This window comes from Meleagris gallopavo, chromosome 7, assembly GCF_905368555.1.
Source record: "Meleagris gallopavo chromosome 7, MGAL_WU_HG_1.1, whole genome shotgun sequence".
Taxonomy (NCBI): Eukaryota; Metazoa; Chordata; class Aves; order Galliformes; family Phasianidae; genus Meleagris; species Meleagris gallopavo.
Window position 1 is genome coordinate 2,149,525 of NC_139410.1, and position 119,761 is coordinate 2,269,285.

General features: G+C 38.5%; 1 protein-coding gene across 1 annotated transcript; it reads left to right on the top strand.

The window, feature by feature from the left end:
• Nucleotides 1–15,999: 15,999 nt before the first annotated feature.
• Nucleotides 16,000–112,962, top strand: COL5A2 (collagen type V alpha 2 chain). Its single transcript, XM_010713348.4, has 54 exons — nt 16,000–16,551; nt 61,275–61,499; nt 63,060–63,073; nt 65,079–65,111; nt 65,900–65,932; nt 66,575–66,628; nt 70,085–70,195; nt 71,468–71,545; nt 73,163–73,207; nt 73,713–73,766; nt 74,368–74,421; nt 75,803–75,856; nt 77,076–77,129; nt 77,875–77,928; nt 79,269–79,313; nt 80,463–80,516; nt 81,187–81,231; nt 83,379–83,432; nt 85,135–85,233; nt 85,702–85,746; nt 85,842–85,940; nt 86,222–86,275; nt 87,342–87,449; nt 88,118–88,171; nt 88,852–88,950; nt 89,461–89,514; nt 90,276–90,374; nt 90,484–90,537; nt 90,659–90,712; nt 91,563–91,616; nt 92,146–92,199; nt 92,529–92,573; nt 94,304–94,402; nt 94,953–95,060; nt 95,179–95,232; nt 96,079–96,132; nt 96,245–96,298; nt 97,352–97,405; nt 98,176–98,283; nt 98,384–98,437; nt 98,618–98,671; nt 99,595–99,756; nt 99,869–99,976; nt 100,421–100,528; nt 100,661–100,714; nt 101,077–101,184; nt 101,297–101,350; nt 102,529–102,636; nt 103,470–103,523; nt 104,514–104,621; nt 106,415–106,706; nt 107,876–108,063; nt 110,228–110,452; nt 111,313–112,962. The coding sequence occupies exons 1-54, from the start codon at nt 16,449–16,451 to the stop codon at nt 111,457–111,459; spliced, it is 4,491 nt and encodes a 1,496-aa protein (XP_010711650.1). The 5' UTR covers nt 16,000–16,448; the 3' UTR covers nt 111,460–112,962.
• The last annotated feature ends 6,799 nt before the right edge of the window (nt 112,963–119,761 follow it).

The window sequence follows — 119,761 nt, forward strand, 5'->3', positions numbered from 1 at the left end:
TTCACTTCTTACTGTAGGGCAATTCTTTCCAGCTCCTCTCTGGCATGCCTTTGTGCAGGACACTTTATCCAAAGGCTTCTTTCTAATAATCGTGCAGCATTGCCCTTGAAATTCAGGTTCTGATGTCTCAAATCAGTTTCTAATAGTATTTATTTTTAATTGTATTTATAATTGCTTTTATCAATGGTGATGAGTTTTTGATGTAATTTGCTGTTTATACTGAAAACACAAAGAAAGCTTTAATAACTAAGTATGCTTATGAGGAAGGCAGAAGGAAGCAATGCCTACTGCTATCTTGCTGCAGAGTAGAAAATAGGGGCCTGCTGTCATTCTGTGAGTTAGTATGTGCTTTTTCCAACAAGCTGCCCCACTGCTGAAACCTTGTTACAGTGTTGAAAAGGAAGAGTGATGAATAGCTAGATGAACTATCTATCCTTAAACAACTTAAATTGTAGTTTAAGCTTGAAAGAAGTGTTTGGCTTCTAGATGACATCTCCTGAAAAGAGTCTGGATCTTGACAGCAAATAATAAGAAGCATGCAAAATAAATGCTATCTTTTTTTAACTCTACATCAACTTGATTTTTATTCCTGGTTAAAAATATTTCCTCTGACAGTACTAATAGGCTCAGAGTTGGAATGTAAATGCAAAAATTGTTTGTGATAGCTTTTAATGTCTAATTTGCTTTCCAAAGGCATGTATTACTTTTACCTGCTGTTGCTTGTTTGCTTAGCTGTTTTGCTAATTATGAGTTGAAATGGCTGCCAGAAAGAGATTAAGACGTTATACGTACTTTACAGACTTGCTTGCAAGCATGGTTACTGATTTAAATTTCTTTGCTTTGTATTATAAGAAATTGTAAGTCAGATTTAGGAGTCTTAAAAATTGACAACAAATGGGAAATGGATTTCAAAATTTACCAGTTCAACTGATTGATAAAAACAACAAAATTAATAATAAAAAGACAAAAAGAATGAGTCTTGAATCCTCAAAAGTGGAAAAAATTGAGCTTATTTTTTTTAGGAAGTTTTGTGCCATAATATTTGTGGTCATTTTTAAATATTCCAACTATAGTACTCCATCCATGATCTATTTTTTCTTTATTTCCTTCTTTCAGACATAGTTGTGGAGAAGCAGAGCCACTCTGAAATACCTAACTGCTTTGGAAGGAACATAAATGATGACAGATGAAACTGTTTTGAAAAATGAAAACTGCTTATCTGTCATTGCTTAAAAAAAAAAAACCAAACACCTGGTACACCATAAAGGATTTTTTGTACACTGAAGTGAATATATGTAATTGCTGACTTTTGATTGTCTTTGAGCTTAGACTAAAGAACCCAAGGCAACCTGATTTTTCAGGAGCTTACAGCACTCCCCAAAGTGAAGTAATTAGATATGAGCAATGAAATCAACTTGTCAGATCTTTCTTAAGTAGGGTGCAATGAGGAAAGACTTTCCTGAGGTGGAAAGGAAATGATTGACACAGATGAACTAGTTTTGATCTAATTTTCTGAAATGCAAACCAAGAAGCATCATTACATGATATTGTGATTAATAGCTACTCAACAGTTTTGGATTCTTTACTGGAACAAAATAAGTTATTTTGATGGAATGGGAAATTTGGGCGTAGAAAATGACTGTCTTGCTTACCATTCCCAAGTTGATATTTAGAACTACTGTTTTAATAATAGTTTTCTTAAAAAAAAAAAATCAATTACTCAATATTTCCATGACTACATATTCTGCAGTTGCTGTGAGATTACTAGTAACTTATTTCCCTTTCACCCTCAAAACCCTGTGCAGTCTTACTTCCAGACTGGATTAAATGGAGAATGTCTTATTAGACTTCGATTGTCATGGAAAGTTGATAAGTCTTGAGACAGGTGAAGAGTAAAACTAGGAAGCTAAGCTTTAGGAAAGCTCAATTCCAACTCTTCAGGGAGCTAATAAACAAAACACCCTAGAAAACTGTGCTCGTGGGGAAGGGCGTAGAGTAGAGCTGGCAGATATTTAAGGAGGCTTTCTTTGTGGCACAAGGGCTCTGCATCTCGATGTGTAGCAAGTCGGGAAAGGAAGGCACTGGCATGGCTGAACCCAGGATCTGCTGGTCAAACTGAAGAGTGAGAACGCACAGGCAGTGGAAACAAGGAAAGGGAAGAGTTTAAGGAAGCTGCTAGGCTGGGTAGGGATGCAGTCCTGCTGCTCAACTCCGGTGGTGAGACCTCATCTGCAGTACTGTATCCAGATGTGGAGTACTCAGTACAGGAGGGATACAAGCCCATTGGAGCATGTCCAGAGAAGGATCACAGTAATTAGCCATAGAATAGAACACCTCTTAAATGAGGACAGGCTGAGAGAGCTGGGGAGGTTCATCCTGGAGAAGAGACGGCTCCGAGGTCATCTGATAGCAGCCTTTGAAGTATCTACAGGGGAGCTACAGGAAAGAAGGGAAGGCTTTGAGCAGACTCAGAGAGGTGGCAGGATACCACTTTCTTTCAGTCCTCATAGTATGAAGTAAATTAGGCAAATTAGGTCCCTTCCTGTTCAGTACTTCACTCCAGCAGTCACATGAATGTGTCTTAATAGAACATACAAATCTAATGGGAGGTTTCTGGTGAAGCAGTAGCTTTTATCCTTCATGCAGAGAGATGCCTAGCAAATGACTGTGCAGCTGCTGTAACCTCATTGTTCAGGCCAAAGGGTTTCTGCTTAGCATGAAACTTGATTTCCGTTCGTCCTGTGCATTTTCTGGAAAACTTGGTTCAGAAACAGAAAAAATATTTTAAATGTTACAGTGCTTAAGAAATATATATGAAGTTAATTTTGGAGAAGGCATAATCTGGAATGTCTTAGCTTATTTCTTTGCTGGCTTCCTTTTATTAGCATTGTTGGGAAAAGACTAGGAAAGGGGAAGAGGAGAAGGAGCTGCATGCAGCAAATTTATGTCTGAGAGAGAATGATTAAGCTGTGAAATAAAAACAGCTCCTGGGCCACCACTGCAAAGTAAGACATGCAGTCCCAAGTAGGGTTACATAAAGGGGACTATGGGCTGCTGAGGAGTGGCCTGAAGAAGAAAGGAGAATACTTGGCTGTGTGATGAAAAGGGGCAAACTCAGGTGTAACTATTGATGGGATGATTTATTTCATGTTTCCTATTTCCACTAACCTGGCTGAAATCATATTCCCTGGAATTCACCCTTGTTTTTATGTACTGAACTAGGTACATGCCTGCATGGGTGTAGTGAAGTCCTGGTTCTGTTGGCTCGGGTTTAATTAAGGGAGATGCACACCTTCATTTTTGCCCTAAATCCTCTTACTTGTGTTAACTTATTTGTCTTACTTTCTGATCCAATCCCTTCTAAGCTGGGATGTTAACCCCTGACCTGCTATTTCCTTCATCTTCTACTGTGTTTCACCATCTGGTGCAAAATACAAACTAGCAGGAAGTTATAAAATTGCATTTCTGTTGAAGTGACAAGTTTTAAAATGCTACTGCGTTGTTTACTAAAGGACAGGACAAAAGTTAGCTGCTTTTGACCAGGGTCACTAAGCTGTCCATATGCCTGCCTAACCCTGCGGGACTTCGGTTGCACAGTTCATAAAATGAAATGTCTCATTTGTGGAAGTAATTATCACAGCAACAGGAAACTTAGGCCTGATATAACATGACCTGGGCTTATATTCCCATACTGTTAGTAGAAAAATTATAAAGAAGCGATATTACACATTCAGCAGCTTACTTCCTTTATGTTATAAAGATAAACCTTATGCCTGGCAAATGCTGAACTACTGTGGGATGAGGCAAGTGGGGGGAAAAAGACTCTGAACAGAAATCTGAACTTACTCTTTGTAATCAAGTGGGACTGAAGCTTGAGGAGCAAGAGGCTGTACCACATACACACATGCTCTGTTTCACGTAAAGATCCACTGAACCGCTAAGCTTGGCACTGACCCTCTGGCAGGGGTGACTAGAGGAATTGAGGTACGAAGCCACAGTTGTTAGCTGCTCTGGATCTCAGATGAAAGTTCTGTACTATGAGAGCAGCGAGGTACTACAACAGGCTGCCCAGAGGGGCTGTGGATGCCCAGTTCCTGGAGGTGTTCAAGGCCAGACTGCATGGGGCCCTGGGCAGCCTGGTCTGGCATTAAATGGGGGGGTTGGTGGCCCTGCATGAGGCAGGAGGTGGGAGATTAATGGTCCTTGAGATCCCTTCCTACCCTGGCCATTCTGTGCTTCTGTGATGTGGAGCTAAGCACTGAGCTAACATGAGCCCAAAGCCAACCAAGTTAATTAGTCTACTGGAATGTACTGTATTTTTTTTGCTATTTCAAAATGTGATTTGGCCTATAGTCATTAAAAAAAAAAGCACACCATGAAAATGAGCGATCATTCAAGAAGTGCTGCAGCTGTAAGAGTTTATTTTGCTCTTGACAAATGTCTGTGTAGCATCTGTTAAATTTAATGAGAGCTACACAGGTAAAATGATGACTTGCTTTAAAAAAAATGTTTTTTGTTTGAACACTAGTGATTGAATTTGCCAAGCCTGCACTGCTGGCTTTTCTACAAGAATGCAGGCAATCATTAAACTCTTAAAATCCTTCCCTATTTGCATAATGGGTGCAGAAGATTGGACATGTAAAGAATTGCACTGATTCTACTTGATTTTTACAAATGTTATATAATTAGTCATTAGTTTCTTAAATAGACATATGCTATCACATTGCATAGAAGCTATGGATTCCTTAGTGTTAATGTGGGAAAGTAACTGGATGGGTCTTTGGGCAGCCTGGTTGAGTATTAAATGTGGAGGTTGGTGGCCCTGCATTTGGCAGGAGGGTTGGAGATAAATGATCCTTGAGGTCCCTTCCAACCCTGACTGCTCTGTGATTCTGTGAATCCATTTCTAGTCTGTCTTTAAAAGTACGCTTGGTTTTACAGTCATCCTGCAACAGTACTACAAAGTTATGGAAAGTTGTTCAGTGAGGACTTGGGGCTATAAAGCTAGATGAATATTATTGAAATGTTTTAGGCTTCGTAGGATCCACGTCAATTTCAACGTAAAAAATAGGTAAGGTACTGTAATGTGTTCTATATATTTGGTTTGACTGTGTACTCTGGTAATCATCAGAAGCTCGAGTTTCAATACTACTCAGAGTAACTTTCTTGGTTATTTATTGGGGTCATTTTTCTCTGCCAGCACAAATGTAGCATTTGTCTTTGCCTTTCTCTGACCTCTGTTTTCATAAAGAGTGCTCAGTGCTGACTTAATCTGGCTGTGTAAAAGTGACAGGAAAGAAAAATTGACAGTAGACAATTTCAAATTGTCCTTAAATGGATTGAGCGGTTTTACTTGGTATCTCCTTTCTTGTAGAAATAAATGGTCCTTCTGGTACAGTCTACATGATAAAACATATAGAGTTTCGAACATGACGATAAGATGTGTGAGAAAACACATGCTAATAAAAATTTTGAAAATAATCCAGCTTCACATGAATGAAGATAACATTCTCAATTACGTATCCATTCTTTTGTTTCATTTGTAGGTATTTTAACTTGAGGTAGCTTTTTTTGGTAGCTCAGATACTTGAGATCTTGGGGGGAAAAAAAAAGCATGATTCAGTTTTGCTCATGTTTATACAGGCTTGTTCTCTGCCAAAGAAAATATTCATTTGTGTGCCACCCTCACTAAGCATTTCCTTTTGTCTGTGGGTGTAAAAAATTTAGTGTGGTCTTCTGTGGTGGGTTGTAGCATATACCTAAGGTAATGTGCTCATAAAGTTCCTTGGTTTAGGTTTAGTAGTAAATGCTTAAATAGCCATTACAGTTCTATGAAAGTAAGCCTACTGCGCTCTCATTTGCTTTGCCTTTTGTTGCCACAATTTCTTTGTCACTGTTGACACAAAGAGTCTGAATATGGCCTACTGGTTGCATGCCTTTGAACATGGTAGAAAGTCATTTTCGAGGTTGTACATAAGCAGTTCAGCGGGCTGATTTTTCTTATAAAATTAGGATATCTAACCTGCTGTGTTACAAGCCCTCTCTGAATATGTCCCTCTTTGACTAGAGGCTGATATATTACTGCTTTAAAAAGGTTATTTCTTAAGGAGTCTGTGAATTCTCTTATAGAGAGTAAGTTCTCAGGTGTCACAGAGGGAACATAAGGACTATTTCTGTTTTGATCTTCTCTCCCTTTCATTTTCTGCTTAGTAGAGTAGTCTCACAAGATAATTCAAGACAGCCTGGTTTTCAAAAAGACTGAAATGATAGAGATTAGTTTAATCAAACCTAGAAAAAATCATGAGTGACCAAGCCCTAAGAATATTTGAATAAATGCTGCTGACTTGTGAAGACTTAACCACGTTCTTCAGTCAGTATTTGTATGGAGCCCTACTAACTTTGCTGGGGCTCAGGACTGTTTTGACAACTACTCCTAAGAGACTCTTGCAAGATAAGGCTGAGATTATTCAGTGTTTGCTTTTCCTTTGGAGAAACATTGTTGCAGACTTCTTAAATCCAAATAAATGACATCAAGATTTAAAATGTAAGATTTTCCTTTATTCCCAGTAGAATAGGGCTGGTCTTGCATACCAATCTCTTACTGTTACATGTAATGATAAGAACAGTTCAAGAAAGTGGTTGAAAAATGCAGAGTTCTTATTCACTCTTTGTATGTCAGCTGCCATGTTACCTACTGGTAATTGTGTAAACTTAAATATTAACTTAATTAAAGCTTAAATTCTAGTTACAGAACCATAGAATCACCACGGCTGTATAAAACCTCCCAGATTATGTAGTCTGGATCTTCACTTAACATCAATATTTCTCCACTGACGATTTTAGATAAGCTGTTTCCTTATTAACACTAAACAAGAGCATCTGTTGTATTCTCTTTGAAAGCGTTGTTCACTCAGAAATTGTGCTTTGATCTTTGTAGCGGGAGAATTTTTGTAGTGGAGAATGTTGGAAGTACATCCAAGAGACTGAAATAATTTTTTCATGTGTATTTTATACAGAGTATGCGAGATGTTGAAATAGAAGCAGAGAATAGTCAACCATAATAAAATACTTTTGGTATCCTAAATTCAGTGCAACATCAAGTATGTTCTACCAAATAAAGTGAAATAATCATTTCAATAGTAATGCATAAGATTTTTGGTTATATCATAATCGAAACAGTAAAACGACATGAAAAGTCTCTAATAAGTGTAATTACATGATATATAACATGGAATTAACTCATACCTATGCTGCTTAGTTTTCTTTTTGCAAATGTGTTTGTGTTTGAATTAAGTGAACTAATTCAGGTGAATTAAACTAAAGCTTAGGCAACTAAAATTTGAGTATTTGTGACAGTTCAGTTTATAAAGGAGTGAATATGGAACGAAGTGGGCGCAAAGTATTAAAAATATGGTGTATTTTTTATCTGCCCCATGACCTGAAAAGCCAGGGCTGTGCCATTCACTGAGCAGGGGAGGCTTGGGTGGGTGGGCATGCTCATCAGTTTGCCAAAGAACACTGCTGGAGATTAGGTCAGCAGTCTGCGTGGAAAACAGATTAGGTGGTAGTAAGGGGCACTGAAAGGTATCTGCAGGCTTCACCCTCATCTTGTCTTGGGTACAGGAAAGTTTGCAGGCTTTGCACTTTTCACTGATGTGAAGGTAAACTCATTTTCTGTAAGATTCAAGGAAGAATTTACGTGACATGCTGTAGTATTTTATTTGAATTATTATTAATATAATATAATATTATTATATTGAAGTATTTGAATATGGATCCTTTATGCAAATCCTAGTATGCAAATTTCTAGTAAGAGCTCCAAGTCTTTTGAAAGCACCTGAGAAATGCGGAGAAAAGACTGATGCTGTCCCTACGCTGTGGGATCTGGTTTATATCATCCTATTGCTGAGTTGAAGGGGCTTGCGTTACAAGCTAAGTTTGTGGTCATGTGTTGCAGTGCTGTAAAACTGAATTTAGCCGCTTGAATTACCAACAGGAGTTTGGAGACGGTTTGTGAGTTCGTACCTATCACAAGAAGTTTAAGCATGTTTAATGAGAAATAAGACAAGTGTCTGAGGAAATGTGAAATGGTCTCTAAGCATGAATAACTACTTCGTAACATCTCAGGATCATCTCTGAAAGGCCATCAAGCTGGTTTCCTGCAATACTTCTTAAAATCTAGCAGTTGTAGTAAAATAAAGCACGTCAGCGAGTACAGAAGGTGTATATTCTCCTTGAACAATCTGTTTCAGCCCATTAACCAGACAAAAATCTGCTTGCTGATGGGCCATAGCTTTGAAAATAATCCTATCTCATGGTTAGTTCTGGCCTAAAATTCCTAAAAAGGCTCAGTTAACACTTCTTCACAGCAAAGATGAAGTGTAGACTTGATGGATTTCTTCTGAGTAAATTATGGTTCCAATTACCACTTAGTCTTTAAAAACAATGGGAGATGTGCTTCACATATGCATTCAAATCCATATGTAATAAGAGTCATAAATGCAATAGAATATTGGAAAGAAGACAGAATGAAAAGGAAATGGACAAGTAAAGGAGGCAGAATGAACCTTTCTTTTTAATCTGTTTTGCATTCTGTATTTGAGTCTAGCATAAGTAACCAGGCAACTGAACTCAAATTTATTTTGTGTTGTCCTGGCCTTATAATTGTAACGATGACATCAGTGCTCACACTGCTAGACTTAGAGCTCTTAGGTGACTTTTTTCTATCCTAGTATTAGCTTTGTGCGAGTATGATGCATAAACTGAAATCTTACGTCCTTGCTGTACACAAATGATGATTCCTGTATTTGTCTCTCTTCTCTACTACTTCCTTCTGCAGCTGTTCCTATTTATTTTTCTTACGTTAATTATATTTTATGGTGTTGATCTTGACATAGTTTTCTGTTCTTTTTTTTCCTTCCTGCTTTGGCATGATAGCTTGCTTTGGTGTGGTATCAAGGATAGCTGCCTAAAATATTGGGGTTTTTTTCTTTTGACCTCGCAAAAAGCAAAATAATTCCAATAAAATACCTCGAGCAAGCTGAATTCCTTTTGTCAATAGAGCTCAGGCATTTCCCAGCATTAGAGTTAAAATGAAATGCTCGTAGACTTACTGGGATTGGGGAAAAAAAAGAAGATAAAAAATGGAGACTTTCTGGCAAATGTAAATTAAAAACGTAATATATCAAACATTCACTAAACATCTGCTAAGATTTTTACATAGGAAACAATATCCTGTGTATATGGATCCCTTCAGTCCTTCTTTATTGCCTGCGTAAAGTTGCAGGTGCTTTGTTTCACATGGCTGTATGTGTTGTTCCTAAGCAGAAAAGAATATGGTTTTATAGAGAAAAGAAGAAATCTTATACTCTCTGGCCCTTTTCTTCAGTGTGTCTCTGCTGAGAAGAGAAATTCTACTTGGACTTTTCTCCACTTCTGGCATGCCAATGCCCCATCTGCTTGAGATGCTCTCTCCTGCAGACCACCCATTGCTTCCTGGTCAATAGCAGACTCAGCTTGAAACAAATGATGAAAAAAAACTCGTTTTAAAGCTAACAGAAAAATTCCAGTACATTTGCTTAGGCTGGGGTTTATATAATTTGGCATTTCAATCTATAGAGCAAGAAAAGCTTTCCTTGGAGCATAATCTGCGTTTTTTCCTTCAAGATGAATTTTAACATACATTAACTGTGATTCAGAAATTCCCCCTGGAGCACAGTTGTTTCTTTAGCCATTCTCAAATAGCATCTGTAGGCTAACTCTCTTAATCAGCATATAGTATGTACCATTTTTTTCAGCATCTTTATTTTGCTAGGAAACAAGTTGCATCTTGGGAGCAGTATTGTGTATGTAAGACCACGTCTTGAACTTAACACTTGTTATGGTTAGCAGGAATTTGGCTACGGGCTTAAATGCTCTGTTTTGCAGGTATGCCTCAACTAGATGACTGTTGGCATTGGATATTCCACAGAACAAACTGTAAAGGTCAAGGTCAAGAAAGTATATTGATTACGAAAAAGAAAACCATTGCCTAGTATATTTATAGAACTTTGGTTCAATGTTAGTTTTGCAGCCAGTGTTACGTTGGTTCTGGAGACCAGAAATGAAAACCGTGCGCTCTTCTTAACAAACAGAAACAGTTAAAATCAGGAGGACTGAGCACAGATTCAGGCAGGATGTTGTGATAATCTGGCTGTTTTGCTTCTGGTAGCTGAGGACGCACACTCTTAGGTCTGTCGCTTGCAAATAAATGCTAGTGAATATACAGTTCCATCTGTATGCAGTTTCTGATAAAGGTATGCGGCAATGAGGATTTAATTGAACTGCACATGATCTTGCCATCTTTTCACCGAGTTGGTTAATAATGCTCAGGTGTCTTGAGAACAATTTCAGTAATGTTTTCGAAAAATGAAATCTGTGGTGATTTCGTGCTCTTAATAAATGTTACAGTCTAAAATTGAACAAGGCTGACAAAATGGCAGAATAAATGCATAAGATTTTAACTGTGTAATTAGTTTATGTATTTTATACTAGACAAGCATAGTATATAATGTATTAAAGGAATGATATGTCTTCATTTCTTAGTATAACAAATCATCAAAGACCCACGTGAAACATTACAGCAGTTCTTGGGTCTGCTACAGGGTCTGACTGACAATAGAACCAAGTAGTTACATACCTAGACACTGTTTGTTTTGTTTTTCAACAAAGGAATGTGTGAAATGAGAGAAAATAAGATAACTTAATTACTGTGGATGAAGTATTGAAGTGATGACTTAAGTGCTTTGAGACCTTGAGCATGGACACAGCTCCTTACCAGCCTATTTCTGAAATAGAAGAGGGTAGAAAATTAACTTTCAGCCAAAGTCATGCTTACAGTCCCATTGTTTTAACTGAGACCCATGGTTAGAAAAATGATGGGCCTTCAGTAAAGGAAAAAGCTCCAAGTATCTCACTTAGCTCACTTGGGATTCCTAGGTAAAGAAACTTTATATTTAGAATGGAAAAAAAAAAAAGATGAAGATCATTGGTGCCTGTTTGAATTGCGGATTAGCGTTTGCCCTTGCTATTTAAACACGTAGCTTGATGTGTGTATATTTTTACTTAATTTGTTTAAGTTCTAAGGAAGAGGAGAACTAGATAGACAATGAATTTGTAATAAACGCTGAAATAATGATGCCATTTTTCCTGTTCTAGGTAAAAAATAGTCTTTTTTTTTTTTCAAGAAGCACTTCGTGAAGATTTCCCTTAATTATTTCTGATCTTTACCTTTTACTAATGTTGAGATTAATTTAACTGAGGCATTCTGAAGGAGAGGCTGCCAGTGCCAATAACCTTACATAGCTTATTAGGTTTGAACTTGCTCATAGCAAAAACAAACTCAAAATGACTGACATAATCCAAGACCTCACACAGTTTAACAGATAAAAGCAAAGTATCATCCCACTTCCCTAAATTAAAACTAGCTGTGACACAGTTTTACGTGGTTTAAGTGTAAGCAGGAAAGAGATCTTTATTCCCTCTTCTCCACAAGGACTTCAGTTCAATTTCTTTTTAAACCTCCCCACCCAAAAGTTGATGGGAAAATTCTACTGGAAACAGGCAGCAACATAGCTGATGTAACAGTATTTATTGTTTCTAGCTGATAGTAATTTTTTCTGTGGATTTTTGAGCAGGGAGACTGGAATCTTGAGCGAGTACAGTTTGGATTTTAGTATTTCTAAAGATCCAAGTTAAAAGTAGCATCATTCCTTCATTTATATTGCTATTTTTTTTGCAGTATCCCATTACATTTTCTGATTTTTAAATGAGAGATTTATTATTTACTTTGTGGAAAACTAATGTAAAACAAAAGAACAGATTCCCTCTGCAGTAAAGAATTGTGAAAGTACAATGTGAACACGCTTCAGAGGAAAAGAAAAATTTTACTCTTATATCTGATTTCAGTCAAGTTGATTTTCATGGTTAATTTTAATAAGACTAATATTTTACACTGACTATATTCTAAAGTTTAAAAATGGTGCTTGTCTTACTTTTTTGGTTAATTGTGTTCCAACAGCTATTATTCAAGGTGGAAATTTCTAAGAGTACTTACCATGGGTTTAACTACCTAGGTAAATTCTGATAGTAACTCTCACATTGACTTAAGCTTTATTTCAAAAGCAACGCTTTTGAAAATGTTTCTCATTCTTGAATAGATATTCTGGACTCAAACTGAGCTTGAACTTCCCCACTTACATTAATTTCATGTTGCTACTAAAAGTACAGTCTGGCACTACTGTAGCAGTAGATTTTTATTTATGAATAGATTTTTATCAGATGTGTACATATGAATTTAAAATAGTTCTATATGCGGTGTATGTGAGAGTTCCTTATATTCTACTGAATAGAATGAGCTTTTCATGGATATTGAAATTGTAATTGCTCAGATGTATATATACTCTGAAAGAAATGAAGATAATTACTTTTTTTTCCTGTCCTGACTTGGAGGTTTTGAAACATGTAAATAAAATGCATGTGATTACAAAGATTTTTGAATCCTCAAAATTAACTAACTGTATTCCCTAGCTTCATCTATCACTCCAAGTGTGCTTTGGATATGAAATTTAACTTTGAACGTTATGTATGATTTTTAGCCCTACTCATTGGCTAAAACGTAGGAGTTGATATCAATGGACTGGATTTTAGGGAGTATTTAGCTTGATCTTTCTTCAGGTTACTGCATCTGGAAATTTCCAGGAGCATCCCAGTTTTGGGGACAGTTGTCATTCCATGAAGACATTTCAGAGCTTACAATGAAGGAGGCAGATGCTTTTGTGGCTGCTGTTCCCTTCGTCTGATATAGAGACCCCTTGTATCTTAAAGCATTTGGTTGCCCTTGAGTGAAGGAAGCATTGGAAATGGGTCTTTTAATCATTTAACTTCATTTTTCTTTTATCTCCTGGGAGTCAGAAATCAACCATAAATCAGTAGCTGTGAGCATCCCAATCGCGGAGCATTTCCAACTGGTAGAAGGAGCCTAGTTTTATGGCTGTGTTTCCAGATCAGTTGTCTACTGAGACACAGTGGAAAGAGGATAGTTCTTAACCCTACCATTCATGCAGTATCTCTGTCTACTAAATTTGCTTTAGTTGTCTGCTTGATGTTTAATATTTAACAGTGGGTAGATCCAAGTTAGTTGGAGGGGAATTTTTTCCAAGAGGCAGATATCTGGATTATCCTCTCAAGCACTTTCATCCTGTATAGGTTTTCTTTCCAAGGATAGACATGAGAATAAAAATGAGCTCCAAAAATATATATCTGGCTTTACTTCTACTGAATGCATGACCTTAGCGTAGTTTGTTAAATTCCACATTCCTCTGCTCTTACAGAATCCTAGGAAATATGGAAAAACTGAAAAATGGTTGGAGAGCAGTTGTTCCATAAATATACAGTGTTATTTTATGCAGTGTTGGTTTCTTCCTTACTGAGACAAGGAGAGGGGAGGTGTTGCTGTGCATACTTCGAATTATTTATCTGCCCACTCATAATTGTTTAGCCTGACTCTTACAATGGTGCTAACTAAACAATTTCTCTCACTTGTACCCAAAGTAATGCAATCATATATTTTAGGCCTATAAATGTACTTGTTTAAATGAAAAATGATGGGCTTAATGACGAGAGCTGTGATGCTTGTAATAAAATTCAAAAGCTCATCAAATGTACAGATGTAGTGAAAGGAAGTATTTATAAGTAGGCACAGAGGGATTGATTTGCTAAATTATCAACATCTCTCTTCTCCATTGCTAAACTGTTATAATTATGTGGTATAATTTATTGGTGAGATCGTGGCAGAAATGGAAGTAAAGGATGACTTGAAGATATTGTCATAGGAATCTCTTCAAAGTGCTGACCTCACTGACTCTTCTAAAAAGAACTTGTACTTAAAATGGTAAAAGAGGTCTTTCTCATTCTTCCTTTCTCTCAGTGAACTGTAGAGAGGAAAATACCATCGCTGTTCTTGTGCAGTTTGTCTGAGGTAAGGAATAATGATGATAAGGCTCTTCTTCGTGCAAGTAAGCTAGGAATTTACAAACCTGTTGCAGACTAAGACTTAGGAAGCATCTTTTAACTAATTTTTAAGACAAAGCTACTAATGCTAATGGTAAGTTTACCAGTGGATAGACATGTCTGTAATTGAAGGGTAGTCAGTTTCTGCTGTAGTTTGACCATAGGCAGGGTGCAGGATTTTCAGCTGAGTTATCCGAGCAGTTGTCATCTTACTTTATAAGAAGTTGAACATGAATACCCTACAGTTAGTAGCACGTAGTTCAGAATTGTGCACAGTGATGAAAAACCATTAAGACAAAGACGTACACAAGGAGTCTTCAAAACACTGCCTGTATTCTCATCCTTTTTCCTTTTAAGTTATTAATACTAATATTCCTGTTTTTAAATAACAATAGAACACTTGCAGTTGTGGGAAATATTACAAAGTATTAGTGTGAAAATGTGCTCTTGCTCTTTTCTCATTTACGTAATGATGTTCTACCATGTGTAATTTTCATGAGGCGGTTTAGCAATAGCAGCTTGCTTGATTATGCCCTAAGCTACTTGTTTGCTATTTTCTTGCTGATGTGCATACAGATATGTGTGTAAGATCAGGTCTGAATCTATTCATAGAAGATCTGATGTTTCTAGCCAGCATCAGATAACAACAGCTTTTCAAGGGAAGTGTGGCTTTGATAAAGTATGACATGAAAAATGTCTGACGTGTGAGACCAGCAAAACATTGCAAATGCTCATGAACCTGTCAAAACTCAATTTCACCTATAAGTGGCCTGGCTAACAGATGCTAAGTTTTGTTTTGAGTTTCTCAGGTGATACTCACCAATGATTCTGCTTGCATTCCTTCAGTATTTCTCTCCCTTTCTTGAAGGTTTTGCTCCTGTGCCTTATTGTCTGTGGGATACTATGCTTCTGCAGTGGTTACTGTGTCCAGACTCAAAGTAAATAGAACTTGCTTTTCCGATTTTGTTGTGTTTCAGTGAAATAACTAATCTTTGGTCTTTCTATTGAGCAGACTTTATATGAAATAGCAGTTCTATACAAGTTCTGGTGTTGCCTTTTCTGGGTGCAGAAGAAAACTTGATAGGCTTTAGGCTTCTGCATGTCTTAGAAGGGTTAAATACCATTGTGATAAGCAGAGTGGGCCGCTGTTTCCAGCATGTACAAATCCTGGTGAAGAGATATACATCTCACTGCATTCATTTAGAATGGGATTGTTTCCAAGTGCAATGGCTGAAGTTTAAAAAACAAAAAATAAACAACAAAAAAAAAAAACAGAAAACAAAACAAGCTTCCAGCAGACAGATCTATATTTCCCTGCAACACGTATTGGCATTGGTATTCTTAGAAGTGGAGAGGATTAGTGATAGAGCTTCCTTTCCAGACCATCAACTCTGGGCAAAGAGGAAAATCTAGCATCCTACTCTCAGTTGCAGTGATCCACAAAAAAAGAGACTTAGTGCTCCTCTAGGATGCTAATATAGGGGCACTGTCAAGGACTAAATATCAGGTTGGAGGCCGGGTAGATTTCTGGTTGTCACTCTGTCAGGTGGAGAGATGAGGGAGAAAGCAGATAGGTGATCATTTTGACTGTCACTATGAAGCTTCAAGTGTAGAGCACCTTCCAGGGGTGCTCCCAGCTGGTAGGGCTGTAAATATAGAGTGCAGTAAACATTTCAGAAAAGATCATACAGAGCCCGATTGCAGGGGGAGGAGATGACCTAAAGGTTCCTGAATCACGCGGTGCTGATAGCCCCGTGGCCCCTCTCTGTAGGCTGAAATCACGTTTGCCAATACAGCTGGAGCGAGGCAGGGGCAGGTACCAGGGAAGGGAGGAAATCCTTCTCTCTCAGCGAGCTGGAAGGGATCAGGTTCCTAATAAGTGAATCAGCTCCTAGTGGGGCCGTACCCTTCAGTCCCAGGAAGTGTGCGGAGGGGAAAAGCAGGGCTTTATTCTCCTGGCAGCTTCTTACTGAATTATGCTTCACTTTCTTAATAAATGATTCTGACATAGCACACGCTGCTCAGCAGCAGGAAAATATCCTGAAAGTGTATTCTTAAGGAGAAAAGCTCAAGTAAGAGAGAAGGCAGCTCTGATTCGGTTATTTACCATCAATCAGATTCTTGCTTGGCAGGGAGTGGATGATTATGAGCCTGAACAAGCCGAAAAGGGGCAGGAAGAGAAGTGGAGGCAGCATTCTTCCTATTTAAAGCTGCATCCCGTGAAAAGAGCGCTTGCAGACTGCACTAGAGCTGGTGCTGGAAAAAAAGGGCTCTCAGACTTTGTCCCAGGACTGATGCTGAAAGACGGAGCGATTCCCCAGCTGGCTTCATGGTGCTAAAATAACCTTCCATTTCTGCACATTTTGCTGCCCAGGAGGATACATGTCTAATAGCTAGGCATGATGGCAACCAGGGTAGAAAAGAGAACTTTTTTCATCCTTGCTGCTCTATTAGGGCTATGTGTAACCATAAAAGCACAAGAAGAGGAAGATTATGACGCTGGTGAGTTTTTTTTCTTTCCTTTTTTTTTCTTTTTCTTTGTACGCTGAATGCTTATTGTGTTATTTCGTTAATGAGAGAAATGGAAAACTTCTTGGAGGATTTTTGGTTTATATGCTAAGATTGCTATTGTAAGGCTTGCAGTTCGGGAATATAATCAGAAAAGAGAAAGAGGTTTTAAAAGTTGGCGTTTTTTTTTTTTTCGGTATTCCCGGGTCTCTGTGTGCAGTCCCGTGAACACAGAGGAGAAAAGAATGATTAAATGCAAAATGCAGCTGTGGAGCACCCTGAAGTAAACCCTGCTGCCTAGCACAAACAAAACGGGGGGTTGGAAAGTTTGCAACAAAAGAAAGTACTTAGGATGAGGCTGAAGGAGGCTCCGGGGCTGGAGACCGACCAGAGCTGGGAGAAGTAAACACAGGAGCTGTGCAGGGTGGAGTCTTTTTGCTCCAAACGACGTCTGCTTTCTTACGTTCTTTGTTGTAAAAACCCAACAATGTCATTTTCCTTTCTTTTCTTCTCTTTTGTTTCCTTCTTTCTCCTCTTCCTTTGCCTTCTCTGTCTCCTTCCCCCTCTGGCCCTGGCTGCAGAGGCTGTTTAATCCCCAGTGACAGGCTGTGATGGAACACAGCCTTCCCTGCCTTCGTGCTTTCCCACCCTCTGGCTCACTTATCTGAACAGCGGAGGTTTTTAGCAAGCCGTCTTAAAGCGGGAGCTTTGGCCAGCTGTGTACCCGGCCTGTGCGACTTGAACTTTCTTAGGCTGTTCTTTATCTTTTCTGAAGTTAAATAACAATGTTTGTAGGGGAGAGGTTGCAAGAATTTGTAGTAACTGTTCTCTTTCATCAGTCTGAGTGCCTTGCTGTCTGTTGGTTTCCTGAAATGTGAGAAGGCCGACTGCAGGACAGTTGGTCGCTATTGTACTCCTGAAAATGCTTTCCAGGCTTCCTATGTGTTACTTTTTCGGATCTTTTTTGGAAAAGAAGCCAAACGGGCTACTTGGCCATACAGTGCAGTTCGTAATTATTATATTGCTTATTTGCAAGAGATTTATTTTTCTTTCAACTGTATGCATCTTGTAATGCCCTGCATCGCACCAGAGAGCGGGTTTCAAATTCTGGTGACTAACGCAGTGCAGTAGTTTGGAAAACTTTGTTCTACAAAGCAAGGGATACTCCTGACTTTGCATGAGTGTCTAAGAAGTCCCATAGAGGGGGCACTTTGTATAATCTTGGGAGTGCAATTCAAATACTTGCCATAAAGGGAGAGCCATAGCATAGATCTTTTCTTTCATACAAGAAAACAATTCTGAAAATATAGAGTTTAGATTGAGGGGGGTGGGGGAGAGGAGAGCAAAACAACAAATGCTCAAATGTTATGTGAGATGTCTGTGGGATGAAGTTATGTGCCATTAATTTGTTTATTAGATTTTTGCTATTATGGAAACTACGGGATGAGCCCATAACGTACCAACACCTTCTGGGATGTACTTAACATATGTTGATGGCTAAAGAAACTGAGAGGTACGTGGTAACTCAGAGAGCAGAATACACCGTAATAAATGAGTGACATGTGTTTGCTTATTTCACTCATTCACCTTCCTGTTTGGGAACTTAAATAGCTTTGGTTTACATGAGAAAGCTGTCTGTATGAGAAAGCTGGTTCTTCTATGCTCCATATATTAAAAATCAAATCATAAAAAGAAAACCAACTGTACTGTGAGGAGTGGGACACAATGAGGAGGGAAAGTGCAGGTAGGTCTGGTTTAAGTGTGTAAACAAGGGAGTTTCAATTTTGATGTAGTTCCTGACAGAAGCTCACAAATGCTGTTGAATGGGGAGGTTTGGGTCATTAGTTTGTCTTGGTTTCAGTATTAACCAACGCAGAGCAGTGCATGTTATATTGTGCTGCAAGTGGTTGCGTCTTGGCAGCTGCTGCACTTCTACCCATTCAGTTAGTCAGTGTCACTTGAATGTAGGTGCTGTGTTAAACTAATTTCAGAGGTATGTAGGGAGACAAGGATGACAGTTTAAGAAGCAAAAATTAGAAAAATTTATCAGTCTTGCAGAAGGTATGCTAAGTGTTATTATACCAGTCATTTTTCATACCAACACTGGAGGAAAAATGAGAAGAATAAGAAACTGGTTGTGTCAACCACAGTGGAAGAACGAAATAGCACAGAGTTGATCACAGCAAAGGTGAGATCCATGTATTGATAGATAAGTTAAAACAACAAAGCAGGTAAAATTGCTTTAAAAAAAGCATGCAGTATTACTGCTTAAAAATTTATTTCGGACAGTTAATTTGTGCTTTTAAGTAATGCCAGTCTCTATATCCACTTTTTTCCTCTTGGAACCGTTGCAGGTCGATCTGTTTTGCTCAAGAGCACTTGGCTGGCAGTACTGAGTAGTACACGCACCTGAAAATGCACATTCAGAACGTGAAGAACAGATACTTTTAAGTCTAGTACAGCAAAATTGGTCATTTTGAGTCTGACCACTTCGAATGTGCCCATTAAAAAATTACATGAGACTAAAGCCTGCCCTACAAATGCCTAGCAGTGAAAGGTCCGAGTTTTCTGTTCTTTGTAGGGGCCTGGGCAGGCTCAGAGATGGAATAAGTAACCAGAAGAGGGCTCAAATTGCAGTGTTGGAGCTCTGAATCTTTGAAGGGCTTTCCACACACACAGCGTTGCCTTACTTCTTCCTTTAGGATTCAGTATACAGGAAGCAACTAGCAGAAGTAGTACATGCTTCTGGGATCTTTTCCCACCCACTTGAGTGTGTAAATGCGATAGTTTTCTTCCAAGTTGTTACTTAAGAAAACTAGAAACACACTTCTAGAAGATCTGTTGGCGGCTTGGCTCGAGCAGCAGCTGCAGGAATTATCTCCTTCAAGAAGATTTGTCTGCAGAGTCCATTTCGGCTTACTGGTAGTGATCTAATGTCACTATCTCCTTGATTTCTCACTTCACTGCTAGACTTGTCATTAGATTCTCATTAGTTTCTGAATCGTGCTCTTTTCTGAAAACTTTGAGTTGATTTATTCTTCCCAGTCAGGCTCGGGTAGTGTCATCCCTACATCAGCTGAGATCAGCGTGGGCTCTAGTATTGATTCAAAGTATCTGAGCTAATTTCCTCTCGTTCCACTGTGTGAACAAGAACAAACAAATGAGGGTCATTCCCTCTGAATTCATGATCCTCTCTGACCTCTTTGAATTCATCAGGTCTTTCAATTTGTCTGGAAACCTTACAAAGGAGGAGGAGACAGAAACAGCTGAGCTGGTTGAATAGGGACTATTAAATATGTCCATCTACTCCTCCCTAATAACAGAGATAGTATCTTCAGGGGGAAATGAAGGTTAATGTGTTGCACAGTCTCCACTCTGTGACAGGTACTGGAAATTTGGTAACAGGTCTGCTATAGCTATGGAAAGGAAAAAGAATTATTGAGCACACCAGATGTTCTTGGTTTTCTCTTTGCTCTTTCAAACTTAAAAAGGAGTCCTCGGAGTTCCATTAGAAGAATGGTTTGAAAGAGGGGCAAATAGTCTGCCTTGATAACTCGCACTGTTTCAGTGAGGATCTCATAGTGCTTTGTTTTTCTTTTCCCCAAGTTCCTGATACCAAGATCACTTGCTTAAATGCATACCTGTGCATTTAGTGAGAATAAGTGTATATGTGTGTAGGTGTCAATGACTGTGGGTCTAATTTTTGCAGGTAACTGAAAAAATAAGAGATTATGGGTCCAGAAAAGCAGAAAATGTGAACCCATTACTTCTATTAACAAAAAAAAAAAAAAAACTAGCAACCCACAAAAAACAGTTCTTTGGGGGCTGACTCATGATGTGACTAGGGAATATTTGTGGTTGGTTCCCCTGCCTATGACTGTGTGGGGAAGAGAAACTTCCAGAGTCCTCACGAAGATTACTCTTACTCAGACTACACAAAAATTCTGCAATGCATATAAGTGAGGTCTTAAGCCATCTGTATCAGCTCATGTTCTTTTTTTTTTGGTTTTCCTTGGAGATTTTTTTGTGTTTGAAGAATTACATGCAATGGTTGTTAGTGTAGACATAGTTTTTGCCATGCTGTTTTCATTCATAGATGTTTTCACTGCAAACCAAATGGTCAATTCTTTCTCTCAGTCCTAACTCACGTTTTGGCACTCTCACAATTCATTCTGTGGTGAAGTCCTTTTATCTTTACAGTTGGTTTCGCTGTGATAACATTTTATTGGGTGATTTGTTCATGTAAAACACTGCAGGATTGGTTCTGTTTAGCAATATATATTAACTGAAAGCTAACTTTTTTGGTGTTGTTTATGTTAAGCTTCTAAAAAAACATATAAATTACAATTTATTATAGATGTGCTTAAGAAAATTTAGCTTAATAGCAGTTTTTAACGTTTGAATAGTATTTAGCCAGATTTGTCTCTGGGTTAGCTGGAAGTTATTTGACTTATGTGTGGTTAAAACTAGAGGTGGTGAGCTCATCAGATTACTTGGTTTTCAGTGTTTTGTGAGATGAGAAACACATGGGTTCTTCTGTGTACTTGTGGGGAAGCAGTTACTCTGAAGGCTAACCTTTATGCAACTCTACAGTCCTTTAAAAGACCCAAGCACATGCTTATGGCCTGTCTGCAACTATTTTTCCATATGCAGAGAAAGGCAATGAACTCAGTGCCAAAAAAATAATAGAGTAATAATAAAAAATAGTTGAAATGCCAACTGCAGGCATGTGATCTGTTTTTATATGTACACTGATAGTTTCACCCATGTTGTCTTTGTGACTCTGCTCATTTTTGTGTGCTCATTTCCTGACATTAGAAGAATTTCTGTGAAAAACTTAATTAGAAAGAAAAACTCCTTAAGTTGATCCAATGAATTCTTGATCAGACCTTGATCAGAGAACAAAGACTGAACTTACACTTTAACTTACTTCATAGACAAGTGAGCCTATCCTCATTGTAATGCATAAGGCAAAAATAAATTTACTTTATTGTAAATTGCAAAATTACTGAGATGAACAGTGCAGTTGTTGAGCTACTAGGAAGAGTTAAGCAGTGATACTGTCCACAGTAAGTAACATGTTTTCTACCTTATACACCTTCTCTGAAGCTAACTTTAGTGGGAAGTCTGTCCTTTTGGTCATGTTTATTTCTCTAAAGGAATGTGACCAAATCACAAATTCCTGCTTATTCTGTTTATTTGCTGTGGCTCATCCATGCCTATCATTTTGTCATAAGCTTCTTCACTTTGTAGTGCTAAGCAACATAAAGCCATTGGGGACTCCTTACTACTTCTATAGGATTGTAGTTAGATGTAGAAGGCACACAACTCCACCAGCCGTTGTCATGCTCCTCTTGTACTGCTCCCAGTGGCTGGCTGGGTCTTGATCTGTGTTCTTGCGTGTCAGCGATATGGATGATGGACCACATTCTGTGTAATTGCACTGACACATGGATCAGATGGACAGTAGGGAGGTTTGACTTGCTTGGATGACATTCAAAGAGAAAGTTGCAGGAAACTTAATTTTCCGAAGTCATCCAATATTAATTGCAATTGTCTACTGTAAGAGTACATGTGTCATTTCAAGAAGTAATATAGTGCTGGAGGTCCTGGAAGGGAAAACATTATATACTTTGCATGCCCTGTGATTGATGCATTTACAAAATACTAATCAACATTTCTGCACGCTTTGGATGTACTTCAAGTTAATAGTTTAAAGAGACCCTAATATTTAGACTTCGCTATTATTGATTGCACGGAAGGGCACTGGGGCCCTTTTGCTTCTAAGCATTTTAGCAGATTTTCATTTTGAATAATCAAGAAACAAATACGAAAACCTTCTGCAGATGAAGGAAAGTAGTTAACAGTATTGGGAAATCTCATCTCCTGTTGCTTTTTCTTGGTGATAGAGGTTTTTGATGCCATGATGCCTTAACACATCCTTGCTTCAGACCAAGAAAATAGTTGATAGTTCTGCATTTATTTCAAGTCTACGTTAGAAGTTTATTTTTTTATAGAAAATACAAATACTAAATATTCTGTGAGTCTTTCTAATGCTCAGATAAGATTGGAAACTACAAATGTTACTTATAGAAATACTGATAGTACTTTTTTCACTTGGATTTCTTAAGTTAACCGTGTGTCCATCTTTTACTCCTGAAGTGCACCACACTTCAGTCTCTGTATGGTTCCCATCTGCTTCACTGTTAACTTTGACTTGCAGCATAAGCCAGTGGAGAGGTTTAATGCCATTGGATTTGTTATTAAATTTCTCATTTCATAGGTTAATTTACATTTAAGAAAACAATAGTATGCATGGAAGTTTGGATGCTGATAAGCACTCAGTGCTGTGGTAATGAAAATCCCTAAACAGTTGCTTGCAGTTATCTTTCCTTTCCAGCAACCTACATTTTTTGTAGCCTGCTGTGCTGTCTTTTATTCTCGCAGTGAGAACAATTCCATTACTCTGCTCTCCCACCCGCGTTTGCTGTGGAAGGGTCATGTGTTATGTAAGCACGAAGACTAAGGAGGATTGTCAGAGGGTCAGCGGCGGTGTGCTGCTGTCTCATACAGGAAACCACTGTTCCTGCAGGCCCTTGAGATTCTGTTCGTATTAGCTGCTGAAGAACAGTCTACTCTCTGGAGGGCTAGGCTCACATTATTCCCTGACCATGCTACTGCCAATTGAGGGTAGGCAGGTTTGGAGTTGTGGAGAATTTGTTTTTCTTGCTTCGTCTAAATAGTACAGTGGGTAAAATGACATAATGGGGCTATTTTTGTACTGGAAAACTTCTACAGCATCTTCTGTGATTTTCATTTATAGCATAGCATGGATGGACTGGAGAATTAATGTGCATCTCTGTGTCCCAGTTCTTGGGATAATGGGGCTAAATAGAAACACAAACAACGACTCTGATACTGCTGGCAGGAATTCAGAGTTCTGGACGTGAACTCACGGAGAGTAGGAGCAAGAGTAAATGTTTCATTGAGGCCTGTTCCCTGCTGTGCAGTAGATGGCTGATGAGAAGGTCAATACATCTTTTCCCAGTAAAATACTTGCCGGCATCCTTCAGGAAGCTGAGAATCTGAAGTGAAAGATTAAAAGCATGTCAATGTTGAAAGAGAGTAAGGAGGTCAAATGTATCATCGTGAAACTATGTCTTGCCCCAATTGGTCCAAGATTAATATTGCGCTCTAAAATGACAATGAAAGTACAGGGAAAAAAGACAAGAAGAATTTGCTGCTTAGTTGGGAAAAACTTCCACCGCTTGAACCTGGATACCTTTGGGTGCCTTCAGAAGCTGTGCTGAGAGTTGGCTTTAAAGTTACCTGCCCTCTTCCTGGAGATGATAGTAAACCTTGATTGATTGATGTTATATTTCATCACTTTACAGTCCAAGGTCTCGTGTCTCCTGTTCTGTTAAATATCCCAGTAGGCCAAGGAAAAATGTTTGGGGGAAAACATTGAAACAGAAACAGCAAACAGAAGCTGTACTTGGTTGCTTAGCTGTTTTAGATTTAGCTTTGCTCAAGTTACAGGGTTTACCAAATTTTTTCATGTATGGAAATGTGGTGTAATGATTGCAATCCTGTGATGATTGTTTTCCTAATACATTGCTTCACATGTGCAGTGGCTGGGAAACAGCCTCTTGATTGAAATATCACAGCCAATTGAAATCTCGCTTTAAGACATCAGCTTTAAAAGTTAAGGTCCAATAAAAAGGAGAGCATTTAGTATCTGTAACCAGGCCTATAGAAACCTATCAAATGAGTGAGCTAACACGGAGGTTAACCACTGAGGGCTCCAGCTGGCAAAGCATGACTGCTGGTGCTAGCTCAAAGCTTTCAGGTGTCATTTCTACGTGGATAGACCATTTATTTGTTGGAGTTTAGGAAACATTACTGCTTGTTCATCATAAGTTTTGAAAATCTGTTAGATGTCAGGCGCGTGACTGTTGCTGCAGGGGTAATAGCTTTGTTTCTCTTTTTTTTTTTTAAAAAAAGGTTTTTCTCCAGATAGTTTCCAAATCTTACTGCTTGATGACTTCATGCTGTGTTGTTCATGTTGAAAAGCATTTCACTGCTAATAAAGCATTGGGTACTGGAAGTGGCTTGAACATTGCCGTTATGAGTGGAGGGAAAATTCATTGAATATGTATGGTTAACAGGAATCTATTGTGAATGATAACTTAGGGTTTTAGAAATGGTCTTCTGGAGTCACCTAGGAACAAGCAGGTTGTTAATGAACTTCACAGATAAGAATAAGGAATGAAAAACTTGCCATCTGTGCAAAAATAGGGGTAAGAATCACAAAGAACAAAATTAACTTAAATTGAAGACTAGGCTGATGGGTGTACTTACTTAAAAAAAAAAAAAAATTGATTTTTGTGTTATGCTGTGTGATCAGAAGAGGGTAAAACTTAGAACACAATTGTTTGTCACATAGCAGGATGTAGGAGAGCGAAGCAGTATTCTCAGGACCCATGGTAGGCAAAAAAGCATGAGGAAAAGGAAGAGAAGCTTTTGTTCACTCTTGGGTGATCAATGCCATCCCAAATGGTAGTATATGGGGGGAAGATAAAATGGAATAGTAAGGGTGAATTTGCATGAGAAAGGTATTTTGAGAGTTGAATTTTTTTATTCAAGGTTTTTGCGTTGTATACACCTGCCAGACTGAATAATTCTCAGTGTGTCCAAAGATTAGAAAAGATAAGTCAAGGGGAAGCAAAACAGGCAAGACTTTGCAGAGAAGCTCCGTGTAGAAGGTGGAGCTTGTGTCTATTGAGGAGCTCATGGCTCTGTGTGATGGAGGCATGGTTGCCCTCATGTGACTTCAGTGGGGGCAAGGTGTGGGAGTAGTTGGCATTTTTTCACTCGTTTAGAAGCACTGAAAGAAATAGTATCTTTTTCTTGACAAATTTTGCATTGAAGGAGTGGCTTCTTCTATTAAAGTAAAAAAAAAAAAAATACACCTAATGAATAAATGGATAACTTACTAGATTTCAATCTAAAAGATTAACAGCTTAGGTTCATGATGCAGACAGAGAAACCCTGGAGTTAAAGGTATATATATATTTTTTGATACGTGCTTTTGAAACTTAGAAAAGCTTTCGATGTTTTGTATATCAGCCTTGACAGTATTCCTTCAGAAATGTGAGGCATTACAACAATATTTTTAGTGAGAGGCTTATAAGACTGAATTTGTGCAGTAAGCATACATTGCCTCTTATGAGACATAGTAACCCTGTGTTTTATAAAAACAACCTGTAAAAACAGCATGAATTGTCTGAGTAGTGAAGGGAGATACATGTGACAACAGCTTCTGAAGACATGATTAAGACGTTCATAAACAAGTATTCAAATCAAAGTTCAGATCACAGAAAAGGCTCTTAGTTTTGCATCTGAAATACAAGTTTATCGAAGACTTTATTTACTGGAAACATTAGTGAAAAAAATACAAATTGCATGTACTAGAAGAACAACACAACTCTGAATTTTATGTTATGTTTCATATTAATTTAAATATCCTTAATTTGATGTCTTTCAAATCAGGAATTTTTTTGGACTGGTGAGCTACTTGTAGAAGTATGTAAATTTTTTTCACAAATTCAGATGTGTTTTTAACTTAATGAACGTTACATTTTAAACGAGCGTAGTATGTAATGCATTTGACACACACACACACACACACACACACACACACATATATATGTATATATTAATGCAGTTTAAGTAGTGTGAAATATCAAGACATGAGATATTCCTGTTGTAAAGGAACTATATTGCAAGACAAAAGCATCTCACGGATGAAGGTAATATAGGATGACTTTGAGATTGCTTGTTCTGGCAAGAATCAAAAAATACTGAAACTTGCATTGGCAACCAAGGAAGAAAGGAAGGGGAGAACCTGATGTAAGAGACGTCAAGCTGGTGACAAGGAAAGGAGAACACGAAAAATGGAGCTGCATGGAGCTAACAAAACAGTATGGCTGCAGTGATTGTGCTGGATATTAAAAATAGACTGACTGGCAAAGTGCCAGAAGTTCACTTCAGAGATCAGGGCTGCAATTAGACAAATGAGCTTGTCTTCCATTTTTCTGATAGAAAATTCTGCTCCAGTCAGTCTAGGCCTTGATACTGAGATGAAGTAGTTTTGCTGTGATTTGGTTTTGTGTTGTTACTGTGAAATGCAGGACTTCCTTACGAATTTCTGTTGTGCTGTTGAATGCAAAGCATCCTTAGTCTGCTGTCATCTACATACTGAGTTGTCATGCTAATAATATTTTTGTTGAATCACGTGGATGTTTGTTTAATAGCTGATAGGTTTCAGAGGTAGAATCTGGCTCCTGTGCGAAGAATTCTCTGGATAGTGAAGCACAGGAATTGTGGCTTGTTGTCAGATTTCAGGAAGTACACCTCTCTGTTGGGTTTGTCTTCATTTTAGTACATAGACCGAAACTTTGCAGCTTTACCATACTGTGTCAAAATGTGCACTCTTCACTTTTTTTAAATGTTTTTTTTGTATGGGACTGGGTTAGGAAGAGAAGGGTTAAATCCTTGATCTCTTCAGGATATGCATATTTTACATTATGAAGGATGCCAGGGCCAACCACTGTGAGTTGTACTGCTCTATTTTTTATTAGTGATATCTTTCTCATGGTTTTACAACTGAGGATATGGAGAACTGAATACTTTTTTCTTTTCTCCAGCTGTTTTATGTTTATTTGAGCCTGCCCTGGTTTCCTAGGATATCTTTGTAGGATGGAATTTGTCTACTTTACAGGCACTGTGCAAGATGGGCAGTGTATTTTGTTTGTGTTTAAATGTAATGAACACAGAAGGTAAATATTTGGTGATTTTAAACCTCCGATTCAGCTGAGTACTTCAAAATCTATCTTCAGGCACATTAATAGCTTTCTTTCTTAGAATGAGATGATTTGTATTTAGCTTTGTTTGCCTAACTACCTTAATGAATGAGGACTTATCTCCTTTTTTCATTTGAAAGAGGGCAACAAACATCGGGATCTGAAGTAACAAGTAATTAGGGAAAACAGTGTAGCAAGGAGTCACTTGAAATAGCAGAGCTGTTATCTTGGAAATGTTGAGTCAATTATACTGAAAAAAGATTTAGGTGCACATAGTGATTATTTTATATTTTCACAGAAAACTATTTCATTTTCGTATTTCAAATCTATTGAGATATTTAGAGTATTAGAGATATGCAGGCTTTTCGTAATCCTCCTCATATTAAGCCACATAAGCTGAGTTTTGCTGTTTTTTATGTCCAAATTCACTTAATTTCAACTGAAGTTTGCTGCCAGACATGAGTAAACATGAGCCCATAAACTTAGCCTAGTTTTGGTTTCAGGGAAAACCATGATAATCTCAGCAGTTTGATGTGAGCCTGCTCTTTGCTCTAATCCAACTCAAGTTCAGGCACTGCAGGATCTCTGCACTAAGAACTGGCAAGTGTGGCCTTCAAGGTGTTAAGGCAATCCATGTGCTTAGGTTCTGTACGTGCACACAAAAAGCTACATGATGTTCAGTAGAGATTTAAGTTTGTCACAGAACTAAGCATGTATAAACTGGGTAGTAGTTTGCGGTCTGGTATGTGTAACAAGAATGTAATCAGTAGGGCTTGGAGCTGATTTAGCTATAGGGTACGTTTTTACTAAAACTAGTTCCTGCTGACTGTTGGAATTTATACAGGTAATACTTCTGGTCCCAAAGAAAAAAAACAGACTTACTTTTTCGTGAATTGGATTTGCTTTCTTTACATGATGGCAGAAGTCACTCTTGATCTTGCCCTTCCTTGCTCACTTTAAAAAAAAAAACAAACAAAAAAACAAAAAAAACAAAACCTTGTCCATTATGGAGGCTGAAAGGCTGGAATTGTTTCCTGAAGTTTGGAAGGCATAGAGTTTAGTAAGTCATTTGTTTATACAGTGTAATGCAGTTCACAGTGTAATGTAAATACCGGGGTACTGATGCTCCAAAGTTTGCAGACAAAACTGACTTAGAACTGTTTATTCCAAGGCAGAGCTAGTTTTAAGACATATAGTCATAGTAAGGTAATGCAAATGGCTAATCAAAAAAAAAATGGGAATTTTTTTCCGCTTCTCATCCTGTGGGAAACATGTAGGAGCATGCTACCATACGGCTCTGGTTTTGGAAATAGAACTGTCTTCTCACAAAAGGCCTGAGGGGCTGTTTTCTTTCACCCGAACTACATGTGTAACGAGTTTTCCAGCACCTGTGGCAATGCCCTCCCTGCTGTATTACAAGGAGCCTGGAATGCTTACAAAATTCAGGTTTTTGTAGCCTTTGAAATTTCTGTGTCAAATGTAATTCAAGCTCAAGTCACATGTTGCACCAGTGTTTTGGGTAGTGCTTACGAGAGAAACTTTCTGCACCAAGAGACATCACTGCTGTATGTGTTTGCATGTACTGTTAGATTTCGGCACCAACATTTGTTATCCAGTGGAACGGTAAGATTTGGTGAATCCTTGAACAGCCTGGTATCTGTTGGTGAGAATATCAAGAATGGACAGAACAGAGAATGGTGGGAAAAACTAATGCATTCCAGCTGTCTTTGATACAAATGACTTTGCATTTTTGATTCAGAAATATTCTGTGCCACAGTATGTTTGATTTTATTTTTTTTAAATAATATTGAGCAATTACCTGAAATTAAGCAGTGACCTTTGTAGGACAGTTTTTTACTCAGTTGGAGCTGTTAATTTTGTTAATAAGATCTTACTACTAAAAATATGAAATAGTAGTATGAATTTAGGTGCTTGAGATATGATTCAGATGGAATAAGTTCATAAAGTAAGTTTTGGAGCACGTTGGGAACAGAGTCTGCCTCCTCCTCAATTCACCTTGACAGTATTACAAGTTGTTCTGATCTGTGACTAAGTGAAGATTTGAGGACTTAATTTATGTTCAGTTGTATAGCTCAGTTGCAAGAGGATCTCGTGCAAAAACTATCCTCTTAGGAAGAAGATCCTCTCATCAACTGAGACACAATTTATATGGATGCTATTTTATTCTCTCATTATTTATTACCACATGTGTATCTGGGATTTAATGATTTAGTCTTGAGACACTCTGTAGTAACTGTGTTCTGAATGAAGACATCACAGTCTTTGTACCTGACTGTTGTGGATTAGTGTTTTTTAGTTGTCAGTATTCCAACTAAGAACTTGATGTGGACCAGTGGCAATTAAAGAGTTCCAGTCCTGTTTATTGCCCCTTATGGGCGTTGTGAGTATCCTGATGTGAGGGGATGGGTGGCATCTCTGGAGGACCCCGGGCCTTTTCCTTCCACCTCTGCTCAGCTGTCTCAGCTCGCCGTGGAGAAAAGCACGTGCTTCCCTTGCACCGTCGTGGTTTGACTCGTGTTTTGGATTCTCTTGTCTCTCTCGTTTTGTTTGATTTGGTTAATTTAGTAAATTACTGTTCTTTCTCAGATGGCTGCCATTGTGTTGTTGTTAAAGCTATCTCCTAGCTCTCTGCCCCTCCCCCTCTCCTGGAGCTGGTTTCTCTCCAGTTATGAGTGAGATAATGGAGGGAAATTAACTCTGGTGATGAGACATTGATTTAAGGCATAGGAGCAGGATTTGGACTTAGGTTTGGCTGGATACCTTCTCTGCAGATCTCCTTCCTCCTTAGGGCTGGGAGCTTGGTTTTGACTGGGGCATTGGCTTTATATCCCTGTAATGGGAACACTTTGCTTGTAGTGGGGATTGAAATACCTTCAGGGAGAGATACCTGTGCACATCTTGTGTATAACTGAGAGGACAAACATTTCATTTGAATGCAGTGTTATATGCAGGAAGATTTTAGCTTAAAAAGTAAAGATTCAAGCATGCTTTTTTTCACTTTTTTTTTCCAATGCATCTCTAAGGAGATAAATATTTTATTTTTCTTCTGGTCTGCAGCATATAATGAGAGTTCAGGTCTTAAGAGTGGCCTTAAGTGGCTTGAGAGCTGAAATCCCTTTCACCATCAAACAATCTGCCTGAGGCTGGTGCTGAGCTCCAGGAGCAGGAGCTGACTTGAGGGTGACCCCTGGGCTGCTGCTGTGCAGAGGAGCCTTCCCCAACCCTCGAGGTCACCAATTGTAAGGCAAGTGGGCCTTAGTCGTTTCTGAAGTCAGCACAGAACAAGTGAAATAAAGGCAAGCCACCATTTATTTATTTCAGCTTCCATGGAGGAGGCCTATCCCAGGCTCTAGGCAACCGGCCATCTATTATCCACACAATTCATAACAGTAAAAGCAAAAAGAAGCAAACCACATTAGCCAGCTGCCTTAGGTTAGGGGAAATGAAATCATCCAACCCTTCGTGTTCCCTTGGGCCCAGCAACTCAGCCCCTATCAAACATTTGTTCCAGAAACAAGCTCAGTCTGTGGAGTTAAAAAATGTATATGTTAATATATTCCAACAGATCATGAAATTTCCTTGCTTAGAAAGTTGGCTGTGCCAAGCTCTGCCTGTGCAGACTATAATTTCCTTTCTAAAGAGAGAAGAAGCATCTGGACCCACTCAGCACGGCGCAGTGTGCCTCTTCCACGTCAGCATGCCGGCACTGTTCAATTCCAGCCTGCCCTGAGCTGCCTTCCTCAGCAAGCCCTGTGTCAGATCCAGACCAAACCCCCAGTGCTAAACGTGCCAAAATGTTCACAAAGTTCTGTTCCTAAACCAAAAGTGGGCTTTGAGAGTGTCATCGATGGGTGCTGCAGGCATGGTCCTGTGCTCTTTGAGACTTAGAAATGGAGCGCAAAGACTTTTCCCAACATTGCTAGGATTAAAAATCCATTAGGTGCAGGGGTCTGTTTTCATTCATCTATGCAAAATAGAAGAGGCTGCACTGAAGTTCATGAAATCAAGCTAGATGTTTAGGATTGTCTCAGTCCATTTATGAAATTTTGTGTAAAATTTCTTCTCAGTTCTCTGCCAGTGTATCTTAGCAAAAATGATATCTTAATGATATTTCTATCACAGACTAAATGTGAAATATGATGATATGAGGTTATATTTGGGAAGTATGATATTGGGGAGAGAAATGTGTAACATTCAATTCTAGTCGTGCTTTCATCTCTCTAGTTTTATCTAGAGTACTTTCTGGCTTTGCTAACAGAAAATAGTCACGTTATGCTTGACACTAACTTAACCCGGGGACTGTTGGCTACTGGCATGCTAGGATTAGTAGAGATATAAAAATGCGACTCTCAGAAGACAATCAGGGAGATTCGAACAGAAGGCAAGGAGCCGTCTCATGACCTTATTACCTTAAGGAAAAACAAGCCAATAGAAAAACATTGCATGCAAATCACAGAAGTGCTATTACTTCAGTGGAATAACTTAAACAAGCCGAAGATCTGCAACATTATTCAGAGATAAGGTGGTGATATGTTTTGTTTTGTTTTTCTTTCCTCTGTAAAATCACATTGTATATGTTAATCTGAAGCTGTTCAAATATGGATCAGATCTGTGTGTGAGGCTGTGTGTAGCTATGATTACATTCAGTAATCATGCAATGAAAGAATTATCCTTACTACTGCCTACTTTGCACATAGAGTTCATCAGTAAGTTTGGAAATAGTTCTTAAATGCCAGGCTATAACTTGATGCTAAAGGAAGAACCTGTAATGCACCATTTTTTATTCTTTTAATGCAAAGAAACCCAACGAATTGTTAGAATTCATTGTACTCTTAACTTGGTCCTGACCCGTCATAGCCCTATAGTATGTAAGTGGAGCCTAGGATGAACACCTCAACAAAGTTGTGATATTGTCACCGCAGTGTACAACTCTGAGTTCTGAGTGCAGAAAGTAAGGGAGCTTATCTGTCTGCTCAGGTGAGCACAGGGTTGAAGATTAATAATCCTTGAGGTCCTTTCCATCCCTGTGGTTCTGTGAAGTCAAAGTGGATGATCTTTCAGACATGGTTTAATGTTACACATAAAAACAGGTGGGTTTAGAGCCCTCTGAAGTTTGCATCAGTGGTGGACAGTCTAGGCAATGAACAGGTAAGTTTCAGTGCATTAATTCCCAATTGGCAGCAGACTGCCTTAGATTTCCACTGATGCCATAGTAATTTCTTTGAGCAAGGACCAGATGTTTTTTTACTGATCCTGTGACTCCAGCTGTTACCATGGAACAGATTCCAATGCTATTACTAATAATAGGACCTAAAAATAGCTATAGGAAGCTAGTTTGTCTCCTCCCGTCTGGAATGTTGTACTAATAAAATCAAGTATTTCGGATATCATCAGGCTTATGTTTTAGTAAAATGAATAACATCAAACAAAAGATTTATTTTTCCAAAGAACCATGTAGTCCTTTCAGTATTGCATCAGATAGCAAAGCAGCTGATAAGATTCATGTGCTAACAATCTAATTGGTCAGTAATTCCATTTATTTGAACTTATGGTCATGTCATTTCCTGTAAGTACAGAAATTATCTGTTTGTTTCTACATGGCCCTACTTGATAGAAAGAGGGTGGGAGCATGTTGAAATTGTGAAGAAAATATGTAGGAATTTGTACGTATGTGTAACAAAAGTAAAAGGGGAAAAAAAAGCATAATGAGTGAATATTAGGGTGTATCATTTACAAAAGAAACACAAGATGCTTTTGAATGTTGGTATCCAGCAATGTTGATATCTCTTCTTTCCCATCTTCAAGCATACATTTAGGAATTACTTACACCTAAAAAAAATACCATGTTGTCCAATTGATGCATCACTCATGAGAGGCAAGAGATAATGAAGTGCATTTTATACTTACTTACCATAGTGACATGAAATGCTTTTTTTTTTTCCCCCCCCTAACTAGCTATTTAGTTTATGTCCAGTTAGTAAGGATAATTGAAGGCTAGAGTAGTTTAGGAAAATAAAGGGTTGAAGACAGCAGTGAAGACAGTAAGATGAGCATTTTCTGCTGTTGCATTGGATCTGGACATGAAAATATTTTATAGAGGTGGGAAACAGTGTTAATCTTTGTTGTCTGTGGTGTTTATTTGTATAGCTACAGGCTAAAGCGGAGTCTCATTGAGCTGGTGTGTTGAAGCTGGGAAGGTATTTACTGGGCAGCACTTAATATCTTGGCCTCTCAGCAATTTCAATAAGGTCAATATGGACTATGCTTGTTTCTTTACTGTAATTAAGGCTTATAATACAGCATGCCTCATGTCCAAAGTGAAATGTAAAGTATAATTATCTTAAAACTAGATGAGATAGGGAAGACAGTTTAACGTGAATTAAAAGAAATACTGATTCTGAAGTAGCTAAGCAAATAACTTGAAGAATTTAGGGGAAAAAAACACAACAGATAGCTGTCTTTCACTTCCTGTGTACTTTTAAAATGAGTTTTAAGTTAAGATGACAGTTGCTTTCACTTTTTTTATTGTTGTTGCTAATTAGGACATGGTTAAACTCAAGTGCTAGAAGCGTGAGAACATACAGCAGACTTCCAGCTCTGAATCTAAGTATTGTAGCTCTTGCAAACACTTTCACATTTAGGGATGTCTGTTACCATAATATAAAGTTCTGGCTTATGTTACTGGAGAGTTGAAGTAAATGCTAAATGGAAAAAAAAAGTGATCTTGTATGATCAAAGCAGTGCAAGCTATTACATCTGTAGGAGTTGATTTCCCTTTTCATGACTATGCTGACCAAGTTTGAATGTGAACAATTCACATTAGTCTTACATGTATGGAGTGAAGTAGCAATAACCAGACAAAAGTTTATTGTGTAGAACAAATAATTAAAACTTATTATATATTGTTGAAGAGCAAAAACTGTTCAAAAAGACTGCGAGGTGAGTATACAAAAGAATCTGAGGGTGTGTCAGTATGGAAATGCTGCTTTCCACCAAAACTACAACTACCAAGCTTTGAGACAAGAAGCCTTTATTTTATTTTTTTTTTTTTTTGTTCAACTGCATCAAACATGGCAAAGGGTGAAATGTCCTTGTAAAAAGATTGCTTTCAAGAGAAGACAAGGTACGAGAAACCGAGGACTGGACATCTTTACTGGGACTTGCTGATGGCAAGTGAAATCAAAATCATACATTTGCTTAGTGTTTGTCTTCTAGCAATGTCAACCTCAGTTTGCTGAATGACAAAACATGCTGTGTTAGAGACTTCTGTATGTGAAGAGCATGGATTGGTTACTTTCTAGTAAAGCTGGGAAAAAAACAGTTGTAGGGTGTTGTAGAAAACAGCAGAAGGTGTTTTTTTTGTTTCATTCCTAGTGAATGACAAGTTAGGTGCTTGGTTGAGTTCTTCCAGTACTGGTTGTTGGTGTCGCATGCAGTTGAATTAGTAAGTGACAGATATTTCAGTTAAACCTGTGACACTTAAAGATATGTGTAACAAAATGCAGTCAGCAAATTTAGCTTGCTGTTGTTCATTGCAGCAGTATAATTACTCTCTTTATAGCCCATTTCATTTATTTCATAAATTAGTTTTTATAGTAGAAGTGCCATGAAGCAAGATTCTTGAGATACAAGCTGAAATGAAAACTGATGATTATAAAATAGATGCTGTAGTTGCAAATTATAGAAAATTGGAAAATGAACTTGGTCTTCTGCTCACATTATTTGTAGTGCCCTTGCTTTTTTTCCCCGCATCTTTGAAATCCAGGAGTGGGATGTTTTCAGCTTGCTGTCTCAGATGGTCTTGCTTCACTTAAAAATCAGAAGGAAGTCAGCCCAGTTCCCTGAAAAGTTTTTTGTACTAGACCTGAACAAGGGAGGCAGATGAAGTACAAGCTTAGCAGATTACAGGAGCAATTTTTATTTTTTCATGGAGCAGAGCTGAGTGAATTTTTGCACGTAGGGTCACGCAAGAAATGTTTGTATCATGTTAATAACTAAATCAGTGTTGCTACTAAGAAAAAAATTGAGCAAGTCGATGCATTTTATGAAAAATGCCTTTCAGATTTATAAAGCTATTGCTTTACCCATCTTCAGTGTTAAATCTTCAGTATTAAATGTAGCTCAAAAAAAAGGAAAAAAATTGTCATTTTATCTTTCCAGTTAAGTGCAGGCTCAGGTCAGATTTCTGAGAAGTGACCTCTGGTTGGATCTTTCATTAGCCAGCTAAAAAAAAAAAGAGGAGGAATGTACTTGATGAGTAGCTGTCCTCAGAGGGTCTCAAGATGAATAGGCCTAGTATTTCAAAGAGGTAAAGATTTCAGCGTTCTAAATTGGGAGATTTTTAGGCCTGAATTTGAAAGGAGTAATTTATTTGCCCTTTTTACTTCAGGTTGAGTGATAGTTGTACATCATTTCATTAGAAAACAACAATAAATGAAATCTTTCCAGCTCAACAACCAGAAACAAGGGACATCTTTCAAATATTCCACATTCTTCCACTGTAAAATAGGAACAAAGTAGTCTTATATAATGTGAGGTTTTTTTGAAACTTAAAAACACTTAATATCTTTTGATGGAATTAATTATATCTTTATTTTATATTAGCAACACCATCTTAAAATATTCATGTTTTATAATATACTGGAAAAAAATCTTAAATTATGAACTTCACAACTAAACCTCACAGAATATCAGTAGTTCTGAAATATAGAATGATGAAACTATATTGGCACTTAAAAAATATTACGAAATATACACAATCTATGGATATTACAAAATTGTTATTATGCAAAGATAAGGAAGAAATTGTACAGCAGACCTGGCACACAGGCTGTCTTAATGGAATTAACTGAATGAACAGAAAAAGAAATAATTAAGAAAAACATTTTTAAAAGAGGTATCTGTATTATTATGTTTTAGGGATAGTTTCTGTCTCTGATTTCACTGTGTGATGCTGCATCTAAGGATCATAAAAATAGGTAACAATTTCTATTCTAATTCTTATATGTCAGCAAAATATATATAAACAAAAAAATTGCAACAAAAGCTTTACGTTAATTACAAATACTAAAAAGCTGCTAATTTATTTTCATTTTCCAAGTAAAGCTAAGTACAATGAGTGACCCCAGGGAATAAATAATTAAATACTAGGAGTAAAACCTAATATTTCTATTTTAACTTAGTCATCAGGTTTTTGCAAATCTAGATGTGCAAGCTAAAACTGGACCTGATTCAAACGAAAACACAAGTTATTCTACACTTAGCAAAAAACTTCCAACCTTGTGCAAAGGTTAATTAGAAGTAGCATGAAGTTTGCATACTAGTGCCAGCAGTGATCCTGAGTACAAGAGCATGACTGAACCTGTTGGGGAAACAGTGTGGCAGCCTGTCTGATTCAGCCTGGCATTTGCACTCCTTGGAAAACATGTTTTCTGTAAGTTGGGACAGAACCTAATATTGCAAATTGAGTATCAATTACATATAGCTATGAGTTAACTGCCAGTCAAATTTGTTATGCAAACAGTATGTGGCTAGCTATTTATACTGGTTTTAGCCAATTTTTATTCTTCTTTTATTGCCATACAGTAGATTTGTAATAAATGGCCAGTAAGCTTAATTCGTAACACCTTGTTTTGAGAATGCAGAAAACAAATATCAGCTGGCAAGCTAGGCAGTAGCATGAATACTTAAAACGAAGTGAGGCCATTACCCACTTTAGTTAAGCGAGGACTATGGATACTAATCCATTCAAAAAAGTATTTAGGTATATAACTTCCTTCAAGGTCATACTGGCAGGCTATGCTGGACCCGGGATCAGTCCCTGAAGGCAGCCAGTATGTTATCAGTACAAAGGGCTCAGTGAGAACACGGCTGTAGACGGTCAAGTTTGAGACATTAGGAGCCTAGGTTATCTGGGGGAGTAGAACTAGGTTACTTGCCCTAAAACAGGAAAGGCAATCACAGAATCACAGAGGTTGGATCTCAAGATCATCGGCTGCAGTCTCCTGCTAAAGCAGGTAAAGGCACAGCAGGAGTAGGTGTGAGCGCTCAGGAATCCTGAGCTCAGCTGCACCACGGGGTATATCATGCCAGATGTAAACCTGATAGATTTCCCTTATATAAATAGTGCATCTGATGTGTCAGGCTTTTAGTTTGAGGAAAATTGTTTGTGAGTAGTTGGACCTGCCAGAACCTGATGGTAAATGTGCAACTGGCTGCAGGCTGGGACTCATCATTGAGCTTTTTCTGTTCTCGTGACCTGGAATGCATTTTAGAGCAAAATACTTGAGCTCTCCTTTATTTATAATCAAGTTGTTTTCTACAATCTGGGAAGGTAAGCCAAGCCAAAAGTTTCTTGATAATGCTACAAAGGAGTGTCCGCTGGCCTGTTTTTGCATCAATTAATATGGTTAATATTTAGTACCCTGGAAGTTGAGTAAATGAATTTATTAGTGTTTGCTTGTTTTTAAGTGCTATTTTATGTATGTGTAAAGAAAGGATATGGGAAACGTTTACATGCTGCTGATACATATAATGCTGATGTTACCCTTCCTTGGTAACTGTAGAAACACGTGCAGTTAACTAAAGCTTGGTTACCGATAAAGTAATTATAAATGTTTAGTAGAACTATACTAAGAGAACAATCTGATGCTGGTAGTAGTAGACATGGCTAGTGTGATGCTGCTTAAATACAGTTATTGCTGTGTCAATGAAGATGTCTTTTAATTTTATGAAAAAATACTTGTTATCAATCTAAACCATGACTGGATTGGACATGTCGCCAAAGATGACTCCTATTAAGCCCATATTTTACAGGTAGAAAACCATAACCTCTTAGAATCATAGGCTAAATCCTGCCAAAATGGGGGAGGACACTTTCTGTTTATGTAGATTAATTTGCATGGAAGGTAAGCAAATGAGTTTATAAATGCACTGATGCACTACATCTCAGAGTTGAAAGTCTGTGGCTGAGCATACAGAAGAGACCTTTACTCAGCTTTATCTTTACTTGGTCCTGTCTGATGTGGCACTTTCATCGCACCTGTCAGTGGGGGAATATATATCTATAAAAACCCACTCCTTTCAGACAGGCAAGGTCCAAATGAAGGTAGGCAGAAGGAAGCCAGAGTTTTCAAACCCTGTGCTTCGTTCTGCTCTTCACAGCCACCACTATTTGGGCAGCAGGCCAGCGTGTTTAGTCTTCCTTATGGCTTATTAGTGCACACAATCAGCTGTCTAACTACAGTGTTAATGAGCAAGTTCTGGGTGCTGGTTGTCCTTTTAATAGAGTAATAAGGAATGTGCTGGCTGTTGGAATATATTAGTTACAATTTGTCTCATGCATTATTTCTTTCTTGCACAAAACGTGCCAAGGAGCTGGGCTGCAGGGAATGAAAGAACTTTGTATTTTTTTGGAAGTACTAGAAAATAAACACAGGTGGGCTCTTCCTGAATGTCAGAAGCCTAGAAAATGCACAGTTAAGCTCACACTTCTAGCAAGTGTCAATGTATAATCTAAGAACAGCTTGTCAGATAATTTCAGCTTTTGCAGCGTGTGGAAGTCAGCCTGAAGCTTTTCAAACTGCGATGACCTCATTCCAGATTTCAGATTTGGGTATAGCTCTGTTGGATTTATGGTGAAAGGCAAATATCTGCTTGTCTGTGAATAATTGTCATTTCTACTTTTTCAGATTGATATCTTCTCTGATTCTATGTTGTAAAATGAAGTACCACAATATCAAATTCTTGAATTAATCTATGTAAAATAAACTTATTAGTAATTATTTTTAGTGACGTTTTAATAGTACCTTTTGACTATCTACTTTCAGCTGCTTAAACCTACAGTGCTTTAATGATTGTGAAGTCTATTGATATGAGGAATTACGAAGAGTGTTCCAATTAAATAATAACCACCAAAGTTGCTTTTGGGTTATTATCAGCTACCAAAATGAGAACTTGCTTATTCGAAATGAATCTATAAAATGTTTCAAATGTATGAGATGAAATCAATTTGGAAACTGATTTTCTTTTTGTGCCAAAGTGAACAAAACAGTAGCTTTGTCCTCAATGCCAAGAAGAAGTGTTTTCACCACTAGATAATTAATACACATTTACTCATGCAACTGTAGAAAAAACAGCCTGGATTTTACTGTAAGGTTAATCTTGTCTCCATTGAGATTTTACAGTACATTTTTAATAGTAGTTTTCTCACTTTTTAAAAACCAAAAACAAAAAGAAAAGCAAAAACAAAAACCCCAAACTTGGCCAACTGACAATGAAAGAACCTAAATTTCTTCATTAAGAATTATGCCATTCTCTATATTTATTCATTTCCTGCCCAACCACAACTGTATCAGCTAAGAAACACAAATAGAGTAGGAATTGTTTGAAACTTGCTAGTCTAATAACAGAATAATAAAAAGACAAAACTTGGAGTGATTGAGTTACTCTGAATTATTCAGGTTACATATTTATTCAAAACACCAGTGAGTTAACATGTGTATATGTATTTTATATCCTGTAAAGGTCCAGCTATGCTAAAACTAAATGTGTGGCTTAAAACATTTCCCAAGCGGCTTTTTGTACCATTGCTCTTAAATTTCTGTGCAGATGAAGAATAAGACAGAACGTATCCTTCTGTGTGCAGCTGACGCAAAGAAGAAGAGCTGAGCTTTGTGGTAGTGTTGTACTAAATATGCGGCCATTTATAGAGAACTAAAGCCACATGCATAAGGGACTGTCCTGAGTTGGCCCCACTGTCTCAGAAGCTTTCAGCTCATGGCCTGACCACTGTGGCTGGTAGAGCTGGGGATCCTGGATGGTACTCAGCCCACTAATGGGCCTATGGCAGCTGACATTTCACAGCTACATACTGGGGCTTGTTTAAATGAAGAGAAAACGCTGTACATGTGCCTGCTTTTCATTTTCCAAACAGTCTGTGTGATGAGTATTCAGACACCACCACACTTAGAAAATGCTTGATTAAGGGCTCTCTGGAGCTCCTTCTGCAGAGCCAGGTTGTGGGCTGCACCTGGGTCTGGCATCTCTGTGCTATTTTGCTGTGATGCACTTCTAGGCTGTTTGATGACTTGAGTGTCAGCTAAATGGCCTGTGTGCCAATGGACAAGTTGTACTCTCACTTCATGTTTGGTAGTGCTAGCTAACCATAAGCTCTCCTTTGGTGACTGATACATGAGACTGTAGAAGAACAGTTCCAGGGAAGCAGCTGATGCTGCATATGGCATCTCTTCTCACTGACTCTTTTCTCTTATGGGGCAGGTTCTGTTTTTGGTGAGTGCCATCGCATTGATCACGACTTTGTTTTATTTTTATGAGCAAGTCAGACAGAATAATGAAACAAACTAGAAAGAAAATGCAGAAATGATGGTTTGAGTGTAAATGAGGAGGAAAATCAACTCTGGCCAAGGACTGAAAGAAAATCTCATCAAGCTTTGTGCTAGCATGGGCCTTCAGACTAATTTCTATTCCACATTTTTTTTTGAATTTAATCTGCTTTGCAATTAGGGAGATGTTTAAAAGGAAGATAATACTTTCCTGAATTTTGGAAGACAAAAGCTGTTTCTGTATGAAAGACCTTTCCTTCCTGGCTATGACTTGAGTTCGCATATGTATTGATATAGTGGAAAATGTGCTCTTGTACTTTACTGTTAAGTTGGGCTACAATCAGTCTTAAAGAGGCAGTAAATGTATATTTTTTCTTCCATGTGCGACTTACTGTTACCAACAGGTGTTGGTATCGTTTTAACTGATCTTACATTGTATGCATCTAGTTCTCTTTAGTGTTAGGGAGGATGTAAAGATAACTAATGTAGGGATGTAGTGACTGCAGGAAAGGAAAATCAGAGATTTGAAAACAGAACCAAGTATTTGCCTGTGTTTCAGATGCATAGACAGACACATCCTCAAGTCAAGGTAACCGTTCAAAATACGTTTGATTCTTATAAGCTAAGGTGCCTGGCTCAGCAAATGATACGGAGGCACTGCAGAAATCAATACTTTTATAAGATAATGTTTAATATTATTATTCATATAAAGACACTATGTGATTACTGTGCAATTTCATAATGTTACCAAGAGGAGATCTGTATTAGTTCTGTTAATCTCTGAGCTTTAATGCTGATTTCATAGAATCTATCTGGAAATATATTTAGAGAAATTATATAACTAATTGATTTTAAAATATATTCCTGTGTAGTAGAGATGCTGATAGAGCACCTGGTGGGAAGGCAGGGCCAACCCAGGGGAGCTCAGGTGCATGTAATGCATCTGAGTGATTGGAAGGGCTGGAGCCTGGATCCACCCCTTCTCAAACCTCATTTAAGGGTTGGCAGTGCAGGTGAGGGCATCTGTCTGGAGATCTCTGCTTATGAAAGGTCTTCTAAAGGTAAGTAAACTTTCTTATTTTGTTTCTGCGTGTCCACATCTGCTACATTTCTGCTTGTTCTCATATGCTGCAGCTTAGGGTTGTGTCGTTCTGCTATTGTTGCTCTACTTTCCATTGTGGTATAGTATTACAGCATTACATGGTATTTATTTAAATTTATTATGTGTGTTTAATATAAGTTGTGATTGATATGTAATTCATTTAATGCATATAAATTGTAGTACTATATAAGCAATTTTGTGAATTCGAGTTTGGAATATCAATTTGGACATAGATAATCGTTGTAAAGATAAAATTGGAAAGCTGAATGGATAGGCATTGACATGGCTAAGTTAGGAAATGTCTTTGAATGGAGTCTTGCCAAATATTGATGGTCTTGATGGTAACACCTCCAAACACAATAATCTTTTTATTTCTCCAGGATTTTCCTCAACATGCTCTTTTTTACATTTTGTTTGTTTGTTGTGTTGCTATACTTTCCTAAAGCACTCATAAATAGGGCAGGGAAATAATTAATAAGAATATTGTTTTTTCCTTACACAAACTTGGCGTACTGGGGGAATGAATTTGTATTGTTTTTTAATGCCAAGCTACCAACCCAAGCTGGTACTGGCTCCTTTGTTCCAGGGTGCAGGTTTGTAACTGCACGGAACATGCTCTGTGTGTCTGTTAGGCACAATGTGCTGAACCTGGTGTGTTTCCAGACTGGAATGTTTGAAAGACAAAAATTCTATGTATAGAAATAGATTGAAAATTCCAAAGGAACGTAAACCCAGAGCAATTGTCTGTTTTCCATTTATTGTATAAGCTACCCGGTACAGAGCAGGATATTATAGAATAATTTAATACCTAATCCATAAGCCAAATTTCTATGGGCAATTTTAATTAATGGAAAAGAAAAAAAGGAAATTAGTATTTCAGCCTGTGGCTTACATTCCTCACAGTCACTGATTGCTAAATGTGGAGAGCAATTGAATCCTCATGTGAGGCAGGTCAGTACAGCTGTGCTCAGCCTAATGTGGTGAAGGGCTGTGCCACCTGTGTACTTTCTTTGTGATTTTGCAGCTTTCTATACCCTTTTCATGTTCACATTCTTTAGTAAACAGTTAGGTTAAATGCTGTGTCACTAATATAGTTTATCAATATTTGTACTGGCAAACAAAAATGATTTCAGATATTTCAAATACTTTAAATTAGGCTTGTATCTGTGTTTTCAGAGTTCGATAATTGTGAAGGGTTACTCTGTTCATTGCAAAAGAACAAGAGAAAAAGAAAACTGTTATTTATGGGATTTGCTATTAAACATAGATGACTAAAGAACTAGAAATGACTTGGAAAAGTAGCTAAGAAAAGAACTAATACTACCAGATAGTACATGTTGCACAGCACGCTCGTTAGGTGCAGGTGTGTATCTTGTTCAGCTGCTAAGGATTCCTTCCAAAGCAATTCAACAGAGAAAGGAGTGCTGCTGTGTTGGGTCTCCAGATCCTGTAAGGAGGTGATCACTGTCCCCTGGGGCTGACCTGAGACCTAGGGATGGAATGAGGGAGTCTAGCAGCTCGTGCTGGGAGACAGCAGACAGCAGTAGAGTATCTATTTGGTATCGAGAGGTGGCACTTAAAAGGCAGCACTACTATTAACGTGGGAGGGAAAGAAGCTGGAAGATCAATTTCTGCAGGATTGCTTTGATTTTTTGCTATGCATCTAAAGGCTTTGAAGTGGTTCTGGCAAGCAGTGGTTTGGTTTGTTGTTAGGTATGCGTATTTATTATGCTTTCCAACAGGCATGAAGACTGTGAATGAATTGTAATAAACCATTTGAAAATACGCTGTGCACTGTAGCCAGTGGAAATCTGAGGAATGCATAGGAATCTTAAGCACAACCACCTATTTGCAGAAGAAAAAAATTGATGCATAGTAATTCCTTCCTGATCCTGAATTGTGGGGTACTTCTGAGGAAGGGTTCCTCTCACACAGATGTTATTTATATTCTACGGTATCTTTCCAAGCTGTATTTCAAGCTCTTCCATGCAGTAAGTGAAGCCAGTGTCTTAAATTTGACTCTTTGGATTTTTTTGGTGACTGAGAAGTTTTGCCAGATGTATTTATTACACTTAGTGGTGATGTAAGTGAAGCAATCTTGATCTCCAGGCAGAGCAAGGAAAATGGAGTATAAAAATGGTGTTAACTGTGTGATTGTTGTTATTTTTTGTCAGCTCCTGGCAGTCTGCCATTTTTAAGAATACTTTTTTCTTGTCCAAAATGAGTCTTAATACTTAATGTGAATGCACAAAACGCAAGGCTCAGCATCAGTGATGGTCCACAGCAGCGTCTCTTCATGTATGTTGACATAAGCAACTGATCTAGAAAAAGAAAAGAGATCTTGTGGTAGAACTTTGTGTTGCAAAACTTAAATCAGTGGTTTTTATAGGTAGAGAGCTTTGATCTTTGCTAAGCCATAATACCTACTTTGGGGTGTGTCGTACCATGAGAAGCTGTGAGTGGGTGGATGTAGCAAGAAACTACCACTTATATCCTAGAAAAATGAGCTGTTATGATACAAAAATAGATATAAAACGTGGCACACAAATGTCTTTGTTTCTAGGGACTGGGAAGCTTTCTGTGAGGACAGGAATTTTTTCTAAGTTGTGTGGCCTTTTTTTTTTTTTTTAGAGGTAATGATCAGAGGTGTTTACCAATCAGGTACTGGAGAAAATGAAATAATAGCTTTACAGTGGCTTCTGAACCAGTGGCAGTTAGAGTTCCAAAAAATAAATCTGCATTAATTGAATAGAAATCTAATCATCCTGTACATGAAGTTAATCTTACTTTAACAAACAAAACTGTGCTTTTTTTTAAACAAAGCTCCACTGCTTATCAGAAATACTTGATTGGAGGGCTCAGTTCTGCTTTTCAAGCTTTCATGAAGTATGAGAGAATCACTGAAGGATAATATGCCAAATTGTAGATTTGGTTTGCAAGTGTAGACCTGTTTTGCAGCTTGACAACTGTAAAACAATTAAAGGTACAGTCATTGATTTTGTTTTGGATTGGAGAAATCACCAGTCATCTAGGTTTGATTCACAGTAGTTTTTTTTTCAGATGGTTTCAGGAGATCTGGAGTTCATGCTGAGTCTTTGTAGCTGCTGGGCAAGGTTTTGGAGACTTTAAAAAAGATTTGTGCTTTATTTTAATAGATACTCTTGAGATGATGATACTTGTTTCTCCATGGTGAATTTACTTCAAGTTAGATGCCGTGTATGCTGAGAAATCCATACAAATCACATTTTATAGAAATGCATAGTAGTGTCAGGATCGGCTTCTATTTTCAATTGGGTTGCATCTTGTAATGCGTGCAAACCTTTCTCAGGTTTCAAGTCTTGCAGATTGTGTTCTTGTGGTGTGTTGTGACTTAGTGAAGTTTTCCTTCTTTCTGTTATCTGAGGTTGAATCTCTGCTGCTGAATTATGGTAGTTCCCCACTTTGTGGAGTAACTTCACACATGGAAATAAGCCGTAGAACACAGGTGTGTTATGGCTGAATCTCAGGCTATTTGGTTGATTGCTTTATGTTCGAGAGCACAGTATGCATAGATTGCTCTGAAAGTAATGCTTCCTATTTCCATGGAAACTACAACAGATGCAAAGAACAAAATAACTCTATTTGTTAGAGCAAATTCGCAACTATAAAAACTTATTTTTCAACACAGTCACCACTGTGAGCTATGCATTTTCACAGGTAATGAAAGAGTCTGCATGCTGAGCTCATAGAAATTGGTGTGGTCATCTGGAACTCTGCTTGCCTTTCACATTGCTGTCACCACTGCTGAAATGCACCACCCACCACCTCACTTCACTCATGTCTGCTTATAGGTTTCCATTAATGTTGAGCAGGTGTTGATGAATGTCAATGGGTGCCTTTTATCCTAATGAAAGAATTCAGTGACACACCTTTGCTTCATGTGCACTTCATTGTCAGATACTGTTTTGTCAGACTGCCTGTTTGCTGCCATCTGTCACACTAGAACAAGGTGCAACAGGATGTTGGTGGGAAGCTTCAACCCCTGCTGTCATGTCACCTCCATCTGCCTCTGACATGGCAGGACAAGGTTTAAAAAAAAAAAAAGGCGTTACTTTCAGTGCAGCCCTTGTATATCAGGTCCAGAATGAAGCAGCAATTTCAGAAGATGAACATGGATTAAACCTTGCTTGGTTCTATTAGAGATGATAAATGTTTAGAGCATATGCTAAAAACTGGGAGAGTCTTTGGGAACTGGCCCCTTTTAAGCCTAAACAGCCAATCAGCCTTTGCAAAGAGCAGATTTGACCATTGCCCAAGTCAGTATGTTGTTAATCCAGCAGGCATGGATTCAATCCCAGAAGTTTGCTGCAGTATGTATTTCTTCTAAACTGTTCAATTGAACCAGTCACTGCATACAAGCAATGAAGGTCCTTATAGAAATCTGTAGTTTGGAATGAAATCGTAAAAATAATAATAAAAAAAAGTATCATGCTATGCGAAGGTATATACAGACATATATAAAGTTGCATTTTCTGTAGCACCTTATTAAATTTGTGAGAGATAATCCACCGGGTTCTTGGAGGTGAAAGTTCTCTGGCACTCTTGGCATCACATTTCCTTGGTTCTCACCACTTTACCCTTGAACCTGGTAATCTCCGTTTGACCTTGACTTACTTAATTGTACTGTTAACATGGATTATAAAAATATCAGTTAATTTTCAGTAAATGCAATTAGTTTACATGCAGCTACGCAGGAGTGACCCTGACTATGTGTACAGACCAAGGGTTGAGATGCTGCAGAGCAGCGCTGCTGTAAGGGATCTGAGGACCTTTATCAACAACAAATTGAACGTGAGTCAGCAGCGTGCCCGGGCAGCCAGGAAAGCCAACCATTGCCTGGTGCACACAAAGCATGGCATTGCCAGCCGGTCAAGGGAAGTGATTGTCCTGATCTATGCTGCACAGGTGCTGCCTCACCTTGAGTATTTTGTACAGTTCTGAGTGTCGCAATAAAAAGAGGACTTAAAACTACTAGATAGTGGCCAAAGGAGGGCTACCGAGATGGAGAAAGGTCTGGAGGGGAAGACCTGAGGAGAGAGTGGGTGAGGTCCCTAGGTTTGTTCAGCCTAGAGCAGAGCAGGCTGAAGGTAGGCTCGTGGCAGCTGTATCTCCTCGCAGCAGTGCTGAGCGCTGCTCTCTGAGACACCAGCAGGGCATTGAGGGTGTAGAGCTGTGCCAGGGGAGGGGTCAGCAGGGGTTAGGGACAGGGTCTGTACCAGACGGTGGTGGACATGTCTGAGCTTCCAATACTCCAAGTATTTGGATAATGCTCTCAGTATGATGGTTTGATTACTTATTTATTTATTTTGTTGGTTCTCTGTGGAGCCAGGAGTTGGGCTCATTGACCTTCATTGGTCCCTTCTAACTCAGGATATTCTATGATTCTGTGATACTACGTTACCTTCGGTAATTATGAATAGTAGATCAATTTGTGCCTCTTGGTCTCTGCGCAAATTCCATCATGGAGTCTAGAGCAGAAGTTGGGCCCTAACTTCTGTGTTTAGGAAAATATTTAGGGTTAAATGCTTTGGATAAGGACAGAGCTAAAGTAAGGTTCTCTGAATTGTATCTAAACATCGTTGGTTAACTTGGGGTTAGTTCCAGCAGTGAAGTGATTTGTGTTCGATCATCCACTAGATGAAGGACCTAGTCTTTTCTATCATAAATAGCTGTTTTATTTTCAGTTTCTTATGAATTATTTCTTTGTATTACAACTATTCATACAACTACATATGTATATGCATGTTTATACAGGCAGTACATGACAGATACAATATATGCTATTCTGCAGATGTGCTGTGAACATCAAGAGCTGCAGACAGCTACCTCCTTGCTCAGACTCATTTCTAGTGGAAGTCTGCAAGCTGCTGGGAAACTCCTGCTTTCTTTGTCAGCCTGCTTCTATCAAATCTGCCTTTTTTCTTCCAGTATTTGCTTAAGAACTTATTTTTTTCCTAATTTTTCCAAGTACCTCCTGGGATTGTGTCTTTGGATTTGACGTAGAAACTTTGTCTGCCAGCTTCAAAACCACAGGAAACAGGGAGGCCTTTAAGGAAATGCTGACACAACTTTATCTATAGCAGAGCAATATAAGCCATCTGTTTCATGTAAGATGGTTATTAATTTTTCTTGTCAAATTTATCACTAGGAAAATATTTTACACTCTATCATTGTCTGTAGCAGTCAGCTGTGCAGTTACTGATGTGCTGAGATACGGGTTTATCAAAATGGTTAACTGTCATTCAGACCATGAAGCTAATATGAGTTTATGCTTTTGCAGAGGCAGACGGTTGGTCCTTTTTATATTTCTCCAGTTTGTCAGTTCTGGTGGTTCTTCACGGATACAGTGCATGGGGTCACACTTCTATCTTGTCCTGAAGCTCTTAATTAAAATTGCTGCTAGGTCCACCTGCTTACAAACTGGTGTAACGGCTAGTTGCTTTGGGGTGATGTGATAAGTAGTGGATAATGATGTCAATTCTTCAGCCCAACTGAACTGTAATACGTTTGTGTCGAAAAGTGCAACCTCAAAGCCTTGAAGGTGGGCTGGAAGCATGAATTAAGTTTGTCACATGCTGTGCATCTAGTACACTTTACATTATTATTGAATGTCTGAAACCTCTCATCACTTCCAGTAAAGAGCCAGGCAGCCAAGCACTTGAGCAAGGAGATATGAACTGCAAACACAGCAATACTCTTTTAGATCACTATTATCTTTTAAGCAGAAAAAGAAGTTATACTCGAAAACAGTTAGGAAGCAGGTCTTGAGTATGGGATGCTAGTAGATAATTTGCAAGGCCTGAGGGGTGTGCATGACAGTCCTGGCTGTCATGAGACACAGGGCTCGGTCTTGCTGGCATGTATGACACAGAGTCCAGCCCATTAATTTGTCTCTGTATGTGTACAGGTCTTGTGGTTTGTGTGTGATATGTCCTCTACTGCAGTAACAAAAAAAGTTGGAAGTGGCTGCATGAGACTACAAGAGCACAGATCACAGGTGGAGAAAAAATTGGTGAGAGCAGGCACTAGCAGCGAATAAGTTTAGCAATAGGACACTGTGTTCTGGAAATTATCGCAGACCTCTACTGTATATTGTGGATAGATGCCAGCTATTTCTAATCCTCTGGGAACTTTCTTAGAACAAAACATAGCTAGCTATCTATTTGAAAAACAGATGTTGATTGAGAGAATATAAGTCGAACTGTTTAGCTGGGGTGAGCTGGGTAAACTGAAACTCCAGTTTACTGACAGCTACTAAATTTTCAAACCTGTAACTGATTGTATCAGCTAAGTATGCAGCACCTCATTTCCAGCCTTTTTCTTCAAGTATAAGAAATATGAATACGTTTGGAGATCGTGTTGATCACTGTAATGTTCTGAAGGAGGTAAAAGCTTTGAGTTTGCTCTAAAGCTGTGCAAATAAAACATTGCTAGTAAATTAACTGAATTTCAGTAATGAGTAGAACAAAACATTAATTTGCGTGCAGACATTTGAACTTAGTTTATGTAGAATAGGGAGTAGTGACTCAAGCACTTGAACATAAAAACAGGAGGTATGATCTCAGTTCTGTTCTCTCAATCATAATTCATATTGGACTTCACTGTTGTTACTGGAAGCATGTCCCCACATAAATAGTACCTCACTGAACTGGATTGCTATTTCTAAACTGATACGAAAACACGTCAAATGGTTGTCTATTTCTAACCAGTGAGTAGTAACACCTCTTGCTTAGGGAGTTGCTAATGCTTGGAAAATTTCATTGAGCAATTCTCAAATGGCCAATTTTAATGTTAAGTTATACTCTTAGTGCAATAATCCAAGAGATGTAAAGTGCTGAAGAAAGGGAAAGATAGGTTATTTTCTTAGGGAAGGACAGCAGAGATGCAGAGGATAAAACTGGGATTTGGAGGAAAAGGGTGAAGTGGAAGACTTTTGTGGTTCAGAATGTTATATTGCTTAAGGACATAAAAGACTGGAAATGGAGATGCTCTTGAAGCAAGATCTTGAAAGGCTCAGGTGTGCTTCTGAAAGGCTGGAATTCAGCAAAACAGTATTTGAATTTCTTCTGAGTTAAATGATGCAAAAAGATGTCAGTATTTGTAGAACTTGACTATTTGAAATAAAGTTCTTATTAGTTGGATGCTGCATTCATGGGCTTTTAAAGGCTCATGAAAGAAACGATGATAGAATATAATAAAAAAGATAAGACAAATGACAAAGTAGTTTTGAAAGAAAGAACTAAGGGAAATAGCAGATGAAGTTCAAAGCAAATAGTAGCTGGAGGTGATGACGGCTGGTTTGGTTTAAAGTATGGAACTCTATTTGAATTTTAATTCGTTCAAACTCTTTCTACCACAGAACGTTTGTCTGACAAAAGTTCATAATGCTTCATCCCTGAAGCATGTAAGATAACCAGTGAGCAATAGCAGGAGAGCCTGCAGAAAAGCCTTTCATTTCCTTTGTCCCAGAAACCCTAATCCTGCAGGGTAGTGAAGTAAAGCCTGGTATGTATCTGTTAAAAGAACTTCTATTAACGTTACACATCTGAATTTGAGTTTTTTTTTCTTTTCTGACTTGGGTTTTTAACATGCAGTGCCATTTGTCATGCTCATTGCTCTTTTATTTATTTCAAAACATGTATGGACTAACATTAGAGGCAGTAGCAGAGCTAAGTTAAAAATAAAACTTGGAAATTGAATTTTCAAACAGAGAATGCAGTAATAGGGAGTCTCCATATACGCAGAGGTCTCTAATTCTGCTTTCACACTGGATTTTTCTTAGAACGCCTTCCTGTAAATTTACAGAGCGTTACCATTTCCCACAATTGCACAGAGATGAAATAAGAAACGAAGTTTTCCCCCTTAAACTTAGAGAAGTTATGTAACACTTGGGAAATGGAGTAGGCGTCTTACTCTGACCTAACCTTATGCTTCATCCAGTTGAATTTAACTTTCATTACTCTATAAATAGGAGACTCTACCTGAACATAAGTTGGGAGTCGAAATATTCAAAGAGCAGCCTGTGCCAGAGAGTTAACTGTTTATAAATATTCACATTCCCTATCCATTCAGATAAATTGAAGCAACCTTGGGAGGCCTCAATGTCAGTAATGATGAAAAAGATAGAATCAGGTCAGTGAGAGCGCTTTCTGTCAACTTGGCTCAAATTTGTTTTTATAATGCTTTCTTAGTATAAAGATCTCCAAAGTCTTGAAGGAAATACTTGAAATAAACTATTCTGAACATAAAAATGGCTTTCCAGTGGATGTATCTAGTAAAATTACCTTCTTTATTGTTATAGTATTTAACTGCTTTCCAACAACAAAAATGTAGATGTTCAAGTCAGAAAGATTAGCGTGGTGGAAATGGGATGCAGGAGTGGAATGGCAAAAGGGACAAACAGGAAAGGAGTGTGCACCCATTCACAAGGATCTAGGCTCTTGGAAACAAATTCCACAAGGGAGGGATCTCCGACCAGAGATCCTTCTCCAGTGGCAGTCAGCCCTTAAGTGGGTCTAAGAGAGGTGCAGCCAGGCTCTGCCCCTTTTGGTAATGCAGGTGAATTGCCTTCACCTGCGTTCCCAGGGCTGTCTCTGTCCTTGCCCCAGGTTATCAATCAGTGGTTCAGGCTGTGACTGAAGTGTTCCCATACAGTAGAAAGCTTCTTGTCTGGTCCTCCATGTCCAGCTCTGATATTCGGTCTCAAAGATTATCTCATATCTAACCTTTATTGAAATGAGGTGAGTTCTACTTGCTTCTTCCTGGCACTTCTTTGTAGACAATAAAGGAAGGAAATGGATTATTGCGCCTATGTCTCTAATAAATTGAACTTCTGCAGAAGTAAAATTTCTTCTTGGACTCGAGATGCACTAAAATCACTGTCTACTTTCTCACTCGCATGTGCAACTGACTTTAAATTGCATTTGAAACTAAATTGCTCCTTTATAACCTTGATCCTTGATGCTGCACCAAAAACAGCTAGGGTATCCTGGGGGCTGCCAAAACCTGTTGTTCATGTTAACTTGAAACCAGAAGTTGCTGACTGAGCTGTCTGCTGTGTGGTAAAGATAGTGGTAGCAAAAAAGAAACAGAGGTTTTGTTGCTGGAATTTTTGTAGACTTTATTGCTCTCTCCTATTTTCTAATTTCAGAGGCACAGAGTTTCTGCAAATGAATAGCTTTACTGTACAAACAACATGTTATGAGTATGGCCTTCCAGTGCTACCTTGCTATTCCACTCCACCCAAACACTGGGTGGTTTTCTCATCAGTTTGAAATGCTGTGCCTGTTCAAATGTAAGGATTTTTAATTATGGAATTGAGTTTGCTTACTAATTACAGATCTTTATTTTTAGCTAAGAAAGAGGGTGATATTAGTCAGCAGAGGATGCATTTAGGGATTGTGTGAATCCACTTCGTAAACCAAGATGTATAAGAGGTTTGTGGAAAAGGCAATGTGATGATAGGTTTCTAGGGAACTTTGATGTGTATAGCTTCAAAGAATGAGGATGTTTGGGCAGTAGTAAGTGTGTTTCTCTTAGATGAAATAAGATGCCATCCATACCCATTTTGTCTAACTTTGAAAGAGAAATCCTACAGCAGAAGAAAGGCAAACCCATTCTTTCACGAAGCAAAATATTGCTTTATCAGTTCACCTTCGAGTATGGTTGCATATGTGAAGCTAAAACAGTGGAACAAAACTTGGTAGAATTCTGTAGTTGGAAACACAAATGAGATTGGCTTGCGGTGATGCAGCTGCTTCATGAATTTTTCTGTTGCTGTTCAGTTGGTGCAATCTGATTGACTTTGGCAATGTGATAATTCACTTGGTTAACAGAAGGAAAGCAGTGTAATCCATCTTGTACATAACCAGGTCTTCTGAGAATAGATTTTACTATATTTGTTCTTATCTTTTTCTTCTGTATTTGCTGTCAGTTTTTAGTGTGGACTCATGCTGTGGTGTATAGAACTCACGTGGGCTACCTTCACTGTTAGTGTCAGAACAGATGGCAGCTTACTTCCCTGCTTCACCAGAGTGGTTAAGCCATTTCAAATGTGTATAGTATATTTTTCTTTAAAACATGCTTTGCAGAAGAGGCGTGATTATCTTTGAGTTAAGTTGTAAGCTATATCCTCTTAATTAGACATTTTAGAACACTGAAGGAGTGAGTAGTGTTACGTAGGCGAGGGATCTCTAAGAAGTTTATGATAAAGCATGATTTAGGCAAGAAAAGATGAGGGTGTTTTTTTTTCGTTAATGTGCAATAATAATAATAATAATAATAGTATAACAATAGTAATGAACAGAGGAGCTGTTAAAACCTTTAAGGTGAAATGAAGGCTCCTCTTTGTTTCAGTTGTTGGAGAGCAGTACAACATACTCTTTAATATGTACATCAAGTATAGTTATTCTGGAACGTGTGAACTAATAAACTGATTCTTCGCTAACAGTAGCCAGAAAAGCAGAGGCTTACAGATGCAGTGCTTATTGCTCAGATCTCAAAATGTGTTCTTTTATCATTTGACAAAAAAAAATACAAGGCAGCATGAGACACCTATGCAATCTTGATGGTCTCAGAAGTGCTTGTTCAGGACCCGACACAGCCTGGTGTTGCTCCACATGCCTTGTCACTTGGGCAATTGCTTTTTGTCTGGCTGGACAGCCAGGATGGCTGATGGTGAATTATGCTTACTGCAGGATTCCAAGTATTCTGTGAGTGGAAACGGTCTTAATATGCTAGTACAGGAGGCAGCAGAGAGAATTTTCTTCTCAGGCAAAATACATGGTTTTATTGAAGCACGGCAGTCTAAAGAATGGACTTTGGAAAGACCGAAATGTAGCAATCGCAGGTTCCACAATAGTGTGCCAAAGTAGATGGTAGAAAAATATTACTTTTTCACTGAAAAGTTTTCTTCATTTAGACTTGGGTTTAAATACGTTAGGCATGACTCTAAGTCCTGATAAAGTTTGCTTCAGCTTGTAGCGGGAGCAGGTTGGCCAGGTTTCCCGCGATTGGAGCACGGTTGCTTCCAGAATGAAGCTAAGGCATTCAGTCTTGCAGTTTTGACTCTGTTGTACTTTAAAAGGCAATGCCTGTATTGTCAAATTTGTGAATATTCAGCAGTACGGAGCCCTGGCCCTGCTCTGCTTCCACAGACTGAAACTATTTCAGCATATTCTCTTGGTAAGTGCTTGATCAAAACAATCTGCTGTTTCTGTGGGACCAGCCTAACCTCATGAAAATGGAAGCGGCTCTACTTAACAATGTCATACCAGAGTCAAGAATGGTATTCAAACATTTAGCTTAGGAAACCAAATGCTCTCTGGTGCCTCAATCCTCATTTGAAATCATAAAATATAGTAACTTCCTGTGGTAAGCACAGTATTAGGTTTGATCTGCTTGAGGTAGGAAATAAAGAAGTGAGATGATTGGGACAGGGCTGAACTGGCTTTGGGGTGATGAGCTTGAATGATGAAGTCTAAGCAGCATGGATGACAACGGAGACCAGGCACCCTGTTTTTTCACCTGAATTGCTCTCTAACTGCTGAAACCAGCTATATTGTTTTCTCAGCCATGCCCTGAAATGGTTGCCCATTACTATCTATGCGTGACCTTAGACATTTTGAAGTTATTTTTTTCTCCGCTGTGTGCTTGATGTTTGATTGGTGTATTCTGAGCTGTTTATATGAACGCTGCTGGCAGATCAGGCTCTTCAACCTTCCTCTTCATGCTATTCTTCTACAGGCTCCAAAGAACATAATTAGTCATTCTACCCCTGAACCAAAGTAAAAACAGAAAAACCACGTAAAAAACCCTGCCCTTATTTATGGAATGACTTTAGCGAGTTAGTTAAACCAAGTGTTTCCAAAGTACAAAGATCCAAGGCTGTGAAGTAACCAATAGAAAATGACCAACCTGAAACATCTTTACAGTTCATTGCCCTGTCCATAACATAAGAAGGGGGGTGTTTAGAAGGGTCGAGTCTTCTTCATTAATTAAGTCAGTAACAATGAAGTCAATATGCAGAAACATCATCAGATGCTCTTTGTGAATTGAACAGTATAATAAACAGTGGATAACACTGTAGGGCCAGCGAGAGAAATCCTTTTTAGTGGAAAAGCTCCCAGTATACCCTGCCTTTATATCCAGCATGTGTTGGACCTTGTTATAAAAACATTGTTCTTGACTATTGTTTTGGAAATGAACTTTATTCCATGATAGACGAGCGAAACTCAACTTCACACTGGTGGGTGCATAAATGTAAAAACTTAAATTAGTAGAAATATAGACTAACACAACAAATGTGGCTTAGTGTTGCTTCGAAACAGTTACTAAAATGTGGCGAATCAGATGCTTACAATGTTGAATTAAAATTCGTTCAGAGGAGTCTAACCATATCCAAAGCATGGCTTTCCCTTTTCAGTTATCACTGTTCAGCTAAATCTGGAATCACAGTGCTGAGTTGGAAAGCTAAATAATTTGTTTTGGCAAAATTTTCTGGAACAGACAAAAACAGTTATCAGATCACACTCGGAGCCCGTTTGCTGTGAGGTTACCTCTTCACCTGAGTCCACATACAGTGGTTTTCTGTTGTTTTTTGTCTCCAGACTGTTGTTTAGACCATGGAGGTCAGGTTTTCTCAGCTGACAAACCTCAGTGAGTAAACTCATTCTCCTTAGTGCCACTATGAAGCAGCTAGTTAGCTAAGACCACTGAACTACTTTTAATGTGTAGAATGTTTTTTAAAATATTTATTTTGTGCAAATTATCCTGTGAAGTTATTAGGAAAGGACTCACAGAACGAATTCAGAAGGCGTGCCTAGTTTTTCTGAGGAATACTTCTGATGAAGACTGGTTTCCTGGGTTTTATTTCAAACTGTGTGCATTCTCAAATGTATAATGAAAGGAATTTATTATTATCCACTTGTTTAGAAGGGGACCTCAGTCGTGCTCTATCTTGGGCCTACCTTCTCCTTCCAATTGTGTGTTCACAAAACTTGTGGGAGTGCAGTATTTCAGTGACCCAGTCTCTTGCAGAGTCTCTATCAAATGTGGTGTAAATCAGCCTCTGGAATCAGGTATGTGTTGAGACACACAAGCCTAATTTGCCTAGGAAGACTTGGGGGAAAATGTAGAATGAAATATGCATCTGGAGGTTCAGATAGCGTAAAACAATACAGAGCTTTGATAAAGTCATTTTAGACCAATGAATGACTTTGCTAGATGCTTTGAGGCGTTTCTATAACAAATAAATCCTCTATGCTGTAATCGCTATGAATTTGTGTTGTTCCTAACCTACTCTCTTGGCTGTGCAGGAGGACATAAACTGAGTTTCAAGCCATCGAGGGAGCATTCTTCTTCTGTAATACTTAGTGATTTAACAGTGTGTTAAAGGCCTTGTTAGTGATGAGCATTTCCAAGAGAATGCTGTTCTTTGCATTTAAGTGCATCCTTGTACTGTGGCGAATATCTCTAGTTCACTGAGGTGCATGATGCATCCTGAATGGAATTGGCTGAATGCAAATTTGGTTTGATGGTGCCAATTGAGTCTTTTATGTAAAGTGAATTCTGAATCAATTCTCTTTTTTACTGCTTAAGAATTCTAGGTTTATCCTCATGTCTGTAATTGTAAATTATATTTTTTGTAAACTCTTAATCGTGAAGAATTGCTTCTGTGCATGAAGGCAAAATAAGTATTATATCCATTAGCATTCCTGAAAACTATCTGATTTTTCAAAATAATTGATATTTACGCTACAGTTTGTGTGATAATTTAGGTAATGCTATTTATTTCTGCTCAGGGATAAAATGTTTTCGAAAGACAAAATCTGTACTTAGAGTGCAATTCATATAGGAGTAAATTAGGTTGTTTTCTATTGATTTAATGAGAACTGGACCAAGTTCTGTGTTCATGTTGCAACAATCTGGCAATCAATTAGTATTAACACCAAGCTCCTCTTGTCCATCTCTTGGCAGTCTGTACATACACCCGACAGTACATCTGCAGAATGGTGGTTAGCACGTATTGCCTTTCACTTCAATTTTCTTATGCACCTCTGCTCGTGACTCGGTAGAATTAGATTTTTGTGATTCATAACTTGAAACTCAGCTTTTCATATTCTTCAGCTTTCTTCCGGACTTTGACTTCTTTCTTTTTTCTTTTTTTTTTATCTTAAACACTGTGTGTTTTTTACTGTCATCTTAAATTTCCATATACTTTTTAAAAACTAGAATCACAATGAACATAGGAGAATCTACCTGTGGAAGCTCTTTTATCTCCTGGCCTTTTACTTAAATAATCTTAGCTTTTTTATTCCACACTTTATTTTAAGCAACATAAAAAAAAAAAAACTTCAAGAAGTTCATCTTGGCAAAAGAAGGAATACGACTGGCAGACTATGTTTAAAAAACCAGTCATCACTTGCTCCGGTTTTATTAAACTACTTTTCATTCTCTACGATTTGTAGGTCTATCAGACTTCAGACTCCTTTAATTTTTGGTTACTTGAAATAGTGCAAGTGTAATAAAATGGAGCTGCTTTGCTTCTGAATCCTTTCCCTTGCCATTTTGTAAATCAGCCAAAGTTGTTAATATCTGTGGAAAAGCTGTATATATGCAAACTTTGCTCAGGCTTTTTCCCCCCTAAGTCTGGCATTCGGAGAGATCTCCTGGCTTCTCTTCTAATTTGTAATATTACCTTGCTTTAAAAGCATAGACAGGTAGCACGAGAGCATAGTGCGAGGCTTTGGGGCCTTTTCTGCAAGGAAAATTACTATCTTTGGAAGGCACTTCTAGAAAGCTGTGTAGAGTATTTTTTTTGTCATCTTTCAACCCTTCTTGAGTAATTTTTGATCCAGAAACTTTTTTTCTTTTTTCTCTCCATTTTCTCATTGCTAGATGTGATTTTCCTTTGATCCATCCAGTTTCCATGCTGAGGCCTTACTTTCCTTGTTCATGTGCAAGACTTGAACCAGAAATCAGTGGCAGCAGGCAACGAAAATAACTTTGAATACTAAACGAGGACACATTATCTCCCACTTCATTGTCTCTTCTTTCCATTTCTTCCTTCTGCTTCTGCCCTTGGAAGAGTGGCCTGGTATTCAAGTTCTGCTAACTGACTGTGTGTACAGAAAGCATGTGTAAGTGAGCAGTTTAGATCTCCTGGATAGGTGGCACAATGCTTCATGCCTGATGGGTAGTTTAAGAAAGGTTAGTCCTGCCCTTGGCTTGTTGAAGAAGGGAACTGTTCTAGGGAGAAATCGGCTTAACAGGAAAAGAACTCAGCATAAAGTGCCAAAAGCAGGGTGTGGCTTGTCCACCGTTGCTGGATGCGAATTAATTTGGGTTTTACTGATGGTGAATGATGGGCTTTGACAGCCATCTAGTGGCTGCGATGTTTGTTTCCCAGTTATTAGCCCGATTTCAGTGTTGTGACAAAACTGATCCTGTTAGTGTGCCACGTTAACGGTACCAAAGCTGCTTCTGTAGTTATTCAGCACCTTGTGTTAACAACTGCTGAGGTAAAAGGAATAAGTGAAGAAAGCAGTGCCTTGGTCTCTCTAATTTAAAAACAAAAACTTGTTCATTTCCATGCCGAGAAAGAAACAGAGTAGTGACATTTCCTCTGCTGCCTTCCCTGGTCTGGGTATGGGTGGATGACATGCCTATGGTTCTGGTCTGCTAGTAAAGTGCCCAACGTGTTTGTGAATGAGTTAGAATTGTATTTTTCACATTCCTGTTAGTATGGCATTGTCACAGCGTAAAGGAAAGCTAGAATCAGTTAACACAATCAAAAGTTTTAACCTTGAATACACACATACTTTTCCTTTGAAGTTAACAGCATGTATGCAATCTGACAGTAAATCAGACCTCTCAATATATTTCCCAAAGTCAGGATGTGTTCCTTTTGCCTCCCTATGTATATCTCTCTGAGCCGCTTAGCAGGACTCCATCAGAAGCTGTCCCCTTCTGGCTCAGCTCCTATTTGCCAAGGCAGTTGTTGCTATGTGGCTTATTTGAAGTTATGACAGAATGCTGGCTTTGGGCTCAGTAACTGAGAAATTTCATTTATGCAAACTGCTGCTCTTGAACAGCACAGCGAGTTCTCCTGGTGCTGCATTAAGGAAGACGGAGACCATATGCCAGACATCTGGGGGAAAAAGGCTAAGTATGTCAGACAGCGTGTTATGTCATGCACACAAGGGAGAAGTGAGATGAGTGCTTTCCAGAACGCATTCTGCAGTTTGGAAAATGGTTCTCACAGTGTCATAAATGGACTGTACAGCACACTTGGTTGATGTCTTTACTTCAAAGTGAAACATTTCCTCCTGAGCTTCTGCAGCACCCCTTTGAGCAATTTGGTCAGTTTATGTGATGAGCAGATAGTGGTCAGGAGATGACGTGGAATAAATCTGGATTTCAGTTTTTGTTAGAAAGCTGCAGGAGCTGATGGTGGCAGGCAACAGTTAATGATACATTTGCTCCGTTTCTCTGAGCTCTTGACATTGATGGAGTAACTGGACTTTGAGCTAAGGCTTGAAGCCAAAATCCCAAATCTGTTCCTATTTATTACTTTGTGATTTTCTGTTTACATCTGGTTCAAATTACAGCAAAAAGGCATAGAACCGCGAAGCTAACCGTGTGCTTAGTGCTGTTAATTTTCACACAAATAGCAAGTTTTCTTAACAAATCATAATCATAGACTACTTGGATGCACCGAATGTATGTATTTATAATTGCCTATATTCCCTGTCTTATATCTGTTAGAAATTAGAGCTGCTTAGAAAGCTTTGCAAAGCAATTTAAACCCAGTTGTTGCAGTTTTGAAGACATTTTTGTTAAGAGGGTTTCCATGGCCAGATGGAGCTCCCACCCAGGGTATGACTAAGCCTCACAGCAGTATCTCAGGGTCAGGACAGTCCTTCAGAGCTCAGGAGCCTGCGTGGGAGCTCTGCTGTCCCTGTGGCTCAGAGGGAATCGTGGCGCTAGGGTTATGAGTTGCAGGTTTGTGACCTCCTGCTTGGGGCAGTCTGGGGACTGTTCATTCTGTTTGCTGGAGCCTGTGTTCCTTCAAACGATGAAATAGTTGTTAGGCCAAAGTAATTAAGCAAGTCTGTTCTGCTGCTAGGGCATTCTTTAAACAATTGGACACCTGAGGAGAACTGTTGTTTGTTTTTTGGGGAAATACTGATACCTACCTTGGTATATATTAATAAAATGTGCCCACGAAAATATACATAGATGCTTGGACTACTAGTGTACACAATAATAAGTAAACAAAGGCATGGACTTCACTTTGGGTAGGACAATATGTGGAGGGGTAGTTAATCTCCATGTTCCTCAACCCAGTCAGATAGGGAAAGTTTTGATAAATTTGAGTTCTCTTGGGACCCTAAACACACACACACACACAAACACACACACACAAGTTAAAAAAGGGATGCAACTTCAGTAATATGAGATGAGCTTTGTTCCTATGTGAGAATATGTATACAGGTGTGAAATGCGTACAGTCAGTAGCTGTTGCTCCTATAGAAATGGCCATGTGGGACATTCTTTCACGTATAGTTAGTTGAGTTATTTGGTATGTAGTTAAAATATGTCAATGAATTATGCATGTGCTGGTGTGATCGTGTGTTGGAAGACAGTGAGCTGGATTATAAGAACTGAACAAATCCAGTAGTTTGAGGAGCTTCTCTTCATTGAGTTGCAGCTGCTGCTGTGCATACCCTTGCAATGCAGAATTTGGTTGCCACTGGACAGTGACTGACTGTCTTGCTTGGAAGGCTTCATTCTCCATGCTGGTATTACCTTATTCAAGATCGTAACAAATAAGGTTTCTTCCTTTTCAACAAGTGTGCTATCTTATCTCTTCCACAAGTACCATAAGTCTGTCTGTGTCAAGTATCTGCAGCAGGGTATAGGTAGCACATAAAGGTTCTTTTCTCCAGAAAATGCCCTATTGCCCCGTGCGCAGGAGTTTCTAAGAGCTGGCTTATGGCAGGAGTTGTTCACTGCAAAGTCCTATTACCCCACTGAGCACAAAGGCATCCAGTAACTCATAAAGCAGTGTTAGTTTGAGATCACATGATGGATTTGTGTGCTCCCTGATGGCTCTGTTTTACTTGGTTTTGATTGAGAAATAACATGGTAAAATAAAGTCGATGTTTAAGTTGACTGATATTTAGAACTTTGTAATGCTGACTTAAAGGAATACTGATGGGCTATGTTTTCTTCGTGTATGTGGTGCTACTTTTGATCTCTAAATGTGTTCTTTGCTCATCCAGACCTACTCTTCCTTTGATTTCACAGTTGGAAAATGCTATGTATATTCTCTCTCCTTACCAGGAGAAGACGTTGAAGAGATTGCCTGCACTCAGAATGGCCAGATGTACCTGAACAGGGATATTTGGAAGCCCTCACCGTGCCAGATTTGTGTCTGTGACAATGGAGCTATTCTTTGTGATGAAATCCAATGTCAAGATGTGTTGGAGTGTGAGAACCCACAGGTGCCCCCAGGAGAGTGCTGTCCCGTGTGTCCCCATACCGCACGTGATTTTGACCCTACCATTGGTAAGCTTGCTTCTAATGCACTTATGGAAAGGTGAGCCAGTCAAGCTGGCCTTCAGAGTGAAATTTGCTCTGCTGCTGTGGCTCAAACAGGGAGACTTGAAACATACGTCAGCTTGAAGTCAAAATGCAGAAAGATTACTGGTGAGGCTCAAGTTCTCTAAAATGAACTCATAGTAGGAAATCATGGATACTGAAATTTCTGATACTATTTCCATGATGAATATTTAAATGGAGTACAGTAAATACTGAGAAGCTAGCTTCTGACTTGGTTTTCAGCTGAGCTGACTCCGGTAAGTTAACCTTGACTGTGAATCTGATAAATCCCAAAGGCCTTAAAACTAAGAGGCTGATCCGAATTCTATCTTGATGTTTTGAGGTTGGTTTTTTAATTCTTTTGGTGGTTCTTCTGGAATGGAAAGATAAATATGCTAAGACATACAATAAAATAAGCGCATACTTTGATAAAATGCTTAATTTCAAGCTTCTCCAATAGCTGAAAAAATGTATATAAACAGTCAAATGTGAGTGCTATTAAAATGCTTCCCCAAAATAAAATTATGGACAGATGATTCTTGTGTGAGACATGTTAAAAAAAAAAAAATAATAATAAAAAAAATAATATCAAGTATTCATACTGTTCGTGTACCTTCTGTGTTATACCTTGAAGGTGATATCTTTTCTAGTTCATGTTTTCTTCCAGAGGAGACTTGGATGAAGGAAATTCCTCTAAATACTTGCCTAAGAGAAAATCTCTTAATTTGCAATAAGTGTTCATTAATAGAGTGCATTTTTGAACTATTCTATATATAATAATTAAAGCAATTTTTTAGAGGAGACATGATTAATTTTGATCAACTTAGTACAGGATGAAGTAATAATGAGTGTATAGTATGGACACGTGTAACTGAGCATTGAAGCAAGATGTGTCAAGCATGAACAGATGGAGCCTCCTGCTGTGTTTGGAGAGGCATTATGCCAAGGCCAGCAGATAGACCCAGAAGATAGAAGAACAGTATGGAAACATTGCAGAATTCCTTAATGTAATTCAAGACACGATTAAAATATTTATCAGAAGGTTTTTCATGGGTATGAGTGTAGCTGTATAGCTCTAACTCAGGCATACATAATATTGCAAAAACTTAAAAAAAAAAAAAAAAAAAAAAAAAAGTGTGGAAGATCCTCCAGTCAGTTCTGTCTTTTGGAAAACATTATGTTGTTAGGGATTCATCAATATTGCTTGTATTCAAGTAATAAAACTTCTTTAACTGCCAGCTCTTTAGCTGGTGCTAAAAATTTCGAAGAGCTCCCCAGAGGATATTCTAAAGTACTTTTTCTTATTCTGTGCAATGCTGAAAAAGGCTGAATACTAGGAGGCATCTGAGAAGGATTCCTCCGACTTGAACAAGAGAGTATGTGTATACCTGGGACCTTATCCAGCTCTTTGTACATCCAGAATCTGATATCACTTAAGCTGTAACACCTTCATTCAGCTCCTTCTGTTTATGTCTCTAGAAGTAAAACTGTTAATTTATTCTTTTCTTCTTTTGTCCTTTTTATTAGGTAGAGGAAGAAAGGTAAGATTTCTTTCTTCATTTATTCTTTGATCTATTACAACTGATAATAATTCTCTTGCATCTCCTCAGATAACTTCACAAAAATTAGATACCAACCCTTGTACAAACATTTACTTTTTCCTCTTTTTTTTTCTCAGTGGTTAGGGAGTTTGCAATAGAAAACATCCGGGGATACAGGCAAAAAAATACTGTTAATATAGAGAATCCCTGCTATCTACGTCAAAGAAATCCCAGTTTAAGTATTTTGGTCGTCTCAACTCTAGCAGTGCTACACAGTGAGTGAAGGGACCACTATGTTGTTATAAGTCACAGCTGTAAAACTTTAGGCTTGGTTTTGATCAGACTACCTACTGCCCCATGTGTGATAGGTAGCATAATCCCTCTTTAGTCATTCCTACTGTATTTGTTAAAACATAGAGCAGGAGAATTGTCTTAAATTATGGTGCAAAGCATTACTGCATCTTGTCTAGGTATCCCTGCGTTGACTTTAAATTATACGTAATTGAAGTGACAATCACAGGGTAACTTGCTCTGCTGCGTATAGGCAAAGCAACACCTGAGGTAATTTGCATGGCTGGTACACTGGCTTTGCATCTTGGCCTGCTTGTTGCTGCACCTATTTACAGGAATCTACTTGCTACCTGTTTCTGGTAGGTGAAGATAGCTCAGAACTGTCATGCCTTACAGCTGCTATCCTGGCCACTAGTTTGATCAGCTCTATCATAGTATTATTCTTAAAATTCAAGGTTTTGAAACTATTCTACACCACTCTTTGATCCAGCTTATTTTTAATAAAAACTTTGCTTTTCTTACACTTGCAGTTGTTTCATTATATTATATACTTGGCCATGAATAAGTAGATCCTTGTATAAAACATCTAGATGATGTCAGAAAAGCACTCTTCAGACATGTTAAAAGGCATGAAACACCACTCAAAACCTTTCTCTGGCACCCTTTGTGCTTGTGCTACAGTTTTTACTCAGGGTGCCCAAGAGAGCTTGCACAACATGGTGGCTGTGTTGAAGACAGCGCTAAGTAGATCGCTGGCAACCATTACTGTGTGCTCCTGTCAGATGGTTCTGCAGTTGTGGGCTCTTCCCAAGAGCAGGACAAGGATGCTGGGTGAAGGACCAGAACAATGCGATCCCGCTCAGAGCCTCGCTTCTGTGGGCAGCACAGTGCACAGCGTGCATTAAACAGGCAGAGGATCCATTTCTACAGGAGAAATGTAATGAGTTAAAATAAATGAACTTCTAAGATGGCAAGCAGCTGCAAGAAATAATTGAAATGAATTATAGGTTATCACGGCTGTAGACTCGTTAAAACCAAGTAACTCTCTCTATACAGAGTAAATCCATAGAAATAAATGGGCTCTAACATGATTGCTTCTGGGTAAAGGAGGCCCTCTTTTTTTACTTAATGAAATGGTTGCCACCAGTAGGTCTAAACCCATTTATTTTATTTAACATGTAATAGTTGTGAACACACTTAGCACAAGAAGAAGTAAATTGGCAAATGCAGTCACCTTCATTTTGTGGCCACGGATGTTGCTTTGTGTTGCGTCTCTACGCTGCAAATAGACACGTAGGTTTTTTTATACCTGTGATGTTAAGAATTCTAGTTAATATCTGGAATAAATTGCGTCTGAATTCTGTGGTGGTTCTGCATTTTGAAGGAATCAAATCATCACAAAGCGGAGTGAGAACATGTTTTTTTTTTTTCTTATACTACTGAAAAAATCATGGTAACATTTCAGTCTCTCCCTTTTTTTTTTTTTTTTTCAGCCAGCGTTTTGTGGAGTTAGTTTATAACCTGCATTTAATGAGTCTCTGTACTCATTCAAAATAGTATGGATTACCTTTAGCAGGGACTTCAGTTTAGGCTCAGGTGTATCTCTAGATAAGTCTGTGTTTTTCACAATCACAGGGGTGAAATTGGCAAAATTGGTACTGTTAGTTGTATGTTCATTTGTTTTCTACGATTCTTTCTTTTTTTTTTTTAACAGGGGCAAAAAGGAGAACCTGGAATAGTTCCACCTGTGAGTCCATTTTTATCATTTATTAGAGCTCCACTGTAGTGTACATTTCAGTACTTCAAGCAGAATTGCAGCTGTCAAATGCAACAAAAGCGTGTATGCTGATACTGAAAGGAATTGAATGAGTTAAATTTTTTCACATAAACGAAATTGCAAAAGCTTGTTAATTGCTTTTTGAGGAAAAGAAATCTTAGAGTTAAATCTGTCAGTCTTTTATTTCAGTTCTGTTTAGGTGTAGTCTAAACTATATCAATACGTATCAATATTAGTATTTTGAAAATGCATTAAAAAAAAAAAGAGAGCTGGTGCTAAAAACTGGTGCCCTTTGCACCTCTACCACTATGCTTTTTGAGAATCATAGAGCCATTTAGATTGGGAAACTCCTGTAAGATTATCTCAAGTCTCTCATTAAACCATGTTCCTAAGTGCCACATAAATATCTGTTAAATATCTCTGACGGTGATGAAAAGCACTCCCCAGTCTGTTGAATGGTAACAAATTGAAGGACTAGATAAACTATTTCATTGACATGTATTTATTTGTTTATTGCAAAAATAAGAATGATGCTTCCAAACACTTGATTCGTACAGTTTGTAGAAATGCTGCAAAAAGGCGAAAAGAGAGAAAGTAACAAATAGTTTATTTTCAAAAAGCCTTAGAACTTGCCTGGTATCTTAGTTCTCTATAATAATACTATTTATTTTTCAAGAAATAATATTCTATAACCATTTGTGATGACAAATACAGGCATAATATTGTGTGTTAACTTCTATTCATATTACCTTGTTTAGGTTTCAGGAATACGAGGCCGCCCAGGTCCTGCAGTGAGTATTTTCTTACTTTCTCTTTGCTGATAGCATTTTCCACTTTCTGCCATTGCTCTTTTCTATTGTGAGAAGGATACAAAAGAGGAATCTTCCACACGTGTAATGGGGTATTGTGTTCAAAGTTGCTGGATTTGGGGAGGTAAAAAGATTATGGAAATTTGTACTAGGTCAGCCCATGACCAAAGCAATAGATGTGTTCTTGTGGTGCACACTTGTCCGTGGACATTTGAACGTAGTTGTTGCTGAGGAATGCTTTTCTAGCAGGAGAAGAAGGAAATGCAATCTGTTCTCCAGCTGTGAATAAGCAGAGAACAGTTGAGGACTACTGTTTAAGGGTGTCTCAAACCTGGACGTTTCTTTGCGAGCTTCTAGCATTGAGAAAATCTGTGCTGGATTAAGGTGTAGAGCACATGAGATATGAAACTATTTTGTACATCTCTGCATCCTGTTTGTACTACCTTCAGGCAATATGCAATCGAGAAGAGATGCTCAGGTCATAACTGCTTACTTGATTATCCCGTGGGGAAAAAAAAATTACAAAAATGTTTTTCACATAGGCATGGCATTCCATATTAGCAGAGCTTTTATAGATCATTAGCTAGCTTAAAAGGCATTTAATATTTCTATACTTTCTTCTAGGGGCCTCCTGGTTCACAAGGACCACGAGGAGAACGAGGACCTAAGGGAAGACCTGTAAGTTATTAAAAAATGTTAGAAATGAATTTTTGTACTAACCTCAGAATGTTAAATGGCTTTAAACTTCTTCCGTGTCTTTTAGAGTTACCAAAACTTTACTCATATCTTCCAAGAGTTAGCTAACAAACAGAAAAATGTTTGTCTTGCTATCTTTGTTTTGAGATAAATAATTGAGACTAAGTGGTATTTTCACTGCTGGCTACTTATTACTACTGTGTAATAGTAGCAGTGTGGACTGTGAGGACTGGAGTGTTTGAGAACAGACAAAGCTCGGGAAATTAGCAGGAGTTAATATGTGACTACGTATGTTGGTATGCTGGTGAATAATATGATCGAGATTGCTCAGTGGAAAGAAAGACTTCATAAGGGAATTTCAGTGTCTGCATGTGGAGAACCACAGAAAGGCCAAACGGGAGAGCTGAAAATACCATAGACGACGTGTTCCTGTTGAAAAGGCTGGGACAAAATGCAGAAGCTGTTTTTAGCAGGTTTTAAAGAGTTGTGCCATTTGAATTGCTATGTGGATATTTTCCTATTCCTCCGGAGAGGGCAAGCCAGTAGTTAATTTTTTTGTTTGAGTAACAGAGCTGAGTTTTAGGCATAGGCCTGAGACTGACTCCTTTCTGCTGTTCCTCTGGTGAATGTCTGTTGTCTATAGGTGTTGATGATACTGCTTCTAAAGATGTCAAATGACTGTATTGCCTCTTGAGGTAGATGCCAAGCCACTGCTGCTCTCTAGATCAGGCAACATTAAGACCTTTGTCTGGTGAATGGCTGTCACAATGCATGAAGGAATTCTTGAAGTAGTTGTGAAATTCTGTGGTGTGTAGAGGAATCTTGAATGTGTTTGCAGAGATGTCTGACATGTCTTCACAGTGTGCAGTTTTATCAATGAAACACTATATTTGTGATCCTGTGCTGCATGTGTCTTTACTAAGTCATGGCTAGAAACACTTAAAGTATCAAAAAGTTGTGTTATTAAAAAAAAAACTTTTGAGTTCCTTTGGATTATTAATAGTGCTTGGTAGAGAAATGAAGGGAATAGGAAACACTTGTTTGAAAGTGTTATGTCGAAGGTTTTGGTGAGATCCTATGTCAGACTGCAAGATTTGAGTGCATGGCAGTGCTTTAAATCTATAGTGACTGCTAGTGCAGGATTTTTGGTTTACGCTTCTGGAAAAAAGAAAGTTAGCTTATACCTCGTGTTTATAACATGAAAAACTCTCCACATGTTATTATTTGTTTAAAAGTCATAATGGAACAGATAGGCTTTTGCAGACACCCTCTATAAAATTAGCTGCAAACCCACTAAAGCACATTTCCAAGCCTTTTGTTTGTTTGATTTTATTTTTTAAGATTTTTTTGTGGATTCCTACTGACTAGTAGAAACTCAACCTTGTGATGGATCTCTGCATTTTATGTAAACAAGACACTTGAATATAAAGTGAATTCAGAACTACTAGCATAGTATTTACTTCCAATTTTTTGTTTGCGTAACAGTGAGAAACATGAAGGCAGCAGTATGTTTGGATTTAAAAAATGCATCTGGGAATGGGATACAGTTTCATACAAATGAAACTTTGAAGAGAAAATATGCTTGAGCATATTTTCAGGATGTTTTGTTTCAGTATTTTTACACTAGAGAGTAATTGCAGAAAAAATAAAATAGTCTTGAAGTGTTCTGCTGTCAGCTCCGTTTTCTAGTACAAGGAAAACCTATAGTGTTTCCTCACCACCAGCAGCAGTGGGCTGGAATTAATGAATTGTCATTATTCTAAATACGTGTTGAAAGGATGCCACCTTGTGGCCTCGGCTAGATTTTCCAAGTATTTGGTAAACCTCTCCGACATGAACATATTAAATATATACTATCATTTAATTTTAATCAATATTTTATCGAAGTGCAAAAATCTGGTTATATACCAGTGGTTAGTTACCAGCTATAAATACAAAAATGCTTTCCAATGACTTCTGAGCTTGTGGCGTGGTTGTAGTGTTGCTCTTGAAGCATGCTTAGTGACTAAAAATGTGGTTTCTTTTGTAAGTAGGAGCTCAAAAAGTAGCCATTTTAATATGTCACATCTTGCTTAAGGTATCTTGGTTTGGTTATTTGTAATCATTTTATAGAACCTTGCTGAAACCCTTGAGGCAAATCCTCAGGATTTTCCTCCTTCAGACGTTAGGCTCTTGTAGGTTTGGCAGTGTCTTGTTCTTTTTTTGGTAGAAATACTAGATAGTAAAGTTACTTGATGGGACCTTCTGTTTCTATTCAATGTGCAAGAGTCTGCACCATCTGTCTCAGAGTACCAGCTATTCACAACTCAGATGTGGCAAGTATGTGTGTGCGCATGTATATCTGATAAGTAAAATTTTTCACTGATTACTTGGCATATAGGAATTTACCATGAAGATATACTGAGAATTATGAGAAAAGAATGGTTTATTCAACGGAAGTTTCCAGGAATCTTCATGTCCCTATTATTTCAACTCTTTCCCATGAGAATGTGTTATCTTTACTGTATAAATCATGCTAGTCGGACCCCAAGTTTCACTGGAACGTGTTGTAGGCTGCAAGGAAACACAGTCCTCATCTCCTGGAAATACAAGAAAGCTGTCTAATTATGATTGAGTTTATAAAGATGAGTCAAAGAGGCAGGCTTCCAAGGATCCTTAAAGGAGAAGACCTCATTATGTAGAATAGACTTTCTTCGTCCCTGTTTTCCAGCCTTGTTCTTTTAGTAAAGAAAGCAGCATCAACAAGCACTTTGAAGTCTGTGTTTAGGACTGAAGAGTATCTTCTGCCCCTACTACTATTGATTTTATTGTACCGATCTTTTTATTAGTGCCTTTTTTAATTAATTTTTGTTCTGGTACAAGATAAGATCATGTTAAGAAATCAGAAGTGGATGATAAAAATGGGAGTAGTGGGACTAACCTCTCTGTCTGTTCTGCAAACTGTGTTTTGAGATAGCATCAATACCAAGGGAGTTGCTCTGTATTTTTGGCAGTGTGACTGTGCTGGGGAGTCAGCAACAGTGTGAGCTAACCATTCATGATGTCAGAAGGCTGCTGAAATTAATGGTATTTCCTGAGTTTTTATGTATGTGTGCTAGTCTGAGCTATCTGTATTTTAGAAATAAACTCTTGATATTCTCTACAGTGCATAAAGCCAAATAGTTTTTCAAGAATAGCATAGTCTAGTATGGAATGACGGAAAGCCTCAATTTCCAGAATGGCTTTGGAGAGAAATGACTGCAATTTACTTGTGTGCTGAATTGATTACTCATGTTAACCAGTGCTTCTCATCTAAAGGTTATGAGCAGGTGTCAATGGATGTTGTTTATTCAAACATCTTCCTTTACTAATTTGTACTTATTAGAGATGAGTTTGTTGTTTACAAGAATTTCCCTGGATACGTTTGTATTCTCTCTGCTTCTTGTATTTTCCTACTAGGGTCCTCGTGGTCCTCAAGGTATCGATGGAGAACCCGGTATCCCTGGCCAGCCTGGTGACCCTGGTCCTCCTGGGCATCCTACCCACACAGGACCAGATGGACTAAGCAGAGTGAGTTTTACATTTGCTTTGGTGGAATGTGAAGTGAATGTTGGTTCAGATCCAAATCCTATACAGTAACATCTATTTACTTGAACAAATGCAGAATGCTTTTCTAACTATTCCTATCTCCTAGTCAGGAGGAACAATGACAAGCAGGAAAGCAAGTTCTGCAAAAAATTGAGTTAATTTATATGTGAAAATACTCTGAAAGGATGCTTTTATAATGTATTTTAACATGTAGAAAAGACAAGGTTCCCAAATCTGAAGCCCTTAATGGGGTCCCATTAATTCCACCTGACTTAAATGCAAGGGGTCAAATCAATAGTACAGGGAAACTGGAATACCAAATTAGTAGTACAGCAAAGAAAAAATAGGATAGATTATAAGAAAATAATCATTATGAATAATTAAAATGTCATTCAGTCTACTTCTTGCTGAAATTGTTCAGACAAACACTTAAGTGATTAATCAGGAATTATTTGTTGAAAACAATGCTAACCAGCCCTACATATGGACAAAATATTCTGCAAGACGTAATTTTTTCCTAAATTTTGTGGAATGATGACTGACAATGACATAAATTTCTGAATTTCTGTGGGAAATTCAATTACACATTTGTTGCTATGTGGAAGATACCTGCTCTGTTTCTCACTCCATTGTTTCTGCAGTATTACTGAAATGAGTTGCTATTCGGCAATAAGAAGTAATGTCATTTAGGCTGACAGCCTGCAAATTCAGGAAGCTTTCCTTGGCTTTCTGAATGGGCCTGAATCTGGCAGATGCAGAACATCTCTTCAGCATGGAGGAATCTGTTAGAACCACAGAATGCAGTCTAATGTAGCTGATTGTTAAGATAGCGTGTTTCCGTTTGCCTTCAGATATTTCTGAACTTGAGGCACAGAAAGTGAAGACAAAGCAGTCTTAAAATCAATGAAGAAATATTGCATGAGAAGTTCAAGTATGATTTAAACTTGAGGATGGTGAAAGAAATGTAATTACTTAGATTGGAAGCTTTTCTCTGTTTAGGTCATCTTCCCTTTTTCTTTTAATTAAAGTGGGCGTAGAGTCAGAATAGAAAGCTGCTAATGTGATACATTTGACTGGTCTTTGATGCCTTAAGGCACTTCAGGTATATAAAAAGAACCCTTATTTTAACAATTGGAACAAGAGTTTACTTGTAGTGCTGTAAAGTCTACTTAAGTACTGAAGTGATAGTTGCATAGAATTTTGCCTTGTGAATCAACATGATTGACAACTAAAATCACCCATCATTTTTTTCAGCCATTTGCTGCTCAGATGGCAGGACTGGATGAAAAATCTGGACTTGGTAGTCAGATGGGGCTGATGCCTGGTGCAGTGGTAAGACCAGATTAACCTTGTATTGTAGAATAGTTCTGAAATGGAGTGCGTGTACAAAAAACAAAGTACAATTCATCCTCTTCAAATTCCTATGCCTTTAGAAATTAAATACACAGGATTTTCCAGTGCAGCTTTAAATGGTATCTGAAGACAATGAAAAGATGTTTAAGTGGAAGCTTTTTGTCCTTCATTCTATCCTGCTTTTTGTCTTCCTTTTCCCTTCTGAAACGCAACAGCTATTAGGGTATATTAAAAAAGCAATGCATGATTTTTTCTCATTTGTTGAGTCACTACAGGGGAACTGGAGAGTGTCAGGTGTAGTGCAAAGCTGAGTAAACTAATGTGTAGCTTCGAAGGTTTCTTTTCAATGTTGTGCCATCGAAGATAATTATTTTTGGTAGCATTTTAAAAGAAGATTTCTGAAACCAGCTGTAAGCTTACTATTTTAAGACAGGCGTTCGTTTTCTACATTGAGACCAGTTTTCTCTCACTGTTATGTTCTTCATTTTTAGAGCAACGGGAATGTACTGGTAAAATGGGATTTCTATTTTTTAATGATCTGTGAAATCCATTACACCACCCGAAACTGTATGTTTGGGTTATTTTTAAATAGTATCTTTTTGCTACGTATATTTATCATACTGTGAGATCTCAAAGATGTTGCTAGCTTTTTTCTGTCATTTTTAGCATTCTTGCTTGAGAAAACTCTTGTTCAGTGACTGCCCTGTCCATGAGTTTGTCTACCTGCATCTTATCAATCCAATCCCCCAGCAGTTAGAATTCAGTTATAACACTGTTTGAAAGGTTCTCGGTAAAACTCAATAACTTGTTCAGCTAACCTACTGTTTTTTCGTTTTTTTTTTTTTACTTTAAATTTCATTTGAAAAGGGCTTAAATGTGATGTAAAATTACTAAAAATTAATGAACAGTGTGCTAAAGAGAAATCGTGAATCTGTCAAAAAGGAAGTTATTGTCTGCTATATATGTTTCTGTCTTGGTAGAAGTAAATATATATATATATATATTTTTTCAGAAAAGATGGCTTTATATTGCAAGTTAGAGTTAAGCATAAGAGTGTTCTAAAAATGCTATCGTAGTTTTTAAGGGCAAATCTATACTTTCTGTAACAAACAGCAACCATTTGGAGCCTCCTCTTGTATTTTGTATGATTCGTGAAAATGCATCCTTCCATTACCAGTCCCGCTCATAGGCAAGAACAGTGCAAATGTATTTTTTCATTGTTTGCATTAGTAAATTAATCTAGTTAATCAAATGCAATGAAAGGCGGAGACTGTTTTCCCCCTAAATGTAATTGTAGCCTTGGATTTCTCTAGAAAAATTATGCACTCGTATAGGCTGTTCTTACTGATGTCAGGCTGTGACATCCGAAGCTCGTGTTTTCAGTGGTGAAAGAATTATGCTGCTGTGACTTTTGAGTTTGAAGATAGTCATTTGTTGTGCTTTATTTGGATTTCATAGCATGTAAGCGTTTCAGAGAGTTTGGCCATACAAATGTTAACTAGAAGGTCGTTATCAGGCAATTAGGCTGCCTCTGAAGGGTGATTGTTGCTAAGGGAAACGTGGTGTTCAGTGTATAACTACTTACTATTCTGATAGGGTCCAGTGGGTCCAAGGGGTCCTCAAGGTCTCCAAGGAAAACAAGTAAGTGTTTCATCGTACTGGTTTGAAGATAGTTGGCCAAAGAATATTACAGAGCATGTAGTAACTTGTATATGTAGAAGAGAACTCAACTCTGAGACTGTCTCGAGTATGGCTGAATGTGTCCTCATCTAGAAGTGAACCCAAATGTACTGCTCTCAAGTTCTGCGTCAGATATACTCTATAGACTCTACAATTTATCAAATCCCTAACAAGGTTTTGACCCAACGCATCTTTTAATGAGGATGGGCAAATGATGCAGCTTCAGTTGTAATTTTGACATTAGCATGATGTTCATGTCTTACGGGACTTCTGTATGGCTCAGGGCTTCTCTAAAGGAGAATACTTCCAGAGAAATCTTAGCATCTGCCTTTCACTCATCTGTGCTTTTTCTGATTTGGAATCCAGACTGTCCCATATTGTTGTTTTCCTTACCCTGGTGTTTAATTTATCTGTTTATGTTCGCTTTATGGAACGTGTAATTGTACTTATCTCTTTGCAATTACAGGGTGGTGCTGGCCCCACAGGCCCTCCTGGTGAACCTGGAGATCCAGGACCTATGGTAAGACCAATTAAATTCAAACACTTGTACCATAAAATGGCTAACAGTTAATTACATCTCCTTTAGAGGTCTTTCTTCCATGCTGTCTCAACCAAAGCAAGTAATGGATACTTAAGTAAAGAGTTGTGGTGTTGGAACTATGCTGTCAGGAATCAGTGAACTTGAATTACTTTGTATCTGAGTGATATTATAAACAGACTTTTTTTTTACTTTGCCACCACAGACTGGAGGATGGCTAAGCACTAGTAACACCATAGCCGGTAGGGTAGCCCATAAAGGAAGATGAAAATATTCATTTTTTGGAAGTAATATAGTGATTCAAAAGTATAACTGAGAGACAGACTGGGAACAATAACCGATTTTACATTTCCTTTCTCCAGAAGAATCCATCTTAGATTTTAGTACTATACATGTATACATTTAAACTTCATGCAGCTTTCTTAGGGACAGAATGATTGAAGCATCACAAAATTTTGCAGTCGTGCTTACACATTATAATCCTTTTTTTACACCTGTTTTTTGTGAAACAAGGCATTCAAATAGAGCAGATAGCTATTTTAGTGACTAGATAAACTCGTCAACAAATCTGTTTATTCCTCAGGGTCCAGTTGGTTCTCGTGGTCCAGAGGGGCCTCCAGGCAAACCTGGTGAAGATGTAAGTTGGTTATTGTTCGTATTTTATTTCAAATAAAACAAATGTTGGCTTCTTGTAAAGAATGACTAACGAGCAGATGTGTCTGCAGCTATATCTTTTCTTTTTCCTTTTTGTAATCGTACTTATCACTATCGCAGTATCATAACAATGATCGTCAGATATGTTTTTCTGTTCAAAACCTTCCTTTCTTCTCATTACATGTTACCATGATACCTAAAGTTTAAGCACTGTTCTTAATATTTCTTTCCTCAATCAGTTCTTTGTAAGATGTCTTCCTTGAAATCGGGGCAAATTGCAGCCCCTGCTCTCCTTGCAGTCATGTGATGAGCTAGAAGAACTGTAACAATAACATGCACCTGGATATGAACAATAAAATGTTACTATTAGAAAACTTAACTAAATAATTTATTATATCTGTAATTGATTTTATGATTATTTACACACACTTATATTTCATGTAAAATGCATGCACATAATAAATGTATACATACTGCGCAACAGTAAGCTGGGGATTTTCCATTAGACATACGTTCTTTGTTGGCAATGCAAGTTAAATTTATCTGAGTTGTGAACTGTAACTGTAAAGTGAATTGAAAGCTGGAGATTCCAGATGCTTCAGTATAGAAATTACCATGGTAATGGTTGCTTTCTCATTAAACCAAACCAGGATGGCATATGAATCTGTGAAAACAGTTTATTCTTGGTGCACTGAAACTAAATATCAGTACTACTTGAGGAACTTGCTCCATTTCCAGTGTCTGTGTGGGTTTCTTTAATTGCATGCGTGATGTGTTTTACTGTCTCTCTGTCCAGAAACTACTTTTCTCAAGCCTTTCATATTTCTGCAGTCTGATGTCCTGGATGTATGTGAACTACCTGATATGTATAAGGAATATTTGAGTATCTGGTAGATTTTCAGTCTTTAAAATATTACTTCGTGGAGAAAACCATCAATGACGGACTGATGTAGAATTTAATTGTGCTCATTTTACAACGGAATTCGAACAGAAGGAGAAGTAATAAGCTATAATGCAAATAGTTTCAGGTTTCTGTTCCTAAGGACAATTGTAATGATGTGACTGCCAGCACAACTGTGGCCAAAGGCTGCCTGGTTCTAAACTCCCAGGCACACTACCGCCTCGCAGTGCCAGCTGGCACATTAGACTATCTTCAGTTTCTGCAATTCTCTGTTAAAATGCCTTCTAAGTTACTGCATGTAATGCACGCTGTTAGTCGTGTGTGCAGTTGCTTTATGTTACTGTAAAACAGGCTTTGTAGTGCATATTTGTTTGAATGGAAGATAGAGATGAGAGAAGTGCATTTTCTTATTTGCTGTTTTTATGTATCTTTGCTTCTGTTTGTTTGTTCTTCTTTCTCCTAGGGTGAACCCGGTAGACCGGGACAGTCGGGTGAGCCTGGATTTCCAGGATCTCCAGTAAGAACATAATTTTGCATTTTAGCAAATTGTCATTCTTTAGCATTATTACGTCATCAGGATCTGTTTTTTTTAAGTGCGAAGCTTAGTCGTTTAGTTTGTGCAGTGTTTATATCACCTAACTCTAACAGTTCAGATCAGTGCCATAGCTAAGAAACAAACATGTGTTTCAACAGTCTTCTCAATTAATCATGAGAGTCATTTCATATATGAAGTACGCACAAAGCAGATGACAGTGCCTGGCAGTTGTGCAGTTCCCAGTATCTCACATTGTCATTTGCAATCATGCTTTCTATAGTATAAAGTGATGTCAGGTTAAGGTGGCAGTGTTCATCTCAAGTCTGAGAGACGGTGGAAGAAGTGATGGTAGCATGGACATTTTCAAAAATATTGTTATGGATTTTCAGTGTGTACACATAATTAAAATACTTCCGAGTAATAAGTACTTGTGCTGCAGAGAATGCTCACAGTGATTCACCCTAGAAATAAAAGAAAGCAGTTAGGTCTGAAAAACTGTTTTGCCATCACATATAACACAATGTTTTATTTGACCTGTATTAATCACATAAAATACCTGGAAGTGAACTGTGGTGTGGCTCAAAAGGAGATGGGTAAATCCAAGAAGCTGCCTGATACACATTATCTCTTACACTGCCTCCTTTTCTTTCAAGCATGCAGTTTTTGCCAGTTAACTTTGTTAGCTGTGAGAGAGAAAATCTCTTCAAGATAGAAATGATCTTTTAGTGAGGCAGCATTGTCTCCAAGCCTTCAAAATTTTATGGATCAAAGGTGATGTTTCAAAAGCTGCTTCATGCTAATGTAGCCTATGGAGTATTCTGTTCAGATGAGGCTGTTTTATTTTGACTTAATTAAATCATCATTTTTGTATGCTTCTAGAATAGTGCATGCTATTGAACACCATCTGTACTTAAAGCCTCTAGTAAAATCCTGGGAAGAGTCTCAGTATCAGTGAAAATGCACGTAATGTTGGGACTGTTTAGCTTCATAGGATGTTACCTTGTTTTGTCTGTGACCCCCTTAAATGCTGTACCATGTTGAGTCATGTCACTGCGGTGAAGGAGTTTTTCAGGAACATTATTAATAATGAAAACGACCCTCTTCCCTGTTTACAGTGTTGTTACTAGTTTTATCTGCAGAAATCTGTAGTGTTTTACTTGTGTATGTTTTTTTTTTTCTTTTCCCTTTTTTTTCTCCTTAGGGGCCTCGAGGCTTTCCTGGTGCTCCAGGTCTTCCAGGTCTCAAGGGTCACAGGGTAAGAAACATGGTCTGCCCTGTCCTTACTGATGATGTTTGAAGACACTTTCAGCGGGAAGACTTTCAGCTGGTTTTGTAGTTGTGATGAATTTGACTACACTGTTAGTTCTGCCAACAATAGCCGAACCACTGCCATTAGAGAGAGAGAGAGAGGGCTTTGTAGAAAATCAGTGCTATTCCCCATTAAGCTGACCTCAGTTGTATTCTTCTCTAATTTCTTCTCTTTACTTTCATATGTTCTGGGAATCTGGATGGAGCTTGCATGAGCCCTGCCAAGCTTCAGGAGGCACAAAGCTGACAGTTCTCTCACTCCATTGGCAAGTCTTTGGTTAGGGTGGGGAACCTGAGGGGTATTTGCAAGATGGAGTTATTACAAACAAGCAAGTTTTCTGGCCAGAACTTTACTTAAGGGAGAAATAAATAGGTTTCCTGTTGCTCAGAGTCTACTCCTTGTTCTCGGATTTTTTTTCTTTAAAGGAAAGTTAATCCAAGGAGATGTACCTTGTACAAACAATTTCCATTTAAGAAATGTTTAAAAACTTTTTTTCATAATTTTTTCCTTCTGTTTTTTCCCCCCTTTCTTGCTCTTGCCAACTGGAGTCCATTCTTAAGGTTCTGGCATTGAATTATTTTAACAATACTAGTAGAAATGCTGTGCGTATATATGTGTGTGTGTGTGTGTGTGTGTGTGTATATATATATACATATATATATATATCACCAGATTTTCTTAACTCTTACAGGGGTTGAAAGGTCTTGACGGTCCAAAAGGTGAAATTGGAGCAGCTGGAGCAAAGGTATTTTTGTGGCTCAAAGAGTTAAAACTTTAAACAAGTTTCATGTAAAGTCTAAGTAATGAAAGTCAGTAAGTGATACAATAAAGCTTTGTACCCACTTCTGTTGGTGCTGCTTGCATACAGTTAATGGTTTTTTCTGGGGATGCTATGTGGAACTGTTCATTTTTACTTTACGCTCAATCTTTATTAACTATTATGAAAGTACATAGCTGGGCTTGATACAAAAAAAAAAAACCCAAAACATGAGAGTTTGTGTTGGTTGCAGTTTCACTTGGGGTGTCGTGAGATGAATCTGTTGCCTGTCTGTGACACCTAGGTTATGTTGAAGATGTTGAATTCTGTTAGCAAAGAGCCTGTACACATTGTCACTTGGTCAGTTTATGATCCATGTTGGTTTTGTGTGAGCTGGTTGAGGGATCATTGTGTTACTGCTGTATGAATTCCCTTAGATAACCACAGATCAAATGACTGTCTTGGAACAGAGAGTAAAAACAATTTTCTAAAATTTGGTATACAACTATATATTTATAATACATTTAAGAAAATCAATGCATAATTCAAGTATAATTTTAGTCTCTTAATTTACCTTACTAGGTTTAAACAAGATTGGCTTAAAGGAAGCAGATGTTGAAGGGGAAAGAAAACATTCTATCAACACAACTTTTTTTCAGCTAACCACTTCGCTTTGGGATACTCTCTGGTTCTTGTAGCACCTCTACTATTTCAGCTCAAAGCAAGATAGTCAGCTGCTGTCAGTGCTTTCAAGATGGATTAAAAGTTATTTTACTTCAGCATAGAAACCTATTTCAGATTTTTACTCCTTGATTAGTGCTGATGCGAAAACATTTTTGGTTTCCTGAAGGTGATAATCACAGGTGGAACCTATGCCTTCGGATAACAAATGCAGTGAATGAAGAATGCCTTCCAAAAATGTTTATATACAAGTGAAATTAGAGCTAAAGGAAGTTCCTCAAAGATGAGGTGTCTTTGCTAAGGCTAACTTACTGTAGAGACAAGAACAGCAGAAACATTGGATTTGGTAGAAACAGCTCAGTAGTTGGTATGGGCTGTCAGCTAGGACTGGTAGGAGGAGAATGCAACTATTTCTTGCCTGTGAATCCTGCTGGCTATTGTTTTCTGTTGCTTATTCTCCTTGTCAACCAGTGAAAATCTCATGTCAGGGTGAAACGATGCCTCTGGTGCATGTGTGATGCACACAGGTGACTGTTCAAATCATCTTCTTATGTCGTACATGAGTGCAGAGGAAGGGGTTGAAATATGTAATTCTATTTTCCTTTAAGCTGTGTCCTCTAACTGTACCATCTCATTACTTTTTCTAGGGAGAATCTGGACCAACAGGTGCCATGGGTGCAACAGGTCCTCTAGTAAGTATTGCATATATTGGCACTGTTACATACTGCCAATAGTATATGTGGCAATTTTATGCTTTTGAAATCTATATTTGATGCCTTGAAGCTGAATTTTCTCCTTGCTAATGCTTTGTTTTCTACTGTACTACAAGTAGTGCTAATACCTTGTAAGATATTTTTCTTGGCAATACGTGGACCTACAAATAAAAGAAGCAACACAAATTTTCATGTACGTTTAGTAATTGTCTGTCTACTTGTAGAAACTTAGACATTTGGGGTAACTATAATTTTTTTCCATGTTATTGATTCATCTGAAGTAGATGGATCTGAGATGGAATAATTGAGATCACAAATGTACTAGCTAAGAAACCCACAGAGAGGATTTCAGATATTATGGTGAGGATGTGCCTTTGTGGCATAGAAATGGAGAAGCTTTTTCTCAGCATAGCTTTCATTCAGATCTGTTGGTGGAAAACTGTAAGCAGTATAGCATTTCAAAAACTCACTTTCAGCAGTGCTTGTATACATCAAGCACATGCACGATATCGGGTAATGAAATCTCTGCAAAGCACACGATCATGTGTCGTACATAAGGCAATATCCCTGAAGGGGAACCTTGTTTGTGAATGAGCCACAGTAAATTATATTACGTTATTAACCCTGGTGAGAACATACAAAACTTATTCTGATGCTTTTAGATCTAAAAATACCGTTGGAGCAGGAAAAGAGAAATTACAGTCCATTACATTTCTGCTGGGCAAGCCTGTGAAACTGCAAGGATTTGTCTAAGCTCCTATTTCTTTCCTGTCATAGAACAATATAAAGTACACCTATACAAGGAAAACAAAATCAAGCTTGTTTTCTGTAATGATAGTTCAAATCAGCTGTCCTTTTTGTGCTTGTAGTCTCAGTGAAGCTAATCATGTTCTCGATAAAAACAAAGACTGAACAAAAAATTCCTGAAGAGCAGTGTAATGCAAAGGATATTTGAAACTAAGGAAAAGTCAAGAATTTATGAGGAAGAAGTAAAAAGATTAAAAAAAAAAAAAAACAGGAGGGAAAAAAAAAGTCTCTTCTCCTATGAGGAAAAAAGTTGAGTAAACCATGTTTTCTACTTGTTGTTGCTCTGTTCTTGAGCATTGCATTTCTTATTCTGTCTTCAAGGGACCTAGAGGAATGCCAGGAGAAAGAGGTCGAATTGGACCACAGGGTGCTCCTGTAAGTATGGTCTTCGTTTGTCTCCTTGTATTTCCTGTTTTGTTTCAGTTTAAATTTAAAGCTGTGAGCCCATAAGCTTTTGTGTGACTGCTAGTCACTGCAGTGATGAGTTCTGCTGTAGCTTAAAGTTACAGCCTGAGTAGAGTTTTGTGGAGAGAAAACTTTAACATACATTTCAAAAGTCTTTTCGAAAAGGAAAATGCCACTGGTATGCTAGCGTTGCAATTTATCATGCTAAAACTTTTCAGTAGGACAGATATCCTCATAATGCTTTTTTTTCTGTGATTAAATAATTTCTCATTTGTTTCTGTGAAAATTCTCTTGAAAGGCTATTTTCAACAAAAAATGCTGAATTAGAAAACAAAAACAGTGATTTGCCTTTATGAAGCAAATGTGAAATCATTTTTGAGTAGAAATTTCCTTTTCTTGTTTATGCTACTGCACCATACAGTGACGCTGTCAAAATTTTGGCCCTTCGTAAGTTGAAGAGAAATGTATTTCTGTAAAGGAAGCGTCATTTTTTCCCCAAGTGTTATACGTTGGTGTTTGGAGGGATCTATAATGCAGCATGTATTTGAACACTGTAGTCTGCGTGGTCATTATTACAAATGATAATGATTTAAAAAAAGAGTTCCTACAGACTTTCTCTCTTGTCCATTTTCATATGTAGGGTGGACGTGGTCAGCATGGCATGCCTGGGAAGCCAGGCCCAATGGTAAGTTGCTTTCTTAATCATGATTTTTTTCATCCCGTATTTCATCCCACTTAGCTTTTGGCATCATCAAGAGAAACACAAACAACTGCTGGCCGTTGTTGGAGCTATAATTGATTCCTTATTCTGACACTGGACCAGGAAGTTACTGATCCACATTTTATTTCTTTACTTAGAGGCTTCCATACTCTGGGAATAATATGAGCCTGAGAAACATTTATTTACATGTGTTGTCTTAATGACGAAGCAATTTTATAACAAAATTCATTAAAAATAATTAACTGTAATAGAAGCTAGAGAATGAATATTCTCTGAAAACTCCAAAACTCTGTTAGTGTATAGTGGAAGAAGGTTAACTTAATAGAAAAAACTTGAAAACAGTGAAAAGGTATTTCAGCACTGAAATCAAAATATGAAGGTTAAAAAAAGCTAGTTCCCAAACTATGAAATTGTACGTGAAGGCTGAAATTTTTGTTTGGCTTGAAACATGAATTCAGCTTCACTGGACATGACAATTGGTTGGCAGACTCTTTTGGCAAATTCTCATGCATAGTCACAAGGGACGTAGCGATTCTTAGTACATATCTTCCTAATTGGAGGAAGAGTTAATGAAAAGCATAGCTATTTGAGTACGGTACAGTGATCTACCCTAATTCTGGAATTCTTGTATTCCAAGGGAGATTTGGTGTATGTCTGTTTGTGATCCAGTTAACTGGGATGTAGGTTTTCAAAATTATACTTTGGAGATATTACATAATTCTATAGAAATCCAGTGCGAGGTCATGGCAGAAATGTCTGTAATTAATACTCACTGGGACAAATTGTTCTTGACAGCAAAACTTCATTACATAGAACATTTTTTTTTCCACAGAGTGTCAGTTTAAAAAAAAAAAAAAGGAAAATAAAGAGGAATCATCTCGGAACCCAGCACTGTAGTGAATTTGTGTAACCACTGTGTGTCACCACTCCGAGTTTATAATAAAGTAGAAATAGTCTTCTGTTGAATATATTGTTCAGCACAAGTGGTATTGTACAAGTGGAAACGATTTATAAATTTACTACAAGGCCCTTAATTAGAAGTCTTTCTGTTTAACAAGTTTAAATATACATGTATATTCAAGTACGTACACTTGAAGTTTGCTTTCCTGTGACTTTGGACATTCTGCCAGGCAAGTCCAGATGTTTGCATTCATGCCCAAACATGGGAGCCACCAAAGGGTGAGCCAAATGCTCTGTGGTACAATGCATCCGTATTTGACTCTATATCTAGAAATAGCGTAGCCACATAATCATCTTTCTGCTCGAGCTGCTAGACATTCGTAGGTATGGTATTGACTGTCTTGAGGTATAAAACTATATCCCTGCTTTGTGGAGCTGAGGATGCAACTCTTTAAAGAAATGCACTTCGTGGTGTGCCATGAAATCCAGCCTTTCCTTCTCTTCCTTTTGAAGAAACACTTCCTTATCTCAGGACAAATATCTAAGCAATAGGCTGCTCCTGCTGTATGTCTTCGTATAACTTCAAAAACCTGATACAAAGTCTGCATTGTAACTCCGGCAAGAATTTGGTTGTGAATTTGGAAATGTCGATGAGAGAGAAGTGTAGGAAGGGGGGACATGTAGTTGCACAGTCTTAAATTATTTTTTTACCTATATTTTTGCTTGTCATATTGTTCAACTCAAATATCTTGTCAAGCAACGAACTTAAGATTTGTTATGTTATGATGGAGAAGTAACTTTGTATTTTTTTTAAATAATTGAAACTGCTACTTGCAGTAGGAAAGATTTGATTCCTTCACACTTAGCTTTTCCTTTCTGTACCACAGTAATATGAATGTAGAAAGAGGAAGTAAGGCTTTATTAAAAATGAAAATTGAAAGATCATTATAGTTATCAACTGTGCAATTGGCACATCATTAGCTTAATCAAGAACTGTAAGTTTGCTTATACTTACTTAAAAACATTATAAAACACCATACCCTATCACTCAACACACGTATCACTCAAGAGAAGTTCTTTCTTTTCTTTTTAAAAAATATTGTATGACTAAAAGTATATTTAATCCTAGAGTCATATTTACCTGATGTTTAGATATTAATCTGTGTGACCTGAGGAGTGGAATTATATCTTTGTATGAACATCTTTTATAGGGTCCCCTTGGCATAAGTGGTTCTCCAGGTTTTCCAGGCGCTCCTGGAATGAAGGTAAAAATAATTAAAATTCGCTTGTAATATGCTTAACAACGCAAGTTCATCTTGAAGTCATTTCACACCAATCTGTGTACAGGTCCCTGAGAGTGGCTGTAACATCAGTCTTTGTCAAGGCCTTGAGAAAGAAGTTAGAAACCAAATAAAGTAATAGAAATTACCACAATTAGGGTATTTTTTTCTTACTTTTACTTGTGCTTTCAATAAGGACTTAAAAGACACTTTTATCCTGAGCCAAAATCTTGTCCAGTTTGTTCAGAGAATAACGCGGTATAGTTCGGAAAGTGAGTTGTACAATTAGTCCAAGAGAGCATGGAAGCAGCATCTTCTGGTGTCCAGTTGTGGCCAATAATGCTTTTACAGGTCTAGGTCAACTCAAAAGAAAATACTTGAAACCCCAATAGAGATACACTGCAACTCTCTACAGTAAGACAAGTGATAATTTCATTCTTTTGTGATTCTGTGCGATTGGACTGGTGAGGAAAACTTGTATGAGCTGCAGTACTGTCTTTGAGATTTTCTTCTCTTGTTTTTGAAGAAGCCTCTCAATTATTTTTTTTTCCCTAGTCTTGAGAATGTCTCCACAGAAAATACAAAAGACAAATCATACAACCTCGTATTTCTTTCACTTGCTCCCTACCTGGCTGCTTCCTCTTGTTCTTTTTCAGTCCTTAAACATGACATGAAAAATGTATCACAAAGAATTTATTTTTCGATTTGCCAGGGAGCCAAGTTTAGCAGATGTTTTGTGTTGTTGCGAAGCTGAATACATGCATGAAACAATTTTTGGAAAGGAGTCTCAGTATGAGTATTAGGATAATGTATATAATTAAATGGTAGTGCTTTTTACTGCATGTGTATCCTGTATTAAATATCAAAACAAATATTTGGGGAACTTTTATGTGAAGAATCGATGAAAACATTTTGAAAAAGAGGTCCTATCTTTAAGCTTGATCACTAGATGAAGTAAATTGGAATAGGTGCTATGAACTTAAAAAAGCTAATCAGACCATGTGTTGAAGATGTAGACTTCATTTCTGAAAATGTAATAATAATGGCCAAAAGGCAAATTTCCTGTATAAAAATAGAATTCTAAGTAGATCCCAGGAGGAATGATTTTTTTGGAGTATTTGTTCCGCTCTTACAAGGCTTTATTGGGAGTAATAATCTATTTGTTCTGTTCTACTCTGACTAGCATGACATGTGACTACTGGAGCATTACATCTGTCTTTGTATCATCTATATCTCTCTATGAAGACACTTTATTTAATATACGCTGTAGTGCTGCAACACCAAGTCCATCTGTGCTGTGCAAAAAAAAAACAAACCCAGCTAAGTGTTTTGTAACTCCTGAATCCTGATTTTTATCTGCTAACTGAGCAAATAAAACTGTTAAAATACAGGTATGGACTAGGATTAGACAGATAGCTCTCTAAAATCTTAAATGTGGCTTAGGCCACAGGATGGAGTGGTCCTCCTCTGTGGAAAGTTTTCCTACATACATTAAGGGGGAATTCTTTTTGTAGTCAGAGTACACAGAGAATTAGAATTAGTTAAGTGTGTGTATATTTTAAGGATAATAAGGTATATCAAGATGTGAATTGTTTTTCTCTTGTGAGCTCAGTATTACTCCTGCCTTAGTTTTAAGTTTTGCTTCTTAGCAGAAGATAATCTCCACTTTTCTCCTGTGAAATCTTAGGGAGAAGCAGGTCCAACCGGTCCTCGTGGTCCTGAAGGCCCTCAAGGACAAAGAGGTGAAACGGGTCCACAAGGCCCAGCTGGATCACAAGGTCTTCCTGTAAGTACATTACATTGAATTCCTCTCTGCTCAGTATGAGCACATAGCCTGTTTACTGGGGATTTTAAAATCCTACTTGGTAGACGGTAAATTTTGCCCAAGTACTTTTTCCCAGAAAAGGAAAGGTGTCATTCATCTGTTTTGTTTTTTTTTGGTTAGTTTTTTGTTGTTTTTTCATAACTGTTTTCTGTTACTTAATTAAAACAACTTAGGAAACTGGAAGTTGTGCAGTATGATACAATCTCAATCCTACAGATACTTTGAAAACTTATTGTGATTTTCAGTCTTCAAGATCTTAAATTGTACCCTTCGTTACTCATATTTGCATGAGTAGATCTTAAGTTAATGTATTTATTCAATAACCTTTATTGTCTGCTCCGTTAAAGTTAACAAATAGCTATCTTCTGCTTTTGCTATCGATATCCTCCTCAATACAATTAATTTTAATGAATGGGATGTTATTTCTAGGGTACGGAAGGGACAGATGGTTCTCCAGGTGCCAAAGGCCCAACTGTAAGTAAACGTATCACCTGTTGAAGAAACTGTGTAAGTGGATTTATTTCCTTATTAGCAGTTGAATTTTTCCTTACTGCTATTTCTATTTGTAGGGATCTCCGGGCACTGGGGGCCCCCCTGGCTTATTAGGTCCACCTGGTTCCCCAGGACCACAAGGCAGTACAGGCCCACCGGGTATTCGAGGGCAGCCGGTAATGACGCATTTTCTGTGAAAACTATGATATCTATCAAATGTGTTAATCTTGAAACTAAAACGCTTGTTAGAAGTGAGGTACCTTTTAAATTAGCAGCATGGTAATGAGTATGCTGAGAATGAGATCTTGTCAATCTTCTGTGACTTAGAAATAACTTTCTTTTTTTTCTTAGAGGTCTAAGAAAGAAGGGTGTCTCCTTCTATTTCATAACATCCAAAATGAATGAATGACTTAGACAGTTGTAACTTCGTACGTATTAACTGTGTGTTTGTTTACAGGGAGATCCTGGTGTTCCAGGTTTCAAGGGAGAAGCAGGACCCAAAGGTGAACCGGTGAGTCTCCGTATGATTTGTAAGATGAAAAGGAGTCACAAAGGTTGTATGTGTATTTTGAATAGGCTTAAAAATTTTAAAGACTATTCTGATGTTATTTTTCATTGTTACTTCTGTTTGTCAAGTAATATTTATGGAAGACAAGCCACAGTGAACTTAGCTAGACAGTATACAGGCAAAATAGTTCCTTTGATGGTATAAATCACCTATCCTGTATAGGCCTTATCAGTGTGAAAGAACTCAGAAACCAATTAATGCATTTACTCAGGTTTCTATAGCACTCAGAGTGACTTCATTGCAATTTCTTCATATCAGGAGAAATGGATCCCATATGTTTCTAGGCATTAAAAATCGCTCAGATCTGTGTGTAATCATAAGAACAAAATCTGTTTTAAAACTACATTTAATACATCCTATAACGGTCTGTATATATAGATAGAAATACTTAAATAATAGAAATGTTAATGTAATTGTATGGCATGAAAGGCTGCTTATCCTACAGCTAATATTTGAGAAGTATTCTTTGGAAATGTTTTTGTGCTTTAACTTAGGAATTTCAGGGGAGAAAAAGGTGATTCTACAGAGTTGGGATCAGTTTGGCTTGTTAATCTTTACTTTTTCAATAATTTAAGTGATCGCATAACAACTACCAAAATCACGCGGATAAAATAACAGTTTGGTTACCATTGACTGGCTTCTCGTTTCTTTGGGAATTTTTTCAAGATTCTTGTTGAATTTTAGTTCTTCATTCTTTGTTCATTTTATGGCGGTGAGTAAAATTACGTAGCAGTGTATCTGAGCAAACAGGTGTTTTTAGTAACCACCGTAAGGGCCCAACTGTAGAGTTGGAGTTGATTCATATTGCCCCTCTTACTGAGATACTTATTTATAAAAGCTGAAAAAGAGAAAAGCTGATTCTGAAATGCTGTGTTTTCTAACTGATTCAAAACCTAAGTGTATTTTCTCTTGTCCTTGATTTAGAAAAATGTTCATGATATTTAAAATGTAGTCTGTTTCAATATGGTAAGCGTAACAAGAAATTCTTACAAAATGTAACTTCCAATAGGGCCCACAAGGTCCCCAGGGTCCCATCGGCCCCATAGGTGAAGAAGGGAAAAGAGGCCCGCGAGGTGATCCAGGGTCAGTGGGTCCACCAGGTCCTGTTGGAGAGAGGGTAAGCAATCCAGAAGAATGTCTTGTGACAGATGGACTGGCAAGTTGAAAACTTCTCATTGTGACCTAACCATGTATTATCTTACGCTTTGATTGCGGTTATGATGAGGCTTCATTTTCCTAACAGTATACAGTATTGGTATACCACTTGATTCTGTACCAGTTTAGTGATTCAAGGGTGCTGTCTTCTCTGATAGACCGTCATCTTTTTGAAAATAATACTCTGTAGCTCAGGATCTAAAAATATGCCGTGTTATTTTTTTATTTGATCTTCTGGTTATTATTTTATGGGGAAGGAGGTTGGGGATACTGTGCATTACTTCTGCCGTGGATATTTTAATTCATGAATTCAGTGCATATTCAGTAGAATAACATGGTAACAAAGGTAGCAAATGTTGGAGACACGATGATAATCTGCAGATTCTGTACTTATATTCTGTACAAATGGTCATCATTTATTGAATCATGCTGTTCAGCATGCTTGAGTAAAACACGGATATTTTCATGTCTCCAAGTGAAAAATAAATTCCCGAATTTATACTATTGAAGAAAATTGCAAGGAAATGAATTAAATTTCCAATCTAGAAAACAAATACCTTACTTACAATGTTATGCTGAAAAAATACATTAGGACAAGAATTTTGTATCTGTGATTTTTTTTTTTCCCAGGGTGCTCCTGGGAACCGTGGTTTCCCAGGTTCTGATGGCTTGCCTGGACCAAAGGTAAGTGAAATAAGTGTTTTCATAAATGCATGCATATAGAGAAAGTGTTTAATTAAAACATTCTTCTGGACAAATGGGCAGATCGTTAAAATCACCAGAAGTAGACTGAAAAGAAAATGAAAAATGCCGAAAAGTGGTTGGAAGTGCTTCAGATTAAAATGTATGGAGAGAAATCACTTTAAATTCTTGTGATGTTCAGCTTTCCTTTTATGCGCCTGAGTTAATGGTCCCTCAAGCTCGTAAGAGAAACTGACCTGTTTGTAGTACTGTGTTGTTATAGAGATAGTTCTGTAATATGGGGCTACTTGAAAATTGCCTTTTTTTGGTGTTCTTTGACTTCTAAATGGTCTGTTGAGCAGACCAGTTTATCTGTCTTTGGCTTTATAAAGTGCTACAACACTTGTAGGGTAGTGCCTCACTACACGCTTTTGTAGTGTTTCTCTTAATATTTGAATTTTTGTTAAAAAATACAGGAATTAAAATGTGCTCGCATAAGATTGCTTTATGGAAGAGACAGTTGTTAATATTAGTTTGGAAAGCAGCAGTAACAATAAAAGTTTCGATGTTTTGGAACTCTGTTCACAAAAAAATATATCCTAAATTGATGATAACTATTTTATTTAGCTTTCTCACTGTGACTCTTCTATGTGTTAACTAATAGCGTATTGGTATCTCCGTAGGGTGCCCAAGGAGAGCGTGGTCCAGCGGGTTCTTCTGGTCCTAAAGGAGGGCAAGGAGATCCTGGGCGTCCTGGTGAGCCTGGACTCCCAGGTGCAAGGGTAAGTAACTAATAACAATACATTGTAAACCATGACTTAAGTCATTTTCAAAAGGTGAGAGTATACGTCACAAAATTAAGTAGCTGCTGTTACAAGGATGGACCTATTTCAGTGGGACAACTTAAAAGCTAGAGCCCAGAATACCTGTCTTTTTTTTTTTTTTGCTTCTGCTGATGTTGGAAGGCACAGGTTGCATTTGTCTTCAAAAGAAGGAGATAGCTTATTTATAGACTGGCTAATGCAACTGAAGAATGTGACCCTGTGGGAAGTTTGAGAGGCGTAAAAGCAGGGGAATAGGAAAGGCAAGATCAAAGACGGTGAGGGATGAAGATGGTAAAGGATGAAGACCTGGGACATAGAAAAGAGAATTGTTTGAAGAATATCTTGGTGTTTTTGTCGTGTTACAAACTGAGCGTATTTTCTCAGTTAATTTGCTTTTGCCTTGTATTTCTCTCATATTTTAATAGAATCATATGCTCAATTTAACAACAATGTTATTCCCATTTTTAGGGTTTGACTGGAAACCCAGGAGTTCAAGGCCCTGAAGGAAAACTTGGCCCCTTGGTAAGTAGCAGTTTGTCACTTAAGCTGGTGCCACAGTTGTTGGGAGATCTCGACTCATTGAAATTAGATATATTAACCCCATTTTTCTTGATTTCTGAAAGTTTGCCTTCTCGTTTAAGCGTTAATCTTGTGTTTCTAACTTGAGATCTAGTGCAATTAATATTCCTATAATTTTGTCGATTTAACAGCTGCTGCAGTATTTTCCAAGTGCCTCTTTTTTGAGAACAATAAAACACTTTTACGTGATGGCTCAATGCTAATAAACAGATTGTATTTGTTTAGCTCCAGCTGTCTGGCTGTAGCTCTGTTTTAGGTAGACTTTGGATAATGGTAGAGCAAAGTAAGGCTAGTATTATTCTGTGTGCTTAAACAGTATAAGATAACCATGTACTTCTTGTTATACTCAATGACTTAAAAGTGGAAACATTACAGCACCAAAAGCCCTTTTTAGTAAGGATTATTTGTATAATACTAGAAAGGTGTTAATTTTTGTTGCTGAACTTTTTCCTCTATGACACTTCAGAAACAGTGTGAGTTGAGTTACTGAGCTACAACACAATATGTGCGCTATATTTTAATTTCATTTAAGCTAATTGTTTTGCTGAGGTAATAGATGTGAATATCTAGTCACTTCAAGGTTGTTCTCAAATTGAGTTAGAGCTGTTTTGTGCTAGTAGTGCTGGTAGTCGTTTTCTAGATGTTAATAGGCTCATGTAAGTAATTTTTTTGAATCTGATGCGGAAAATGCTTTTTCTCTGTAGGGTGGCCCTGGAGAAGATGGACGTCCTGGTCCTGCAGGTTCAATAGGAATCAGAGGTCAGCCAGGCAGCATGGGCCTTTCTGGGCCAAAGGGTAGCAGTGTGAGTATGACACTTGGTACCCAAGATCTGCTTAAATTAAAACATTTGCGTACATGTTAATGGCTGAGAGCAATATGTAAAAATAATCATTTCTCTTCCTGTGAATTAGGGTGATCCTGGTAAACCCGGAGAAGCAGGAAATGCAGGTGTTCCAGGACAGAGAGTGAGTGAGACTGTTAACATTTTCAGCGATTACTGAAATTATGCGTTTGTGTTAAGTTTGCTGCCTGTACAAAGCTTTTTCAGTGTCTTCTTTTTTTTAATTTATTTATTTAATTTTTTAGGGAGCTCCTGGTAAAGATGGTGAAGTTGGTCCTTCTGGCCCTGTTGGCCCACCAGTAAGTCAACTTTTTCAACAAGGTTTACCTGCCTGTTCCTCCATTCCTTCATAGATTTTTTTTTTTCTGCCCTCACTGTTCATCATTGTATGGGGCTGCTGAATCGTGGCCTGAACCTCTGATTGATGACCTGAGGAGAAAAATGAGTCAGCCATGGGAGATCAGGTGAAGGCCATTCACCTGTGCTGCAGGAAGGGGTGGAGCCTGGCTCCACCTCTGCTAGACCTATCTAAGAGCTGACCACCAATGGGGAAGGATCTCTTCCGGAGATCCACTCCACTGGAGTTACTCACGCGAGCCCGGGTTACGAGTGAGTGTACCTATCGTTTGTTTCCTGCTTTGGTGTAATAACAATAGCCAAGCTCTCTGTTATACCTTAACATCTGTATATTTGTTAATTGTACACTGCTATATCATAACATGGCTATAGTCATTAATTGTACAATCGTCTTTACGCCAGTTGTTGATTCCAAACAAGAATTACAATAACACTAAAAGAAATACCTAAAAATGGTTAATTATTTCTTAAAACACCTATGTATCGGTAGCAAAATTTCTTCTATGGCAATTACAAAACAAAAAAGTACAAAGGACAAATTTTTTTCATAGTTCATTTTCCTAGCTCTCTTGATTTTATTGGAACTGAGGGTCTTGCCATTAGCAAAGAATTGTGAGTGAGAGTCTTAAATGTACAACAAGTTATCTCCTTATTTTAGATAGGATATGTTTGGTTTGGTTTAAGTAAAAATGTACAGTAAACAAATACATTACTGAAAAAATGAATATTCATGGAGAAGGAAAATTCCTCTACTATTCCTCTGAAGTGCACTTAATACTTTACTTTGTGCAGGGTCTGGCAGGAGAAAGAGGAGAACAAGGCCCTCCGGGTCCTACAGGGTTTCAGGTATGTGCATTAATTTTTCTAAGAGGAAAACTAAACAGCCATCTCTTAAGCAAATTAGGTTAGGAATACAATCAAGTGATGTTGAACAAAAGCGTGAGAATTGATGGCAATAATATGTGGAGTAATTACTGATAGCTTTCGTATCAGCTGTACAGTAAACTTAACTGGAAAAGGCTTAAGTGGCATTTCTGAATCCACGGAGAAAACATGCTCTGTTTTTCAGTTGATTTTCCAGATTTTCCAAAAATGTTTCAAATATGGAACAAAAGGATGGTTTTGATAATGAAGTATTAAGTTAATCTATGTATAGATAAGATTTTTAGAGCTGACATGCGTATGTCTGACCAATGTTAAAGAAGGGGTGCTATTTCATTTAGAGTAGGAAAACACTTTGATGCAGTATTCAGGTTACTATCCTGCTTCGGGATTTCTGAGGGCACAGTCTTGTACTGTATACAGAGTCCTAAATCTGACTTGAACTTTTCATACTTGAATAAAATCAAAATTTATTTTTACCTACTTTTTACAGGGATTACCTGGGCCGCCAGGTCCTCCGGGTGAAGGAGGAAAGCCAGGTGATCAGGTAATTTCTGTATAATTCTACATGAAATAATTTTGTGAGGTAGCTTTACCTTTTTTCTTTGCGTTTTAATGTCCCACTCTATTTCAAAATACTTACTGATGGAGTCTAGAAACTGTCCATGAGGACTGCTTTTGGAAAAAGTAATTAGTAGAATATAGCGATCTTATTGTTCTTCTTTGGAAAATCTTCTCTTGTTCTGCACAGATAGTATTCAGAGCTAGTCATCTACATTCACAGTACTTTGGAAAGTAAAATAATTACCTCTAGTTTTCACAGCTGTAAGGCTATGAATATGCTTTCATCCTAATGGTGAACTCTCTTCTGTGTAGGGTGTTCCTGGAGATCCTGGAGTTGTTGGCCCATTGGGCCCTAGGGTAAGTGTTTTGAAGTATTTGTAACAGTTTTCTGAGGTTGAAAGCTGATGCACCATGTGAAATTTGACAGCCAAAATGGACGTTCTGTCCTTCTTGCCCCCAGTAGAATAATTTTAAGCATGAATATATTTCAAGGTGATATGTTTTCTATATAACTGACCACCTTTTGTGGTTCCATAGCTTGTGAAGTAGTGTTAATATCTGCTGAGAGAATAGATGTAACTCTGAAAACTGTGGTTTACAGTCTGTGAAAAGACTGTCTATTTTGCCAAGGAACATTCCGTGAGATCCATTAACAGTAAAAACATAATGCTGTTTTTTGTTTCATCAGTTCTCCTGCGTAGGTTGCTCTGAATGTAATGCGACCTATTTAATTCTGTGGATGCTACAATAGATTAAAAACGCAAAACAGTACTAGTTGAAAGGGCAAGTTCTCAGCAATAAGATAGTATTTTTCAACATAATCGCTGCCATTAGCTATACATTTCTCACCAGCAATGAAAAAGAGTCTTTATGCAGTGCAGCACTCATCAAAATCAGTACCAGCAGAGGTGCTCGACTGTTTCAAAGCTATATAATTGCACCGTTGCTGGGCAATTGTTGCCTATGACATCGATGTTTCCTTGGCCTGAACAGATCTAAGTCAAAAGGCACCAAATGCAGACTATGTGGTGGGTGTGATAGAATGGCCCAGCCAGGATAGGCTCCACGGTCTTCATGCTGGTATGGGGCCTGATTGTCATCTTTTCAGACCTGACTTTGAAAGTTTGGGCCTTCAGCTTAGTCAGCATCATGATGTCGTGGTCAGTGTTGATGGTTTGTCCAAGTTCCAGAAAATGGAAGTAATCTCGTTTCTTGCAAAAGACAGTGCACATAACTTAAACCACTGAGGGCTGCATCTTGAACTTATTATTCAATGGGGAATTCACGTGTCATCACTCCGAGGACTCCCGTTTTGACTATGGCTCATAGTGGTGACACGACTTCTCATCATTGGTGATCATGCGATCCAGGAAACTGTCACCATCGGTCTTGTATTGGTTCAGTAGGATCTGACGAACTTGCATATGGTGTTCTTTCTGCACCCGTGTTTGTGGGAACCACCTCACACAAACTTTGTGATATTCCAATGTTATCACCATTGTTTCAGTGTACTGAAGCTGACGTTTGGCTCTGTGCAGAGTTCCCTGGTTGTAATCCTCTGATCGGCACAGATGAATAGGCTGTTGATTTCATGCTGTGAAAGTACATGACTGTCCAGAACATGGCTTATCTTTCACATTACCGTTACCGCTACCGAAACACACCATCCACCGCCTTGTTGCACCCACATCCGCTGTTGGGTCTACGTTCAAGAAGCATCAATGAATGCCGCTGTCTGCCATTTTTTCCACATGGAGGAATTCAGTGACACACACGTACTTCATTAACGCTTCCACGTCAGGTGCCGGACTGCCCCTCTGCTGCCATCAGCCGCATGGCAACAAAATGTAGTGGGATAGTGGTGGAAAGGAAAGGTTCGGCCTCTACTACTATGCCATCAACATCAACCTCTGATGCTGTGGGCCATCAAAATGAAATAGGAGGCGTTACTTTTGGAGCAGCCCTCGTGAGATTCGTTCACGTGCTCTTGTTATACGTGGTAGTTCTGTGCTCATAGTGCACTTAGGGTTTTTGCTATTAGAAATGCGCCCTGACTAGTAAATAAGCAACCGTTATCCATTTCATAGGGAGAACGCGGCAATCCAGGGGAACGGGGAGAGCCAGGTGCATCAGGACTTGCAGGTGAAAAGGGTATGGCTGGAGGTCACGGTCCTGATGGTCCAAAGGTAAGCTGCATAATAACAGCTCTGTTTGAAGAACTATATCAGTTTACCTTAAGAGACTTGGCGGTGTTAAGTGTTTAATGCTGAAAACTGCACGTCTTTCCTTTTCCTGCAATTGATTTAATTGATCCTGGCACACTAGTTATGTGAGATCTGTAGGTGTGAGAAACTAAGCATAAATAGAACATCTCTGCCCCCTGTTGCTTCTACCTGCTGCTACTTCGTATAATAAACTGATGAAGCATCAAGGTAAAGGCAGAGAGAAGCTTAAGCTTTTTTTTTTTTTTTTTTTGCCTGTTCTAACCACCAGTATGCACTGGTATGATTACATGCTAAGGCGTTTGGAAGGACTATGGTATTACAGTTGAATTTCCTGAGGAACGCTTTGGGAAATGAGAAGTGCTTGGACATGAACAAGTTGAAAATTTAAGAGAAAATTGTTACTTAATACTCTACCCCAGAGACTTTGACACAGGCACAGCATGTTCTGCAGCCTAGAGACAAAGATACTACTCAGATGAATACACAATAACTTGCATTTTATTCATTTCAGGGAAGCCCAGGTCCTAGTGGGACACCTGGTGACCCAGGCCCACCGGGTCTTCAAGGTATGCCTGGAGAAAGAGGGATTGCTGGAACTCCTGGTCCGAAGGGTGACAGAGTAAGTTTTTTTGTTGTGCCAAGTAGAATCACCCATCTGTTAATATTGCATTTGTGCAGTAGCGTGAACTATTTAGCATTCAGTGTCATAACTTAGAGTTTCTGGGTTTTTTTCATAGGGCGGTGTAGGTGAGAAAGGTGCTGAAGGTACTGCTGGCAACGATGGGGCAAGAGTAAGTCAGTGTAACTCGTTTAATATCTACCCTCCACACAGAAGGTTGTTTACTGCGTTAGGGGCTACTCAGATCAGAGTTGAACTGTACTCAAGTTGGAGATATGATGAATTCACACGCTTCCTCTGAAGCTTCAACTCGGGTCAAGTTTTGCAAGACAAGTGTGCACAATGTACTTGTATGCCTATTTCAAGCCCGTGTTTTGTATAATAGATAATTGGAATTGAGATTTCAATGGTAAGGATTCGCAGAAGTAACATGTTAATTAGAGACTTTAGATACACAAGGAAGCAAGAGTTAGAGCTGGAGGATCATCAAGCATAGTAGAACAGTTTGGACGGAGACATTGGAACTCACTTGCCTAACTAGTCCATGAAAAGAGAAAGTATACTTTAGAGGAGTGTGCGAGATGGATATGAGTCTTCCAAAGTAATGACAGATGCTTTGAAATGGAAGCGTGAACAACTAGGATAAAAGATATTGAGGTCTTCTGTGTTAAGCGGGTAAAAAAGGTCTTAATTTCTTCCTGAGAAAGCAAAATAAAGCCAGGTCTGGTATTCTGTTTCTTTATCACTGGCCTTATTCGTAAGTGCTGCGAAGGAGAAGTTGAAGTAAGTGAAGAAGCAGATAATTAAGGAAAGCAAGACTATAGAGATAAAGAACTTTGGTCACTGTGAAAAGAAATGCAAGTGAAGTTTAGATATGGAGGACTCGATAAGTTTTCAGACAGAAAGAAGAACTTAAAGGAAATAAGAAATAATGGAAATACTATCATACCAGAGGTTTTGAAATAACAATTTGAAGCATCACTTTTCTAACTTTATTTCTGCTTAATTTGTTCAAAAGGGTCTTCCTGGTCCAATAGGCCCAACGGGTCCAGCAGGATCCACGGGAGAAAAGGTAAACAGATTTTCATTCCCTACTTAAGTTTCTTAGTATCATCATGTTTGATTGGTGTTCTTGCTACTCATCCAATAAGTTATGGGGAACTAAATTAAAATTTTATCTTAAGGGTGAACCAGGTCCTCGAGGTCTAGTTGGTCCTCCCGGTTCTCGTGGAAACCCTGTGAGTAAATGTTCGGTTTTTACCTGACATGAGTTAAGAAAGATTACGAATATATAATTCTGTTCCAAGCTTTGGGCATCTGTATCACTTGCTTGAGTATTTTCCTGTCTTCTTTTTTTCTTTTTTTGTAGCCAACTTGTGTAGTTCCTGTCTTGATATCGTGCACTTGTGCAAGTGTTGCCAGGTCTCGTTCCTCTGTCTTGTACTTGTTTTAGGGCAATATTTACTTAGAGTTACCCTCATTTACCTCGATTCTGAAAGTATAACACCACTTAGAATCATTCAAGTCTTTTTAAAAGATTGCCAATTCCAGATATTACTGTATTCAGAAAATTGCTTAGAAGGCCAAAGCACAGAGATAAATCTGGATTCATCCAAAAGTGTTAATTCTTTTCATCTATACTTCCTTTTATTTGTAATTTAGATGTCTTGATAGTTGGCTTGGATGACAAACGAGTTGAAGCTCGGCCCTTCTAGATTCTTCATACCAATTGGAATTGATTATGTCTCTGTCATAAATCAGAACAGTCTCAATTTTAGTATAAATTGAAACAGCTTACACTCGTCCCGGGAGTGCTGGAGCTTGACAGCCTTCAACTCCTCCCTTTGCAAACAAATGTTACGTGAAAAGACCAGCTGAAGCAGTTCACAGCCCATTCTGACCTTGCTCAGAAGTGCGTCTTTGAATTGTTGTTCGTTTTTTCCCCAGATGTATCTGATTGGAATGTAAATTCTTAAGAATGTGTTCTTTGCTAATCCTGCTACTAGTGGAAGTGCCTGGGAGCAGAATTCCTCCTATTGTTATTCTACTGTTTGCATGTCTTCTGTCTCTAAGTTCCAAAAATTCTTGTTGTCTTGACCAAGTGGCAGGCAGTATAGTCATAGTCAGCATCTTTTATTGTGTGATTAAACGATCACTTGATTCCGATTAATAGAGCAAGTATATAATCACGCAGCAGTAAATAGCTTGCTTTCTTCTTGATTAGCTTACAAAAATTACTGTCTATAAACAGGTGTTTATTTTACTTAAAATCACTCTGTTTTTTAAAATAGGGTTCTCGAGGAGAAAATGGCCCAACTGGTGCTGTTGGTTTTGCTGGTCCTCCGGTATGTGTTTCGTAATACTAAAGATTTTCTTTTAGTCATGCTTTGACTTAGTTTATTTCATTATGAATAATACTGCAGTGTTTTGGAAGGTGAGTCCCCTTAATGTTGGAAAAGGATCTGTTTCTTTTTCCCATCGTTTTACTAAGTAGTGAAGAGGGCCAATGAACATCCTAGATGATAGAGAAATAGCTTTGTTCAAGAGATGATGTAACTTTTCACTGGATTTCATACCTTCATGAATACACTTAGTTGTTCCTTTGATATTAAAACGATACAGATTGTGAAGTGTCATCTACTGAAGGTAGCAAAAATTACTCTGTGACTAGTGGATGATGGTATGACTTCATGGAATAAAAAGAAAATGCGTGAGATTTACAGTGAGTACCTCAAACTTCACATCGCAAGGAGTTAGGTGCCTGCTTTCCCTGTTGGAAAGAAAAGACTGGAAAAGAATAATGTCGGTTAAGTTTCTTTGACAAATGGAAAAGGGTCTGAGGAAAATACGAAATCTAATGAAATGAAAAATATTAATTAGAAAATTAATGAATTAATGAGAATTCTGACTTCACGGAATTTTCAGGAAATCCTGTCTGTCATCTTCTGCAGACTGTGATGAATGATTACATTTCCCTTGACTTTACCTAATGCGCAAGTGCGCTGTTTTGTTTAATGTTTTATTTTGCTTTCTAGATGGTCTCTGCCAAGTGACCTGTTGGGTTAGAAGGATGTGGTATTCTCTAATCTGGTGCTTCTTCTATAATTTCCTATAGGGTCCTGATGGTCAGCCGGGTGTGAAAGGTGAACCTGGGGAACCCGGACAGAAAGGAGATGCTGGATCTCCAGGACCTCAGGGGCTTGCTGGATCTCCTGGTCCACCAGTGAGTACAAGCAGCATCGTCAGAGAATGGTGTCATAGATCGATCCTGCTTAAAGTCTTCTGAGTGTTCACCATCACTCCTCTGTGTCCTTTCCTCTTAGGGACCTTCAGGTGTTCCTGGTCTGAAAGGTGGTCGAGGAACTCAAGGTCCCCCTGTAAGTAGACTTCATTTTTTGTGAGGTAACTGTAGAGAATCTAATGTGACAATTTTGTGCAATGTGCGTGCCATTCCTATCTCAGCTTGTATTTTGCAGTTTCACTAATTTGGTTAAGAGCTCTTCAGGTAACTTTAATGCTGTATTTCTTTTAGTAAAGTTGATGTTAAAATGTTTTAGGGTGCTACTGGATTCCCAGGATCTGCTGGAAGAGTTGGACCTCCTGGACCTACTGTAAGTCAATTGACTTTTCAGTAATAAGTGCATATTATAACTCAGTTATTGAACATTTGAATAAAATAGTGTGAAGCATGAAGCAGTGTTTATCATGTCATGCTATCAAAGAGAGCAGTTTATCAACACTGACTTGTGACTTGACTGGATTAAGTACTGCTTAGTTAGACTTCGTGTTAGCTTCTCAAACTACTCTGCAAGGTTAACTAAGTGGCAATCTAATCTTTTGTTTTTCTTCTGTGGTGACTGACGTTACGAGAGTTCTTGTAAAAAAGAGCGAGGCCTCTACTAGTTTCATGTTAGCGGAGTTACTCACGAGATCCATTAAAATTAAAACACAAACCCAAATCTCTGTGTAAAATTTCTTAGAAACTCTTGAGAAAAAAGAATACTTAGCTGTGGATCAAACAGGTAAAGATTCATCTTCACAGAGTAATTTTAGTACGAAATAAATGGCAGTCATGCTAAGTTTGCCCAAAGGTGAAGTCGATGGAAAAAACCTAATACGAATGTGAATTCCTTTAGATTCTCCTATTTGAGAAATGAATGAAGGCTAGTGACAGCACTCCTTAGGACCACATGACTCAAAATGTTGAACGTGAGCTTGATTTATACTGGAAACAACGGCCAAAGAATGTTCTAGCAGTAGTTGTATAGTAGAAGTAAAATAAATAAAAAGCGCCTTTTAAAGGAGGGATTTAAAATTGTGATAGAATGAGGAAAGAAGGCTTGAGCATGGATGTAATTTCAAACTCCTGGGAGTCTAGCACTGCTGTATGTGAGATTATACTACGTCTGTGCTCTGTCACAGGTTGTTCCTCCCGGAGTTCATATGTGAAGTTGCTAAAAAGAACAGTCCTTGGTGGTTGTTTGTCCTGATCAGAGTAATGTCAATTGTAACGAAGTTTTAAACATCTTATTAGGGAGCTCCAGGGCCTGCTGGGCCTGTTGGCGAGCCAGGAAAAGAAGGTCCCCCAGGTCTTCGTGGTGATCCTGGTTCTCACGGTCGTGTGGGTGACCGAGGACCAGCTGGGCCCCCTGGTGGTCCTGGAGACAAGGGTGACGCAGGGGAAGATGGGCAACCGGTATGTCTTTGTTCACGTCATTACTTCTCCCTCAACTAACTCTAGGCTTGGTCTTGTCGTGTTATTACTACAGAAATTATGGTAGCATCATATTATCTCCTGTGAATTTCAGGGTCCAGATGGTCCCCCGGGTCCAGCAGGAACTACTGGTCAAAGAGGTATTGTTGGTATGCCAGGACAGAGAGGAGAAAGAGGCATGCCAGGCCTGCCTGGTCCTGCGGTAAGTAGCAGCCCAACTGGTATACCAGCCTTGGATATTCTCATCGTCTTTGTGGGATGAGAGCTTAGTGCACCAATCTGCTTACCCTCGTGAGATCCAGGATATGCAGAGATCTTTGGCAAGATCCCCTTGCCTCCGCTGCTAACTCTTAAATGAATTCTGGGAGAGGGTAGATCCTGGCTCCAGCCCTTCCTACAATTCAGATGCATTGCATGGACCTGAGCTCTCCTGGATTGGCCCTGCCTTCCCACCAGGCTCAAGCACTGGTTCAAGCTGTAGCTTACGTTTCCACTGCAAATACTTTCCTTAATTTTTAGTTTTAGGAAGACAAAAATGTTGAGGGTAGTTTGAGCTTCATGAGCGGTGTCTTACAGGCATTATTTTTCTTGCGCTCTCTTCTTTCATTGATTAAAATGTTGATGTGGTATTTCTCATTTCTTTTAGGGTACGCCAGGAAAACAAGGTCCCACAGGGCCACCTGGTGATAAAGGACCCCCAGGACCTATTGGCCAGTCTGGTGCCACTGGACCTGTAGGGGAAGCTGGTCCAGAAGTAAGTATGAGAGCCTAGGAATATGCAGGAAAAAAAAAATAATAATAAAAGCAAGACAGATTTCTAGTTCGTCTTGTGTAAGTGTGAGATTATGGAGCTAATCGATGGCAATTACATGTTTCATAACTCTAGGGACCTGCTGGTAATGATGGTACTCCAGGACGAGATGGAGCTGTTGGAGAGCGTGTAAGAACTAGTTTTTTTTTCTTAAATCTGTAAATCTCAATGTTAAGATGTTTTTTTTTAGCGGGTTTTTGTTTTTTTATTCAGTAAACTGGTATGAAGAATTTGCTTTAAAAGCATATTACAGCTTTGAGTAAGAAGATAATCTCAAAATTGACACCTGGCTAAGTACACCTGTCCCTGGAAACTCAGACTTGAGTTCTTTCAGAATGAATATCTTTATTGATCGTAGGTGTGAGAAAATAGATTAGTAGTGCTAATGTCTCATGGTTTAGGGGAAAATACGTTGAGAATGCTAACTTGTTATTGTTTTAGTGTTCTTCCATTCTCTTCAGATAAATAATACTGAAATGATTGTTTTTCAGGGTGATCGTGGTGAGCCTGGCCCTGCAGGCTTACCTGGTTCTCCAGGAGGTCCTGGAACTCCAGGTCCTGTTGGACCTCCGGGAGATGCAGGTCAAAGAGGTGAAACTGTAAGTGACTTGTTTGTTTTGGTTTGGTTTTAATAATTTGTTACTTTATATATGTATAGTATTGTCTACTTTTGTAGATTGATTGACATGTTCTCTCTGTGCAATCTTTTAGGGTTCTCGAGGGCCAGTGGGTCCCCCAGGCCGTGCAGGAAAAAGAGGTTTGCCTGTAAGTTTTCTGTTATCTCTGATTTTTATCTGAGATACTTGAAACAGGACAGAGTGTGAGAAACAGAGCCCGAATCAGAATATTGAGCAAAGCTTCAACATTAAGTGCTTTGATTTCCAAATGCTTTTGAAGTCTCTTTGGAGCATGATGCTATCCAGAGCATGGTAGACCTGAGTCACTAATTGGCTATGATCTGTCTGGCAGTTCACTTGATGAGTGCAGGAATGAATGCTAAAGGCAGAATATTAGATCAAAATGGCAGAAATAGAAAAGAAAAAAAAAAAAAACACCTGTTCCCATGAAACTGCCTTACTCAGCTTAGAAGAATCTGAATTCAATCCATTAGAAAAGCAAACAAACCCCATCTTTTTGCGTTACGTCATTCTTATATAATCCAACATAGGAGAAAAATGAATAGCAAACTTGGGAAATAGAAAGTATGTTGTCCAGAGCCTAAGCAGAAGTCTTACGAGTGAAAGAAATGTTTATTGAGTAGTGATAATGATGCTGTTGATAAACTATTTGGTATTTGGCACTGAGAAGTTTAGCATGAAACTTGTGATAAGAAACGTAGAACTGAGAGCACGAGCCATTTTTTTCAATGGTTCTTGAATTAGTATGGAAATTGTCATTCTAAAATGACAAGAATGAAATAGAGAGCAGGAGAACCCAGCCATTTGTACCAGGGAACCCAAACACTGCTGTCTGCGGTTAGGCAGTGTAACTTCACTTGTACTTCAATCATAACGAAGGCAAAAGGAGCTTCAAGAATTGAAAGTGCAACACGGAAGCTTTCTGTTTATTGTTACAAGCCTGTGAAAGGTTTGTAATACTTCAGTCTTGGCCGTGGAAGTAATTTCCTATATCCAGTAAGACAAAGATATTAATTTCATGGTGTAATTTATTTAGTATTATTATTACAGTTCTTAGACTTTTTTTTACTGTATTAGGAAGTTAAGCAGACTAAGCCTATCGCACTTGTAATTAAGTATAACACAGTTTTTTGTAATTGTTTGCTTATTACTTCGGTAACAATTGGAATTCTTGGAGCTGCCTCAGTATCGTATTGTTTTTCACTTTAGAAGTGAAGGAGTTGTTAATGTAGCACCTCAAAGAAAATGAGTGGTTCTTTTCGTTTCTCAGTTTGGAATTTTACATACAATAACTGATTGTTACAGGGTCCACAAGGGCCTCGTGGTGACAAAGGTGACAATGGAGATCGAGGTGACAGGGGCCAGAAGGGACACCGAGGTTTCACTGGGCTTCAAGGTCTTCCTGGTCCTCCTGTAAGCTGATTTGTTTATACTGTAATCATATTTCCGTGGTAGTTAAGCCATGTGTTAGAAACACAACAAAAACTGAAAAGAAGAGCAGAAGTACAAGTTAGGTTTTTTGTTTGTTTTTCTCATTAGGTTGTTTTGGGTGGCCTGTCTGTCTGCGCTTGCTAATAATTTTTACTGCAATTTTACAATACTACTTTGTAGTGAAGTAAACCTTCGCTTTGCAAGAACTGCACTCTACTATTCAGAAATTGGTTCCTTTGGGTAATTACATTGGAACACGGAGTATTTTTTGCCGGTGTATTTTAACAGTCAGGAAATCCAATCCAAAATCTCACGAGGACTATGACAGTCGCTTTCTCTCCGGTACTTGTAAGAACTTAATGAATTCGGTGGCAGTTGATGGGAAATAAGGGAAATTAATTTTTTGACAGCTGGTCACTGATGATGTGTAAGAGGTGAATGTTTCAACCAGTAGGGCAATGATTCAATCAAAAAAAAGCCCACCAAAACAAATAAAGCACCACCTGAAGCATCGTTGGACTTAATAATAGCACTGATTGTAAGTGACATGAAGCAAACTTGTTCTGCAGAAAAAAATTTTTCAGTACCTAAGCACCATTCTTCTATTCACTTGAATTGAGATTGCTGTTGATGCCATGTCTTTGTGAAAAAAAGAATAAGATGAAAACTAATCAGGAGAGGGAAAGGTACTGAGCATTATTAAGAAATAATATAGATGTATTCACACACAAAGGTCTAGATTGCACAGTGTCTTTTTAAGACTAAAAGAACGTGCCTTAAATATCACAATTATAAAGGTAACTTTTTCTGTTTAGGGCCCTATTGGTGAACAGGGCAGTCCCGGCATTCCAGGCCCCTTTGGTCCTCGGGTGAGTATAAAGATTCAGTCTGGGACTTTTTCCATTAATTTTTTCCACAGTTAGATTTCTATGAGAGTTTTAATTTACTGGCTGTTATTGATTTCAATATAATGGGTTTATTGCCATATTTTTTGCTGAGAGACGTTACCTTGATAAATAAATGGGGGCTTAACATAAAATGTAGTGAGATGAAAAAAGCTAGGACAAGGAAGTTAGATGAAGAGAGCTAGATGAACTGTTTGGGAGAACTACAGATATGCAGTTTCTTAATACAGACGCGCTACATCTGATGCAAAACCACATAGGTGGCTGTTGTACTTTATGGACTTGCCGATACCCTGGGGATGTATCACTGACCCGTGATAAATAAGAAGTCTTTTTTTGTATGTTCTTGAGTAGCGGGATGTCTCTGGGTCTGTATGAATGTGGGCATACAGTGGCTGCTCTACGACCTAGCATTTGAAGTTGGACTTGATTAAATCTTTTCAACAAAGTTAGTCACTGAATTCAAACTATGTTGTCTGAGGTGACTGACTTTGGAAGAACATTGAAACTGCCTTTTAAGCATTAGAGAACAAAAAGGATTTTTTTGAAGTTTGGTAATACAAATAATTGTATTGCTTGCTGAATAGGCTCTTCTCAGTGGTGCCCAGCGGCAAGACAAGGAGCTTCAGGTGCAAATGGGAACACGAGTAGTTCCATATGAGCATAAGGAAAAACGTCTTTCTTAGAGTTACAGAACGCTGCAGGGCAGGCTGCCCAGAGACAGTGTGGATTCTCCTGTTCTGGAGATATTTAAAACCTGCCCAGAAACTTTCCCATGTAACCTGCTGTTGGGGGTGTGCTTTAGCGAGGTGTTGAACTGGGGGAGCACCAGAAGTCCATTCCAACCCCTACATTACCGTTACGAAATTTTGCGATTGTCTGTAGAAAGGTGGTTTTGTGTAACTTGGCTGTTGATGGCTAAAATAGGTTTCTTCTGTCTCCAATTTTGTGTAGGGTCCCCCAGGTCCAGTTGGTCCTTCAGGCAAAGATGGAAGTCCTGGACCACTGGGGCCAATCGGGCCTCCTGGTGTTAGAGGAAGTGTAGGAGAAGCTGGTCCTGAGGTAAGCTGATGGAAATATAGAGTTTACTTGAAAATAATGAGAGATTGTCACAGTACGTTGCAGCACTTAAACAGACATCCACAAACTCCAGACACATCGTGAAACCAGAAACAGTTTCTCCAACAGCTAACTGGGGTGACCATGCAACAGAAGGCCTAATATCTCATTCATTATCTTGTGAACCTCTTGACATCCCCGGTCTTAATCACCGAGATATCCAGCAGCTTGCTCTATAGTGCTTTGGGTTCAGGAAATGCTTCAGTCCATTGATCATAGCACAAACTAGTACTGAGCTCAGCTGACCTTCAGACTGAAATTTCAAGCCACCGAGCAACTAACAAACTCATAATATTTTGGCCTAAGTCTAAAACTTTTCTAAATCTAGCCGGCATATTGCAAATTTATCAAGTCATGATAACCTAATTTATAAAACGTATGTTGTATCATCATCAGACAGATAGAAACAGGAGGGATTTGAGAAAGGAGTGGCACAGGTAATTGTGTGAAGAACTAAGAAATGACATTGCTCGTTTTGAGAAATAAGGTAGAAAAGGTAGAATAAACGTTCCTAAATGAACAAGCTAGACAAGGCATTTTCAGCTGTTTATTTCCACGTGATAGAATAAACATTCATGATGTTTGCTGTCTTTATCACGTGCTAATATTGACTCTATTTCATTTTAATTTCTACCAATTAACATTATTTCAATTTCTGCTGAAACATGAACCGTGAATGTGAATGAATACTCTGTGTAGAATAACATGTGTATCCAAATAGTTATTTATATGATGAGACAGCACAAGAAATACTACATGGCAGTATTTTCAGTCTTGCTTCTCATGTTGACTTGCGTGCAACTAGTAATTGGAACAAAAAAGAAATGGTGTTTCATATGAGAGATGGAGCATACATTAGTTCGGCTGTATGCTCTATCATAATTTGGAACACTAGTTGTGAATTCTGAAGTAATTATCCTCAAAGGAAGTGCCGCATTAAAATATACCATCTTGTGCACCAGAGCATCAGGCTTACAGTGTGGATATATTGCAGGCTTTCTGTTGACAAAGAAGAGCTCTCGAAACGTGCAGGTGGACGTATAACGTTTGCTGACAGATAGGTTGTTTATCTCAGGACTCAGATGCCTCTGTAGATATCACAGATGGACAGAAAGACCTCAACATTAGGGAAAATGTTGTTTTTTGGGAAAATTCTTACGGTTCCAAGTCAGTATGACGTGGATTCTCTTTGACATCTTGGTGATCTGTTGCAGGATAAATCTATAGGTATTTCTATTGCCAATTTTTTCCTCTGGGTTTTACTAATAGAGAGTGTGCTTGAGCTGACTCAGGGTAGGCAGGAGTTTTAGATGGCTCTGAAAACTGCTTGCAGCTGTGTGGAAATAAAGCTATTAGGCTGGGATTTGAGAACAAGGGGGGACAGATGACTTAAAAACAAAAGAAAACAAAAACTGGAACCGAGAGGCTTTGACTTCTTCCAGCTGTTGTCTGGAAGCTAAATTGTGAAGAAGTTGAGGAAGGTATTAAGACAGACAGTGAAGATGTGAAGCAGGGTGCAACTCTAATATGAGAGTGCACTACCTCATGCGCAGTGCTTACCTCTTTTCTCTGTTCTTGGAAGTGTGCAGTGTTTACCTATATGTGAGTTTATCCTGCACGTCAGAGTGAATGGCCCCAAAGTTTTGTTATTTAGTGACTGGCTTCTCTTGTCATTTTGTTTAGTATTTACTCCGTTGTGCCTCTATTGCCATTTTTTTTGTTGTGTTGTACTTTAGGGTCCGCCAGGTGATCCTGGCCCTCCCGGTCCACCAGGACCTCCAGGCCACCTCACTGCTGCAATTGGAGACATCATGGGACACTATGATGATGCTATGGCAGATCCGCTACCAGAGTTTACTGAAGATGAAGCAGCTCCTGATGACCACAATAAAACAGACCCGGGAGTCCATGCCACGCTCAAGTCACTGAGCAGCCAGATTGAGACTATGCGCAGCCCAGATGGTTCGAAGAAACACCCGGCGCGGACTTGTGATGACTTGAAACTGTGCCACCCATCCAAGAAGAGCGGTGAGTGTATACACGCCATAAGAGTCTGTCTTATTTCCGCTGTATACGTAGCCATGAAAAAGCGTGTAGTTTGGAGTTGGGTCTAATCCAGCGTGAACAGTAGGAACTCAAAAACTTACCTGACGCAGGAAAGTATTTCTTCTTGCCTATTAGATATATATTCTGATAGACACCGCATTTATTCATTTGGTATATAGAATGGAATCGTTAAGGTTGAAAAAGACTGCTAAGATCAGCTAGTCCAACCATCAGCCCGTCACCACGACGTGCGCTGTGTCCTTCGGTGCCACATCTGTGTTTCTTTGGCATCTCCAGGGTCAGTGACTCCATTGCATCCCTGGGCAGCCTGTTCCAGTGTCTCACCACTCCTTCTGAGGAGAGATTTTTCCTATATCCGATCCAAATGCTTTTGGCATGACTTAATGCCATTCCCTCTAGTCCTAATGCTGGTTACATAGGAGAAGAGGCTGAACCCCTCCTTTCATATTTTTATCTATTTTTGCTTGTAAAATCATGACTGTCGGCTTCAGAAAGTTACCAGCAGTTAGTACTGCTTAAATGATGACAGAGAGAGATTGTTACATAAGTTGTGAATATTTGCTTAATTGCTATTAGCTCAAAATAATACTAATCAAAATAGGATTGATGACCCGTGACTTCATTCCATCCAGCGTTCTTTGCTGCTGCTTCTTACTGGCAGTTGGTAGGTGGTAAAATGCAAACGTGACAGTCGGATTAATTCATGAGTTGCCACTGATAGACTGAAAGGTAGATAGTTTTTTGTACCCCCTACCGTCTTTTCCCTAGTTTCCTGGTGTACTGCCACCAGCATCAAAGTTAGGAGAGGCATCTGCAGCAAAAATTTGTCTAACCCTTACGTGTTCTCTGTGCACTTGGAGTGACCAGGAGCTTTGAAATAGATTTGAGCAACTTTAACCTTAAACAACAGTCACGTCTCGGTTCCTCAATTGGGGAATACTTGAAATGGTGATTGCCTTGCGTCTGAAGTGACTTGAAAGCGAAGTGCATGCCAATATTGGGTGGTTACGTGAAGCTAACACTTGTTTTTCCTTGTGTTTTGTACTTTTGAGGCATTGTTTTATTTGTATCTTCCCTATTACCTTAAGAATCTTGGTAACATAACAGAAATTATTTTATATCCTTGGCAGGTGAATATTGGATTGATCCCAATCAGGGATGTGTTGAAGATGCCATAAAAGTATACTGCAACATGGAAACTGGAGAGACCTGCATTTCTGCAAATCCATCAACTATCCCACGTAAAACATGGTGGGCCAGCAGATCATCTGACTTGAAGCCCGTTTGGTACGGCCTTGAAATGAACAGGGGATCACAGGTAACTAAATGTATTTAGTTTCAAGAATTAGGTGCTTGTGGTGAATTTTATTTCCTTTTGACTTAGAATTTCTTCTGCTCTACTGAGCAAATTTGATTCCAGTTAGAACATTTGGTTTGTTGATTGGACTGCCTTATATACAATTAGTTGTTACCATACAGTTATTACAGGAAGGGGAAAAAATTGTGTAAGGACTGATCTGCCACTGTTGGTAGATGTTTATTTCTCTCGGCCCTAAAAACTGTCAGCTTTTTTGACAAGCTACTTCAGAAACTTACTACCTCTGTCCTTAATGTGTACGTTTGCCCTAATACGTTACTGCAGTTGCTCATGTTTTAATTGATTTCTACGCTTAGTGAAAGAAAGCTCTTTACTGCAGAAAACTACAAGACTCACTTTAAATTCTCTCATTGAATCTGTTTGCAGAAAATAAGGTTGTCATTAGTTTTCAAGTAATGAATACTGAGTCTTCGGTTTATAGGCAAACCAACACCTCGTCCTTTGCTTTCTGTTCAGTTTTCTCTCTGTGATAAGCCTGCTTCTTCAGCTGGGCTGAATGGTCCTGCCAAATGACAGTAATTCATGCTATGTAAAACATATAATGAATTTACCACCTTCTTATGATTTTTATTCCTGGTTCATTAAATTAAAACTGAAAATAAATTTTCAGTTCTTACTTCACCTACAGCAATTGTCTTTAAAATGGATATGTAATGGGTAAATGTAACAGGAACTTTATCAATCAGGAAGTTCCTGTTGACAGGTTAGATTTGCGAACAGATATAGCGTTAAGAAAAGATGTGGTATTGGTTGCTTTTTTTGAGATGCTTTCACTTAATGTGAATTTCTGGACAAATTTCCTTGACCCAAGAGGTCACAGTTGACATTTAGCTGCCCGCGGAGCTACATATACAGTTTTTTTTGTTTTTAAGTCCTGCGCTCTTTGGAGTAAGACATGATAATTTAATTTTGAGAAGAGAAGGCTCTGGGGAGTCATTGTTGTGGCCTTCCAATACTGGAAGCGAGTGTATGAACAAGAGGGGGAAGCGCTGTTTATGAGGATGGATAGCGATAGGACAAGGGGGAAAGGTTTTAAACTGAGATGGGGGAGGTTTAGGTTAGATAATAGGAAAAAGTTTTTCACTCAGAGGGCGGTGAAGCACTGGAAAAGGATGCCCGAGGAGGTTGTGGATTACCCATCCTTGGAGGCATTCAAGGCCAGGCTGGATGTGGCTTTGGGCAGCCTGGTCTGGTTGTCGGCGACCGTGCATGTGGCAGGGGGTTGGAACTGGATGTGCATTGTGGTCTTTTTCAACCCAGGCCATTCTGTAATTTTGTGATTTTGAGGAAAACGGTAAAAGAATATTTAATTTCTGAAACTGCTGCCCAAATCAGTAGCTTGCATTAGGAACTGTTTAGTAGTTATAAGCATTTAGTACGGATTCTAAAAAATACATGTCTGATGTTGCTAAGCTAACATTTTACAATAAATGTCAGCTGTGACATGTAGAATTTTCATTTTCCTTTCCAGTTCCAGTGAAACATTTTCATTTTTAGTCATTCTTAACTTGATTTCTATGGTGTAACGAGTCTCTAAGCACGAATCAAGGGAAATCTTCTCAAGAGCGGAAAAATTGTCAAGAATTCAAACACCTGTGTCATTCATAGTAGTACTGTTAAAATGTTTTTTAGAAACCATGGCATATGATGAAACATTCAGTTTTTGCTGAAGCTAATTATGTGATGGATATCTATATGCAGATGTATTTTATATAGTCAAACTGGCTGTTTGTGACTTTCCTGCATGTGGTGCATGACCTGTAGAAAACCAGCTGCTGCAGTTGCAGTATAGTGGGTACACTTTCTCAGCTTGACTTTTCTCACTCAAGTTGAGGTTGTTGTAAAGCTCTATTTTGTTCTGCCTTTCTGTTGTTCAGCTACAAAGCTTAATGGCAAAAATTCTCCCAAAATGATCCCTGCTACAGGCTATCGTTGTTTCTTTGTCCTCGGCCGCCAAGCAATTAAGAAAGAAATCACTCTTAGATTTTATTTAGTAAAGCTTCTCTACTCATGTCTGGGAAGAGCTATAGTAATGACATGTTAATAAAATTCAGAAGCTGTTATTGAATTTTTATGAATGGTGCTCTATTTCATGTCTTCTCAGTTTGTGTACGGGGATAGAGCTGTCACTCAAATGACATTCCTGCGCCTCCTGTCAAAGGAAGCTTCCCAGAATATCACTTACATCTGTAAGAACAGCGTTGGGTACATGGATGACCAAACTAAAAACCTGAAGAAAGCTGTCATTCTGAAAGGGGCCAATGACCTGGAGATCAAGGCGGAGGGAAACAGCCGATTCAGATACACTGTTCTTCACGATAGCTGTTCTGTAAGTTGCCTTTCTGTAGTTGGTATGGGAGAACGGGACTGCAAGCTTAGGATGGTGGCGATTCTTGATTTGGAAAGCAATCCGTAGAATAGGAAAAATATAACGCTGCAAAATTTCACCGTGAGTTACAGAAGTAACTGAATAGGCATTCTACTACAATTCTCAGTATGTACAAGCAATGTCTTTAGAGGATATCTCAAAAATACTGGTTATTAGTCAGCATGCTGAGATAGTTAACTTAGCAATTAGCATTTTTCCAAACAATGTTTGTTAGTTCTGTGTGAAATCTCATACATCAAATAATCTTTAGCATCGGTCTGCCAAATGGGTAGGATTATTGCGGCAGTACTCGAGAGAGAAATCATTGGTATTTAGTCATTTCAGACTGACTGAAATGGAGAGGAAAAAACGTTCCTCCCCAGAAAGTTATAGTAGCCTTAAATCCAGCGAGTGAGTGTAGCGTAGATTTTGTCAATAGCCTTCTCAGTCAAATCCAAGAGACAGACAAAATTTCACTAAGCTTAGTCTTGCACTTGATATAAATAAGAATACTCTGTGTTTTAAAGGAATGTACTTAAAGTATGTGTGTGCAGGTACATACACAAAGAAAGAAGAAATTAATAATGAAAGGAAAAATCAATCCGTCTTGAGGGGGAAATCCTCCTGTATCATTTGGACAGGTCTGTTCATCACGATGAAAGCGAGACATAGACGTTTTAAAATAAGGTTCAGTGCAGAAAGGAGAGGATTGCTCAGCAGAGGTACAGTGAGATAATCCTGAAGTATCTGAGACAGTTGGCTCACCCAGCCTGGACTTCAGATGAGATCTGGATTAATTCTTCTTTTATTTTGTCTTTCAGAAACGTAATGGCAACGTGGGCAAGACGGTCTTTGAGTACAGAACGCAGAACGTGGCACGCTTGCCTATCATAGATATCGCGCCGGTGGATGTTGGCAGCACTGACCAGGAATTTGGAATTGAAATTGGGCCAGTTTGTTTTGTGTAAGAGTAAGGGGGGAAATTAACATGGTATTCAGCCGCAACAGCAATTAAACTCATGAACTTAGACTGATTGAAGTTAATCCTGAGACTCTTGAAGTAATGGCTGATATCGGATCAGCACTGTATATACAGTTTCGAAATGCCCAGCCTCCTTCTGAATATTTATTTTACTTACAAACGTTACGTTTTAAATGGTTGAATCAACTTTTTGCACAGCAGTAAAATTATAAGAGAAACGAGGACCGCCTTTTTAAAAATAACACGAATCCTTTTCCTTGCTTATCTTTCAGATTACTTCAGAAATTACAAGTATTCAAAATAGATAGTTTTTATGTGGGACTATGTAAAGCTCTAATGGTAATTTCTTTTGCTTGGATGCATAACGAATAACAGAAAAGTGGAGCGCTTTTGTGAACTGTTTGATATTTTTCAGTCGTATCTACTCTCTCTACCCCAGTTTATCTTCCTGTGGTTGCTACAGTAATAGCTATTCATGTCTCTTGCAGACAGAAATCTCTCGGACAGGATCATCTGAATCTGGCATTGTCTTTCTTGTGCTTTTCTATGTAACAGTCGGCTCGTAAGAGTTTTCTACAGCCACGATTAATTTATGAAGTAGAATTACTACTGGGGTAAATACAAGATTTCAGAAAAAGTGTCCTGTTTCTTAAGTTTTGAAGCCTGATGTCACTTCTCACGATGTATCTGTGCATTTCCATTAAATTATTATTGATCTTCGATATATATAGCAAAACCAACACATGTTGATTGTTTTCCATTACTTGTCCATCTAATAAGCCATTACGAATCAAATTATGCCAGCGTCTTAAATACGGTGCCAGTGATATGTATGTTGCCGATCATTTGTGTGTGTACCAGACCAGTTGCTAATAAAAAGAGACATTGTAGAAATCCCTGATTTTTAGCTGGCATCCAGACATGCGTTGCCAGTAATTTTGACTTGCTGGTCTCTAACTGTCAATGCGAGGAAATACCATCATTTTCTTAGCGTGAGCTACCTCATCTCTTAAAGTTGGGATGCATTTAATATTCGTTATGTTAATTTAGGTACTGAAAGGTGCTATGCTTCTGATATTATTTTGAGAAAGGTGATAGGCAGGGCAAAAACAAACAAACAAAAAAGTGATGGTGCTAAATGGCTCTGTAGAAGGCTGATGAAATAAAGATGCTGACTCAGTATCATTTTCAGAGTTTAGCTGTTAGGCTTACAGTGTTTGAGAGAACAATGTTACAGTGCATTTATTTGTTGGTCATACAGTGTATAAAATGTTTTGTACCACCAGCATGCTTTATTTTGTAAAGTATGTGGGTACAAAATTACTTAGTTTTTTATTTCTTAATTGCATCTGTGCTCTCCAAGTTTTTTGTTTGTTCCATTAAAAAAAACAAAAAATAAACATCTGGGGCCATCCCAAAAGAAAGTCATGCACATAGCTTTATTCATGTATCTTTGCAAAGCATTTAATTAAATACGTGCTTCTCGCTATTTAAGTGGTTTCATTTTTGTAAAACTCCTTCCAGTGTGTCCCGTATCAATTAATTTCCAGAAAAGTATAAATGGAAGCGTTAATTTCTTCGTTGCTATTTGAACAACTTCTTTGCAATGCATTCGCCTGAAGTATTTTACACATAGGGAAATGAAAGTATGCTGAATAACACATGATTTTGCCACAAATTTTGCAAGGCAGTAGTCAGTTTGCATGGAGCTGTCACCGGAAACGCTGGGAAGGCTGCCAAACTCTGCAGATTGGGACGGTTTTACGTAAGACTGGGTAAAGTGCGATTTATCTGATTCCATGTACCTGTGTAAGTTAGCTCTGACAGTTAACAGCTTTTGGACGAGCCATAATGCTGCGTTGTATCAAGGCAGGCAAGAATTTAAGTTCCGTTCTTCCTTCTGAAAATGTAGGAGCTTTAGAAGTTTCCAGATTGTCCATGTGCACGTTCAGTGGGACTAGGAACATGGAACTGTAAGATGCTCATCGCCGTAATCTGTTTTCTTTCGTTTCCCTGTCAGGAACCAGTAGGATTTTTTTCATCTACTAGCGTAGAATGACTGCTATTAATATGTGATTCACGAGTCGGCTTATCGCATTGGATCCTTAACAGAAATGTAGTCTATATTAATTGCAGGGGAATAATTTGAGGAATGTTGGCTCGCTCTGACAAGATTATGCAAACATGTTATCCAGGGGCTTTGATCGTGCCTCTAAGCGTCAGTCAGATGCACGAAGTAAATAACATTTGGTGTACAGTTAATATTCAAAAGTTATTTTAAATTTTTTGTATTTTGTCAGTGAAGTGTCATAATCAGTGTTTATCGTAATTATTTTTGCGAGGTTGTTGAAGGAGAAGGTAAGAACTCTAAGAGCACCTACTGTTTGCCTTTTTGAGTTGTTCTCATCGCACCTCCATCTCCATACGAAGCGCGCAATATTTCCACAAGGATACGCATCAAGTAGAGAAAGACAGCTTTAGCTGTAAGGCACCCCGAGACGGTCTTCTGTAAAAAAAACAAACTAACAAACAAAAAAAAGATCACTGGAGGATAGCTGAAAAGCTGAGGTGGAGCCTTCGTGTGAAGTTAAATAAAGAGTCTTTATAATAATTTAAAAAAAAAAACAATAGGATAAGTGGGTGTAAGGGCGGATCGGGGGAACGTGGTTTTTCTTGTCACCTGGCCATGTGGGTACAGTCTCAGGTAAGTACATCTTTAATTCCAAGAGCATAGATTGAATGATATGATGATATGCAAGACATTGATTAGCTTATAAAGTAGCACTAATTAAATGTCAGCTATTTAGGACATTTAGTGCAACTCTCCTGTCTTTGTTACAGATGGCCTCAGAAATTGTGGAAAAGGCACTTCAGAACAGTTAGCATAATGAAATGTCAAAGGCTGAACTGAGATTAATTTCATAGTTACAAGAGATTGTTACTGGTTTTTCCTAAGCGACTCTTCCGTAGAACGCTGGTCTGAGTGAGAGATGTACTGGGAGCCCTGAGGTTCTAGCTGGCACCTCTCAAATGCACCTGTGCAACAGCCATTAACTTCTCATCCAGGAGGTGAAATCCCATTGTTCGCTACCAGTAATTAGGCACCGTAGTGAATGATGATAACGGCTGAGTTAGCGATGATGCAGTGTAGCTTTAATGTTCTGATGTGGCCATGAAGTGTGCACGGCTGTGTGCATCATGTGGCTGTCCCTGCATACTGGGATCTTAAGCGTAAGCCATATTGAGACGTTAAAAAGATTTTAACCAGTGCATCCAGATTGCTCTTAAACTTGTATCCTCACTGTTCAGCTTTTAACCTTGTGTCACTGAACTGTTGGCATAAAATATCAGACTTTGCATGTAATGATGTGGCTGGTTATAAGCTGCTGTGAGCTGCCCTATCAGTGCAACAGGATCCCGTCCTTTCTCTCTCTGAGAACAATGAAGCAGCCGAGTACAAACTCTAGAGCTATGAATTCCTTAATTGTTCAACTCCTGGGCTTTGCTGTCATACTCAGAATCCGTCTTGGGTTTCTTTTCTCGTGCAGTGACTCATAACACTGATGGCTTCTTAAAGCGTTTATAACTTGCGGGTTTCTTAGATTTTAAAACTTCCAAAGAATGTGTTCTTCCTTAGGGAGAAAAATTGTGGATGATCTTTCAAATGTGTTAAGTGGGCCAGGAAGGTTGTAACAAATATTTCCAGAAATGGACGAGTGTGTTTCTCTGCAACACAAAGAGGGACAAATTGGGGTTCAAGTCTGTGCTGAATCTGTTCTTATTTCACTGTTTGGCTAGTTTCAGTAGTCATTCACCTTCTATTTTGATAGGAGTTCTATTATTCATTCTCTGAGATGTTTTCTCTTACTGCTACTTGATGTTGTGTGTTAATTTGTTTTGAAACTTAAGGGACACGGAAGAGAATTGGTCACGGTGTTACAATTACCTAGCCCAGTGGTTTAGCTGGGCAATATGAGCATTGCTTTATATTCTGCATAATGAAGCAATGCTAATAATGTAGATGTAAAAAGAATCAAATGCTCTTGTTTCTTTCAGAGGAGCTTAGCTCTTGTCTTAGTTTCAGGTGGGATGGAATTGTTGTCTTGAGTGAGTCCGGTATGATGCCGTCTTCTGGTTCCAGGGGAAAAACAATGTTGATAACGCATGGATATATAAAGTTGCTGCTAGGCAGTGTTGTGTAGAGCCAAAGCCATTCACAGTGAAGGGCCCAAGGAGCTGGGGAGGGAATGGAGTTAGGACTAGTGACTTAAACTGGCCAAAGTGATATTCAATACCATATGACGTCAGGTGGAAGGATTCTGAAGGGAGTGGGATTCATCTGGCTCTCTTGCACTGCTTGGGGGCTATCTGGGCATCGGTTGGGGAGCGGTGAGCAATTGCTCATGTATCACTTGTTATATGCATTCATTTAGATGTGTGTGTGTGTGTGTGTGTGTGTGTGTGTGTGTGTGTGTGTGTGTATGTTTGTATATATAGTCAAAATGATATATATCGCTTGTTATATGCATTCATATATATATGTGTGTATGTATGCGTATATATAGTCATAACTATATATATTGCTTGTAATACGCATTCATAAATGTGTGTGTATGCATATATATAGTCATAAATATATATATCGCTTGTTATATGCATTCATATATGTGTGTGTGTGTGTATATGCGTATATATATAGTCATAAAAATTAGCCTTTTCCTCTTGTTTCTTGGTAGATAGTTTTATCTCAACCTATGAGTTATACCATTTTTTCCCCAATTCTCTCTCTCATCCCGCTGGGAAGAGGGAGTGAATGACAGTGTGGTCCTGAGCCACGCAGCAAGTTAAACCACAACAGTCCGTGTGATGCCCAATGTGGGGCTTGTCACAGAGATTGGAGTCACCTCAGGACTGATTGGTGAGGGTTGTAGGGACTGCATTTTTGCTCTTCTCTGACATATTTGTTAGTTAGCAGAGATGTGGCAGGTATTTTATTGATGACATCCACGGGGATCTGACGATGTCCATCTTGACGTTTGATTCCTAAGAACTGGATGTCCTGTGCAGGTCTATTGATTTCCCTTACGGCAAAATGAGCTTTTTAGATTGATTTGGATTATTTTCATCCCTTTCTTAAAAACTTGTGCCGTGCTGCCCCATGTGATGTTGTTGTTGAGGCGTTGCAGTTGTTTGGGAGCTTCCCCTGTTCTAGTGCAGTGGGTATCAGCCCCTGACAAAAGGTGGGGCTGCATTTCCTACCCTGTGGCAGCCACAGTTTGCTTTTATTTGGAGGGACTTCCATTGTTGGTGTGGGGTTTGAACCCGCAACCCTGGGATTAAGAGTCATGTGCTACTGACTGAGTAATTGCAGCGTGTGTCAGAGGCCAGAGCAATTGAATTGCAGCCGTGTTCTCTACCCGGACAGCGATACCTTTCCACGTTGCAGCGGCCTGGATCAGTCTGCCTGTGTGTTGCCGGTGGTTGTGCTTCTGTTGCTGTAACCAGCACCATATGGTATTTGCCACCCACTGGGACTCAGTAGAGATGGAGCAGTGCCGCTGTCCTGATGGAGTGATGTCTACAGCCAGCTGGATGGCCTTCACTTAAGTAAATTGGCTATTTTCTCTCACCTTGTGGCAACTTATTATAAAGCGGAGCCTATTAACTACGTGTCGCCTACTCTTGTGGCTATGAATGCGTGTGTCTAAGGGGATCCCGGCCTTACTGCATAGAGCTCTTTCTGTTTGGATGCTTACAGGGTGAGGAAAACAAGGAATTAATGGTTGAATCCTCCCGGAATGAGGCTTTTCCAGCTTACGGGTTTGAGTATGAATGCATCAGTGGCAGAAGGACAGTGAAAACGAACTAGCTTGTATTTTTTGTTTTTAAAAGGCTGGAGCAACTTAGGGTGCAGTTTCTCCACTCTCCTTCCATGTGGGCCTTTCCCTTTTGCCTTGCTCTAGCTCAGTGGTTGTTCTGCTGTTTCTGTGTGAGTGCAGAAGTTAATGGCCTCTCTCTGTCAGATGCTTTCCTTACCTGATTATTAGCTTTCTTTAGGCTATAGTACATATTCATGTCCGCGATTTTATTACTGGAGTTCTATAGACTGCTGGGATACTACATCGCAATAGAAGAATGCATCAGGCAAATGTCATGGCTAAAAGCAATGGTAATGAGGCCTGTGAGGCATAGCAAGCAAAGACTGGAGCATAAGAAAGAATTATTCTCTATGAAGGCAAGTAAGGAGCCCTAAATACGGGTTAAGAGCAGAACAGTAACTTCCTTATTGCTGCTTGTTGAGGGACTCGAGGTTTTCTTTGTCTTGCCATTGCCTGAAATTGAGCTAAGTGGTTGCCAGGCTGGTAAATGTGGGAAGAGCATTGCATGTTGAGAAGGTTGTAGAATATGAATTATGCATGACAAGTAAGAAAATGGTTTAAGCTGTTAGGGAGGTCAGGTGTTAAGCACCCCTACACACAGAGGTTGCCCAGCCTCTCTGGACAACTTGTACAACTTGTTGGAATTCCCTCACAGTTCAGTTCAGATGGAATTTCACATGCTTCGGTTTGTGCCCATTGCCCTGTCAGTGGGCATCAATTCAGAGGAGGTTGGGTCCCTTGTCTGCTTAGTCTCCCTCGGGTATTTAGACAACTGGAGTATATTGACTGCTGGAGTCCCGTGCTGGACTCATACCGCTAAATCTCTGTCTCTAGCTCTGTGGAGCCCAGAACTGGACACAGCATTCCAGGTGTGGTCTCACTAGTGCTGAGTAAGCAAAAAGGAAATTTTTATTTTTTATTTAGGAAAATCTCCCTTAGAAACACTCACGGAATCTCAGATGGCATTCCGGAGAGAATTTCCAGTTCTGAGTAACAAATTAATAAAATATCCTACCTGAAACTTAAGAAAAGTTATTAGGATATTTCTGCGTGGAAAACCTGGGACTATACGGAGGTAGCCCTCAGCAGTCTTTCTGCTCCAGGAATGTGCGAAGTGTCTAAATAGTAAGTAAAATAATTTACCTACTCTCTGAGTTAGTCACTTCATCTAAGCATTGTTTTGCATTTTTTTTAAACTTCTGGAAGTGAAGGTTACACTTAAGTGATGTTTCTTGCTAGGCAGCGGGACTCCAGGAGAGAGGCCATCTTTATAAAAAGAAAAGGACTGAGAGAATAAAACATTTGTAGAAGGAACAGCAGGGTGAAATGATAATAGTTTAAAAAAAAAAATTAAAAAAGGAAAACAGGATTTCCTGCCAGGTAGGCAAATACCATTGAGGAAAAAAAAAAAGATGATAAAAGAAATGATGGTATTATCAGCGAGAAAAAAATGCAAGACGAAAGATAAAATAAAATCAGCTTTCCGATACCTTAAATAGAAATGCCTTACCTTAAAGGAACTGTGGGACAAAGAGCCAGTAAGGTTTCAGTCTTGGTTGGAATGGCTAAGTTACCTGACAAGCAATACTTTTTTTTTTTTTCTGACTCCGTTCTCTCATATAAGGTTAAATTTGCACCCCAAAGGACGATGCACTCGAATATGTATAAAATGAACTTGGAGCTTGAAAGCAGATGTTGGTGGCCTGTGCAAAAAGGTGTTACTCCCAGAATTGCTGTACTCTGTGAACTTGATGTGCTGCCTGTAACACTGTGTAGTGCTGCTGCTGCTACTCGGGAAGTGTCAGGTAAGATGAATTTTTATGTGAGGAATACTATAATAGCAGAACAGTTGGAACGTTTTTCAGGGTGATTTAAATAACTGACAAAGAATCAAGTCTACAACTTAAATCTGCTAAAGGCCAGCCTGACTTTCTAAGCTAATTCCTGATTATTAACCAGCTCTATTTCGTACTGCTATGAACTGAAAGGCCTTTCTATTAAAACTGAAAAGGATCAGGTCAGCCTACTAAGTGAACCTTTGAGGAAAAAATGCAAGTAGTTGAATCACGAGTGTTACAGTGATGTCAGCCATTACTTTTCTACGAACACCGCTGTCATAAACCTTTCATTAGTACAAACTAGTAATCAAAGACCCGATGACTTAAAAACAAAATGATTCCCCCCCAGTCTCAGTTTTAATGATGAGTAACTGCTATTAGCCACACACTCGGCCCCAGTGGTACTGGAGATTACCAAAGCCATCTGAAAGACTACAACTGCCTATTTATTTAGACTGATGTCAGGTGAGAGAAGAAGGATTGAGTGCTTCTTTTTCCTCTGAGCTGACGCGTCTTAACGTATGGATGCCATTTTGGATCTTGCTGACAGAGCCAAATCCACGCTGACGGT

Coding starts and splice junctions, on each gene's coding strand:
- COL5A2 (XM_010713348.4), top strand. CDS start 16,449: ATGATGGCAACCAGGGTAGAAAAGAGAACTTTTTTCATCCTTGCTGCT. Junction 85,234..85,701: donor CTGGATCACAAGGTCTTCCT/GTAAGTACATTA, acceptor TGTTATTTCTAG/GGTACGGAAGGGACAGATGG. Junction 100,715..101,076: donor ATGGAGCTGTTGGAGAGCGT/GTAAGAACTAGT, acceptor ATTGTTTTTCAG/GGTGATCGTGGTGAGCCTGG.